We start from the raw sequence: 144,179 nt of genomic DNA, 5'->3' as shown, positions 1-144,179 counted from the left end.
TTAAATCACCTGCATCCCGAACTTTATGGACAGCAGCACGAGGCTTGGGGGTAGTGGGTGGAGGTGGAGTTGTAGTGGTGGTGGGGGCCAGTGTGGTGGTGGTGGTGGGCTCAGGTGTTGTAGTCGTGGTGGGTTCAGGTGCTGTAGTCGTAGGCAGCGCTGTGGTGGCCGCAGGGGATTTGGCCTCCTTTTGACCTGAAAGGAGACTATTTAAGGCGGTCGCGTACAAGATGGATGGACGTGGAGGAAGAGTGTCTACAGTAACCTCTGCGTTGTAATGCATTCTTGACATTCTTTCATGAGACTGCAGCACTACGACTCCCCATTCATCCTGAGCGAAGTTCTACATGCCAGAGTCAAGCTCAGGGACATTTGTGTACGTAGTAACCCTTTGTTCTCAGAATGTATATCAAAATGTCTGGCTTGAAACTCAGCAAAGACTGTTTGTGAAAGTTAATAGATGTCTACTTTACATTTATCCTTTGTTTCAACAGTGTTTCGTTCGTAGAAAGTACAACTATATGCAAAATCATTTTGAATAAAAATGTTGTTAATATAGACATTTAAAACCAGTTTTAACCAAACTTCTCTGTTTGAACCAACATTTCTAGATATTCTTTTCATTGCTTACTGAAATCTAATCAGGTTGTCCAAACTAAATGTAATGCACCAAAATTCATATTAACATAAAAGATGCATGATGTGAGTGTTAAAATAACCCTCCTCTCACTTGTTTTCACGTAGGTTGGTCTTGAGGGGACGTAGTCCAGCGTAGACGGGTAGATCACTCCTTTCTTGGGCTTCCCCACTGAAACACAACAGATACAGCTGTTGGTTGGAGCGCTAACTCTAAATAACTGTGTTTAACATGGATTACTAAATACTTAATACCTGAGACGACAAATGACTCCCTCCACTTAGGTAGAGACAGAGAGCGCACTCCATTGGAATTACTGCCTTTGTAGATGTTCTGCCCCGCCATCTTCCTCACTATCACCTTTCCTCCCGTGTTGGTGATGATGCCACTGTGGACACAAAAATGTTTTATTGGATAAAAAGACTACTTTGACTGCCATAAAGTGCTTTATTTGACATTCATCACTCCGCTGTGCACCTGTGGATGGCCGCGTTGCAGATGCTGGAGATGGAGGCGAACACGCCTGTCCCATAGACTTGCTGCTTTGACTCCTTACAGTGTGAAGGACATTTGGCTATGAACTCTGGGAGATTGATCTTCCCTGCTCTGACATCACACTCGATGGCTGGAACAACTGTGGAGAGAAGAAGAAGATAGAGCAGGACGGTGGAAGACAGAATATTAAACGGGTCAGGATTGTTGTTTAGATGCTGAAATTACATATAATCAATGTTTCGATAGCAGTTTATAACAATTAGTCAATGAATTGATGAATCAATTTACAGGAAAACAACTATTTTGATAATCAAAGAATTGTTCGTTATTTCTGAATCAAAAATTAAAACGTATTCAGAAAGTGCATTTTCTATATCATAGAAACACATACATATTGAAAGCTTTTCCATTATGAAGTGATTTAGAAAGTTTTTGAAAAAGTGAATGAGAAGAAACTGCAGTAGAGACGATAACACTGGGACTGACGGAGATTACAGGCTTGCTTGTGATGATGTCTACCTTGCTTTGGTTTCTTGTTCTTTGATCTGTTAGGCTTGGCCCAGCAAGCGCAGCACAGGAGGAGCGCTGCGGGTGAGGCAGAGGGAGTTACACATAATAGCAGACAAAGTACCGTAATCATCAGTGTGTTTACTGTACACAGGAAAACCTCTATGACTGAGGATGCTGCTGTTTGAGGGTGTGAATGTACAGAAATCGGACTCTTAAAGGGATTATTTAGGAACATATGAAACGTTGTAGTGGAGGATGATGCATTTAAAACCAGCGTACTTCTGCAGAGAGACAGACTCACCAAGACAAATGGCCGTGAGCGATGCTCTGATCATGATGGGTGGTGTGTCGGTTCAGCAGGTCTGCCAGATGTCCTTGTCTAACCTCCCTACTTTACAGAGAAGAGAAGCAGCAGAATGTCACTGTCATGCTCTGAAACCCATTTCCTGCTTCCTGTTTGGTTACTTTATTCTAACATTTCTGATGTAGTATCGTGGTGTCAGCTGGAGATAAGACAGAGTAATAAACATGTGCCTCTGAGAAACACTTTCCAGAGATTTTGAGATAAATAGCAGACAGACTGTGCATTGTAACACGGAGCTGAATGACTCATCGGCATCCACAAACCCAAATGTGGCCAAGTAAACGTTTAGATATTTATTATAACTTAAGCTATCGCAGCTACTTCTGAGATCAGTCAGATACTAAATGGATTGCAGGTCAGCGTAGCTCACCCTTTCTTGTGCCAATTATTTGGGTTTCAAATGGCTGAAACCATTTGCCAATCGGAAGTCCCACAGCAAACATCTGGGCTGAGACAAAACAGTATGTAAGGGCCCTCCCTCTATCTATGGAGTCAGACTCAATTAGAGAGCACACACAGACACAGTTTAATGTGTAAGGAAGGGAGAACTGTGTTCAATCAGATGACTTCTTTGTTTGACACGAACAACCACATCAAGCTGGAACCCATTTTAAAAATAAAGGCTGTTTACAGTAGACAGAGAACATGTCTTTGTGTGTCTGTCATTGCGATTCAAACGTTATAAATCAAAGGGTGGCCTGTGTTAACTAAAGCACAAGTGGGTCAAGACGTCATTGCAGACACCGCAGGTTTGTTGTAGTAATGATTGCGACACAACAGCCATATCTGAATTAGGATAGCCAGCCAGAGGAAGTCTTACATTGGCTGGAACATGAACTAAATACGAGAGCAAGCCCAGTCCTTGCTCTGTGCCGAGGCGATGGGATGGGATGGAGGAGGTGAATGAGGCCTCCATGTAAACAGAAGAATGTTGTACCTCCCACGAGGGCAGCATCACATTTAGCTGCTGCTGCTGCTGCCACACTCAAGCAGGTTCAATCTGATCAAGTGGGAACATGTGATCATACAGCGACCTCTGAGGCAAGGTGTTACGCCCCCTGAGGTGACGGGCCAGAAGTATGAGGTTACTATTGAAAATGCAATGTAGAAATACACCTGTTTTTTTTCTTCTTCCATTTTGTGGCTAGAAGATCCCCAGTTGACTCAAGGAAGTATTGCCAGGTTTGGCTTTGAATTTGTGTTGGACTGGTAGATACAATTTGACCTGCTATTGTGAAAACAATATTACCAAACAAGTAATAAAGTACTAACAAAGTGAAAAAGATAATCATACAAAATGAAATAGGCTTTGTTGTGTCCCCTCACTCATTGTATTTATTGAGAATGTTTTGATTGTATTTAGTCGTCATGAGGGATAAAGGAGGATCTACTTAGCTTAGATCAGATTTACATCATCATCATCATTGACATTTAAATGTGTGTATGGTCTAACATCACTCTTTGTGGGTTGTAATAGCTTATTCATCCAAAATTGTATTTCTGTTTATTTGATACAGATATATAGCTTTGCATGCTTATGATGTGTTTTCTATTGAGCATGTAACGGTTTTATGGTTTTACGCAGGCTTTTTTATTAAATTGAGTGGTTTTTGAGTTATGTTTGGGCTGGAAACTGGCAATCTGATCTGGCAACTGTCCAGAAGTGTCGGTGTGGAGAATCATAACCTCAACTGTACTGAGGTGCCCTTGAGCAAGGCAGTTTACCTTCAACTGCGTTAGGGAGTTTGTATAAAGAAATGTCAATGGGTCGTAGGCATTATTGCATTTCTATGCCCAATAATTGTAACTGCTGGAGTGCAATCATACATACAATAACCATATTTCATCTTCTAATCATGGGGTAGTGAAATAAAACCTCTATTCTCCAGATCAAATTCTGTTGGCCGTAAGCTAAATATGAAGCTAGAGCAAGCAACATGTTAGCCTAGCTTAGCAAGACTGGAAACTGGGAAAACAGCTAGCCTGGCTCTATGACAAAATCTGCTCCTCTAAAGCTCACTAACTAACACTTCATATTTTCTTTGTTTAATTTCTACAGAAAGTGAAGTGTAAAACAGCATTTTGTGGTTTTAAGGAAGGTTATGTTCATCAATCAGCGCCATCACTTGGCCGGGCACAGTCACTTACTGTAGCGCCGTCTCCGCAGGTCGCCTCACAACCTCGAGGTGACCACAGAACCCAGGAATTCACTGAGCCTAGCCAAGAAATGGTCTGGCACATGACCTCGCTCAAAACCACAATGTGTTGTTTTTGCGCATTTTGGCTTTTTTACGAATTATAAAACGTTTTTAGACCAGCTTTAAAAAGTGATGGTGGGCCGATATTTTTTTTTACATTTGGATACAGCCAGTTTGCCCCTGTATCTAGTCTTTGTGCTAATATTAATAATCCCTTTTAATCTTTTCATCAAACGACAAAGTGCATTTCACAAAAATATTGAACCATTCCTTTGAAACTTAAGAAAGATATCGTACTGTATCGCAAGAGTGAAAGCGCACATTGGTATAAAGCGTCACAGTCCTGCCAGGCTGGTGAACATAAGTATCCAGCGTATTAAAATGAATTGTTGCTGTTATCAGTTATTTCCATGCAGTTATTTATTGCAGCTTCTAGCTTTACATAAAGTGTGCATGAGGTGCTTGTTGTGTCTTGAAGTGTATGATCTCTCATCTAATGATATTATTTTGTGAGTGAATGCACACCACAAACCAACCTTTCGTGTTAAGGTGAAATTAATATAGCTGCAGTTGGCAATGATAGGACTTTCCCTAATGCAGCTCTACATATTTATCTGACATTCATGAGCACTGACATGATTTTTCCACAGTGTTGTGCTTTGACAGGCAGATGGATCACTGCTGCACAGTCAGGACTACAATTTGTCCTTGCGGGGGGAAAAAGCTGAGGCTGGGAACAAGCTGGGACAGATACATCTCCAGTGCAGGAGACCGACCTGCAGCCGCTTCACTGGATAACGCAAACTACCAAACTGATCTGTCATACACCTGCGAGGAAATCTAAACCGGGATGTAGAGCAACTTCTAGCGCAAAAATACTGCAAAAGAAACCTTTGTTCAGGGACTCTGTTCCTCTGAAGTGTCATTTAAGGACGGCATGAAGTCATTGTAGGACGAAATAAAATGGACAAAAAATGACAATAATTTCAGACCTCTTGATTTGTGTTCTCAGTGTGAGCCTGTAAATGCCTCCTTCTCCAAGCAGTGAAACGTGGATTAAATGATATCCTTTGACAAACACTGTAGGGAGTTTCCGTTACAGAAGATAATAGACACACACACACACACACACACACACACACACACACACACACACACACACACACACACGCCCTTGCCAACACAATAAATCTGTGTAGGTGTTGTATGTCTTGCATACAATACTTTAGATAAGGCATGTGTGGTATAGCACAGCTCCAGCTGCCTCTGCAGTGCCAACATGCTTTACGGTTCACCAAACTGAGCATCTCCTGGATCTCATTTCTGATGGGTGGGGCAACACATCAAACAAACTGTTGACCATGAAACACTATGTGAAAAATAAGCAAAGGGATTGGCACAGCTACTTCAAAAGATGAAAGCATCCATGCAGAGGCCTCAGTCACTTTCAAACCCAGCAAGCAGCTCAGACAGGTCACATAGTTTGAGGAATTAATGCACAACTCAATAGCATTCTCTCGACTGTGGATTACATGCACAAAACAACCGTAACTAAGATCACAAGGCCAAGCAGTGTTGTGCAAAATCTGCTGGACTGCTGTTGCAGTGAAATGAACATTTTCAGCTCCTGCATGCAGGCAAATTCCCGGTGTTTTTTAATGCGTAAGAACTAGAAATCTGATAATACATGATAAAAATCACACCTGGCAGGAGTGTCACAGGTATACGGTGGTGAAAAGGCAAACAGGATGTACAGTAGCTGTCTGTGCCTGTTTCAAAGGACAGCACACAATGGGTTCTCCAAGCAGGGAAAACCACACACCTGTGACACCCAGTTGTGAGGTGGCCCACTGTCTTAGAAGGGTTTGAAGGCAGTTGTTGATAAGCACTGATAACGCACTGAAATTCACGTTATTATTTCCAGCTTTTCCATCAGTAATGGTGAACTTTAGGCCCATGCACCGTCACGCCAAAACACAAGGTCTGTATTTTAATCCTCCTCCATTTCAGCGGCACCCACATTCCTTGTCTGGGGTGGCCAGTGTAAATGCAAAGAGGGTAAGCGCAAGGGGACTGAGGCTTATTTGAGTTTCATGATTCAGGACCTATAGAACTCGGTTTAATTTAACAGTGTTCCTATCGGTGATGGCACACCAGCAGCAAGACAGTCTTTACCTTCACCCAGTGCCAGAGTGTTAACTCCCAGCATTCACAGGTGTCAACAATGTACTGTAAGCATGTGAGATGTACCAAGTGTTGCAGCAACAAGCACGCTAAAAACCATAGGAGAGATCAGACGCAGAGGAAAGCCAACATGTCTCTACAAGGTCATTTCTGTACCCTTTTGGGCTGGGGCTGCTGGGACAGTATTTGTTTATCAAGCACAGAACAGGCTGAATTACTTTAATTCTTGGCACCAGCTTGACTGCAAGCCAGAGCCTGTCGTCTGATGCTGGACATGTTGTAAAGAGACCACCTGTGCATAATCAGGCTCCTTCAAACCATACAGAAATATCAGGAAGCATACACAAATAATTGTAAAACATATTGTGCAAGAAATAAAAATAAAAGCTGAAGAATTCACCTCTCCAGTTTGTGGACTATTACACAGGCAAAATGAGTCATTTCAAAATAAAGGCTTGGGCAATACGCATAGAATTATAAATAAATAAAAGCTGAAGCACTTCCAAAAGATCATATTTTATAATCAGCACTGAGAGGCTGTAGGCTATGAATGATCATGGCTGAATTCATTCAGCTAAAAACTAAACTTCAGGAAGGAGGAGGGGGGTGTTAGAAAAAAGAGAAAGATTAGAAAAATAAACCGAAAGTAGCCTAAAACAAGCACTGAATGTTAGCAGCGCTGCGTTTATTTGGGCAGCCTGTCAAAAATTGCAAAACAAAAAAGTTAATGAAAAAAAAGTGGGAAAAAAACGGCAAAACCTCGCGTTGTGTTTGTTCAAATGTTTTACAGACCTGATTATTAAAAGTACTAAAATGTGTTTGCAATGGATATTAATGACACGCAATTACGCACAATAAATACAAAAAAAGAGTTGGTAATTAATTCGCGCCACACAGCAGCAAGCACAAAACCCCCACTGAATTGGAGCTCTCTGCTCAAAATCCTCATCCTCATAAAGGTAAACTTACCTGAGAAGGGAAATAATCCTCAGGGCGTTCAAATAAAGTAATATTCTGCGCAGTTCCCTTACTCTCTCATTGAGAAGCAGCGTTGGAGCAGCGGGCGTGAGTGCAGCGCTGAACTGTTCCACCTGGACTCTCACTCCTGCTGATCGGAGCGCTCATTAAACGAGGAGAACGGGACGGGGCCAGAGTTCCCCCTCTTTGCCCGTCCCACTTCAGGCACCAGCTCCTCACCCAGGAAGAAGATCCGTAACCCGGGGCCAGCAGAGAGGATGACAGCAACATGGCAGTGCAAGCATCCTTTTGTTTGCTTGACATGTTTTGTGTTTTTTTTATACAGAAGAAGCCAACACAGGTATTCATAGTTCCAGCATGCCCACGCAATGGATTTGCTTTCTGTTGGCACTTTAAGCTGCTTATTGTCCGTTATGTAAGGCAAGAAAACCGAGCAATGATTCTGGTTTTATGTTCTGCAACTCACTCATCTCATCACCTGACTGAGAATTAAATCAACTAAGAGCAGTGTGTAAACTCTCACCAGAGTAACCTCTCCTCCTCCACCAAACAGAGCAAACAAACACCTGTTTGAGAAACAGACGCCCCCCAACACACACACATTGTTAGTGAATGCAGATTGACACACAAGCTACTACTGTTATATACACTATATGGATGTGTATGTTGAAGCTGATTACCATTTTGATTTAAAGGGTTTAAGGGCTGCTGTAAAAGAGCTCATTGTGTGTGTGATTATGGTATTTGCAGAAAAGCAGAAACCACCTCAGGAAATCTTTTTTTTCTTTTTTTCCAAAGATTAAGCCTTTATGGCTCCAGTAGATTAATGCCTTGATGTTGCTAGAAAAAAAACGGATCAGGTGTTGTTTCAGGGTGACTCATTTCTCTTTCAACAGTCTTGTCAGCAGAAATGCATCCACCACACCCATGGAACAGTGGAATAGTTTCAAGATGTCTGTAAGCGCCCCTGCATCAACAGACAGTGAATGGAGACATCAAATGACACAATTATAGGCAAGTGGACAAAGGTAAGCCTGATATTTATCAGGGAACGGTGATTTCGTACGGGAGATCTGATGGCATGAGTGCCCTCAGGGCCAGTGGGAGAAATGGTAGAATGTTGTGCCATATCATGCTTCAGTTGAGCTGGGGGCAGTTCAGTGTTTCCAGATGTTATCTTACATCTGTCTCACTACATCACTGACTGCACATCCCACCAGCTGGAGATATTCAGGAGAAGTAATGCGATGCTCCACGCTTCATGTCGCTGTTACCAATTTGGATTGATTGAATTGAATGATTGCTTTAAAAAAGATGGAGATGAAAACTCTTGTTCCATGCGTGAAATCAGATTCAGAAAACAATTTCAGAACATTGGTTACACATAAAGTTTATTAACACGGGTAAGACCAAAAAATACAAAAAAATATTCTCTACCTCCCCGTGTAATTCAAGCATTGCTCCTCAGAACCTGTCACACCAGTACTGTGATGTTTCAATGTGTGAGGGCAGGTCCCTGTTGAAGACCTCCTGTGGGTCAGTTAGAGGAGTCTGAGGAGGGCTGTTTACCCCCGAGTCGCTGTCAGGACTGGATGCGGCGTAAGCCTCCAGCTTCTGGATGGGAAATGATGCAGGCGGGGGCGGGGCCTCAGCCTTGGGTTTGATGTTTTTAAAGTGCTGCAGATGCACCAGCTCCCTGCGCTCCCGTGTGCACGGCAGCAACACAGAGACGTCCTTGCGAAACTTCGAGCTCATGCCGAAGTAGATGAGCGGGTTGTAGAAGCTGGCAGACTTGGCGAAGAGACGGGTCATGATGCTGGTCGTGCTGGGCACATGGAAGCCCCAGGCCGACCACATCGACACCACTGCATATGGGGACCAGGCCATGATGAAAGCTGTGCAGATTACAATGGAAATCTGTGGAGGGACATAATGGAATACCGTGAGAGAAGGTTTATTACAGACAGAGCCCTTTTTAAGAAGATCTTTAAAGAGTCTCATTTTATTTTTCCAATCAAGTTTCTCCAATAAAAACCTCAGAAACAAACATTTTCTTTCCCTACCCTTGTGACATCTCTCTCCACCTTCCTTTGACGGCTGGTGAGAAAACCGTCAGCTGACATGGCATTAGCACTTTTCACTGTGTTGATAATGGAGACGTAGGAGAAGAGCATGATCATCACAGGGATGAAAAAGCTGAAGATGAGGATGGAGATTATGTAGGACTTGTGGATGGTGGAGTAATTGGCTTTGGACCAGTCCACCTCACAGGTGCCATAACCTCGATCTGAGAAACAGAAGACACAGAGGTTAGATCCATGTTTTTGAAATAAAGTCGTATACTCCTTTCTTCTGTGAGGACAGTGTGTGAGGACAGACCGGTGAAGCTGCCCCAGCCGAGCAGTGGAGCGACGGACCAAAACATCGCTCCGGTCCAAATGCAGATGAGCGATACGGCAATGGTGTTAAGGCTGATACAGTAAGCTGCAGAAACACACAGCGAGCACAATGAGTACAACATCATATTACCAGGTTATGGAACAGAGATTGTGATTGTTTGCAGTTTGAAAAGGTTAAATGTTTTGACTTTTGCAAATGCAGGGTGGAAAAAAGTGAGAGGCACTTAAAGATGCAGCATTCTTGACTTGTTATGAATGTCAAGACTGTGACATTTAATGGACAATGAGCTCTTTTCTTATATTAACAGCCTTTGCAAACATCTGCGACTGAAAAGAACCTCTGTTAACCAAGTACGCATATTGTGTTTAGGGCAAGAAAGAAAATCTATTTCTGATCAGCACTCCCACCTCTTATGTCAATATTCCACAAGAGGTGCAGTACAGTTTAAGACAGGTGGTTGGCGACACGCAGTTTCTTTGTTGCTGCGGGATAACTCGGCTTTGTCAGGATGAATTGCCTTGTATGGTTGCTCAGAGTCCTGCAAGTTTACCTTGCCTAGATTCTTTTAATTTGGACCTAAAACTATGTTGCATTGTATTTTCATAATCTGATTTACATCACTCTCTGTCGCTGTTTGCAGTAGTTGCAGCTGCACTCTGGCGCAAACACATTTCATGATATCCCACAGGCATCACCAATGTTCATAGTTTAACCACCAATGTAAAAGAAAAACACACATTTTACGATCAGACACAAACACACTGAAAACTCTTATGCCATGCTGACAACAGAGGCCGTTGCTCAACCTCATTTTCATACAATTAGGACATTCTTGAGCATCACTTACACCCGTAAATAGAAAATGTCACCTCTAGTTAACTTAATGACATGTTGGCGAGATGTAAATGAAATTGCTGGAGACAAGTAGTAGTAATTTCCCCAGCTGAAGTCAATAATAAGGTTTTATTAGCACTGAAACACACTTTTCCGTGAGATAAGAACTGCTGGAATGTGAGGCGGGCAAAGACGCTGGTCTGAAGCTTTCTTTTTGTTCTCTCGGTTGAATTCAGAAAGGTGAGATCTCACCTTTGTTTGGGTGACATCCCTTGATGTATCTGGTGATGCTGATAACGGTCAGTGTGTTGATACTCGCGAGGCCGAAGAGCAAAGTGAAGAAACCGTCTACCTAGAAGAAAACCGAGACAGGGGTTAGTGAATCATGTCCTGGAACGGTCTTTGAAGCCTTAGGGCTTAGATCCATTGCCTGTAAAATAGTTCCAAGCTTTTGTCTGTTGAGCTTGTTTTGCTTTGGACTGATAGAGATGCTACAGCTGAAAGACACTTCCTGTCTTACAGCCAATATGCTCCAGACCCAGAACATTTCCTCTGATGTGAGCTGCTGGCTTTGCTACTTGCACGATCAGAACTTAGGAATTTCGTTATAGCTGTTAATAGAGTTGACCTTGATTTCTACAAAAATCTGGTGGAGAAAATCGTTCAATGACTGCCAAATGCATTAAACCTTGAAGCTTTTTAGCATTCAGTCTGTTGTTTGAGAAGATGATCTTTTAATTACAGCTCCTACTCCTTAAAGGGAATTATGCTACTGTGTTTCAGTCTGGCTCCAACTGTGCAACACCCAGCTCCTTGCTGTGCCATTTCCAGGTGACATGGATCACTTGAGGTCCGTTACTGATTGCTTTCTTGATCTTCCTTAGTCCTAATCCTATTACAGTCAGTCATCACGTTCTTTCACCCTCACATTTGGCAGATTCTTAGTCTGCCAAAGTCTGAATGAGTATGATTGTAGTTCAGCAAATCTTTTACTTTTTAAAAGAATTTAGGACTATGGCTTCTTGAAATCTGATCATCTCACAGTATTAGCGGTTCACTTCTGGTGTCTGTCCTGGCTCACGAGAAAAGATGTTGGATCGTAGAACAGGTATCAGAAAAGTAATGATTTAAAAATCACTGTATTTTTGTATCACTGCTTTGACTCTGTACCTTCCTTTGCAACATCAAAGGGTCCCATAAGGCTGTGTCATAGTCAGTTGTCCTGTCCCACAGGGTGCAACACACTGGGATCTGGCTCGGCTTGCAACTGCTCATGTCTCATCACGCTCCATGCAGTAATCTGCAAATGCTCCTCGCATGCCTGTCTGCTTCACCTTCCTGTTTCTACCCTCCTCTATTTCTGTCTCCTCTTACTTTCCCCTTATTTACTTCTGACACTCTCCCAGAGGAAGGTGCAATGAGAGGGGCGTACTGCTGCTATGCCAATATTTCTCCTTCACCTGATAACCTGAGATTGGAGGCCTGAGAGATGAGATCATTCCAGTGGCTGTACTGGAGCATAACAGCAGATTTACAATATCTCTCTCACCCAGGTTCTGGGGTTCACACTTCTGAGAACGAGAGTGTTCTGGTTACACCTGCTTGTTTTCGTTTCCCTCACGGATATCACGGCTTCCCCCACAGCCTTGAGCAAGAAAAACACCCTGGACGAATTCCAAGCCAAAGTATGACAACTATTTAATTTCAAGCTGAGACTGTGAGGAGGAAAACATGGAAATTATCTTAAATTACACACAACAACTCATCTGTTCAGTAACATAGAAGCATGTGATCAAATCATGCAATCGTATCTGCAGTTCTATTTGTTTCGTGTTTGACAGGTGCCATGCTGCTCGAAGAGTTTCCCCATTTAAAGGCCTCCAGAGTGGTAATCTTATTATAGATTTAACCTCCAGCCCACATGGCTACTAGCATAATCCCTGACACACACACACACACACACACACACACACACACACACACACACACACACACACACACACACACACACACCACAGATTCTTTTAATGTACTTCATTAATTTGGCCATTTTCAACTGAACCATTAACTAATTGTTGATGCTGTAATTGGCAAAGCAATTTAAAATTTGGTTGGAAATGTATATATATATATATATATATATATATATATATATATATATATATATATATATATATATATATATATATATATATAAATAAGTTATTATTTCAAATAAAACCCTTTAAAATCAAGTATTGTCTTAATGTGGCTTTTACCTGGCAGGTCCAGATCCAGGTGATTACATACCCATCATCCTTGAATATATTGAAAATTTCTAGGATCCCTCTGGAGTAGCCAAATATGGAGATGCTCGCATCAGAGATGGCAAGATTTAAAGTGAGGAAATCTGTTGACTGAAGTGAGGCTCGCTGTCGGTACAGGACAAACATCACTAAACTGTTTCCAAACCAGGACAGCCATCCTACAGAGAAGCAAATATGCAGCATATTCAGTATATTTAGTGACTCACACATTATTTGGTATTAAGTCAAGTAAAGTAAATTATAAAAAACTAGAACAGAGTAGAGTTGTGTATAGTATAGTAAGATATGGTATAGTAGTAGATTTGTATAGAGTATACATGTGGATCACATTATTTTATGGTATGGTAAAATAAAGAGTAAAGAGTTGTGTGGATTATAGTAGCAAATGTGGAGTATTGTATCATAAAGTACAACAGATTAGAGTTATAGTATAGTAATATATCTTTAGTATATCAGAGTGTACAAACATCACACCATTTTAGCTTATTATAGCTTTGAAAAGTCTTTATTAGAATGTATTGTATTGTATTATATTGAATTACATTAAATTATAGTATAGTTTAGCATAAAATAGCATAATGCAGAATAGTAGACTAGAGTATTATTGTATCATCTGGAATTCTAACCACATATTTCTCAAGTTTAGTATAGCTATCGTATAGCATATAGTATTGTGGCATTTAGTGTAGTATAGTAACAATAGTAGAGTATAATAGAGTGAATAGTATAGCAAAGCACAGTCAATAGAGTGGGACATATTAGAGTTAAAGTGAGCAGACTACAGGGGTATAATATGTTTCTGACCTTTTCATTGTGTTAGCTGCTAAACTACTCAGTCAAATTGCATCATTATAGAACAGAGAGCAGAGTAGCAGTACTACTCTTTAGTTGGACAACAGTGGCAAAACGCCAAGAGATCCCTTGTATTTTTATAACTCAGTCTGTGTTACTCAAAACAGACGGACCACACTGCCTGTGTCAGCGGTGCACTGGCCTCTAGACTCATGAGGAACAACAGTGGTTTCTGTTTGTTGTTTCATCGACATTATAATGTTTTTCGACAGTCCAGTATATGATGGTTGACTTACCCAACACTAACAGATAGACTCCAATGAGAGTTTCTCCTTGTTCGGACAGAGGGGCGTCTGTATTCTGATTACTGAGGTTATTATTCCTCCATGGAATATTCACAACCTTCATAGGAAATTCCTTCAATGTTAATTCCATGGCAAGAGTTTTGATGCTAAGGCATGAATCCTAGATGTCCTCAATAGTAGCTCTGCTCTCCTCTGCTTTCAGTAGACACAACTGTGTTACACCAAAGGGGATGTCCAGTCAGTTAATTTTAAATCCAGCTTAGACGCAGTCACTAATACCTCCAAATGATTACACCTGTAATCCTGTCTATTTCTTAGCAACTAATCAGATAGAGATTTTGGGTGAAAATCCATTCTAGTCAGCCAGTCCACTAATGTAAATTATATTTGCGGGGATTTCCTCTAAGACTCATGTCTCACAAAGACGTCTTAGGCCCTCAGCAGAGTCCAAAATTACACCGATGCTTTAATTATTTATCATATTGCAAAGTATCTCCTTTGCGATCGTTCATTTATTTTCCTGCTGCAGATTAACATAAATATTTGTATGTGAATGCAATTGTGTTTAGCAGCAAACATGGAAGTTGGATGTTTGAATTTTTTCCTCAAGAATAACATTTAAAGTTAAACTCGATGTGCAATTCTCAGCCAAGCAGATTTGTAACATTCTGAGGATGTTAAAGTAAACAAAAAATATTGATGAAAACTAAGTCATTCACTCATTTGTGACATGAAATGTCCAAATTTGTTACATCTTAGCACATCTTACCATCAGCTAATTAAGTATTTATAAGGGCAGCTTACTAAAAATAATTGAAGAAATAAGGTATTATGAAGCTAAAGCCAGCAGCCAGTTAGCTTAGCTTAGCAAAAAGACTGGAAACCACTTCATACTGTACAAATATAAGAGCAGTATCAAGCTTCTCATTTAACTCTCTCCAAGAAAGCCAATCAGCGTATATTTCCCAAATGTTTATTCCAAACTTCACCAATATTGCTTGTTCAAATAAAGGCCCGACAGACCAGCATGGAGGAACATCTCGCCACGTTATATTGTCTGGAGCATCTCCTCTCCAGAGACATGTTCTAATGTTAACTAATAACTTATAAAATAACTAATAAAAAGGTTCAAGCAGGTGAGGACTTTGCAGTAGAGCACATTAATCTAAATGTACATAAGACCAGAAGTATCATATAAAGTATATAACTAAGGCTGCGTGAGCTAATGTGTGCACCGTCAAATTCACTGTGCTCTGGTATCAGTGTGAGAACATTTAGCACTTGAAGAGTGTGTGGAACCCTCCCATGTGATTTACAGTATTACATAATTTATTAGAAAAGAGTTTGGGGATTTCACTAAGGCATTCAGATTCAATTTGATTAATTTAAACCCTTTTGTTGTGTGCAAACTTACAATTGCACCACATCTCCCCTCCTCCACCTTTCTCCTTTTCACAGTGAGCTTCTCTGTGGCAACACATATACAGAAGGAGTAACCTGAAGCCCCCTCAGTCTGTGTTCAGATCACAGTGTGCACCTTGTTTTCCTCCTCTGGCCGCCACAGAGCTGCTCTGCTGGCCCTCAGGATGTGGAGGGAAGGGCCGCCGCCGCCGCTGCTGCCAGATGCCTTGGTGCTTCCGAGTCCTCCTCATCAAACCTTTTCTTTGAGCCTCTGAAAGCTAGTCCGGAGAGAGAGACGGAGCTGAGGAGAAAGTGAACCTCTGACCCCAACTGTCACAATTGCAAACACTAAACTCAGTCTTCGCTCGCCGAGATGCCATACGACACAGCTTCCGCTCTGCCGTGATCCCTGCGTATGCAGCCCAGACAGACTGAGAGGTTTTCTGATGCCTCTGTTGAGTCCTCTGGTCAAAGGGGATAATGTGATAAAGGTTGTGCGAGGCATCGTACAGGAACGTCACGGCACAACTCACAGTGCCAGATGTTGAGGTGCTAGTCTTTGATGCATGACAAGTGTTATTGTCTCTAATGTGAAGTCATGATATCCTCACACCTACAGTTGTTAGGAATGCCATCATTGTTCAGTGAAAGTGAGGAGAGTAGTCTGGCAGAAAGCGAGCAGCGCTTCTCGTGCTGTGAGTGTTGAGGACAGCTGCTACTGAGATGTTGCTGTTGCTAAGATAACAGGTCAAAGGCCAAGCAGAAAGCTGCACTCAGCAGGTGCTAAGGAGTGTGAAGGGCCGGACCATAGTCGTCCCGACATGTATGCTCTGTTTCTGGCTAACATCCATCTTTGCACAGTTTCACATGTGCAGATTGCAAAGCGAAGCAGGAACATGCACAGTACTGTGCAATGTTCAGTGGTTGCATCTTACAGGATGATATCAAGATTAGTGTAGCTGCTCTCTCTGTGTGTGTGTGTGTGTGTGTGTGTGTGTGTGTGTGTGTGTGTGTGTGTGTGTGTGTGTGTGTGTGTGTGTGTGTGTGTGTGTGTGTGTGTGTGTGTGTGTGTGTGTGAAGCTTGGCGGTCACAGTGCAGCCATAGTGGGCCACTGTATCATTAGGCTTATGATGATTACTCTCCTTCTGTGTGTCGAGCGAAGCCCGGGATGTGAGGTTAAAAGCTCACAATTTTCCAAACGGAAAATCACAGACACAGATACTATTATGAAGGTGTGTGTTAAAGCCTGTTAGCTGTCTGAGGGCAACAAAGCCTCTCTTCACAGAGGACATACACCAGGTCAAGAGACCAGTACAGGATCAGCCTAAAACGGTCTACACACTTTCTCTCTCCCTGTCACTAAACGAGACACACAGGCACTGCTTGTATTAAGGCTCCACGCAGTGTGGAGGTAAATGGCTTGCCTGTCATTTTTTGGGTCAATCTGTGCATGATATTGGTAAAGTTTGTCCTTCATAGCAGTAAAAAAAAAAAAAATCTATACTGCCTTTTAGTTCACAGCTATTTAAAGACGCAAGATTTTGGCCTCCAGCTGTCAAGAGGAAATTCGTGACAAAGTTTGTTCAAGGAGGTTTGTCAAAAGCTGGCCTTGTCTATGTGTTGCCTGGTGGACTTATGACCTCTAAACTTACGAAGCTCAAAGCAGCAAGATAAGATGATTTCATGTGAAAAGAAAAAAAGGAAAAAGGAACGTACGTTTTAAAGACATTCAGCTGGCTTGCTCGTGAAGATGGCATAGGTCCAGTAACGAAACCCTATAAACCACTTCTGCCTGCCCGCAGCATGTTCCCACCTCCTTCTCAGAGGGTTTGAATCTCTAAGGAGTGATACTGAATCTTAGAAGTGGGCCCAGCTCTTCATGTTACTGTGTAAGCTACATGATGCACATGCATGATGTTGCAGGTAAAACATTCAGGAAGGTCTACATTCCTTTGAGTTATTAAGTCAACAGATATCATTTGGATGATATGAATATTATACTTTATATGTGAGGTAAGACCTGGACAGTGTGAAACCCCCACTTGAGAGATTCATGTCTCTGAGATTTGTGAAAGGTTTGTAAAATCCCTCAGTGAAGCGCACATTCATGCAGTGACTTTACCACAAGTACAAAGACCGGACTGTTTTTCCTCTTTTCCCTGCTTCTTAACATTTCTTTGCCCTCTCAAGGCAAGAGGTTACTGCTTAAATATAATTACTTCAAATCAAGTGCATGGTGTTACAGAGCTTTTGTTTTGCTGTCCGGTTGAACTTCAACACAGGAAAAGAACACTTGATGTCATTAGTTTTATCTGCAACAACTATATTCAGTAGAAAGGAGCTGCACTGTTGTCTGGCATGCTTTTTTGCATTATGCCCCATGATAAACCCCATAGGAAAAGAATAGATGAATGGTTCAGTATGCATTTAAAAGCAAGTAGTGAACACAGGCTCTGTGTCGAGCCCAATGAGCGATGTGGATTGGTTTTGTGGTTCAAGATCTTTGGCTCTGAACCGCATTCAAACATTTATTTGGGCACTGTGTCCAGTTGGCAATTTCTCCTCCAGAGAGTTTGTCTAAGCAGGTAACTGATGCAAATAGGTTTTATTGACCATTCCCAAAGGGGTCTGCACATCAGTTTTGGACATGAGGGGATATTTTGTCAAAATAGGGATGCAAAAATGATAATTCGCAAATTCAACTCTAGATCCTGTCTGGCTATGGACATACTCAGGGATCTTTTCCAAAAGGAGAAATAAATCGCACACTCACACCTTCAGAGATTTCCAAGGATCTGTCATTGACATCCTTTCTGCATGCCCAACTGTTTAATGTCTGACAGACTGTGGCTTCTACTTCCACTGATGCTTACCTAGAGTAGCCAGCAGCCCTGCTTTTTTGCATCCGCCTCCTTGGCCCCCACTCCTTGGAGTGAAAGGTTCGTGCTCAGACACTGGACTCTGGGTTCTTTCCTCTGGCCTCCTTGGGATTGAGAAGATTAGTGGCCTCGCTCCTCTGAGAGCTACAGCTGCAGGAGCCTGACAAACTGACAACCTATCAGACTGCAGATCTCTATGGAGCCCACCTGTCCCTCAACCCGATGTGTTGTAACACATGGGCACCTCTGTAGATGGCAGAGAGGGGTAAACACTCTTTAAACTGTCAGTTAGGATCAAAGTCATCTCAAACAAGCATTTCAAATCTCCTTAAAAAGGCGTGACCCCGTTAACAACAATGGATGCTGAGTTGACCCTTGTGCGACAGAAAGTTAGTGGGCCGCACCATTATCCTCTCCCTCAGCTAGTTATCCTGAAAGATGATGCTCTGATTACCCATAAGTCATGCCTGTTTGAGCCTAATTAAGAACTGACCTTCTGACCGCTGAGTGAATGTGGCCCCTTCAAAGCCTTTGGTTATCAATTACTGAATTCCAGATGTAGTTCTAAATATTTTGAGCATGTAGGACATGTTAGAAATGTGAATGCACTAAAACAATGAAATTACTGTAGATGCTATGTAAAAGTAATTTACATATTGCAGTAATTCCCATTTAGGGTCACAGAGGGTTAGGGTTGGAGTATGTCAGCAGGCTATGGATGGAAGGCTTTTTTGATTTATGTTTATTGATCACACAAAGTGTGTTCAGCTACTTTCTCTAGTTCATTTTCATATGTGACGGTTCAACTTTCCAAAGTCTGGTCTTACTTAAAAGGAAGCACTTCCGTGACCACCTGGTCAACATACCAGACGGTTTGTACAGTGACTCAAAGCCCATCTGTAGAACACCTGGCAACGTCTAGGCCTCCACTTAAAATACCAGCCACATGGTATTGTATGTTAACAGCGTCTGCCGCTGATAGAACAGATGAGCCAACAGACAAAATAGACAGTCTGCTGACCTTCACTGCCTAAATTAAAACCATTGCTCAGCACGATCTGTTTTGAAATGTAGTTTACATTTATGATTTACTAATAAATCTGAGTAATGAAAGGATAGGGAGGAAGGATACTATGAATGCACTCATCCTTTGAGGATCCCAGTGGCATATGTCCCATAAATAATGCCTCCTGGTGTTATACCAGCCCAGTTATTCATCTGATCACAGGTAACGTGATCCTTTCCTCCCTTCCTGCATGACACCTGTTAAAGTGCTAGATGTTGGCAACTCATTACAAAGCTCCGTAAAGAGGGAAGATGCAGATTCAGGTGATAATTCTCTGTAGATTGATCACTGCAAGCAACTTTTGCACATTTTATATATGTTGTTCAGTGTTATGAATATCCTTAATCACAGAAAGCAGCCACTTGTGACACACATGCTCTTCATTCATGCTTAGTAATCCTCTTTCAAGATCGTTAAATATACCTCTCACTGTGGTAACAAGCTCTGTGGCGGCCAGGTTTGGATTACTGCAATACGGATGGCAGTTATCAGTAGTTCCACTGGGCACATTGCAGAGGTTAATTCACACACTTTACTTTAATTACACAGTGATTTACACAGGATGCTGCAATGGTGCACATTAAACTTTATAACCCTTGGTGCTGCGCTACCCTATGATATATAAAAATCCACAACTAAGACATCTAATAATCACTGCAGTCATTTACTGGTTTTCTTCCTGTTCCTGGAACTTCCTGGAACCTGTCCGTTGGCTCATTTCACCAGGATGTCATTGATAGATTCTGAAGTCCAGCACACGTGGACACTAATGTGTAATCAAATGCTTGAGAACACCATGTGGAATGAACCATTATAAACAAGTGTACATGAAATATACTCGTGATCACTCTAAAATTGGCTTCTGTAATGAGGGAGCTCTTTGGTACCGTTGACGTGGTCTGAAAGCGTATCACAGATCATATTTCACATCTATCAACAACCTTGCTTTCAATGTTTTATTGAGATTGCTAAAGAAGGCTTACAGTGTGTACACCAACATGTTCAGATCTGCAAACCTGTGACTCTGCAAACAGTTTAGTCCTTCAAGGTTCGTTCTATTGAAAAGGCCAATGCAGAGATGTGTGTTTTGCTAAATTTACTGAAAACCAGCAGAAGCAAATAATATGAAAACCAGATTTTTATTTTATGCAAGCAATATTTAACGGTAAACTTCTTCAAAAAAAAGTTTTTATATTTAGTTGATTTTCTCATTACATCCTGACAGCAATCAATACTGAATAAATCAAATGCTCTGACAAAAATGTAAACGGCCTCAGTCTATTGCATTTACGTTTACATGTTATCACACTCTTTTGGTGTCAATATGAAAATGCAATCTGTCAGTCCTCTCGTCAAGGGTTGTTAGGATTAGTGATCGAGAGATGAAGCTTCATAAAGCTTGAAGCTTTCCAACAAATTGGTCCGCATGAGGGTTCATTTCTCGAAGCCAAATTTCCTGACAAAACCACCGGTTGGCCAGAGAGTGCAACACAGGTAGATTATGACAGATGATCTCACCATGTACTTTGTTGTATTGGCTGCTGTATTTTGCGTCAATAAGCTATGGGTCCTGAGTGTAATGCATCAAATGTGTGTAAATCGATACTTTGATCAATAATTGTATTCAATTCAATTTATTTTGTACAGCCCAAAAGGACAAATCACAGATATGCCTCAGAGGGCTTTACAATCTGTACACACACGACATCCTCTGTCCCGGGACCTCACATCGGCACAAGAAAAACTCTCCCCAAAAACCTCTTTAACGAGGAGAAAAAAGGAAGAAACATGATAGAGAGCAACAGAGGAGGATGTGTCTCCTCGGATGGACAGAAGTACAATAGATGTTATGTGTACAGAATGAACAACATAACAGAGTTAGAACACATTCAATGCATATGACATAAATGATTAATATAATGAGAGCATGATGAAAAACCAGAAGTAACAGCAACAGTGGATAAAGTAAAAATAGCAATGATAATAAAAGAAGTAATGGTATTGGCAATACTAATTGCAATTTGGACACTAAGGTGTGTGTGTGTATATATATATATATATATATATATATATATATATATATATATATATATATATATATATATATATATATATATATATATACATATATATATATATATTTATATATATATATATATATATATATATACATATATGTATATATATATACCTCACAATATGATGTGTATCACGATACGATATATTGTAATGTATATTTTGCGATACAACATAAAACATATTGCAATACCCAATTTGTTTTAAATAAAATGTTAAAATAGAGCTTGAAATACAACTTGCTGTATACCACCTGGATAGTCTAATACATACACCACATATTGATAATTCGGTGTACAAATTGCGTCAAAACTACAGTCAGTGTCATTCGCATTTGGACTGTGACATAATCTTTCTAATTTTGCCTTTTTACCCGACTCCAAATGATTTAAAATGAAGCCGTAAACATGAGTATTCTTCAGGAGATGTTATGAAGGGGTTTTTCTTCACCAAGGAAAGAATTCTGCGATCATCCACTTTAGATGTCTTCCATTGTTTTTCGGCCCTTTTGATGTTGGCAAGCTTGCCAGTACATTCCTTATTTCAAAGAATGTACCAAACTGTTGATTTAGCTAATCCTAATGGTTCTGTTGTCTGTCTGATAGGTTTGTTCAGTTTTTTCAGCCTAATAATGGCCTCCTTCACTTGCATTAACACCTCTTTGCTCAAAAATTGTGTCACAGTCCAAATACATATGGCAGGGTATGCTTAAGGGCATGGCTACATTGTGATTGAGAAGTTGCAACCACGGAGTTGTCCAGTCTGGGAGTTATCCATGTTTACATCTGTGTGTTTTCAGTTCATATAACTTAACCTTTTTGTTCACCCAAAAATGTCTTATTCAGCATTGGGTTATATTTAGCTCCACCCTCTCGTGTCACTTGTGGTTGCCAAAACCAAGATGGCAACATGATAAGTTTTAATGCCTCAGGTGATCCTCTGACTTCTCATCCGACCAGCTTTATCACATCAAAATATACATTTGTCTAATAGTTAGATTTTTGTGCAAATACCTGAAACAATAACAACATTCCCGTAAACCTCGGCTGTACTTGGTGTTTTGTGCTAATTAGCCAATGTTAGCATGCTGACAAAATAAACTAAGATAAACATCTTGGCATTGTGGGCAAGCTGGCATGCTTCTGTTAGCTTAGGGCACCGATGTGCCAACGTAAAGTCTGACCACCATGACTGTATTCTTGTTTAAGTATAGTTTATGGCCGTGTCACCATAATCACTCCCTTGTTCAATCATTCACTACTCCTAGTAGACGCGCAACAGTTATCCCTATATAGCAATGTTTTGGGATTTTGGAAACTCACTTCTCATCATTTGCATCATTGCTGACAGCTGACATCACACAAAGGTAATTTCCGCATCTATTAAATGAGGCACATTGCATTAGAGAAAGTAGTGCACATGCCATAGACACTATTTTTGTATCCTATTGTGGAAGTTTTAAGGGGACTATATAGTGCAGTGGTTCTCAAATGGGGGTACGTGGAGGCACTTCAAATCTATTTAAAATTAGCATCCATTCAAAAATCATTTAGAAATAGTAATTTAATAAATATTCAATAAAATATAAGTTTAAGTTCATAAACTGAATTGTATATATTATATATTAAATCAGACCCTGATGGCATAGCACTCTGTATTACCTCTTTTTTTCAACCAAAAATGTTTTGCGCTGGTTAGGGGGTATTTGGCTGAAAGAATATTTCACAGGGGCTACATCACTCAAAAAAGGTTGAGAACCACTGATATAGTGGATACGTTTCCATACTCTTGATTTTGACTCTCTATAAAACGGTTAACCGCAAATGTAATGCAAAATATAGCAAATAGGGAGTGAACGCCTACAACTGATCCACAATATCAGCTGAGATATTATAAGTCCTCCAGCCTGGCCTTAGTGCTTTAATTATATATAGATATTTCAGGATTGTCCTGTGTGAGTTCACTTGAAGTGCAGTTGAAGTTCACCTCACTGTCATTTAGAGACATTTGCCAGGTGACTAAAACATTTTACTATCATCAACTATAACATGATAAATAATGTGAACGTCATCCGTTCATCTTTTAAAAAATCTTAATCCTGCACTCTGAAGGGAGGGTTTACGAATAAAGTATGAGATGGGAATGGGCTGGTAGTTTATTTGCTGCACAGTGAACCTGACCGGGGTCAGAGGTGGAGCTGAACCATCACTCCTGTCCTCACATGAACGACCCGAGGGAAGGGCAACAAAGGGATGAAAAGTGGAGGACAAGGGGGTTGGGGAAAGCGGGAATGACAGACAGACTGAGCAAAATGCTCAGTCCTCACTGCACTTTCACTTTTCATCAAATGCTTTGGCTGCACACGAGCTGAAAGAATGCACCGCGGGGCAGCCTGCAGCTCACCTCGACCGAGCACCGTTCCCCTGAGCATCATCTCTCCGCCACGCCCTGCGCCAAACCCTTGTCTCAACATGTCCTCGGTCCAGGGCCAATATGTATCCGGAGCATCATCTTGGCAGGATATTTGTCCACACTAGGACATAAGTATTTTCTTCCGTTATTCTTATTTTTTTTCAGGGGGCCACTTGGATGTGAGATTGAATACAGACCTATTTAGAGTGTATTCTTGACAAGTTGCACTGACGGATATCAAGTCTCAGACCATACGAAGTCAAAGGGTTTGGCCCCTGATCACCTCAGAGGTCACTGAGAGTAATGGCTTTGCAGGTCATGACAAAGTTATTGATCAATTATTTTTTTCAAAACACCTTATCTAAAATCCCCAGTTGCTTAAAATAATTCCCTCCCTCTCCTGATCAATCATCTACATACATACTCCAATATGTTTTCTTTTTACGTTTTCCACAAGCTCTTTCCCTTCTCCACCTTGTAAAAGGTACTGACGTCCCAAATTAGACTGCTGGGGTGCAAGACTAGCTATTACTGACCTTACCGCAAAGATTCTGCTATAGTGAAGCGTCAGGTGGTTACTGTAAACTCTGTAAAGTCTGTCCACGAATACAAATCAGGCAGCATAAACAAGCATCTCCTCCTGGTAACTCTCATTTTAGCTTTAATACATTGTGTCTAGAACTGAGAGTAGACGGCATGCATTCACAAGTGTTGCTTCATTGAAGCTCTTCCAAATACATCCTTTACATTTTAAATGTGTAACCTGTAGATCAGTCAAAGCGCCTGTTCATACCACATATTTAGAGATAAATTCGTAGTAAAGGGCTACATTGTATATCTAGATATATATCTAAACATATATTAAAACACTCTACTTTTTCCACCCTTACACATTCAGTGATACACACACACACCAACAATAAACAACAAGCCAGAAAAATAAATGTGCTCATAAAGGACAGATGTTGCCATTGGATACAAGATTAGACTTGGCTTGCAGCTTCCCCCGAGGAAGAAAGATAACACCCCCGTGGTAAATGAAGTTATGTATTGGGTGTTCGGGCCAGTGGAACAGTAGCAGCCAGTGCTGGAGAGTGGACCCACTCAGCCCTGAAGGCTCTCCACTGTGTACGCCCTGAACCACGTCTTCAAACTAAGGCCGATAAAGGGGCCAAATCCCACATTTTTAAGGAAATCCCTTTCCACCAGTTCAACAATTTAATAATTTAGCTTTTCTTAGACGTGACCATGCTCACAGCTAGCCTCTGACACGTCGCTGCACAAAGTCACTGCACAAAGTCACTGCACTGTCTTTCAGCAGCTAATATACTACTGTGCGGCATGAAAAATTGCTAATTCACACCAGGGTTATGATTAATACCTTCACAAACTCACGGAATAATCCCAACAGGGTTGAAGTGAGACACGTGCATTCACTTGAACAAAACCCTCCCGTCCACATGCTGTTTTCATAAAGGGCCACTTGTAGAAACACTCACACTGTTTGCCCAGTCAGTCAGAGGTCCTCATTGTGTTGACTATTATTCTACTCTCGACAGGGTGGGCTGTTTCACTGGAGGTATCGAATGATCACCTATTCTGTTTTCCCTCGAGTGGATGTAGTGGTCAAAGCATCAATGAGCCACTGTGGAGGTGCAGGCTTCTGACACGCAACCGAAAAGGGAAGCCGTCACTCATATCTGAGGTTTAAAACCCCTCAATAATGCTCTTTCTTCTGTCAGGTTGGAAATTTAAAGCCCATCATGTACATATAATAATTGCTCTCATCTCTAATTATAGGTTATATTAAAAGTAATTACTTGTAAGAATGTTGATACGCAGTTGATTTGGCCACCTGCAGGCATTCAGTTTGTGTTCTGACATGCGAGTTGAGAGATATGAAAATAATAAAATAAATGGTCTTGCAACTAATCCGCCATAGAGACCATTTGTTTACTGTGCAGGATGCTCTCAGTGAAGCTCAAAGAGGGAGAAAAAAAGGTGATGACTAAACCCTCACCCCCAACACACTCATTCCTGTCTGGCATCATGAAAGAAGCTCTTCAGTCATGACAAGTTAGAAAACACACTCCATCCAACATCTCTCCCCTGAGGAAAAGAGAGCAGACCGAGGTGTGGTCGCCGCTCTGGGGCGAGTGTTTGGCGTGTTGAACTCCTTTTTTAAATTTCTTCTCATGGTAAATTCAAGCGCTTTAACCCGTAGGACGACCTTTATTAGTTGCAGAAAATGTTTGTGGGGACAGATGAAGCAGCTGCCGGGCCACAGAAACCACAGGCGACCCCACCAGTTGACCATAGGAAGGGCCTTTGGGAGAGAGGTGGGATTGATGTTCCTCTTTTCATTAGAAGAGTTTGGAGTGCACTAAAATAAAGCTCTATGACTGACCACAGACATTAATCCATGCCATGCTCTGGCAGCTAGTGACCAATCAGAGTCTGGAACCTTGTTATTAGAGGACGGCTTGTTACGGGGTCTTCAACACAGAGCTGCGTAATCTAACAACCACTCCAGAGGCTTCCAAAGAGCGACTATCCGACATACCCAAAACTGCAAACTTAATCCAATTCTTCACTCAACACAGCAGAAGAGATTTAACTCTCATGAATAACTAATTCATTATTAACTACATTCCACACATCAGTAGTTGCAGGCAAAACATTCCCCAAAAGGAGTTTGCATTGCAGGAAGGAGTCAACAGGTGAAAACAGACCTGCAGCACCATCTACCTGCAGATGAGAGGAGGTGCTGGAAAAAAACAATATTCGGCTATTTTTGTTGATGTATTCAAAAGAGAGCGATGTGATGCGGTTGCTCTAAGGGTGGCAAAAAAGGGTTGAAAAAAAAAAAAATCAAACTATCAGTACCTAATTAAAAAAATAAAGCTGGAGAAACTTTTATTGATTGTATTTATTGATGCAAGAGATAAGAAGTTTTGCTCAATCAAATTATTTCCAACTTTAGTGAGAAAACACAGTAGTTAATTAGGTCTCCTACTTTCAAATACAATAAAAGTAGTTGTAAAAAAAGAAAAGAAATACATTCTTATGATAAAGTCATCGGATTTAGCTAATAATTTCCCAATAATCATACTTGTATGTGCACAAGTACAGAGACCGTTCGGTGATTCGTACCATAAACATGTCAACACATCAGGTAAGTCAGATGTGTAAAATGTAATGTCAGGAGCTACATTAACTTGCTGCCCTCTTGAGGAAAGCGAAAGATACCTTGTAAGTTTGCAGAACATTCTTGAGAATAAATAATACAATTTCAAGTAACAAGAGTGTTTTAGGAGTTTAAAAAAAAAAAAAAAATCAATCTTACAAAGCCTTCCCAAAAAACAGGAAATAATCAAATGTCATATTTATACATTATAGCAGTATTTTTTGTTCATTTATGGTAATGACATTTCATAACCGCAGATTTAAAACAGAAACATCTTTTTTTTCTCTTTTTAACGAGTTCAAATGAACTACCGAGTTCAACAAGCTGTTGTGTCCCCAAAATCTTTGTTCCATTTGGTATACATATCAAGAGTTGATGGGCTGACAGTGGGCTTAATGCGCTTCAGGGAATCCTCAAAGTCCTTCATCTTGATGTTACGCATCTGTGTATACAGACAAACAAGCATACGATTAAATACTGCTGCATAGTGGTTCTTAAAGAGGCAGAAAGGAAATATCAGTGGTACTGTGAATATAGCGTTACCTCACTAGCAGCCATACTTCGGACTTGGTCTGGACACAACTCTGTGAGAGAGGATTTTCACATAGAAAAAAAAGATGCAGATTTAGCTCGTCACAGAGGCTGAAATATACACCAGCGATACCATGATGTGAGGAGGACATCTTACCTCTGATTGGCCCAAGCGCTGCATCTTTGGCTAATGACATGAGATCACTTCCTGAATATCCTGCACTCACTCTATCAAGGTAAATATTTAGGAATTAATGCATGTACACACAATAAATAATGCTGTAAAAGGCTGTATGACATTTAAATATCAAACTCACTTTGCGAGAGAGGACAGCTCATTTTTGCTCAATGGATTCCCGTGCTTTTCCAAAAGGTTTTTCAGCAGCGTTAATCTTGTCTGGAGGAACAAGAGTTACATCATACACACACACACACACACACACACACATACACACATACATACATACATACATATATATATATATATATATATATATATATATATATATATATATATATATATATATATATATATATATATATATAAATAATGCAACATTTACATTTCAAAGCCAACAAAGACACTGATCATCGGCATAAACTGTGAAAATGGTTGCAATGTAAATACCTCGCCGTCAGGCAGTGCCACGTAAATCCTTTTTGGAAAGCGCCTGTAAAAGATGAACACGAGAGGAAAACTGCAGTGAGCTTGTAATAAATAATAAAAAGTACATAATGATGCAGCATGTGGAGTTGCAGCATGTACCTCAGTACTGCTTCATCGAGCTCCTGAGGCCGGTTGGTCGCCCCCATTACGAGCACCCTGTGATCCTCCCCTGACTGCACCTGAAACCAAGAAGCATTGTCGTGAAAATGAAACCGCAGCTCTCCGAGAGAACGGTGACTTCAGCGCTCAGGTGGATGAAAACAATGTCAGAGGCTGCTCTCACCCCATCGAACTGAATGAGGAACTCGGTCTTTAATCGACGAGAGGCATCATGTTCTCCCTCCCTCCTTTCACATAGCAAGCTGTCAACTTCATCTGAATGAAAAATAGATTTTTTTTTAATAAGCAGTATATTTATGAGATGCAATTTTGGGCATTTGGGGCACATTTAGTCAATAAATAGACTATAATAATAATAATAATAATACGTAATACGAACCGATAAAGATGACAGAGGGCTGCAATTCTCTGGCAACTGCAAACAGTGCTCGAACAATCTTCTCACCCTCTCCTAGCTGTGATAGCAAAGACAAGACAGGTAATACAAATAAATAAAAACAACACACACACACACTAAAATATAGTGTAGTGTGGAGACCTGCTCCAGACAAAAAGTGCACTAAAAAGTGTTTTCTTACATATTTAGACGTCAAAGTGGCTGCGCTGATGTTGAAGAACGTTGAATTTGACTCTGCAGCGACTGCTTTGGCCTAGTAGAGGAAGGCAGGGTTGCAATTAAAATCATAATACTGAGGCGGTTTGATCTGGACGAATGCGTTTGCTGTGTTGAAAAGAATATTTGACTTACCAGCATTGTTTTCCCATTTCCAGGCGGGCCAAATAAAAGCAAGCCACGGGCCGGCGCTCTCAGGCCAGTAAAGAGCTGAATGACATAATGTAAAAAAGAAAAGAAAATTCAATCTAATCTGAAAAAGCAGAAATATAGTAAGCTGAGAAAAGATATTAATGAGTGATCACCTCTGGTCTTAAGGCAGGGAGAATGACAATCTCTTGGAGTGCTTGCTTGGCCAAGTTCTGCCCTGCAATGTCTTCAAAGGATACAGACACTCCACTGCAACAAACACAGGTTGTTTTTTTATATTATTTAATTTCCACCAACAGCTAAATGTGCAGTTGTTGTATTAACATTGCTACTAAATACCTGTCGACAATTTCATTCATAATCAAGTTGGCATGTTTGCTGTCCACATTCTTGAAGTTTTTCATGTCCCTCTTTGGAGGCAAAGGTTTCCCCGCTGTGGGTTTCCCGTTTGGAGCTTTCCCAACCCGTGGGGTCACCTTAAGCAGGAACAAAAACATCCAGAGAGCAGGACACGCTTCATCAGAATCAGACATCTTTAAAACAATGACACAACTGGGCAACTAAATGTCATTTTTAAATCACCTTTGGATCAGTGGATCTGGATGAGGGTCTACCGAAAGTGGAGGGCCTGGTGTTGGTGGACACGCCTCGCGCTGCATGCTGGCTTTTAGGCACAGGCTTCGGTTGTGGAGGACTTGAAGGTTTCTGTGGAGGACTTGAGGGTTTCTGTGGATCACTCCTCCTCTTAGATGCCATCGTCGCCTCTGTGAAGCGGGAACAGAATTCACACTAAGCATCACTTGTCCAGCTTGGATAACTAATGAGTTGGCATAGCCAAGTCTAAACAACGATGCAACTTACCCAGAAGTGCGAGCCTATCTTTGGCCATGGTGAGATTCGTGACCATTTTATCTTGTAGTCTCTTTGCTCTGTCATATTGCTCCACTGCAAACAAAACATAATGTGTGAGACTACCGCTATTGTCATACAGTGTGCAAACAGATGGGTGTTTGTGTACTACCTTGCCCCGTGATCTCTACTGCAATACCCCTCTGAAGCTCAGAAATCCCCTTCTTGTACCACTGCACAGCCTCCTCTGTGTCTCCTGGCGGCACAGGGAAGAGTGTGTGTTTATTACAAGCTGCCACAGCACACTTACAACAGCACACACCGCACCGCCTGTCTGTCTGTCTGTCTTCCACACTGTAAACAAACCTGTGTCTGCTTCGTCGATCCTCAACGCCTTCGATACGTACTCAAACGCCTGTTTGTGGTAGTTTTTAATGACTTCCCCGCTGTCTTTGCCCTTACTTGCCATTGTTTTTAGCCGACGTTAACGTCACGCACGTTACCGTATCCGCCTTCGCCTAACGTTGAGCTGAGCTCGGCTCCAGCCCCGCCGCGACACCGGATAACGGAAGAGTGCACGGTACCGTCTGTTGTCGGTTGTTACTTGGAGTTAGCCGCTTCTTTTTAAGTGTGAACGCTTGATAGTAGTGCTCGCCATACCGCTCCGTTCAGACCCGACTGTATACAAGAAGAGGATGTTGGCGTCATGACGTCAGCGATTGGTTTGCGGACTGACGTTTTGAAGCCTCGAGTTCCGCGTTGAGGCGGTCACCATCTTGGATTACGGCCGTCGGCCCGTCGCCATTTTGACTTTTTGCAACCAGTGAACTGAAGTGAAGTAGAGCAACATGTCAAACACAAGGTAGCCCAGTCTAAAGCATACCTTTCTTTATGTTATATTGTACTCTAAATGGGACCATAATAATAATAAAAGCATTACTAAATGAACATCATGCTATATTGAAGAAACTATTGAGACCATAAACTCATGTTCACTACCTGCTAGCTCTAGTTTACAGACCAATAGCACAAACATTAAACATATGTAAGATAATGGAAAGGACGATAATAGAAAGGTTTTATGAACTTGAGAAGAGCGGAATGCTGGCAAGTTATCTGAGGGGTTTTGGGAAAGGACCAAGGGCCTACATCGGATGGATAAGCAAGGATAGGGTGCAACGTAATTTTCAGGAGTTTTTCAAGACTATTTTTAATATTATTTAATTAATTTACATTTTTAATAGGGATAAATTGTAAGTATATTTTCCGCTTCACACTCCGGAGCAGACGGTGGCGCCAATGCACCAACAAAATGGATGACAACTAGAAGACGAAGAAGAAGGCGGAAGAAAAAGAAAAAAAGAAAAGAAGAAGACAAACCAATAATCCTCTGATTCCGACAGTGACAGCTGTGGTGCTGTAATTTCTCGTCTGGCTATACGATAGCGGCACATTACATATTGTTTTATTTATATGTTGTGCCTTTCCAATTTTGACAACAGCGCCAGACGGCCTGACTAACTGCCGTGCGCGTGTCTCTCCAGCTCTCTCAGTCTTCCACCGGCACCGACACATCAACGGCCAGCTGACGGAGCGGAGCTCGGTAGCCAGCTAACGCTAGCTCGGCTGTCTTTCCAGGCGAACTGCTCTTTGTCTTTAACGAGCAAGTCGGCTAGCTGGCACCGCCTCTCCTCTGTTGTTAGTCGACACTGGCTCTTGCAAAGAAACATTTAAACTTTTGTACGCCTGACAAAGAGTTCAGCAGACCAAGATAGGCGGCTTGGGAAGCAAGATGTCGAACCGAGTGGTGTGCCGAGAAGCGAGTCACGCCGGGAGCTGGTACTCCGCTTCTGGTAACTGTCAACACAACACAACACCGTCCTTCCGTGTTAGCAGTGCTAGCTGATACTTTGTGTCACGGTAGTCTGTGTTGTTGCTTTTGTTGTCTTTATATTTTATTTTGTGTAACCGTCGTTATCTTGAGGATGACTTTTTTTTTTTTTTTTTTTAACCGTCTAATTCCTGGATTGCCACAGCAGATGGTGACGGCTAGCGTCAGGCAGGTAGCATTAATCCATCTGGGGAAAAGTGGACTCGCTAACACGAGCTGCTGTTGACAGCCTCCTCTCTGTGGCCCCTCGGGTGCATTGGTTGCCTGGAGCTTATCCAGCGCTTCTCCTGCTCGGACGGTCGATGTAATTTTTCTAAAACCAGCAGACATCTGCTGCTCAGCGTTTTTTTGACAAAGCGATCAAAACTTTGCATAACTTCCTGGCCTCTGTTACCTGCTGTTTGGCGAATTTTGACATGTCCGTGCCCAAAACGGCTTGCCAGCTACAATATAAAGTTAAGCCGCTCGTATTTTGTGTGGTTTGGTCGATCTCGATGAAGTTAGCGTTAGGTGCAGGAAGACTAGCTGCCATGAAACAAAGGACTGGGAAGGGCAGAGCAGAAAGCTTCATGTTGCACCCCTTCCCCCCATTTTAATGAGCTAGCTGCTGATTTCTTGTTATTAAACACCGACACCCTGTCTGTTTATCCCTTTTTAAAAGAATGGTTTATTGCGTTGTTTGTAATAACAAAAGTTACTCTCATGATAATCGTAAACAAAAACATGTCCATAAGCTACAATGAAGGCAGATCGTACGTGAATCCACCACGATCACGATCGTTTGTTTGTTTTTTACGAAACTAATTATATCGGTTATCACTTTTCCTGCAGACTTAATTTGATACATTGGTCAGCTGTGTTTGACTGATGTTGACGTGACGTCACCAACTCTGGCCACCAGTAAAGACAACTGAGATGAGCAGTAAACAAGTTTAAAATTAAGTTTCATTGTAAATTACGTTTATTGTTTAACCTGGACCAGGAAGCAGAAGGCTCTAGATTGACAGTGAATTATTGTTTTTATAATAACTACACTAATAATAATAATATTTTAATGACAATATTTAATCAACCACTATTGCCACATTTAGATTAGGGATCATTACAGTGACATATTGCCTTGATTGTAGTGATCCATACTTGTAGCTTTGCTGTGTCTATCAAAATGTCAGTCTAGAGAGAGAGAGAGAGAGAAGTAATCGTTGGTCCTTTTAACCCAGTAATCTGAACTCTTTTTATTATTATTATTATTATTATTATTATTTATTTTTAAATTCTACCTTTTCAGGATCCCAGCTGAATGCACAACTAGAAGGCTGGCTGTCCAAAGCAGAGTCCACAATCAGACCAGCAAGGGCCATAATAGCGCCGTAAGGTCACGTTTAATACAATCTGAACATGTCAAAAGGTATCTGAGAACGCAGACTCATTCTAATCTGACATGTTTTTTTGGCTGCAGGCATGCTGGGTATACCTACTGTGGTGGGTGTGCAGCATATGCGTACAAGCAGGTTGATCCCACTGTTACGTAAGTCATTCAGTTTTCATCCTATTCCTTACATAAGAAAATGCTTTCTGTTACTTTTTCTGATCTTAAATCCCCCTCCCCCTCCTTCCCCCCACAGAGTGAACAGATGTTAGTTCAGATAGTAGAATATAGTGCTGGAGGTGTGCCTTTTGTGAATAGAGTGAGTGAGATAAAATCCTGTTGCCCTTCAGTCGTAGGGTGTTCATCCTGGGACCTTCACACCATGTGCCCCTCTCCCGCTGTGCCCTGTCACCTGCAGAGATCTATAGAACACCTCTCTATGACCTGAGAATCGACCACAAGGGTATTCACTGTTTTCACTCATGACATTGTGATTTCTACTTTTTTGTGTGCGTGTTTGTCGCTCAATCTCAGATGTTATCGCATGCTAATGAGGTAATTATTTAGGACCGTGTTTTAAGGGTCATGTGAGGTAGTAACATAACCAGTTTTGATTGCAGTTCAGGTTTGTTTAGTGTAGAATGTAGTGAGTGTTTCCAAACACTGCCAAACACCAAATGAGGCAAACATTTTTTTTCTAGAAACACAAAACAACCTGAAAAACAACCCAGAATTTGTTGCTTTGTCAATTATGAGGTTTTTCTCAGCTAGACACTTATCAAATGAGTGTGCAGCTCCAAAAAAACGACTTAATCAGTAGACACTGTCATCATAACATGCACAAATTAAAGTGAAACTCACCTCTGTTTTACAGTTTATGCTGACCTCTGGAAAACTGGGTTGTTTGAGCGGATGAGTCTGCAAACAGATGAAGATGAGCACAGTATTGAAATGCACTTGCCTTACACTGCTAAAGCCATGGAGAGGTAATGCATATAGAAGTGGCATTCATTGAACTAAAGAATCAACACTATACACTTACAGAGGGCGGGATGAAGCTTTTTCTTAAAGGTGCCTTGTGGAGTTTTCTTCTAAACAAACGCTATATTACGTGATAAACAAAAAGTTATATTTGCATTCAGTTTCTCAACAAAACACATTGTGTGAACCCTTGAGCTCCAACACATGTGGCGAATGCATTTCCTTCCTCATAAAACATTTGCAAAGCCAATTTATTTTATTAATAGAAGGATTTTAAATCCTGCATTGTTTACATTCATGTTTACTTGCTAGCGTTCTTCTTCTTCTTGCCTGTCTTTTGCTGTCACATTCCAGCATATTTCGCCGTGTTACTGTCACTTGTAGATCTGTGCACTAGTGTGACACCGTTGGCAGGAATGTGTGTCGCATTCTGTTCATTCTTTTCATTAACCTTCTCTATACATTGTTAACCAGCATCACATCGGTTCAAAGACACATAGGACATGGGGCATGCACAACAGCCCTCTTGTTAGGTTGGAAGGAGTATTCTTGGTTTAGAAAAGCAGGGATCGGGTAGTAGGAAGTGAACTGAGCAAGGAATGACATGATCAAGTTGAACATACAATGTGGTGTTGACTGATGAGACATATTAGTAATGTAGGTGTTGCATATAGGGTCCAGAAGAGCAGCTTATCATGTCGTGCGCCGGCAGTTTGCCATTTGTTTTCAATGATAGATGCTCTCTGGAAAATAAAACTCTATTAATGCAGATTTTATTTCCTCCCATGCCCATTGAACATCATTTTGACAAGGAGATGCAGTTATTGTACTCAAGTTGTTAGTTCAATAATCTGATGTTGCAGCCACAAAGACGAGTTTAGCATCGTCCCTGTGCTTGTGGGTGCCCTGAGTGAGTCCAAGGAACAGGAATATGGGAAGCTGCTCAGCAAGTACCTGGCAGACCCTTCCAACCTTTTCATTATCTCATCCGACTTCTGCCACTGGGGTAGGTGTCGACAAAGAAAAGCACTGAAAATGACACTCATTCTCACTCAGCCATAAAAGTGGTTTTTGATCTGATCTTTTTTGTATTTCTCTTTTTGAAGGTCAGCGGTTCCGCTACACATACTATGATGAATCTCAAGGGGAGATCCACAGGTCTATCGAACATCTTGATAAAATGGTAACCGCTGAGATGTATTGAATAAAATGTGAGATCATTGTGTACAAAAAAAAAGAATATGAAAAGATTATCATTAGCCATGAGGATGTGGGTAGTATTTTGGGATCCAAAAGCTTGTTATCTTGAACACAATTTACAGAAATGACTGCTTTCGAGAGCTTAAATAATCAAATTAAACACAATTGTATTGAGAAACATGACCTTTTTCTCTGCTTCTGAAGGGGATGGGCATTATAGAACAGCTGGATCCCATGTCTTTCACCAACTACTTGAAGAAGTACCGCAACACCATCTGTGGGCGTCACCCAATTGGGGTGCTTCTAAATGTAAGTACCACAGAAGAAGAGCACTATTTAACGTCATGTAGAAATGTTGAGTTCAATCGACTGTTTGCTAAGCTCGGCCTTCCTCGGTTACTGATGCTACGCCTCTACGTCAAGCTTTCTGTCCTCACACACGCAGTTCATAGTAAAATGTTTTATCCATCCACTATGCTCATGTGCTTGTGCTTGGCTTTTGTAAAGGATGAATTAAGGTACCACCTTCCAAACTCTTCATATTGAGAGTACCCTTACTGCAGCCTTCATGCGCAGTGCTTTTACATGTGGGGAAATCTAAAGCTTGACAGGTGTAGTAAGTTGAAAAGCATTATTGGGGGAGGGGTTTAGTGAAAAGTAAATTGGCAGTGAAGACCTGTAAAATGTATTAAATGGGTTAGTTAGTTGGAACAAATACCTCCTGTTGTGAGAATGAGACATTATGTCTTTATTGCCCAACTAAGTGCAGCTGTTACTGTTTTGCAGGCCGTGGCTGAGCTGAAGAAGTCTGGTGCAGAAATGAACTTTTCTTTCCTGAACTACGCCCAATCGAGCGAGTGCAGGAACTGGCAGGACAGCTCCGTGAGTTACGCTGCTGGGGCTCTCATCGCTCATTGAGGTCGACTTTCGCAGGGGCCACCGCAGCGCTGTCGTCCTGCCCTCACTGTTTATCGCCATAATCCGACCCAGACTCCCTCCCTCTCGCCCCACCCCACCAGTTACGCCCATTATTTGAAGGAAGGACCTAGACACTCAAAGCCAATATAGTCTTCTTTCTCTCTCTCTCCCTCAGCTCTCCTCCGCCTTTCTCCACCCTCCTCTCAGTTTTGAAGTGTGTCTTAGAGCTTATGGTTGAAATATTTAGCTTGAAGTGCAGTTTTGAGCTCACGGCGGGGCAAATGGTTACAGAATAAAGGAAGAGTGCGTGTTATTTTGTCTCGGAGTAAGCGTTAGGAGGGAGAGATCTTACTTGGATTCAGTCCCATTTCGTTTTCCTGACGCAATGGATTTGAGTGGTAATAATGCAATCGTTACATTTGGGCTCCTGGCAATCTGTGCTCATGTAATTTTGTCTCGGGAAAGGAATGAAAAATAAAAATTGCAGATCTTATGGAGCATTTTTAAATTTTGCCAGATTAAGATGCAATGAGTATTTGACTGCCTGCTTCATTCAAGACCGTGTCATCGGTAGTTGCCCATTTCTCAACATGTTGTAGTTGCTCACAAAGGGCTGCACCCAAAAAAAGTTCACTAACTCCCCCCACTGTACAAACCAAAAACATTATTACTATTACTTTATCCAATGTTATCTTTAATTCATATTTTACTCCTATTTTATTTCTCCCTTTTTCAGTAGTTTTATTAGACGTGAAAGTATTTACTCAAGTAGTGTGTAGATTTGAGCAAAAGCAGTGGTGTCGGTTAAGCTCTAAAGCCATCAACATCATCTGCCCAATAAATATCTTCCAGATTCCAATGATATGCCTGTAGCATGAGAGATATATTTTGCGGGGGGCCAGAATCCAGTGTACCACAGAAATGTAATCAAAGCTGGATGTTGTGTAAATTACTCCAACACAGACACCTCCAGTCTTTGTTTACACAGTCACCTTGACTCTCTGGAGGTAATGAGTCGTTAGGAGATTCGAGGGAACATTCTTTTTTGCTAGACTTGTAGAAAATGTCTTTTGTTACACATTCAGTTCTGTAAAGAGCAGCGACGTCCACCTGATCTGCTTAAGTTGTTGGAAATGTTATTAGATCTGTTCACTAGGTAATCTACATCTGTTTGTGTTGATACATTTTGATTTAAGAATGCCAAAAGCTATTGGGAAAATATGAGTCATCCTTATTTAAAGGTTTTCTTTCCAGTGTCGTCGTCTCTGAGTGTATAAGATTTCACTTGAGTTACTCTCGAGGCAGTCGGAGTATCATTGAGACACGGTCAACAAAAAACAAGTAATAGATGGCCCGTGCTTTAAGATCAGCACAAAGTCATCATGTTTTCTATAAGGTTTACAAATCTTATGGAGAAAAGAGACAGTTGCTCCTTGTTGTATTTTGGAATCTATTAAAAAAAACATAGATATTTACTGAATGAAATGTCAAGCACGAGGGTCACTTTTAATAACTGAAGAAAAGAAAGTGTTTCTTTTTTTGCAAAGTAATAATCTATGTGGTCCTGCTGCTTGGACTTATCTGAATATTTTCAAAGATTAACAAACAAAAGTACAAAAGCTGAATGCAAAAACCCGCTTATCCTTAGCGCCAGTATGGGCTTCCAATGACAACATGACCCCACTGTCTGCTGATATTTCAATATCACTGACTGCTTTTCACTGATGCGGTCCTCTTCACCATAAGAGGCATCTCACTTAGCATTTATGCTCCAATGTCTGGCTGAAAGATGAATCCTCCGACTCACTTGACCTCTGACGCTATCTCGAGGGAAACTGGTAAAGCGTGACACACTGTGCTCTTGTGCCTTTTATCACTGTTGCACATATAAAGTGTATTCTCACTGTTTAGTCTTATTGTTGTACTTTTTAGTTTTTCCACATGTACACGACTGCTTTCCTAGTGCCCAGCGACGTGTCCAGCTCACCCAGCGCTCCAGTATGTGACCTGGTGACCGGCCCCCTCATCTGTTGGTGGAAAATAGCACCAACAGTTCTCTCTCTCTCTTTTCTCCAGCTCACCTCATTCCTCTAAAGAGAAAAAGGCTGAACCTCAACACTGTTCATTTTCTGTTTATGGATCTTCCTTTGTCTTTTAAAAATGTGTTTTGTTTTGCGTAGAGAATGGGAACTTACATGTCACAAACCTAAAGTATACTACTTAACTACTCCCCCAATGGAGTTTTTTTTATCTCAGGTTCCACTGACAAAGCATCCCAAAAGGTTCTTCGGATAAGGCCGTGGATTCATGTTACAAAACAAGTAAAATATACTGAAAAGCTGATCTGGTGTCTGGTTCTTCAAGTATTTACAAACATAGAAAACTACAGACTTGGTATATGCATTTTGTTGTTTAATCACTGCCTTAAACGTATATGTTTATTATTTCAAAGTTGGACGGGGTTACCAGCCTCTTACTTATTCAGCAGATCAAGCACAGCATGGTAGTTTGGTTGTAAAATGTGCAATATTCAACTTTGTATGGTTTTAAAACATGTTTGCAGTGCATAATAGTGCATTATGCTACTAATGTAGACATCCTTTGTAGAATATAGTGTAGCTTAAATGTTTATTTAGAGTGGAGACATTTAGAAATGCCACCAGCAGAGGGAGCCAGAGGATTGAAAGACATCTAGTGAAATGAACAGTGCCTTCATTTCAGAAACTAAAAAACTCTCCAGGTAGTACTGCATATTCTATGAAAATACACTGATATATACAACCTACTTTCTATGAGGGTTTTAATCGTCAGTTTTTGTCGAAACAGATTTAGATAATCGTTGATTCAACTTTATACAGTAAGTGTTGCTTTTGAACAGCATTGTATTTTATAGAGCGGTGTTTGTTCTTTAGCCCACCCACATTTTTTATAAAAATAATAATTCAACAGCTACATCCTCAAATAATAATCAAATTGAAGCAACACCTATCTAAAAACAGTTTTTATTAAACAGTACCATACACGGCCATTAAATGTATGCGAGTAAATTTGCATAAAACCCCAATAGATGATGTCAGGCTGTAAATCTGACCTACTTTATTTACAGCATTTCTACCAATTCATGTGTTTCGTTCTGACCTATGTCTCCAAATAACAATGCAGCATAATTTACATTAAGAAATTTGATGTACAATGCCAATTTGTAGCAACTTGTATTTGTATTGTCCTATTATTTAGAGTGAGATTGTTGGGCTGAATGTTTAGGATCATTCATTTCACACATACATGAGGTACATGAACACTGGGTCGCACATTTCAGAGAGAATTTAAAAACATGTTACGAGTCCTGAAAAATACACATTTATGGTTAGGAAGTCTGCATTCGAGACTACATGTGGACTTAATTGTGAAGTCCTGTTCAAGTGCCTCAGCTTGTCTCCATTATTCCCTCTCATTGATAAATGAGGAGGACAGGAAAAGCTTCATTGAAAGTCCGTAGCTCACCCCAGATTTACTGACGCATAAGAAATAGAATCAGAGCGACATCCTTTGAGAAGTGGGGCAGATGTTGCTGCGTGTGTCTGTAAACAGGAAGGACGCGAGAGGAGCTTTCAGGACGGGCTGGTGGTCGTCTTCACAACGGATTCAACGCAGCACAGTTTGCTCCAATGACAAAGACAGCCCTTTAAATCGGAGAACTCATTCCAAGGTGGAAAGGATAATAACATCACCTCAAGCAATGTTTGTACCCACGCTGTGAGAACGGGAGCACTTGCATTTCAGATTGTGACACGCCTATCTGTTTGAGAGGAGTGAAGCCTGTATAAATCCATTTAACTTCATACGGAAACTTAAGATTAGTGACAAGAGGAGAAGATAAGGTGCTATATGCACTGCCACGAGGACTTCGTCCGCTATCTCAGCTGTGGGATGATCCTGACGGGACTCGGACACCTGGTTTATCACAAGAAGATACAGACCTCCTACGGGCGCCATATGGGACCCTCTCCTCCGGGGAGGACGGTCCCAGCCAGGCGGGCTTGGTTCCTCCAGGAGATGCCGGCACTCCTGGTCCCGCTGCTGTTGACGCTCACCGGGCATAGAGCCTCCAGCGCGGGGAAGTACCTGCTGCTCGGGACCTTTTGCATGCATTACTTTCAGAGGTAATAGCAAAGACACGCCTAGTTTTGACCATTTCATGTGTATGTCAAAGGAAGAGTGAAAATGCACTTTGAAATATATTGCAGTGATTAGTGTCATTCAAAATACAAGATTAAGGCAAGACAGCTTTTTTCAGTTAATTTACACCTTGCTTATGGTTTGTAGTTTTTCCTCATATTTCCTAATACATTTAGTTGTATATTGGCTTTTGCTTGTAGAATATTATCACACCTTACATTTTTTATATTGACTTATTTTCTAATATTTGTATCTTACTTACTTAGCCTGTTTGTGTACAGTGTGGACATCAAAGGTATTCTTACAAGACTGATTCACCAGGGAAAGATGATTTTTTTTATAACTAAAACCTGATATATATATATATATATATATATATATAATATCAGCATCATTATACTGTATAATGATTGCAACTTATACATTTGTACTTTGAACTAGAATGTGAGAATGTGGTATTGCCTCTAATCATGTCTCCATAGATGTACAGTGTGTTCACAGCCACTGTTGTAAGGGAAAGTGAGAAACAAGTTAAAAAAAACACAAAAAATATACTTCAAATGGAGTCAAAAAAAGGAACTTTGAAGAGGAGATTTCCCACTGCTATAATCTTAAAGACAAAACCACTGAAACGTATTGGCAACCATGGCGCCTTTTTTGCCTGCACTTACATGCTAAAACATTCACACGAAATCTCTTCTCCGTCTGTTTTCTTTGCATGTACCAGCATGGATAAAATTCACTGTTATCCCCCTCATCGTTCCACCTGCTGTCTCTGCTATTCCTTCACCAATCACAGGACGTTTGTCTACTCTCTGCTGACCAGAGGAACACCTTTCCCACTGGGCGTGATGGTGTCAGCAGGCGTGTTCTGCTCTCTGAACGGTTTACTGCAGGGCCACTATCTTCTGCACTGTGCCCAGCTGGGTGATGAATGGTCAGCTGACTATCGCTATACAACTGGTAGGAGACATATTTAGTCTTTGCTTTTGAAAACATTTCATAAAAAAAAAAAAACCTAATGACTTGTATCATTGTATGTGCCTCAAACATTTCAAAATTAAATAAAAGATACAAATGTGATATTCTTTTCTTTCTACTGCTTTTGTTGTTTAGTTAGCCACTGTACAGCCACTTTGCATTTTTGCATTTTCTTTATTGTTTAATTTCCTAAATTAATGCACTCTGCTGTTCTGTTGTACATATTGAGCATTTTTCATTCCTGATATTTTGTGTGTCCATAGAAATGTAACTTGCTTGCTACTGTGACAAACACATTTCTCCTTGGGGATGAATAAAGTATACATCCATCCATCTTTTTCTAGGCTTACTGCTGTTTTACATGGGAATGGCCATGAACGTACATAGTGACTATATTCTACGCAACCTGAGGAAACCAGGAGAAGTAGTCTACAAAATACCCACAGGTAGGAAACGAGAGATCCCACCTGAACAAGCGCTCGTCCACTCTGTGCTGGGAGTGACCTGCTCTTCTCACTCTCCTACAGGAGGCCTGTTTGAATACGTGTCTGGTGCCAACTACCTAGGAGAGATAGTGGAGTGGTTCGGCTATGCTGTCGCCACATGGTCCCTTCCGGCACTCTCATTCGCAATGTTTAGCCTGTGTTTCATTGGACCACGAGCCTATCACCATCACAGGTGCCTAACAACTGACAGTACATGCACACTCGCCTGCCAAACTACATGCTGTTTCTGAGTGATGGTTGTTATCTTCTGCTCCTCTGTTGCAGGTTTTACCAAGAGAAATTCAAAGACTATCCCAAGTTACGAAAGGCTTTAATTCCATTTATCTTCTGAGAGAAAAAGAACCTGACTGTCATCTTGTAAGGACAGAACATAACTCAAACCAGCAGCCAAACACCAGCACAGTGTGAGAGTCTGTTTCCTGTTCCTATTGCATTTTAAAAAAGAAATTATGCTAATTTTACTGCACAACAATCGGTTTTGGTTTTGCTTGCAGTCATTATCCAAAACCATTATGCACTGATTAACTGTTCAACTCTTTCTATTAAAACTGCGACGGGAAAAAACTTTCATAAAGACATTGATGCAATCATTTGGTGTACATCTGAATATATTTTGTGATATGGTACACAAGTTTATTTTAATGCAGATACAAAATGTACAAACTGTAAAAGAACTTATAGCAAATGTAAAATCTCATCACTCTGAATTTAACTCTGATTTCAATTTGTCTGACATTTAATGTATCGAAACATTGTGCTCAGGGAGGCATTTGTGAAACCTTCAATTGCCGGTTGGTCTTTGCATTTTCATAGTTGTCAGGTTGTGAAATCATTTCACCAAATCAGCAGGTTTAGACTGGTAACGCACAATGCAATGGAAAAAAAGGGAGGATTACCAATTGCTTGGTATGATGTTGGCTAAAAACTATGTTGCAACTGTGCGGCACCACCTAGTGCTGACCCAAGACAACTGCAGCAGAAGCACGCTGGTTTGGAACACAGTGGATCAGGGGCGACGCATATTTGGTGGTCAACCCCTGAAGTTAGCAGCGCACTGGTTCCCTTTGACACAAATAAAGCCTGTGGGATTTCTTAATTTGATTTTAGATTATGGCAGAAAATAAGCTCTGTGGCAAACACAAGTTCATGATAGTTACACTTGTTGCAAGATAATCTCCACAAATGAACACCACTTTTCTGATTTTTTTTAAAGCATTAATACAATTGGCCGATGTAAAAAGAGACGGTATAGAAAGGTGACGGTGCACTGAGATGCACAGAAATAGCTACATCTCCTTAGCTCTGTTAGCGCCTTGTAGTTTTCAGACCACGTTCACACAAGATATGTTTTGAGATGAAACCTTCACAGCACAACATGAGACTAACAGCCTAAAATCTTGTGTTAAAATAATACAATTACACCGAAAAATAGCATTCGCTGATTGGTTCTTAGTTTTGACAACCAATCAGCTCTTTGATCAGGTGACCGCCAGGCGTTTCCCATCATGCCCCGGGTCTTAAAAACGGCGGAGAGCAACTGCATCTGCCCACGTGTGCATGACGTCGGAGCAAGTCGGGATCAAGGAATGGATTCAATCGTCTCCAACGAGCCCAAAACATTTGGTCGAGGCCGACTGGTCGGCATGATGAGGTTCTCTCGTCTCATTCAGCCGCTTGATAGCAACCGCCTTTTCCAAAACACGTAAAAACCTTCAATGCTGTAGCACAAGCTGTTGTACATTGTATAACAAAAGGATCTCAAAGAACACTCTCTTCAGCTTGTGTTAACCACAGACCTTTTTCTTTTTTTGGCATCTCTCCGAAAATTCATCCCGTGAGACAAGAGAACAGGAAGTGCAAAAACGCTAACTCACTTTGGGGTTTAAGGACTCATTCCTGCTGCACTCATCCGATAAAGAGCCAAATTATTTTCATTCACTAAATAGGGATCTACTCTCTCAAACATCATATCATCAATGACAAAGAGGCAACAATTGAGGCATCAATGACAAGACAACAACACAAAGAGGTACGCCGGTTCCAACGACTGACACCAGGATTCAGATCTGTGTCGAAATGGAATAAAACTTAAAAAAAGAGAAAAAAACACATTCATTCCTCATTTTGATCATCACAAACTATAAAGTTCCATCCTGAATAAAAGGCCTATTCTGCTAGTTCATATCTCGAATTAGATATCGCACATCCAGGGCAAGATTAGCAGTTTCCACGGCAACTTGCAAGGCATTGAGTTTCGCCGTGAAGGAGTCGAGCACGCGTGGCCGAACAGCTGCATCTCTAGACGGAGGCGCAGGTGAGAACTGTGGGTAATTAGTGTTGAGGTAAGTCCACCTCTGATTCGGGCTACTTTCCATCAGTCCACAGCCACAGCTCTCCTCCCCCACGTGTCCTTTCATGAGATCTGCCGGGTGAGTCCAGTGGTGAGCGTGAGTCAGATCCATGACGGAGTCCCCGCCGTCGTGCTCCAGCGCCGCGGCCACAGACTCCAGAGAGCGACAGAAACCGTCCACGCCGCGAAGGTGCTCCGTCTGTGAGCACCCGAGGGCCGATACGGTCTCTGGGACTTCTTTCGTGCTCTGAGAGATGAAAATAAGACCACAATGACGACACGTTGTAGTCACGGCCGCGGCCGACTATGAGGTCACCGAGGTCACGGTCTCTCTGCATCTGAATGATGCGAAAACCGCCTGAAAACGGAGGAGTAGAGTGTGTGGCTGTCACTGAGGTGTCTTCATAAATTAAGCCTGAGTGCACATTTGTATTCACCGCTGTGATATGACACACAAAATGATACGACAAACTAAAACTTGTAGTTCAATACTACACAGGAAAAACGGGAGAGTCATTTTTCCAGAGTTACTATTATATTCCTCTAAAGGAGTAATATTGAATCATTTTGGATTGAGTACATATTTTTACATTTAATCACTCTGAATTGAGACATTTTTTTTTCCATTTGAGTAAAATTTACTTTGACAAATGTACTGTGTAGAAGGTGTTATTGAGGATCTGTTCTACAATTATGTAATGCTGTTTGATCATTGATTTCTACAACCAATGATGATTATTCCATCAGCTGCTCCGAGCAGCACATCCGCTCCCCTAAACTTAATCTCCCCCACAGAGCTGAGTGCCTGTCAGACGGTCTGAAGGGCAGACTGCCACACCAGCAGTGTGATAATGTAATGCTCAGCACACTGTAGGGCAGGTAGATTTTTCTTTCTTTAAATATCATGACTTTAGCGACTTTACAACGATGTGGGATGTGTTTTGAATGTGCAGAAGGTTTTAAACCAGAGCAGAAATTCTGCTGAAACACTTTAACGCTGGATCTCACCTCGTGTCTGACGTAAGCAGCCAGGTGGGTCTCTGTGCACCCGCCTCCAAGTAAGGCGGATGGTTCTCTCAAGGTGAGCCTCAACACATGTTCAGTCTTCTGGCACGCCACCTTCAACGATCACAAATACAAAATGAACACATCAGTTCATCCGTCGGGTTTGCCTCACATTAATGACACACTAATTGAGCTTTATAAGGCCGTATATCATCAATCATATTTCTTCTTGTCTGCTTCTTGTGCATGGGTGACGAAAACAGTTTTAAATCCTTCCATACGCGTCTCTCTCACTGTATCGTACCTTCAGCTCACTCAACATAGTCTCGTTCCTGTGGCAGAGGATCATCGTGCAGATGGACGACTCCCCAGAAGGGTGCAAATGCAGCATCGTCTTGGATCCAAACTGCTTAACACTGAGATCCCTCACCGTCCCGTAGGCCCCGGCTGGGATGGTGGTGTGCAGTGTGGCCACGGGTTGAGCACCTGTCGGTTAAAGTGTACAGAACTTTAGGAGGACCACAAACACACACACACACACACACACACACACACACACACACACACACACACACACAGAAATATATACCTGGACAATACATTATCCACATGTACAATTTCCCACTTGAAAGAAGTATTTAAGTAGCTTCACAGTTGGGTAGAAATCTAATCATACATATACATTATGAAACTACTTGTGCCAGTGCTTCAATGACGTCCCTATGGGTCACGCACATATTGAGTACAATCTTCAAACCATTTGGTATCTTTGAAAACTTTGGGACGACATCACACATTTTAAATCCCCGTGGTCTCCGAGAGCTCGTCTAAAATGGTATTAAGTCGAAGCAAAGCACTCAGGACGTTTAGATGCCTACCTGTCAGCTGAGCGAGTGGCTCCATGAGCGTGATTCCCAGTCTCTCTATCACGACGACGCCATGACTCTTCAGGTACTGCTGCACGACTGGGTGCACGACCTTCTGGCACGCGCAGAGCTTCACCTCATCCGTCACCAACCGCTTGCCGAGCTCCAGGAGCTGATCTAGTATCTGCGAGTCCGTGTCTGCACCCGCGTGCACTTCAATCGTCCCATCTCCCAGTTCAGCAAGGTCTCCGGCCAGAGACGCACTGAACAGCACCACGCGCAGTGGATGGGAGTGCGGGCTCTCCGACCCGTCCACGCGCAACACGTCGGGCGCGTCCACGAGCAAACCTGGAAACACTGCAGAGTTTAGCACAGGGTGGCCTTCTACGGACACGGTCACTATTTTGCCGAGAGTGACCTCCCCTGGGCTCTGACAGGGAACGGTCAGCAAAAAAGCTCGTACAGCCAATTTGCTGAAGTGAAGTGCCTCCGGCTCCGTGAGCGCGCACGCTGGTTTGCTGGAGATAACGCTGCGCGCCAACGCGACCAGGCTGTGACTGCTGCAGAAGTCGAGCTTAACTTTACAACCGCAGTCCTCTCGTTGGAGGTAACTGGTGCACAACCCGAGCAAGTGCGTGTTCACTCTGATGGCCACGCTGCCACTGAGACCGGACCGGGTCGCGTGCTCGATGAGGGATAAGCAAAGAACGGCGGCAAACAAACCGCAGTCACTGAAGCGAGAGACGTGATTGAGGATGGAGGTTTTGATCAGATTGATGAAAGGCTGCGAGGAGGAAATGGCTGGGAGGAGAACGGAGGAGGTGGAGGTGGTGACGACGTGTCCTCCGATGTTGTTGTGGACTTGTTTGAGTCTCCCCGTTGGGCCAAAACACGATTTCAGAAGCTGCCTCAGCAGGTGGAGCTTGTTACAAATGTCGGTGTTGTCCAGCGGCAGGTCCGTGCAGACAGACGGAGACTTCTTGACGAGTCGAGACATCACTGAAGCAGAAACGTCTCAGAGCAGCTTAACACGACCACTGTCAAGACTGTGGCGTGTCGTAACGTTAGACAGCGAGTTTACTTTTTGAGTGGCAGCTCTTTAGCTAACTTGAAATGACACATCCGCCACAGTAATCGCCTTTGCTCGCACAAGACAGTGAGACGTCTTTTACATTGCCTGACATAAATTAAACAACTTTGGGATGTACTATTTGAATATTATTTATATATTACATCAAAACATATAAAATAGTGTAGTTTTCACTATTTTCTGGACTATTGTATGATACATCAATTTGATGTAGATACATTTCGACAACATTATTTCGAGGTCAGAACAGGCTCTTTCAACGTGCACCTCGTTTCCATGGTAGCGCGACCAGCGTTGCGCCGTAGCGGGGTCCTACTTGATAAACAGTCGCATGCTCTCTCCCATCTGAAACATGGCGGGTTTTACGACAGATATTCTCCTTAAAACATCCTGAAACTCCACAGCCGCCTTGCTGCAGTTTTCCCGAGGTGTTTTGAATAACTGCGACTCGCACCGGTTTTGTAGTTTTTGGACTACAAACTAAATGTGACGTCATCTCCTGCCGCCGCAACCACTAACCGATTCAAACCTGTTGGCGGTATGTGTATGAACTCGGTTGTGCATTTGTTTATTACACATTTGTAGTGTGAGGCCATCATGTTGTCTGTTAGCACCGGTAATCGTTTGTCTCGTGAGCCTAGCTGTTATCTTTTGAACCGATAACCAATGTTAGCTAATAACTGATAAACGAGCACACCTTGTTTAGGTTAGCGTTAAAACGCTAATACATGTCTGTAAGAAATGTAATGCCGTGTAACTAACTATTACCAAACCTACCACTTTATCTCTGAGACTCTGAGAGAGATGAGAAAGGTGGTAAACTATATTTTTTATTATATGTTGTGTTATTTAGAAACTACTATGTGTGATGAATCTGTGACTATAAACTTGTTTCAGGTGTAACTAGCTGACTGCTGTGTTCACTTCAATGGCTCCTCTCAAATTTGCCATTAAGGTAAGTGCACATTTTATTTGTATTTATTTGTTTATTTTGCAGGGACAATGCACACTAATCAACAGTAAAACTGTAAGTGAGCCAGAGTTAGCCAGAGAGGCTAATTTTCATCTGCTGTCCCCAGCCAGATTTTTTGATGGCAGCCTGAAATTACAAAATTAAATTAACATAATGCAACTAAGATGCATCGATAGACAGACAGTAACGTATAGACAAAACTAATTCACATTAAAGCAAAAATAAAAGTGTACCTACAGTATAAGCACATATAAAACAAGACAAATGCACATATAATTAAGCAGTACATTAATGCTTCCACACCTGATTGGCAACAAGCCATTCCAAGCCAAGGCTATGCTTGAATGTTTTGTACGTGTTTTTTGTGCGTATGTGTGATGGGAGACAAATTCAGCCTTTACATCAGTTTTATGAGTCTACCATTTGAATAAAGCTGAGGTTGAACATGCAGAGAGAAAAATGTATGAAAAAGCTCAAATATATTTTCAAGAAGTTATCATTTATCTCAATATTTACATTTTATGTATTTTTTTAATGTGTTTTGGGCAAGTAGCTAGTAGTAGTAGTAGTATAACTTAAAATATATATCTTTTAAGGGGGGCTTTTTATTGATCACAAAGCCTCACTTAAAACACACATCAAATGCACACAAGATAAAACTACGGAGCCCACCAAAGAATAGGATGAATCTATGTTTGATGAAAGCTTTTCAGGTGGTATTGACAGCATTCATAACACTTTTTATTGTTATTGTTACTTACAACTGCTACAGACACTAGTTACAGCAATCGGTTTATGTTAAACAAGCTGTTGCGTAGGATAGGGAAAACAATGCAACTCAGGATAATGCTTTATATTATGCTGCATCGCCCTCTTTGTTTGCTTTATTCATTGTTTTGTCCTTCTCAGTAGTGAATTATGTGGCCACTAGAGGGAAGTACAGGTACATGTTGCAAGTGTCTTGCCTCCACATTTTGACATTGTTGTTCATCCTTTTAGATTAGAACACGTTATTCAGAGTTTCTGGTCACTTTTTGCAAATCCCAACTGACTGCCTCCCCGAGAGCCTTTTGTTAATGGACACAGCCTTACATAGCAAGGGAAACTCATTCTATTAAAAAGCCAAGCTGTTCATCCTTAGTCTGATGTTCTGTCAGGAATAATGCACATCAGATGTTTTTGTTAAGTGCAGGAAAAGCCACTGGTCTCTCTTTTGTTGATGTTTCATTTATTGAGAGTTTTGGATGAGGCTGCAGACATTTGCACTGATCTCTCACATCCTCCATAATGCCATGTGTGCCTAGTTGACCAGATATTGCATTCACTCCCTTTTATTTGTTTCATATGCATGCCTGCATACAGGCCACCCCACCACCCCCCCTCATGTTGTGGGAGAGTAAAACACTGGAGGTTCACGGAGGGTTCCTTCCCACTGGGCACATTATGATACTGTTGTGTTACTCTGCCTGAGAAAATGGACACAGCCTCTACCATGCTTAACCAACTGACCACAAAACAAGTACAGTATTTTAGAGGGGATTAAACAATGGCATTCAAGGCACTACCCTGGGCTCCTCTTTCGCAAAACAAAAGCCACTACTTTTTAAAATCAATAAATTAACTTCCAAAGATTTTAAAGAACTAACATCTGCACATTGTTTTCACAAAGGCATGTTGCAAACTCAGTTTGACAGCTTGCACAGAGCAAGGATCATTTTTGCAATTATGAGTCAAGTTCTTGGATTCACCATAACATGTTTTAGTAGGCTGTACACCAGGTTTTCTTTTTATGTTTTCGTTCTCTGAAAATGTTTTCAAAGCAGCTCCGTCCCTGGTCTGTGAGACTGCAGGAGGTGCTGGTATGCTCCTTCTTAAATAGGCTTAAGACTATATAGTGACCTGCCACTTCTCAGACCTCCCGAAAAAGGGCCTGCAGGCTAAAACACTGATCCACTGAAGCGGTTGCTGTCTGCCAGGACATTACCGCTGCAGAGCCCTGCAATCTGCCTTCTATTAGCAATATGCACTGCTGACTTTCTAACCATCTACTGTAGTAGGTCGAGACCAAAGTGTTTTTTAAGAATAAATAGACTGAGGTATCACAGAGCAGTTTAATGTCAGAGGTTTATGCGCTGCTTAGTGTTGTTGTTGCGTTGCAGATGATCTCACATCGGACCACACATCTTGCCTCTGTACAAAATCATTGCAGTTTGATTGGAAACATTTTGACTCTTTCCAACTTGTGGAAATGAAAGCGACAAGAATACACATTTAAAAAAGCCACCTTTATCTCGGCACTGCCCTACATTGCTGGTTAAAATGTGCATGTCCTAATGTGGCCAAACACTCAGACTGCTAGTTCTCAAGAACTTCTGAGTTTTGTTTGCTTAGTGTTACCTGAATATATTCCTGTCTGTTCTTGCTGCTGGAATTCCACTCCTGGGTTGTGTCTCTTTTTTTATTATCATCAAATAAAAAGAACTTAGGTGTGCTCACATTCAATTGCACACGAAACACTTCTGCGAACTATCTGCAAATTACATTTGCGCCAAAAATAATCAAGTCTCAGGTTCCTCCGCTCAGTATCTTGCTGTTTGAAAAATTGGAAAAGAGAGATTTTTTTTTTCTTGAAGGGGAAACCCAGGTGACTCACAGTACAGAGAGAGCTTGGGAATGAGGGCAAATAAAGCCTGAGAGCAAGATTGTCACACCCACAGATCTAAAGAGGTCCCCTGGGTTCTTTGCAGACTTTCAGAGAAAGAGAGAGAGAGAGAGAGAGAGAGAGAGAGAGAGAGAGAGAGAGGGAGAGTGAGCGAGAGGGAGGGACAAAGAGAAAGTCAGAAAAAGAGAGAGACAAAGGGGGAGTGGGAGAGATGCAAGTTTTATTGAGTGAGACCGCATCTGCTGCCCCTTCTTTCCCAATGTAAACATCTGCGGCTGGTTAGTGTTAGCCTTTGAGCTAAGTGCAGTCCGAGAAGGTCTGGTTCTTTTACTGCGCGATAGCAATGGCAAAGGGCAGCGAGGTGGGGAGGTGGGCGAAGCTGCTCCAAGAGCTTGGGCCCGTGCCCAACTCGGAGCAGCACAGGCGGGAGGATGGAGAGCGGGGTCTGGGAGAGAGATAAGGGAAGGTAGAGTGTTTTGGGAACTGAGAGTGATATAGACCAGACAGGGAAAGGAGCTGTCGGTGGGTTTGAGTTGGGATTTGTCTATTCAGACTGAAAATATAAAGGCATTTTCTCATGTTGTGCTGTGTGGACTGTGGGCAGCTTCTGTCTCAGGTGTTAGGGTTAGGCTCTCATGTTTTTGTAAACCCCCCCCCCCAACAGGTCATGGTTATCAGATTGGCAGTGGGGAGAATTAGGATAGCGAAGTTGAGCTGAGCCTGCAGGAAGAATCGGCCCTTTTCAAACCCTGTGTGACAGCGTACAAAAGATGGCACAATAAAGGATTTGGTATTAAGTAGCGCTCCTTGCCGCCTCTCATTCAGCCTTCGGCCTCTGTTCATAACTCTAAAAGGCCTGTGCAGGACGGAGAACAAAGCAGCGCTGGCCCACTTTAGCATGTATGAAAGGAGTAACTTCCTCTAGAATTTGGCCCTTTTATCAAACCTTTCTTTCCAACAACGGTGACAGTTGCACAGAGTTTTGCCTTAAATGCGTCAAAGCAAAGAACACAAAGTAGGAGAGCTCATGAATTTGATAAATAATTATGTAGAGTTAATGAAATCCGTCAGGGTCCTGTTGATGGTACTGTAGAGATTGTGTTGTAGAGAAAGGCATGTGTGGTAGTATTTGCTGAGAGACTGAAGTTGTTAGTCTTGTTTTGTTTTCACTCTTTCGTGGAGCATATTGGATCTTTTCTTTCCGGCACTTTCAAATTGCTTTGCCCAAGGAAGACGAGGTTCTTGTGATCTGTATTACTGCCTCTCTAAAGTGCTGGGCTGCTTACAGAGATCTCACCAAAGAGTAGCTGGGGGTCATAGTTCATGGCAGAGTTCAGACTAGAGATCCACTGGTCACTCTTTGAGCTGGGAGTTGACACATTTAGACCACATGATTGTAGTCGGAGCCTTTTGTAAAATTAGATTCTTCTGTCTTATTTGCCACAATCAACGCAAACTTCCTTATAATTATACAAGCTCTGATGGCTGTGCCTAAACAGCACAGCCTGGACTTTAAAGATTGAACAGGGAAATTTGGCCCACCACCAAATTCCCAGTTTTGTTGCGCACTTTTTTTTTCTTTCTTATTAGCGTAATTGCATTAGCTTTCCTGACAAAATCCCCTTATTTCGTAGAAACTCGAGGAATCACATGCTGTTTTTGTGTAAGAGGCAGACCAATGTTTATCATTAATGTCCAGTTCCCAGTTGAGTCTCGTCTGCTGCTCTAATGTGATAAAAGGAAGTTAGTCTAAGGCTTGCTAGATGTCTGGCTTTCAGCCCAAAACACCGACTCAATCAGAAGCTCTGAAGCCACTTTAGGGGATTCACCCTCCTGCGTCTCCAGAAGCACTTCCTACACTGCTCCCTTCATTCCAGGATATTGATCAGATTAACCTTGTGTGTCGCTCTTTTGAGCTCGCATTAGCTTGTGTAATTTTGAGCGATGTACCCAAGAAGACTGATCTTGTGGTCCTTATCAGGATTTACACAAGTGGATTCAATATTAGAAACGCCCCGCATTATAAAACATTCCGATGACACAACACCATTAATTATGCACACAACACTTCCATGGAGGTACATTTGCATTTCTCTGACACATACACACATATATATATATATATATATATATATATATATATATATATTATTTCACCCGATAAACTGGTAACTCATGTACAGTGGCAGCGTATATGATACCTCATGTATGTGTGAAGCTATTCAGAGGGCTCAAAAATCAGAGAATATAGTCAGGATGCCAAAACCTTTAGTGCGTGTGCGTGTCAAGTCCAACCCCAAGAAACCACTGTGGGGCTCATCCGTGAGTCGGTCCTGTGTTTTGATTGACAAGGTCGGACCCTCTGTTGCTCGGCGTTCCCACACGCTGGTAATTGTTGGAGGCAGTCAGCTGAGGCCACCAGTCATCCGTGGACCGCTGTGAGACAAAGGGCAGAGGATGGAGAGAATACTTATCTGTAGGGACGAGCTGATTCTGACAGGCAACATGCATACATTTTATACATGAGGAGCTTGCACAAAAGGAGGGTCTCTGTTCTGGTCCATGGCATATTGTTGTCTTTGTGAAAGCATGTTTTTATGGAACGAGTATTGTTTATAATTTGGTAGGTTTGAACAGAAACTATTCAGTATTTAACATTTTTCTGTGGCCCATTTTGTTCTATGATACTTAAAGATATGCATTGATAAAACAGAAGATCACAGCTTAACTCATTGCCTATAAGAGACTTAGAATAACATTCATATACCACTAGTCTTGGTCAAATGGATGCAGAGACTTACTTGGGTACAAGATGGCACACATTCAGGCTTCAGGACTTGCCATATCCTGCAGAAGAACAGTGCCTGAATTTACCAAAACATTCACCGATCAGTCATATGGGGGCGCCCTCCCCTCTAGTTGACCTGCAAGTACAAGTAAGAACGCAGCTTCACTTCAATTATTATTGCAGAAAGACAATGAGAAAGGAAAATGTTCTCATGGGAAAAAAAGAAAAGAAAAACATTTGTCAGCTTGATCTGCTCAGAGCCAGTATTTAGCCATTTAACGTCACTTGATGAAAGGTTCCCAGCCCAACTTTAGTTTTATAACAATGAATAAAACTCCTTTTAACCAAGAGGAGGCGGCAACTGGAGAGAGAGTTTGGAAGTGTAGGCTTGTGTCTAGAATCATGGAGGCCTTCCCCTACACACCCAGTGGATTCTTTCTCTCGCGTCATCCTGAGAACCAGCCGTATAGGAACATCCCTCATGTCTGGACTGTAGAGTTTAGTCATTCTGTCTGCAATGCTTCCAACCCAGGGGGCGAGTTTGTACACACTCTTTTACAGTTGTACGCGGTGAGCCTGAAATCTGGTTCTGGTTTTGTCTTTCCCTGACTGTGTTTTTGCTACCCCACTCAGTTCAATGCTTTTCTGCGACATTATCACTGCAGGTTTTAGGGCAGTACTTGTTGCTCCTCTGTGTCATGTTGTGGGTGGTCTCAGTCCATCCATTACTTCCTTGTCCAGGGAGAGGCGAAGTTCACACGAGACCCACATCCATTTGCTCTCTGCAGCGGGCAGCTTTTGCACTCATGTGTAAACTATAATCAGGCCGGCATGAGAAAGATGTAACAGCAACTTAACCGGCCGCGGCATTTCTGGCTCTCCGGTCCCTTATAGCTGATTGTCATTGACACAGTGACGTTGTGCGTCAGGAATCCACTCTGCAGCCCTCTACTCGGCTTTCGACAGCACTCAAAAAGTTGCAGTGCAGAAGTGCAGGAACATTGCAGAGTGCTTTAGGGCAGATCTGAGGAGTTCCTCCACCACTCTGATACAAAGAGGGTAATCCTTATTTTGGTGAAGCCTGTTGTGACCTGAATTAGTGACTTTATTGCGAAAGCTTATAGAACAAATCAACCTATACTTTTTACGCTGAGAGTGGAGAAATATGAGGAGACAGACAGGGCCATACTTTTTTGTAAAGAGGTTGGTAAAGAGATGGCTAGACGGGGAACCAGGAGGGAGGGGACTGCTGTGAGAGGCCTGGGGTGATGTTTGAGGACACGGGGGGTCGCTGTGGTTTGTCTCGCTGTCAATCACCCACACTCTGATTTCCTTTGTTGTCTGTGAGCTCTATGCCCCTCAGCAATCTGTGGCTGTCCTTCCTCTTTGTGTTACAGTGTGGGAACTTTGCTGTGCTGGTGGATCTCCACGTTCTGCCTCTGGGCGGCCAAGAGAACGCCGGCTGGTTTACTGCGGAACACATTCAGGTACAGACACAGGGAGAAGGGCGTGCATGTGAATACGTGTGTGCGTGAGTATATGGCTTTGTTCAGCTGGAGGCCTTATCAAAAGTCAGCAGCAGCGTGGAATTCAAAATGACTTTGAGCCTTCGGTCGGTTCTTCTTGGGGGTTTTCATTGTTGCAAAACGGTTCTAATCTCTCCAACCAGCCGCTTGTGGAGTTGCCTTACTGACCTTTCACTCGGGAACCTGTTGTCTGCTTGTGCTCATCATTAATCTTTACTTGGAAAGTCCAAAAACAACTGGCGTTGTCTCATTTGCTGTGCTGAAATATCTGCCCCTTGTCTTTAGGAGGTTACAGCGCGGGTTCGAGACGCTGTGGACCAGAGGGTTAAGCAGTACACGGAGTCCCTCCACAATGGAAGACAGCCCAAGCAGAAGAAGGAGCTGACACCTGCTTCAGCCTTTTATGTGAAAGGTAACACACCATCTTGAGGCCCTCATTACACTGCCCAAGAGCCAAAATGTCTCTAATAGTATTTATTATGCTCCATTTTATTGCTTTACGACCTGTTGCTGTATGTGACATAGTTTCTTTATGCGTTTACTTTTATCATTAGTTTAATTGTTCTGGGTACAAGCTCTATTTATTCTGTTTTGAACTCACTGTTGCTCATTCCTTTGGAATGTAGTCATCTTTGTCTTCCCTTTCTATGCCGTAGGTATAGTGTGTCTATTATCCACTCTGAAAAAAGTCAAGTTGTTTACTTTGGCTATGAACTAAGAACACTTATTAATTTAATTGCAGAGATATGCCTGTGTGCACGGAAGTGCGTCACTGAGCTCGGAAGAGGATGTGAATGGGGTTACTAAACAGTCTAAAAAGAGTTTCATGGCTACCATTTTGAGGAGTGTGGGAGGAAAGACAACAGAACTAGTTGGGACACGGTGGCTCTCTACGCCCAGGGTGTGACCCGGAGTGCTGATAGCAGTTTTTATATTGTGTTGCACTGTTTAACTTGGCACAACATATGAGCCAATTTAAATGGTTTATGCTTGTGTGGTGTTAGCACACCTGCGTGTACTTGTAAATTAACTGGATGACACCAAAAAACAGTTTGTCCCTGACACACGTACACATTCAATAAATCATACAGAGAGACAAATCAATAAATAACATTGTGAATAGTTCCAATTCAATTCCCTATTTATCCAATGCAAGTGCATTTCCCCAGCCACCCACACACATACCTTTGAAGCACTGCAAGTCTGGCTTCACAGGAGCCCCCAGCTGTGTGCTGTAAGGCAGACAGGTTTGTCACAGGTAGCAGTTAAGGGCAGTTAAACTGGGCTCACTCAGCAGGGCAGGCCTGACTGTGAGAGTGGGATTACAGGGCACTTGGTTCCATAAAGTTCCACTCCTGTGGCTGCAGCTCTGCCTCTCACGCGACTCCCCTCCACTTTACTCCCCTCATCTGCTAAAACCGTGCGTTCACGTGTGCATTTGTTTTCACTTACACAGACACTGGTGTACACGTTAGTAAAACCGTTGCCATTTTCTTAACGTAGCGTACAGTCATTGTCAAACAGGCAAACTGGTTGCATGCACACGTCAGAACCAGTGAGAATCAATAGTTGCCACAGTGTGTCGGAGAGATATATCCTCCCCCTGGGCTAGGTGTGAACAGGCTGGCAGTGTACAGTTACTGAATAGCCTGTCTCATATTCCCCATGACAGACTGAAGAGAGACAGACATCTCTAATGATGGAGATCACAGACTGAGGCTCCACACACACACACACACACACACACACACACACACACACACACACACACACACACACACACACACACACTTACACCCACACATTCACTCCACTGTGTGAACAAGGGGACTATCAGTATTTCATCAGGGAAATATGCATGTAAAAATGATTAAGCTCCTTGCAGCTTTGCCAAAAAAAAGGGAAGTAACCAGTGAAACATGACTCCATGCCGTACTGGAGAATTTTCCCCACGCAGAACATGAAAAGGTACGGTGCCTCAAACAGGCCCACACAGTTCATGTGCTCTAGTCCTATTAAAAGGTCTTAAGTGAGTGTAATCACATTCTTGGTCTTTTCATTGTCCCATGTGAGGGAGGCGGCAGAGCAGTAAAGGTGGAGACTGTGACTGTGAGAAGTAAGCAGGCAGGCAGGAGCCATAAAAAGGGAAGGATGGACTATAGGCTTATGGAGCAAACCTCAGGGTAGGAATTAAGTATTGGGGTCGTCTATTCAGCAAGCAGGTCAAACGCTAACATGCTAATCCTCACAGGACTTTCAGACTGTCCAAAGCAGGGAGTGGAAGCTGGTTTTCGGCGTGTATCTGTTTCAGCGGAGGACCTATTTGCATCCGCGTGCGTCTGTGCAGCGTTATGTTATCTGAGAGCAGAATTAAGGTGGATATCCTGGACTGAGACTTGTGTATGTGCTGAGACACGTGCTCATTCATGTTGTTGCTGCACATAGTGAAAGGTGTCAGGCGGAGTGGCACTGATGTCTGGGCCAAGAATAGGCGGATGGAGTGTGGTGCTATGTGTGGGATGGTATTAGAGGGGGGAGTTGTGGGTCCTGTATGAGGCGGTGTTTGAGCTGGTGCCAGTGTGAAATCACAGGGGCTTCCGCCAACAGACAGCAGTAAGAACAGCGTAACCGCTTCAGCTGTTGGCACTTCCAATGAGCCATCAACAGCTTTTAGCATTCCAAGGCCCTTCAGTGCAAATGTTTGTATCAGAGTTATCCCTATGGGTTATTGTGTGCATGCTGTGTTGGGTGCATATGTGTGTGTGTGTGTGTGTGTGTGTAGCACCCAGTGAACTTGTCACAGAGAGGCTTACGCCACGCCTTCTGCCAACATAAATCCAAGCCTTTTCTTTGCATCTCTGCTGCAGTGGCCAATTACACCCCCACCCCCCTTCTTCTTTTTTTTTTTTTACCCAGGCTACATGAGACTTCATGATTAGTTCATAGTGATGTGATTTATTTATGTTTTTAGAGAGATGAACGTAGGGCAGTTTTCCCACCAAACATCTTGGCTCTGCACAAGCAGAATGGACATGCTAGACTTTAGAAGCCCAGGAAAGGGGAGCTCGGGAGAGGCCTGCATTCTTGATGGGAGACCGTGTTGAACACACCCACATTTTCTCAGAGTAATTACAGATTGAAAATGAGTAGACAATAGCTTCTCTATGCTTTGAGGAATACATTTTCTTGTTATCTCATATGACATTCGAGTAAAGATGCTGGTGGTTATGTTACAAGACAGCAGCAGTGTCACAATTGTCCTCGTGAAGATGCCATTGCTCCGCAGGAAACAGCCTCACGTCAGACATGAGCCTCTTGTGTCGCTGATATACGATCTATATAATAATATAACAACATAAAATCTACCTTCTGCATTCGATAAGATACTTAAACTGGGGGTTGTTTGCTATCTTATTATTCGCTCTTGGTCTAGTCTAGTTTCACCTCAAGGGGATATTGATTTTCTACTCCATAATGGTGTATATGTTTGTGTGTATGTGCAGCGTGTAAACCGAGAGGGCCCATTTTACACGGGTTTAGTTAACATGCCATTTCAAACTGCCAAAGCACATTACCAGATGTCTTACATCTACTATTTGAATCGATGCAGCCAACATTGATCTCTCCATGTGAGGCAGAGCTCTGGTGTAGCTTAGCCTGGTGTTTGAGTGGCCTCCTACCAGTCAGAGGAGTTAGGGAGTCCTGGCAAAGTGGTACCTAGAGAGCATTTCAGCCCATGGCAGAGCTGGTTCCTTCTTCCTCTCTCTGCACAGGTGCCAGGGCTTAGGGGGAGGGAACACCTGCCAGCCTGTTTCCCCATGGCCACGGCAGGCTGGAGAGGCATTTTCCCAGGCTCCCCAGATGAATGGTCACTAATAGCCGTGGGAGAGGGCTTTGCGAATGCTGCACAGTGTACCACTGACTCCTCTTGGCAGCCCTATGAAGGGGGCTTAAGGCGGCCTGGCCACGGCCATTGCGGAAAAAGCACAAGTGTTGCTGGATAGCTTTACTGTTGGAGAATGTGTTTACGAATGACCATCTCCCTCTCAGTGAAGAATGCGCATGATGTAGCGACTATAAGGGAGATGGTTCATTTTTTAACTGCCCTGTCAGGGCCGTGTAGATTTAGCTTCCTTTTGCTTCTCCGGCTCTTTGAAGTCCTACAGCCCCAGGTTGAACAGTTTAGCAAATTTGGAAAAGCCATTCTGACTTTCTGTGTACAAATGCAAAAAGGTTTATATCCATTTTTGGGAGAATTGGTACATGCCAACCTTTCAGCCTCCTACTGGGACCTTTCTGAAGACACAGAAGTGCTGTGGCGACAATCTGTATTAACCCACGTTGCTTCTTCTCAGTGCTACCACACAGCTATTACTATTTATGTAAGTGGCTGATATGTGGGGACTGATCTGTAAATAGAGAGGCATGCATGTGGCAGAGTTACCTGCCCTGCTCTGTGTTACTGGGCGTGAGGCAGGCTGGGATTAAGGCGAGGGGGGAAACGGAGACCTGTGACAGGAACAAAGGAATTCCAAGGCCCGAGCTGGAAATGGATCCTGATCAGAGTAGCCACTCCAGCCAGTCCTGCCCCTCTCCCCTCTCGCCCTCCCTCCCTCCCCTGGCCCCTGCTGGGCAACCCCCTTTCCCCTGGTGCTTTGTGGTGTTGCTGTGGCTCTTTAAATCCTTTCTGTAAGCCCCCGGCCTTACTCAGCAGCAACACATAGGACAGTCTGACTCCAACGTTAACCCTCCCCCTTCCTATTATTGCACACACACACACACACACACACACACACACACACACACACACACACACACACACACACACACACACACACACACACACACACTTTCGTTCTTTAGCTTTGTCCTTTGGGGTCCTCTTCTCTTCTGCCTGTGCCCTCCATGTCTGCTCTCCTCATGTCGTCTCTTTTATGTTTTCACTTTCTCTCCTCCTCCTCCTCCTCCTCCTCCTCCTCCTCCACAGGGTCAGCTGCAGCCTCTTAGGACACAACCGCAATCCCCGCCATAGCTGTCACACCACAGTCTTTTCCCATATAATTAGGGCCTGAGCACAAATCACATTCATGTGACTGTTCCCATTCACCACAATCTGGTCTGGGAGATGGCACCCACTCTCTTGAACTCATGCTAAGCATCCAGCGTGTCCAGAATGCCTTGTTTTAGTAATCACTGAAAGGTCTCAGAGGATGTCGTTGTTTCTCCCTGCTCTTTGCTTCACTGTGAAAGAACTGGGCCTGTGTCATGTGATCTTATGAGATCTGTGGTTGTTCCTGTGGACAGATGCCATTGTTGTGCTGCGTGCCAAATGTGCCTTGTGTTGTCAGGAAAGGTCAGTCTAAGATGGCCTCAACAAAAGCAACACCGCCATTAATGCTCTCCAGGCCTTGGTTGGCATGCGGTCATTGCCTTAGAGAGATGTGAAACTCCACTGGACTTTGATTACGATTCACCTGTCAAGGATTCAAATGCACCACGATTTTCAATGCGTCTTATTGTATTGCATCCTCAATTTTCGATATTACTGCACATAGCCACTTTTTTCATCAATTAATAGAGTCTATAATATATTAAACCAGTATCTGTGTGACCCACCTTAGTACATAAACAGGACAAAAACAAATGTATGTATTTCTACAGTGCATTACAAGTGTGCTGTAATCTATAAAACAAATCAAAATAAGGTGCTTGTGGCACTTTACAACGAATTAATTAACCTATCCGCGAGCAGATGCTTCCTTACTCGGCTCTTCTCCTCTATAACAGGGTTACCAATGCCACGGGCGAACACACAATAAACATGCAGTGAATATTGACATTGAGCTGAAATGAATCCAAACTCCATCGCATCTTACAATCGAGGAATGTCCACACCCCCAGTGCTTTACATCATTTTCATGAAATAAATAAGATCCAATTCAGGCGGACACTTGGGTCAATTCAATGCAGCATGTTCTTTTTTTGCGTGGCTTTACCCGCCGAGTGTCATTAGTCACTGGAAGCAAAACCTAGCTCGACTTGCCATGTGTGCCATGGTTCACCAATTTGGATTTATAAACACAGGCTAGCAAATGTGCAGCGGGCCCAGCAGGCAGAGACAGCCTGCTCCCAATGAGACCTTGATCTTTGATTTAAAAAGGCCAGCGCTCTGCATAACTCAAGTCCACTAACTGCTCTGCACAACATTAATCGAAGGTAACTTAATGCAAAATAAGCAGTTTGCATCCTCATTCTGAATGGTCTGAAATATAAACAGTGGCAGCACTTTGAGAGATTTGTGGTCTCTTGGGCTAATTACGATATAACGATGATTCAGTATGATCTTTTTTATTGTGACTGCATTTCTCTCATCAGAGTATGTTTCGAAGAAGCAGATTATTTTTCTCCCGATAATTGCTCTGTGCTCTAAAATGCTCCCCACCACTTTAGTCACATGCTGCATTTATGGGCTGGCCTGAGCTACCATGCTGCGGCGTATTTTGTAACTGCGATGAAGGGGTCACCCAAATGTTAAATTGAACACTCATGTGCAAATATTGTTTCAGGTGGACGTTGTGCAGGATGATAAGGCACAGTGCTCGGCTACAGCCGTAGTTACACAGAGAGTGATGTCCTTCCAGGAAAGCCCCCACTTACATATGGGTAACTTCCTCAAGCTCTCTCATCCTTCACCACTCCACCCGTCTCTCCTGCTCTAAGCCCCAACTCTCCACCCACACTTGAGGACGGTGGGAGGGGGTCCACATCAAAGCAGAGATGTCAAAAGAGCAGGATTCTCAGGCACTGATGTCTGACTGTCCTGCTGATTCAACTCCTGTTCATAAAGGGGTTGCGTGGGAATTGCAGTCCTCCTGACACACAGTCACTAGATTTACATGCATTCTAGAGCCGTGGTTAATGAGAGAAATCAGGTTACCGCCGGAAATCAGAGAATGCCTTTACATGCACTGCAATAACCAGGTTACTGTAAAACCTGCATATACATGCAGCTTGTGGATAATGAGATTTCCCTCCTTCTCACGGCCACGTTTTTAAAACAGTGCGTGCATAGGTTTTCAGGATTAATGATATATAATACTGCAGCCTTGGTGGAAAGATTTGAACTTAGAGAGGCCACTCATTTTTCCTCAAAATAATCATCTGTGTGAACCATCTTATTCAAGGCTTTTGATTGAAATATTTTGAATACAAAAATGCATTGCTCCAAGTCAGTTATATTTTCTTCCATCTGTTGGTTTCAGCCAATAAAAGTCTCGCTGGGTTTCTTTAATATGATATCCTGATTATGGAAACCTTTTATATATTTTTTATTACATGTTAAAGAAATCAGGTTACTGAAGAAAGCTCAGAATAACTAAGTAACTTAAATGCATGTAAATGCACCAAGGGAATTATTCTTGTTAAAAAAAGACCTACTGTGGTCAAGCTAATACAGGGTCGGGACCTGCTAGGAACTCCGGAAAGTTCTCCTTATGAGAGCAGAAGTTCTTATGGATTCCTGCAGGAGTCACAACTGCATGGGCCGCCAGGAATGCGGATGGCGAGAAGAAGTAGGCTATGTTTTCTATGGCTGTTTTAATGATCTCCTCAGGATATAAGTGAAGTTAATGAAGTCTGTTCCATGGGGCCTTACCTTTGACCCCGGTCTGAATGCTTCTCACCCCTGCCTGTTCCATTTTACAGTCCTAGTCACTCTGGATGCCTTTTGGTTTGTTGACTTTTCTTTCCTCTCATTGTTTTCCCAGGAAGCGGTGAAAGCTGCAGGGATGTGTGTGTGTGTGTGTGTGTGTGTGTGTGTGTGTGTGTGTGTGTGTGTGTGTGTGTGTGTGTGTGTGTGTGTGTGTGTGTGTGTGTGTGTGTGTGTGTGTGTGTGTGTGTGTGTGTCTCAAAGTACAGTATTCTATCCTTGGCACCAGCCCTGTGGAGTCTGTATCCTTTTTCTGCAGTTGTCCTGCGGTACATAACAAGATGGTATAAGTATCTCCATACAAGCGGTTACGATATTATCAACCACATTTCTAAAAAACATGGCGTGCTGGCTTGTTTATGGTTTGACCTGCCATGATATTGTTGTGCTTCAGGTTTCAAAACAATTAAGTAAGACCATCTTCTCTGTAGGAAGTACAACTGAAACCCTTTGAGGGCTCCACTGCAGATTTGGTTATTGCACCACTGCAGGCCACAGTTGCCGCAGAAAGGGGCCACTCGTTCCCAGAGGACGCGCTAGCAAACTGTTTGTGAGAGAGAAACATGAATGTAAGCTTAGCACGAGAGAACCCGGGCAGAGGGCCAAGAGCAACTCTGCGCTGTGCAGGACGTTATAAAGTTGGAGCAACAGCTGATGTCTCGGGCCGTGGCGTTGCACTGGTTCCCAACTATGTGTTCAGACGTCCCTGTCAAACTTGTCCTGGGAATTGGCAAGCTCAGCCCACCAGGGAAAGCAATGAGAATAGTTGTAGCGCTACACATGAGGCCCAAGAGTCTAACGGACAAAATCAAAGCGGCTGCAATGAAAGACGCTTCCCTCCTGGACCCAGAATGGGCAGAGAAAACCAAACAGAGATGCAGAGCTGCATTCCTCTATGGGTAGAGTAGATATCCAGCATGGATGGATGACCACTGCTTTGCTATTTAAAGAATAATAGAATATGAGGGTTTTTTTCAGTAAAGGAATGCTGCTATTCTTTACTGCAAACAAACCCAACATAGCAAGCAGTGTGTTAATGCAATTACCCGTTGGGATTAATTAAGCACTCTATTTAAAGCTCAGTGGCTTATCCAGTATTACTACATGCTTTATGTACATCAAGTATCAAAAATGGACTGACTACCTAGGCCCGACCTCTAAAGACAATTCAGTGAGGGAGGTTCTCCAAAAGCGTTTGTTCTCATGAATCTGACCAGTGTCCTGGTTCAAAAAGACATCCACACTGTACAGTATACAGTCCATATGAAGTACCCAAATGTAAGTACTTGTACTGGATCCTGAATCAACATCAACACTGGATCCTGAATCAACACCCTCCACTTAAAGTTGAAAGTTTGTCACTGCTTTCTTGCAGTGCAATAATATTTCAATGTGATGTGGTACAGAGCCATTACAGCTAAATAAATGTGTCACTGCCATTACACACTGTGCGTCGAGTTAAGCTGAGCTACCTGATTCCTCGGTTGACAAAACAGAGGATGTGAAATGATTCTCATAGATCCCTATTTATCATTCACCTAAAGCTGTCCCATGGCCCCTCCTTCGCATGGCCCGGCAGCTGCAAGGCAGGGATTTCCAATGTGAAGCTCCTGGTTTTGTATCTTCAGAGCTCTAGGTAAACGTCAGTCCCTGATTAGATGGCTAGAATAAAAGATGAGAGATTTGTCTTTGTTCCGTCTCCAGGAGACTTTAATGCATGTTCACAAATCTCGATTACGGTGTCTAAAGTGAATTTTGCTGAAGGCTAAATCTCTACTTAACAGCTTTTGAAGATCAAACGCGTTCCCATAGATGCTAACCTGACAAGTATAGGCTGTCACCTAGGTACCACTCTTACCATATTATCCTTAGATAAATATTGATTGTGATGGATTTGTATCATAGGAACGAACCAGTGTCCATATTTTGAAAGCCCTTTGAGTTCTCACGTTAGTTTCATTTTTATTGGACTTAATTGTCAGTTTTGTCAGGTCTTTTTTCTTAGTCTGTCAGACTGAGCTTGGTTTGTTTGAAGTAGATTTGATTGTCTTTTGTAATCACTGTCTTCATTTCATTTATATGTTTTTATAATTTTGCAAGTGGGAATTGTGTTTGCTAAAGTATATTGACTCCGGTTGCTAATTCAACCACAAACAGAAAGAAAAAGAAAGCCATGGCGGTGGCATTAATCACTGGCCAATGGACTTAAATATATACCTGTGGCAGTTTTGTGTCACACTGTCTCTGTAATTGCATGTGATTATCCAAAGAATCGCAAAACGGCTGCTTTTTGAAGTCGATAATTAAATGCTTTGAGCTGGTGCCTTCACAAAGGGGCCTCTCACACTTGTGTGTGTGGGCCAGGCTGTTAACATGCTGTCTGCTCCGTGTGTTGTCAACAAACGCACCGTGTGGGCATATCTGTCCTAATTGTAGATCAACATTGGACTGTCAGTTGTGGCTGAGGAGCGAAAACCTCCCCACTTCCAAAATGTCAGCTTTTCAGAGACAAAGGCAGCCCTCGTTTTTAGCTTGATGATGACGGTGCGTATTTGACATTATCCAGGGAGTGCTGAGCTGAGTGCAAGAGGTCAGGATTTTTTCCAACTTTGGAAAACATGTAATCCTTTAATTGACGTTAAAATACAAAAAAATCCTGTTGTCAGCAGTTAACGGTGTTTTCACACGCCAACAGCTATATGAGAACGCCAAATAAGAAAAAGAAAAAATAGAGTTTGTGGTAAAGTCGAGCAGGGTATAGTTTTACATTCACTTTAACAAGACACGGAAAAGGGTACCAAGACGGTACCAAAGGGTGAGCAGAACTGTTTACAAAGAACAACTGGATGGCGTGTTGGCCAGACCCTTGCTTTTAGTCAACAAATTCCTGCCAGATTAGGCAACAGACTTCTGTTTCTGCCCAGCACATCTTGCATACCATGATAAACATTTCATGACAAATAGAGCAGAGGTGGTTTCCCTGCTTTCTCCAAACTGGAAGGTCAGTTCCATGGATGAGTTGGCTGGTTTTGTAGTCGGCTGAGTTTAAGATTAAGGTTAGCGGGAAATTGATGGGGTTTGTTTGAAGCATGGAGAGCCATGTAGAGCTAACGGTACAATAATGTGTAGGAATGAGCAGTATATTTAGAGCGGCTGTCTACATGTTTGATCTCTAGTCCTCCTTAAAGTTCAGTACGTCTCTAGTATGTGATGGGAGTAGTACCACTCGTGGAACTCATCGCATGAAGGGCTTTGTATAGGACACATATTCATTAACCACTTTCTCTACTTTCTCCACTTTATCTTCAAGTCTTGGAAAAGGTGTCCTATGTACAATATGGCATCTATCTGCTCTTTTTTTTAACCGTCAATTGTATTTCTGTTTTGTTTGTTTGTTTATTTCATAGGGAAAAACTTCAACCTGGTGGCCAATTTTCTGAAGCGGCACTTCAACCTCCGATGTGTTGAGAAGCGGCTCTATGGGGGTTCGTACCCATGTTTTCAAAGGATACATTTCCAGTTAAATGAATCAGAAATAGATTGCTCAATGGCTCGTACTCAGCCAAATTTCCCACAGAAGGAGCAAGTCATCTGTGCTCTGTATGTTGATTTTTCCCCCCTCACTTGTTTTTATGTCCTGTCCCTACCTGCTCGGGGTGTTGTTGAGAACAGGCGGCCATTAAGTGGTTCTCTGGAGAGGCTACTGAGAGTGGGAGAGAGAGAGAGATTGGAGGGCTGTCTGTGGAGGGCAGTAAGAATCTCTCTCCACGGCCCATCTAGTGCCTGTGACCCGTAGCCACCTTTTCATGGGACCAACATGTCTCTCTTCCTGTCAGTAAAGTTAATATCTGTTCCCTCGGGGCTTCGATGTCAGTCTGCAGCTCTGACCTGCTGCAGACTGAGAGGACGGCTTCTCTCAGCAGGTCCGTTACACATCACATTAGACCCCATCTCCTAAGGTCAAAGGTTGTGTAATTTGGTCCAATGAATTAGCTGTAGTATTAGCTGTAGTATATTGACTAGTTATACACGGCAAATGGCATGGTGCCCTTTTAGATGTAACGCAATGGGACTTTTGAAAACTGTTTCTATAATTAGCTCATCAGATTGCAGTGGTATTTTTAAATTAAAATACTGACATTTTTGCTATTCACAGGCTTTTTATTATCAGTGGGACAAAAACTGTCAAATCTGTCCTACGTTTGGCATTAGAGGAACAACCATAAGGTCATTAAGCGGAGTAGGTGTTTATAATATTCAGTGAATAACTTTGCTCAGCAAATTTCACAGCAATCTGCCTAATAGATCATTTTTGTATACTTAAATCTTTACTTTGTTATCGTGGATTTTTTTTCTGTTAGAGTTCTGTATCTTTTCTACATAGACGAATGTTATGAATTCATCTTAAAAGGCCAAGAATTCTGCAAATGTCACGGTAATATCACAAGTAGTTGTTGAGCAATCAACAAACATAGACATCCAGGATGTTCACTTGTTGCGTCTAAAATGCGTGGAAAAACACAAGCCACGCCTCTTTTATTCAAGGTCCTCGGAGGGGCTGCACTACTGTCACGCTTGCCAATTACTAAGCAACCAAAACTTGCACACTGCTTTGACAATGATTATGAAGTTGCAGTAATTTCGCAGTAACCCTCACTGACTAAACTAAACAACAACATAAAAGTATATCCAGCAAAGTAAAAGCCCACACAGTAGCTTTACTACTCGATTTGTCTGCGTAAATTTGTCTGACCTTTCAACCGCCCACCGTGACGGCGATGCAATGGATTTGAGGGCACAACAATTGGACCTGTGAAAGGCCCCTTAGTAATCCTCCTGACAAACTCCACACAAGGTGTGAGTGCCAGCGAATGCCAGTGTATGCAAGTTCTGTTCCTACTTAACCAAAGTGTGTATTGGCTGTATTTATAAATCCCTGATTCACACAAGTGAAGCAAAACCAATTTATTCAGAAATAGCCACTGAGGAGGAATACAAGCTTTTACAGACTAGATTCCCGATAGCTTTAGACCCTTTGAACATAGTATGTAGTAATGGTCCCGTAATTTGTTCCCACAGGAAGTGATACAGTAATTTTGGACGCAGTAATTACAGGAGGCTATGTAACAGGCCATAGGTCACATATTGGCCATTTTGTCCGTCCAGTTGAGGTGATATTTTGAAATCAGTTAATATGGAGTTCTTACGTATAGTTAGATTACTTATCATGATGCAATATGTGTAATAGTATTGTTGTTGTAAATGGTCTTTGCTCTTTGAAGCAGATATTGAAGCAGATAAAACTCATATTACTCCTACGAGCCATTGTGAACATAAAATTGTCTAATATTTCATGCTATTTACGTGGCTCATAAAGCTCAACAGTTATCTGTAAACTGCCATTTTCTCCCTGGTCTGAGGGACAGGAAATACTTGGTGTTTGTAGATGTGAATTTAAATCTCTACCACATTTCCCACTGTCTGACTTTGACTCATAATTAGAGTTGAGCCCACATTATTAACGACCATGGTCTGTGTTGTTTCTTTCCCTGCCTTCAGATTTGCGTGTGTTTCCTGAGCGCTATGTTGTGTGTGCGAGCTGTCCAGAGGATGCCGCAGCGCACCATGGAAACCTGAGCATGGCCGCGGTGAGTGCTGTTTATACTCCTCTATTTCCTCTTGCAGTCGCCTGGCAAAAGGTCCTGCATGGGTCTGTGTGTTATTATAGGGACGTGTTGCCAAATTGCGCTCTCACTTTATTATGCTGATCCTTGTAATGTGAGGGAGGGGGGGGGCTGAACCTACCAGGGCTTTTCAGAGACGCCTTGAGGAGGAAAGGGAAGATGGCTCAGATGGAGTGAGGTGTGGTCCAAAGGTGCAGAGTCACCCCTTATCCCAAAAACCTTCCTGCTCCCACATTCTGCCAATTCACCCCAGCTGTACAGCTTCTTGTTGTTCTCAAACGTGGGATTGTTGTAAACCTCAAAATTGATGGGTAGTCGAAAAATACAGCCCAAACTAATGTAGTACATTTTAGTTTTTTGGAAAGTCTCAATACTTCCAGAAGCTCATTGTGTCACCGCAGCCAGTGTTGACATTGTCAGAACATTCATCTTATTAAATCTTGGATTTTGTCTATCCTTTAACCAGCTCGCTCTAAGCGTAAATCAGAATCAGAAACCATTTATTTGCCAGGAATGTTTACACAAATAAGGAATATTTCTAGGCGGAAGGAATATTTCTAGACAAACAACAATCAACGACAACAACAGTGCTCAGACAAACAGTGTATGTTAAAGTGACATGAGTATTTAAATATGAACACTTAATATTCAGTATGTATACTGTAAGTAAGTAATACATCATATTCTCCGGTTTTACAGCACATCAGTGAACTAAAACAACACTCTTCATCACTCTGACATACGTACAGTACATTGGGTTTTTAAGGGGAAATTCACTTAACGTGATTGTGTGCAGTCAGCTGTCATGTGCCTTGATTGATTGGATTCAGATAAAGTTGGGTTCACTGACTATTTCCCCTGCAAGAGTCTATGCTATATTATGCACACTGCCCATGTCATAAGACCTTCTTCTGTAGTTCTTTTTTGTCCATTCACATTACGGACAATCAGAATCAGAAACCGTTTATTGCCAGGAATGTTTGCACAAACGAGGAATTTAGTTAGGCGGAAGGTGCATACATTAGACATTAGACGAGACAAACAACAATCAACGACAGCAACAGTGCAAAAAGTCTAAATCAGATAAGGATAAAATGCTCAGACAACAGATAACATTGATGTAAGTGTATGCTTATCCTTTGGCCAGTGCTCATTCGATTCCAAACTCCCAAGAGTATTGTAGGAAATGGTGGTGGAGCCTCTCACCTTGGCACTCACATCAAGGACAGACATCGTTCCCATCACATCCCATGATCAGTGGGCTGCTGTTTTTCTATGGGTTTTTTGCTATTGTTTCCCTTTGAAATGTCTCTGCACTCTCCACGGTTTGGCTTCCAATGAAAGCAGCGATTGTAATATTTTTAGTGGAGAACACAGTCGTCAGTGAAAAGTTCAGATTGTGTAACCAATTTTCCATTTCAAGGAGGCATTGCTGTCGATTGCGTTCCTCTCCTCAGGATGTGGTTCTCTGGGCTCATACAGTACATGCAGAGGGAGTTGGAGGGTGAGAGTCCTGTGGTGGAGCTCTTACTCGCCCAACCTCGAATGTGGTTTGTAGGGGAAAGATACCAGACAGCAGGGCTAAGGTTTTTCACATGACAAAAACAATTATTTGTTTACATCCTTCGCTCTCTTCTAATTTGTAAGAAACTGAGTTTTTGCAATTTCAGAGTTGCCAAGAAAGTAGAAAATCTAAATGAAAAAAAAACAAACGCAGGGAGTCACAGCTGATGTCAGCCATAATAATGTTGCTGTCTAAAAATAATGGGGCCTTCGAAGTTCAATGTCAAAGTTGGTCATATTCTTAAGAAGGGGACTTTTATTCCACAACTCTTGACAGTACGAGCTTTAGCCAAATTTCTCTTTATTTAAGGAGGTTTTGGTTTTGTTGTCAGGATTTAGTTTGTGTGACTAGTTGAACAAAAATCCTTAACCGCAGTGGAAATGTGGACTCATCATGTTAGCACTTCTCATAAGGTCAGGGGGTTATGTTGTGAGGAAACTAAGGTGACATCATGTTCTGGCCTTTTGTCCCGTGAAAGCCGGCATCTCGGTCCCACGCTTGGGCATGTCTGTTTTTATCTTGTGCGCTCCTATTAGTCATATTTTCAGCTGTGGTTCAGTGAGGAGATGGGATGGTTAGATGTAGTCATTACAGTAGTGTAGAAGAAACCAGGAAACCAATTATTGATGATTTTCAATACTTAAAGTCAAAACAGAAACCTACATTTTGGGTTGAGGCTACAGATGCTTTCCACAGGAGCTGATGGCGGTAACCACAGAGCAAAGAGGATAGTGGATTTCTGCTAACTTGCCAACACGTTCGCCATAACAACCGTAAACACTAATATGTCAATTTTGGTTTTACATGTTGCTTTCGCCGCCCGAAGTGGACAAGTTCAGTTTAGAGGTGGAGGAATGCTGAAAACAAACCAGTGTTTACAACATGGCGGCCAACCAGAGCAAAGCCTGCAGGAGCTGCTTGTCACTTTAATGAGAATAGCTGGTTCCCCTTAAAAGGTCAGCCCACCTTGAGCGAGCATGTCTGAGCCTAAGTTGTTGCTCACTTCAGTGCCTAGCAAGACACGGGAACTTGGCGTGGGTCTCGTGGTGTTGTATCATTTATTCACAGACCGCCTTAAGTGTACACACACTGCACTGCTACCGCCAGTCACACACCTCCTCTTGACCACACACTCGCTAATGTTAAGCACACAACCTACACACAGAGTTATTCCTTAAAGGAAGACCAAGTTTGACGATGCTCAGGCCTGGCGGGGAGTCAACTTGCGGTATCCTGCCGTAAATGTCAGGTTCCAAAAGTTACAGCAGTTGTTGTCGATGTTGGAAACTAGAAGGTTTCAGACGCTGTTCAACCATCAGACAAGTGCTTTGGTTTGAGCAGAAATTATATTTAATGTATGAAAAGACGAATATCAGACTGTTAATCTGCAGACGTCGGGCCACTGAAACGACCGTTTGCATGGGAAGCAAACAAAAGGCACCTCCTCGACAATGTTGGTCTTCCTCTTAACATTTCGAAGATTAAAGTCATCTAAAGCTGCTCCTATTGTGAGTCAGCACCAACAGTGAGGAGGGCAGCATGGGAAGGAAGAGCGAGTGTTTAGGATTGTGGCCGATGTTTTCTAGTCAGGCACAGAGTGGGCAGCTGAGGTGAGTGGCGTGCTGGGCCGCAGACGTTTGGATCAAAGGCAGAGCAGATGTGTTTCCAGTCCCCCCCCCTCTTCTGAGCTGTGGACAAGTCTGTGTGTTTACTCATGACCTCAGCACGCCTCTGTTCTTCACAGCTCGCAACAGCTAGCAGCAGTGCGTTCCCAAGCCTCAGTGTCTGCTGATCTCCTCTCCGACGAGGCCCAATACACGGCTGGGATCGCTTTACAGCACACGGCCGTGTCCCTTCATTCCATCCTGTCTTCAGCCGCTTTCATTGATTTGCACAAAGTTAGTCCAAACAGTTCACAGCTTGTCTTCATCCTTAAACAAGGGTGGATCCAAAAAGCATTTGTCATTGTTCATGAATCAGAATTGTCCTCTCCTTGAGACAAGTATGTGCCCATGCATGTTTGTTGACTTTGTTTCAGGGAAGATGTGGTGAGCTTAGACAAACAGGGCATGTTTCCTCTGTGGGAGTAAGGAGAGGAGGGGGGGTGGGGGGGAGGGATCTTGTGGACTAGTTTCACGAACATCTCTGCAGGAGGTATTTCTGCCCTGAGAGTTAAATAGTGTTGTTGTTTCTTGGTGCCAGTTTAAGGATCTTGTATACTTAGTTGTGCTGTCATAGAGCGGTTCAAAGGCTTTCCAGTGGAAAGAATAATTACATTTTTTATAACTCGAATACTTTCAGGGGATTCAATTATTTCAAGTGGTATGAATCATTATCTTGTGACAGATGGATGAATATACTGGCTTTATAGTATGGCATCTAGTTGGTTTTGTCTGTGTTGGATGAGATACAGACATCAGAGTAATCCAAGAACAAACAATCCACTGTGGCAGATCACAATTATATAAGAGTTGATGGTGGATCAGAGCTTTTCATGCTGACTTGTCATCTGTGTTTTCTTTGGGTAATTTTTATGATTTAACGTCAACTGAAAGTTCACAATGCCCGCCTGATGAAGTTAAAGGAAGATCCCTGACCTCTTTGGGTTTTAAAAATCCTTACCAAACCCATCGGGAAAAAAATCCTGTAAAGCAAAACCCGATTGTATGTTCGCGTAGCGCATAAATATAAAATAAAGTGATGTCTTGAGAGTGGTTTTGTCATCCTATGTGGAGTATTTTAGACTACTCCGAGACTATTTGGCCCTATCAGTGCATTGCTTTCAAAAGCAGCTGCCTCAAAAGATAACCAAGATAATCTGTCTGGGTTCCTACCTTATTTTAGATGGCCGAGGAGAAACTGTTCATTCCCTGTATTTTATGGAGCCTGTATTTGGTTATCTTTTTGAAGTTGTTTCCAGGAGTCACTCAGAGTTGGGGCAAGTTATGAGAATCTGTACCGGTATCCTTTTAAACCAAGTGATGAATGCTCTCTGCTCCCTTAGCCCCTTTGCCAGGTTTATCTCTATAATCTGACATCCAGATGTGCCGTCTTGTTGCAGCTCCCGTGGCTGAGCCGTGTTGTTGCGGAGGCTCGGGGCCGGGGAGGGCACTGTCGGCCCACTCTACGTGTTGCTTCACGCAAAGCGCTTTGCCCTTTTTGTGTGGGGGCGAGCAGACGAGCTATTGAGAGTTTGCATCATTTCATGCAAGATGAGACTACCTCGGTTCCCACACAATACTTACCACCAATACCAATAATCCACATGGCTTGTGATAATTATAATGTTGTTCCGGCACCGGCTCCTTCCCTCTCCATGTTTAATCCCTCTACTTCCTTCTCTCGTTGCTATATTCAGAATGTCCGACCCCCGGACCCCTGGTGATAATAATTCATGCACCACTTCTCTCTCTGTCGGACTTTCTATCTGTCTTTCTATGTATATCCGACCTCTTCCTCTCTTCGTGCCTCTTCCTTTCCGTCACTCTGTCCTTTCACTCTCTGCTCTTTTGAAGTTGTGCCGACAGGAAGAAAAAGGCACAAAACTTTCCCAGAGAACCTCCCATAGGCTTCTTGTTGATTTTTCTTTCAAGTTCATTTTTCAAACAGCATTTATTCATATCAAACAGATGAGAATACATATCAAGGCATTACGATGCAAATGATGGCACCCACTTCTTTCTCAGAATTGTTGTTGTTGGGGTGGGTGTGTGAGTGCGTGGGCAGAGACAACTTTGAATGTGTGTCACTGTCCCAAATCCAAATCCCAGGCTAGCCGTGGCTAAGAGAGAGAGAGAGCGTAAAGACTGAGCTCTGCCCACACTCTAGCCATGAATCCATCTCTACACAAAGGGCAGCCTGTGGACGACTTCCTGTGTGAGGATTCTTGTGTTTGTGGGCCTGCTAGAGAGACCGCTGAGGTCAGGCGATATGACTCTGTGGGGTTCCTTTTCTTTTGTTGCACTCTCCTCTAAATGCTCTTTCTTTCTCTAATTCATTCCATTATCTTGTCTTCTTTTTTCTTGTCGTCTCCGCCTACTTCCCTGTTGCCCAGCCTCCTTATTCACTACCCTCTCTCCCTTCCTCCCTCCCTCCCTCTGGCCTTTTTATTCCTTTTCGCCACACCACACACCAGAGTGCAGATAGGTCTCAACACCCAGGGCAAAGCCACAATGCCACAGCTTGCCCTTGCAGCTCGGGACAATTACTCCTCCCCCTTGTCTGTGGGGTCATACATTGTCACTGGTGCCATGGCATGTGGGAGAGGACATTAATGATTTATTTTTTCTCTGTGTCCACAGCAACTGGTGGAGGTTAGAGCATACCACATTGCTCTCGCTAGTGCACATTGATCATTTTACCAACCAGTTTATGGAATAATAATGACCTGAAGAAACTAAATCAACATCCTCGCCCCAACCTCAAAATCTCTAAGATTTAACTTCTGTCTGGTTTTATTTTCCCACTGCAAAGTGTTTTAGCCTTGTCCAAGGCTCTGTGGATGGCTGTCGGTCTAGACTGAAACATTTAAACAACTACTGGATGGATTGCCACTCAATTAGCGGATGAATGCCAATGAGTTCGGTCCCTTCATCAAGTGTACCAACAGTTCACATCTTTCACTTTAGTGAAATACCTCAACGTCCACTGGCACATGACATGGCACAATGTACCATACCATCAACAACACACAATTGCAAATTTTGCATACATAATGCAAACAGCAACCCTGGCGTTCCCACAATGTCAACAGCATTGAAGTTTAGGAGGTCTGCAGAACAACTCCAATAACCTGGTTCCAAATTCTTTAAGGCAGAGTCAGGACAGCATCATGCTGAGATATTTCCCCAAATAATCAAATTTCAGCTCATCAAACAAACAAAAAACGTGCAAATCTTTCATTAACAGCGATTTCTCATGTGCGTCAAAAACACGCAAACTTGCACGCTCACGAAATGTAAGTAAGCAAGTTTCAACAGCGACTTTAACAACTCCAAGAGAGCACATAAAGCACATACCTCCTCACACCTGACATCGGAGCCAACGCACCTGCTGTGCCTTCTCTCGTGGTGCAACGGGCAAAAGGCCAGCGGCTAAAGGTCTCTCGGTTGGGTCGTTTCAGGACTTATGACTTATGCTCATGTAGCCGAGGGCTATCTTACGCCTATAAACGGTAAAAACAAATCCCTCTGCTTTTGGAGTACTTGCTCATTCAATTGTATCCTCTTTTTCGATTCAGATCATTCAGATAATGTCGGTCGTTTAGACGAGCCGCAGTATTTCCTTACCGTCACGTTGCATTTGTTTCGATTTCTATTTTCTCCAAGACAGTTATAGGCACCGCTACCATTGGCTCGTGAGGACCTTGAGGCGGGATAGCGAGGCGGTCGCAGGTGCGTCATGATTCCCACATTCCTCAGCAATTCATTGCTGCAGTTTGTTGGGTCCGCACCATGTCTAGGCCGGCGTACACCTGTGATGCAAATCTGCACACCACGGCGGATACAAACGCAACAGGGTGTTTGGGCACATTGCGATTACAAGTCTTGCAGTCTTCTGTCGTCTCATGTAGCCGCTTGTTAGCAACCGCCTTTTACACATGTAAAAGCTTTGGAATTCTCGAAAGTGGGGAGATACTGACATGTTTTATATTGTATTACAAAACATTGAAATATCTTAAGCTTGTGTCAACCGTAGACCTCATTTCAGGCATCGTACCAAAGAAAACATTTCAGAAATCATTGACTTGGAGACAAGGGAACCGAAAGTGCTAAATTGCTAACTCATATCCGGGTTTAGGACATAATTCCTGCAGCACTCCGGTTACTCTGCGATTTTGCTCGTGAATAGTTCATTAACCCTGCCTCTAGCCAAAGTGCCGCTAGAGGCAGCTGACTAGTTCACCGATATAAACCGCTGGCGTAGTTTACTCCATTGATTGGCACAAAGTTTTATGGACAGACATTCATGATTCCCAGTGGATAGATGGTACTGACCTTTGTTTTGTGGTTGACATTTGTGCCATTTGAGTGAAATGTTGACACTTGAGCTGTAATTGTAATAACCTTGGCTATCTCTTAACTTTTCGTTTGTCACTCAAATCATGAATCTCTTCCGCTGTATGCTGCTTACTGCAGTTCAAAAAGTGTACTTAGCCTCAATCTCTAAACCAGAACTACGCTCCCACCAACGTTTTTTTATTCAATTAATTTACGATAAATTGTCGGGCTCTCAACCTTTAAGTTCTGCTCAATTTACCACCAGCGTCTCTTGTTCTCTCATAAATCAAGAGTCTGTTCTAGGTCAGCCAAGGAAAAGACCTGTGATTAACCTTCATTAGTGGCCTGTTGAGGGCACACGTTGGTGAGATCCAATCTTTGGCCTGTTCCCTGTTCTGCCTCAGTGGTCCTCATAGTATGTGGGTTTATTGAACTTTGAACCTGCAACTCAAAGCGCTGCTCCAGTCCACTAGCCATGAGGCTACGCTCACGAACCTTATCTTCTGCCCTCTGAGGAGCTTTTTGACTCATTTTTTTGCATTTTCCCATTCAGATGTCTCACGTTTTCCTCTGCCTTTCTCTCTCGTCTTATAAAGGATTAATCGCTGTTTTAACTTGTCAACATGGTTTCACCGTTTAGTAATCTTGCCTCGGGCTGCAAGCATCACTCCAATCCTCAGACAGCATTGACTATGAAGCACACGTCACTCTATGACAAGCTAGTGATTATTTTCTAAAGCCTTTGAGGTGGTTGCTTTGGACAGTATTAAGTGGGGGGGGGGGCTAATTATTTGTGCCAGTTGGGGCTGTTACAAAGACATTCCTCTTGTCCTGTATCATAGTGCAGTTCAATACTGAGGCGACAAACCTATTTGGAATTTAGGAGAATCAGAAGTGTATATACTGTGTGTGTGTGTGTGTGTATATGTGTGTATATGTGTGTGTGTGTATATATATATATATATATATATATATATATATATATATATATATATATATATATATATTGGAATGTTTTGACTTTTAATGTTCATTATCTTTTATAATCTAATTCTAATATTTTTTTACAGCAGTCGAGTGAATGTTTTTTAATGTCCAACAATGCCAGATGATGACAGCAGTCCGCTGTGAAGCCAGACCTTTCCAGGGGATGCCAGGAATAATATTTTTTGTTTACACCGATCTGTTTGTCCTCTCTAGACTCAACGGAGCGAACAAAGCCGATCAGAATATTTTTCCAGAGTGGGAGAAACCCAAGAGCCTTTAAACAGCCCCACAAAAACAAAGAAGACTGTGCTTCAAAAGATGTAAGTATGATCTAATGCAGAACTTTCCAGCCCCACCGGTCAGAGAGGACACTCAAATATCTGTTCATGTCCTCTTGTCCTTTGACTTTTTCAGAGCCAAACAAGCTCGAGTCCACCGAGAGCTTTATGGTTCCTGTGTAGGGGAACAGAAGATTGAGCTGAGAGCCTGTCTCGAAAACCAAAGAGGGGAACCTAAAGCTGCAGAGTCAGAATCCAGCCCAGAAGAGACCGTATCCAGCTCTGGACAGAAGGCCCTCCCAGAGGCAGACCGCAAGATGCCTTGTCCCAGTGCCGTAAAAGAAGCTCGGATTGGGAATACTCGAAAGCAGGGCCTGACCCAGATGCAGCAGCCTGAGAACAATCCTCCAGACAGCATCACCCCAAATGGGGCCTCAGTAGTTTTCTGTCAACATGAAACCAGTCAGGAGACGAGAAAGAGCAAGAGGTGCAAGCCAAGCGATGCAGGGGAAGACCCGCGCCCACAGAGGGCCAAGAGGACGTGTCTTGGAAGACCTCCAGCCACAATGCAAACTCACTTCACAGAGTGCTCCGCACAAACAGCCAAGCATGACCTTCTTCCTCTGCCGCCTCTTCCTCTCGTGGAGTCCAAGGCTTTCCCAGTCACCGAGCGCAAGAAAACCACACTGGAAGTAGAGCTGCTTACTCCAGAAAACCGGGCCCAGAGGCTCCCCCTCACAAGCAATAACACGGCACAGACAAACCAAAACAGGCTGGCCGCAAGTCTGAGGGGCCTATCTGTCAAGCCTGCATCCTCAGGCTCCTCTATTAGTTCCAGATCCACACTCGGAGAGGGAGGGGGTGAAAATGTGCCCAGAACCTCGAGATTACGACGACTGAAGAGGTCCTGAGGGGGAGAGACGAGCTACAGTAAAGATGCCTGACGCCACAGAGATGATATTGTGTCGGGCTACGCGTTTACCTCACATGACATGCATTTTGTACATGTATCACATTTTATTACGACGTCTGTTCCTTTCACATGTGCTGTACATTCAGTGCACACACAGATCAAATGCTGAACACATTATGGCTATTGATACTTGAGCGTTTGAGTTACGCTTTGTCAAATTCTTGAAACAGACTTTGCCTCCACCCTTAAGTAGTGGCGGTCAAGAGAGGCTCGCAAATGAAAGTCGAGAAACCTTTAATTTGAGTTTAGATTTGGTTTTGTGTTAAAGATTGGGGATTTCAGACAGGCAGGAGCCATGCAGTATACGTCATGGCTTTCAGTCTGAAGGATTGGCTCCTACGGGTCTGAAAACGGTCCAGTTTCCCCACTGAAGCTTTGGTGTGAGTGGTTGCAGTTTCCAGATTTATTTCATCACCCCATTCTCAAAAATGTACTTATGTAGTTGGATTTCATTCACATACAGTTTGCTTAGTACTTAGTTGCTAAGCACCTGCAATGTATCTTTACATGTGAGGGTGTTATGAAGCTTGTATAATTGAATTTGGACCCAATATGTGTGGAGGAATGTTTGGATCACTGACTGGGCCCTGGCCCAGATAGAGCCTGGGGCAGCTAGGGGCCACCACTCATACCCCCATGTAAAGCCCAAGATGTTCCACTTGATGACATAAGGTTGCCCGAATACAGAACTCCTGATTTATTTGCGTTTTACTTCAAAGATATTTTATATGAATAAATGTTTTTTCCAAGCAAAAAATTAATCTCTGAATCTTTGTGGAAATGCAGCCTGCGTGAAATGCCAAGCAGATCTCTGCACATTGTTTTCCTCCCACACCGTCCAGACCGGCTGATGTTAATGGAAATTTGACAGTAAAGTCTTGTCCAACAGTGGCGTTACTAATAAAGCAGCGCTTCTCCGTCTGCATTAGTGGGTGTAACCTGAGAAGAGTCACTCACAGGAGCCAATTGGGTTCTTTTCAAGATGGAGACAACATGGTGGATTAGTGAAACTGACCCTACTGTTTTAAGGTCGAGGTGTCAATAATCTCACACTTTGGATTTAATCCTTCTAAAAACAGATTATCCGGAGAAGTGCATGTTAAAAATCGGTTTGACTCCACAGCGTAGACTTCTCCGGCCTGCTAGTTTGAAAGGTTTCGTTAAGCGCGCTACTTAACAAGGGCAACATTGTCCGAGGATCATGAGGAGGAGTATTTCCGTCTCCCCGATTGACTAAATATGAGGATGGCTCGCTACAACGCAATTAGCTGTAAACACATTTGGACAGATCTTGCTCGGGTCTGTGATGTCTCCCCAGCAGCAGTTCCCTCGCCAGCGGCTTGAGAAACCTCGGACATGTTTGGCGTGATGCGTCACAGACAGACTCGTCACTCGCTCTCCAGAACAAAGACAACTTTAATTCTCTTTTCATACAAAATATTTAATAAATATGACTTTCAAAAATATATTGCCAGATCAACACATAATTCTCAAGTTCATAACACAAAGTCAAAAATAGAACAAAAATGTTGCCATGATCTCAAAGGGAAATGAGATAAAACATGTTTGTCTTTAAGAGCCTCATTTTTTTTACATTTTTTTTTCTAAAGGAAACTAATTTGCTCGGAAACAAAGACTCGCAGAGCAAGGCCGTGTATTTGATCAGATTCTGCAGTGTTCCCATCGCCCCCTACGGTTCAAGTACTCCCCGCCTAGCTGGTGATTTTACGCTGACTCAAGTAGATGGGAATTCTGGTGTGTCATATTGTTGCGACTTGCAAGTTGATGGATTTTGACAGCCTTTGAAATATGCCAATGGGTTAAACTAAAGCCGCTGAAGTTTTTTTTTTTGGTTCCCTTAAGTATTTATCCATTAGTGGCAAGCAATATGTCTGCCACCAAGTCCGTTCCATGAAGCAGCCGCGCTCTTTTGTTGTCCTAACCTCACTTGCCTTCAGTCAAGGTCCTGGCAACAATTAATGAAATGTCAAACGTGTGGAAAAACAAAAAAGGGGGGTTTCAGGCCAAAAGGGCCTATCCTTTGTCTTTAAAAAGAAATTCTTAGAAATTTGGCTTTTATAGAATGCGTTGAAAAATTAAGTCATTGAAAGAACTGGTAGGCTTCCACAGGTATCAAAACCTTCAAACTAGACAGAACATATAAATAAAAAGGAATGATATCTTAAGGCTCTTGATTATTAAGTTAATAAATCAAATATACACAATGATTAATACAAAAATTTACATATCTACATGTTCTAAATCGACATAAATTCTTCATATTGGCAGCAACTGCTGACATTGAACCCTGCCCTCCCACACCTCCCACCTCCCCCCCCCCCCCCAACAAAATAAAAATAAATAATAAAGTTGATCTTTTTTTCTCATTTGACAGTTGCTGAAGTCTAAAAGCTGAAAAGGCACTTTCTCCAAACAGAACTAGAGAGAATTCAAACACATACTAAAAATAATTAGCTCTAGCGTTGAACACGTCGGGTAGTTTTAGTCATTGTACAACAATTACACCAGGAGCCCTTTCCATGTGTCCACTAAATAAAACAACTAAATAAAAAGAGAAATGAAATGCAGAGGAGGACACTTTTGCAACTAGTTCTACAGTGAAATGTATACCAGTGCCTTGTGTTTCCAGCCAACCAAAGCAACTGTCACTGCCAGTGTAAGCCAGCTTGTCAAAACTTAAATTAACACGGGGAATATCTGAAAATACTGTGGGGTCACGACTGACACGACAGTTTGCTAACTACACATGCCAAAGCTCCCCCGTTTCACCCACCACCGGGGTGTGAAGGCATAAGGCTTGGTTGCACAGCAACGCAGCTGTCTGCTATACAATGTAGTCCATCCTGTTTATGCTGTTGGCTGTCTCCAAGTCTCTGTTGTCCTGTTTATTAGTCCAATTAGGGTGTTTGGATGTGGAGTTGGGATTGGAGACAGGCGTCTTCTCGTCCCTCTCCACCAGTGTGTATGCTGGCTGTTTGGCGAAGCGGCCCTTCTGTAAGTGCCTCTCCTTGTCGTCCTCATCCCCCTCCGGATGATTTGTCCTTATTTTGGCAATGATGGAGTTCTTGTTTTCGTAGTCTTTGATGGCCACCGTGAGGCCCACGTGCTTCTCTATAGGGTTTTTGATCTGGTTGAGCTGCTCTCGCACGTTGTTGGTCGTGTTGTCTTCGGAGCTGGCGGCCGACGGCCCGTTGTGGTTGCTCTGTTTCCGCCGCCGGCGCATGCACCACAGGAAGATGGAGACCAGCGCGAGGACCCAGATGACGATGAAGACGGAGCTGAGGAGCGGCACTAGGTAGTCTAAAGGAAGAATAGGAGACAAACACAGATATGAGACGCAACAAATATAAAAAAAAACCAATGAAAACAATTAATTCCCAGCCAAACAATACTCATAAAAAAGTACTATTATATCAGTATGTCAAGCTCGCTAAATTATTTGCATGCTTTTGCCAGTGCAACCTCTGAGCCCTGAACATTTGGCTGAGGCGACAGCCTGCTGTCACAGTGTGTGATGAATGGCGGACACATGCAGCACGAGCCAATCTAAAGCCAGGTAGCCAAGTGGCTCCGCTTTTTCCATCCTTTTTAAGCTCCATGACAACCGTCATGAGACAGCAGATTGGGCGGCCCCGAATGATGCCGGAGTTATATTTTTCACACACGCAAGTCTGTCTTTGGTGCTCCACATGGCTGTCATATTCAGGGCATGTCTCTGACTAATCTGACCTTCTGAAAAATAAGCGGAATCCTCCCACCCACTGCGTCTGTCTGGGAAACTTCACAGACAACAATCCCAGCTTGAAAGCAGTCCATACCAGTTTTGTTGGAGCTTGGCACGCGCACTTCCACGATGGCGGCGATGATGGTGTTGTTCCCGTTGCGTTTGCTAACCAGGTCGATTATCCGGTCTGTGATCTCTTTAATGGGGCTCCGGTCCAAACAATGATCCTCCGTAGACTAGAAGTGCCAAGAAGAAAGTGAGTTTTGAAATCTGTTGGTTTAGGTTCAACTTCTCCATCTTGTTTGCCAAATCGTGTTTACTCGCCATCTACTGACACAAAACAACCCAGCCTAAATCCACCAAATATCCCATTAGAGTATGTCTTAATGCTGCAGGCTATAAATCAACGGGGATTTTGTTTTAGTATGCATGAACAGAGGCGGACAAACATATGGCAGACTGGGAGTGGGAGGAGGTACTTACGATGCAGACGTGGATTTCGTTGCTGGCTGAGAATGAGGGGTCACAGGTTATGGACACAGAATGCTCGGAGGAGAAATTCTTCACTACGTACAAGCGCCTCAGCTGCTTACACACATCCTCCACAGTCAAGCTCTGGAATACAGAAGAAGAAATGAAGCAAATGTTAACGCACATGGAAAAAAATAGACGGCAATCAAGAAGAAAAAGGAAGAGTGAGGCCTGCATTTTGGCAGGAGGGTCAACATGGTTGGGATCCACCTCATTTAGATTAAAGACCACAGGCTCATATGCTTGTCACAATCTGCTGTCATGCTTGTTAAGCAACTGGCGAGTGATGATCCTATGTGGTGACAGAGTCGCCAGTGGTCCTGTTTAGCTCAAATCCATATGATCCTGAAATTAATCTTGCAGTGCGGTCGGGTTAAGAGGGGATTGGCAGGAAGTTGTGAACGCCGGAGTCTTAGGAAGACGAAACTTGGACGCAGACAACAAAAAACAGGCAAAAGCAGAAAAAAATAAAAATATCCCCACATTTTTCCCCTCCTGGAACACATTTAAATACATGACTGAATTGTTCCGAGTTCTTAAGACTTGAAACCCTTTTGCCCAGGAGGGATGGTCGAGCACTTCTGAATACCTGATCTTTCACAGTTTGCTGCTCCCATTCATTTCAGAGGGGTGGCGGGGGAGCGGCATGAAAAACGACCCCAAAACTCTTTAATTCAATCTCTCCCTCCCTGGTGCCTAGGTAACTCACTTGAGGCATGGTCTCCTTGTTGAAGGTGAAGGTGATGTTGGCGCAGCTGTTGTCCTGGTAACTGGAGCTGGGGTGGCATTTGGTGGGACGCGGGGGAGGGTTGGAGCGCCAGCACTCTCCGAGGCCGAGGCAGGGCTTCACAAAGCAGTGGCTCTCCCTGATGGGGATGCAGCTCTGGCCTGAAGGACACCCACCCCGGCCTTTGGCACCCAGGTGGCACGACGTAGGGCCACACCACATCTAGAGAGGAAAAACATGACAGGGCAAACAATGTTAAATAATGCAGACTTCTTTCAATTAAAATAGACATTTTACAACTAGAGCTGAAGCAGGTCAGTTTCAACACTTTGGTTTTGGGCTGGGTTTTAAATCTCTGGTGTTCAGACTGTAAACAGATGTAATCTGTAATCATGGCACCAGTTTTCCCAGTCAAGGATAATAGCAACTCTCTCTATTGTCACCCATATAAAAACACATGATCTCCCCCCGTCAGCAAAAGCCCAGTAAAACCCATCTATCATAGAGTTCCCGTGTGGGACTATGTTTAACATGGTAGCCAGTGCCTTACAGCCCAAGATCATTTTCACCCCACGATGCGTGTTCTTCCTGAGGGGAGCCGTATCAGTGAGGAGCCTTTGTTCATCTGGTGGGCAGACGGGCATGATAATGATAGCAATACTTCAATCGTCACGCAGGGAGCATTGGGCGATTCTGAGCCGTCACCTGACACGTATTTACCACAGTGCCATTGTGTTTCTCTTCAAAACAAACTGCATCATCTCGATAGAATTTGACACTCCCAAGCCAACTCCTCCCTGTGACAGAGTGTTGTTGTGACCCGACTTTGCCCTACCTGAGAGATAATCAGGTCTGAGACGCACCCGCCATTTGAGTTTGACCATTTATTGCACGGCTCTCCACAGCAATCCTCCCATTAGTGAACCATGACATCATGCTTTACAGCTGCAACTGTTCTTACACCTACATGTAGTGGACAGTGTGTGTTTAGACAAACCTTTGTGCACACGACTTTCCCATTCAAGCAGTGGCAAGTGTTGCAGTCTTCATCCCATTTGAGTCCATCTGGGGTGACTTGTCCATTGACAGAGCAAGGTTTCCGTGTCACTGTGTTGAATAAAACCACATCATTAGAAATAAAATAAAACATATATAGGAGACGGTGTGCTTGTAATGTAGATTTGTCCCTCATCTAGTGAAGACTTCTACCTTCTTGACAGTGAGGTCCAGTCCGGTCTGATGGACACAGGCAGCGATATCCGTTGATCTCGTCCACACAGGATGAGCCAAATGCACATGGAGAGGACTGGCACTCATTAATATCTGTCACAGGGGAGGAGAGCGAGAGGTAAGACATGGCTCCTTTTTGGAATAGAGCGTACAGCCAGACGACACAAATATTGGGTCGAGCAGTCGGCACGCAAATCTAATTCCGAGGCTAAATTCACTGGAGGTCATGTGTCATTTGAACAGTACATACACATACATGGCAGTTAATATAAAAAAAAGCAAACATGCTTTAAATCAGTCCTGGACGGGTTGTTTTTTGCCCCATGCAGCTTTATTAAAAGGCAGCATCATTAGCAGGTATGCAGGAGCTAAAGGCTGGACTTAGCAGAACAAAGGGGTTTGCAATGGGAAAGAATGTGGCCATCTGAAAGCCTTTAAGAGGGAAAACAATCTGTGTAATCAGTGTCAGAGAGCATTGCTGATTAGCTGTTGGCCCGCTAAGCCCGTTTCCCCCGGGGACAGCAGCAGGGCCCGGTGGAGTGACACCAAAATGGTTCGGCCTGGCCCGCAGCCCAATGCACAGATAATTGGCTGGCTAGACCCTCCATTTGGAGCGACTGCGATGGTCCCGCGGCCCGGGCCTGCTCTTACTTACGGCTCAAACGGGGATCAGGGAGGAGTGGGAAGCAGGGTTAATACTTACTGATGCGACAGTCTGGACCTGCGAAGCCTGGTGCACACTCGCAGCGGTACCAGTTATCTCCGTCCACGCAGGTTCCGCTGTTGTAGCTGCAGCGAAGAAAGGACGTGAGAGGTCAGTTCGTACATCAGGAAACCCCAGGCTTGTTTCATCCCCCACTTTCTTTTTATATCCACTTATAACAATTTTAAAAGGATATTAAGGCTATCAGACTGGTTGCCTTAATTTGACACGTGGGCATGCGTTTGGGTGTGAGCTCCACTGGTATGTGGTTAGATAATAAGTGGTTCACAAAAGAGCGTTAAGCTGACTGCATCCCAGGATTGACAGGAAAGGGTGCACGCCTGGTTCTCAGCATTGATGTGGCAAAAGAAAAAAGCCTGCAGGTGAGCATCTACAACACAGAGGAGCACCCCGTTTACATTCGTTTAAAATCTCCAGGAAATATTTGGCTTCCACTTACCATGGGTGGGGACTACAGTCGTTGGTATCTGAGAGAGAGAAAAAGTAAATGGAGAAAGGAAGGGAAAAGAAAAAATTAGTGAGTGTGTTGTTGTTATTTTTGTTTTTCCCTCAATGTGCAAAAGAGCATGTCTGAGCTTGTGTGTGCAAAGGCGTGTTGGGCCGGTCGGGCCTGGACTACGCTCCGCCCGATTGTTCTGCCTTTATTAACAACACGGAGCAAACAGGCGAGTCGACTCTTACGCTCAAAAATGAGTTCCAGCTTCCCCCCGTAACACCTCCACACCCAGATTCCCATCACGGCTGTTTCTCCCTCCCTTACAAAAAAAGTCGGGGGAATTTATGTTTTGGAGCGCATGCATACAAGGGCAGGGATCCCAGAGAAATGGAGGAGGGCTGTAGAACAAGCAGACATGTCACTGTTTGGACAGGAATGCAACAGCGAGAGGGCAGAGACGGGTGTGTGTTGTACGAGGAGGGGGAGACACATCTGTCTCCACTTTCCTGAACCCTTTCTCCGCCCCCCTCCCTTTTCTCCTATCGTGGCCAGGGAGAGTGGAATAAGAAAAGAAAAAAGAAAAAAAAAAAAAAGTACAGATGGGACGGGAGAGTCTGACTTAATTAGATGCAGGACTTCACCTCTGCACTAGGTAGCAGGAGGTTTGTCTTCATTTAGGAGTAACAACTGGCCACCCTTTATCCCATCCACAATTCAAGGAGCACTTACTCTGGGTGCATGTGGGACCCTCCCAGCCTTCTTTGCAGACGCAGGTAAACGACTCCCCCGACACCACACAGGTACCTCCATTCTCACACGGGTTTGGAAGACAACTTGAGTTTTTGGCTGAGAGAGGGAGAAAAGAAGACAAAAGTGTAGTTCTGTCAGTTTTTTCCCCCCAATTTAAAAAAAGAAGATTATCTGTCAAATCAGTGCTCCTTAACCTCAAAGGAAACTGCTAGTGGTTTGGCTTTTTTCTGTCGGGTTTCCGTTTTCTCTGAGGGAATCTGCATTCCACGACTTTGAAGTGTATTTGTCAGTGCAATCAGGCGTTTTAAGCGGATATCTGTCGGCACTCACGGGAGAGGGAGCGTTGACAGAGTGAAGGGATAAAAACTGTTTGTGCACCTCGCAGATCTGACAGGTCTGATTAATATCCGAGAGGGAGCTCTCCCACAACGTAATCCTGTGTGTGCGCGTTGGTGTGCGAGTGAATTTTACAATTTTACGCTGTGACTCACCTATATTACACGTGGTACCCTCCCACCCTGGGGAACACTTGCACTGGAACGTGTCGCCCTCATCGTGGCAGGTGCCTCCGTTGTTACATGTGGCTTCATCGCACTGACTTTCGCCTGGAGGGAGCATTAAAAATCTGGATTTGCATGACTTGCTAAAACACACACGCACACACACACACACACTGCATAGACGATTTGGTAATTATATAAAAGCCATGAGTGAATACCATGAGCCTGCACAGACAGACTACACGGGTGTGGAAACAAAACAAAAAAACAAAAACAAGAAGTGTTCTTACGGGAGTGGCACGTCTTTCCCTTCCAGCCATTTTTGCATTCGCAAAAGAAATCAGTCACCAGGTCTCGACATGTTCCTCCATTATGACAGGGGTTGGTGCTGCAGTCATCAATGTCTGGTGGAGACGTGGGATTGTGGAATGATTTATGGGCGGCATATCAAACACATCGTCACACTTTTTATGTGGAAACATGTGTTACTCTGTCCCATGAGGGAGGTGTGGGTGTGTTTTTGAGGTCACAAGACAGGCAGTCCTACTCACTGATCTCGCAGTGGTCGCCCTCCCAACCGTCACCGCAGATGCACTGGTACACGTTGACTTTGTCGATGCAGGTGCCTCCGTTGCGGCATGGGTTACTCTCACAGTCGTTGATGTCTGTGTGGAAGAGGAGACAACTGTGAGATTGAGAGTTTTCGCAGTTGTGTATCCTATATTGTGTCGGTGTGTATTAGAAGTGTGACCGTACTCTCGTGGCAGTAGGTGCCTCTGAAGCCTTCCTGGCACTCGCAGCTGAACTGGCCTCCAGCCTGGCTCCGGCAGCGGCCGTGAGGTCCACACACATTTGACGAAATGTAACGCTCTCCTCCCGGCGTGCTGTTGGATGCCACTGCAACTGTGCAGCTGTCAATCACTACGGAGAGAAAAAAACATCAGCAGGTGAAACAATCGACAAACCTTGTTTGAACAAACAACCCACAAAAGTGAAAAGGAGGAATGGAATTTTGTTTATCGCCGATATTCAGTGAGCGTAACGGTCTGCTAGTCTCTACAGGTGACGACGCCAAAAAGTTGTTGAAAAAATATAAACCCATCCCATGAGAAAAAAAAACGTATTAGTGTAAGAATGTGAAAAAAAAGAAAAGAATGATACGAGAAGCAACGTTAAGCCATTATGCTTTCATAAGCAATTCAGAGTGATCTTTTTCACTCTGCACTGAAATCCCTTCCTTTCCCCCTGTCCGATCAGGTTAGGGGAGCGGGGTGAAGTTCCTCCCCTGTAATCACTTCATTCTTGCCAAGAGCATAGAGAATCTCACCGTCTGGTATCTGACTCCGTGGTTGGTCCACTCACTTAATTACACACACACAAAAAAATGTGCATATTCGTTGAGGGGGAAAAAAAGAAGAAGTAGCCCACCAAGTCATTACAGAGAACACACACAGTGCTATCAGCCTTTTGCCAGATTTTCAGGGGAACTCAGAGGAGGGGAGAATCATTGGAAAAGCTTTGCTGAGGAGATTGAAGAGGGGTGGGGGGGCATTCATCAAGGGAGCAACACTCAAAAAGAAAAACCTGCTCACCTTGGCCAAGAAAAGTCAGCTCACTAAACTAAAATATGGGTATCACCCTCATGGGAAAAATGTGGGCAAAGTGTTCAGGCAAATGGTGAAGCCCTGGCCTTATTCAGCATTTTACTACAGCCCGCTACGCAGATCACCTTACTAAAGCGTTCTGGAAAAAGGACAGAGAGAAAAAAAACGTGTGGCTGTTGCAGGCAGCCGACGTACCTTTGCACGTGGTGATGCGACAGTGGTCTTTGAGGTGGGAGCAGTTTTTGCCTTCGTAGTCCTCCGTGCAAGCGCAGAAGTAGTCTGTGGCCAGGTTGAAGCAGGGCGCTCCATTCTGACACGGGTTGGGGGAGCAGTAATCGATATCCAGCTAGGGCAGAAATGTATTGAAGAGAGAGTTGTGAACCTGATAGCCGACATGATTTCTGCAACACCGAGCAGAAGCAAAACCCGCAGCATCCTCCCTATAGGCCGTGCCAGGAAACAACACACGCACAGCACTCGAAGGAAGGGGGAAAACGAGGCAGAGACCTAGGAGCCGTCCTCCGAGTCTGGGCTCCAGCACTGAGGAATGTATCCCGCTGCAGCCAGGAGCAGCTTCAACAAAGCACTCCCTTTCAAAAAGAAAGGAGGACTGTGGAACAACAGCCATTTAAGAGGGTGGGGCAGGAAAACTTTACAACAAACCGAAAGACACAGCAATGCTAGCAGAAAGGGAGGCGGTGGTGGTGGTGGGAGGTGAGTAGTGTCTCACCTGGCAGAGATTTCCTGAAAAGCCAGCCAGGCACAGGCACTGGAAGCCGTTCACCTCGTCCTGACAGCGGCCGTCGTTCAGGCAAGGCGCACTCGCACACTCGTCGATGTCCCTCTCGCAGTGATCGCCGGCGAAGCCAGGGGGGCACGTGCACCGATAGCCGTTCACCAAGTCCTGGGAGATAAAGGAACCGAGGTTAACCGCATGCCGTCGCAGATTTGATGAACTGCTTTGACAGGGTGGAGTCCAAACAATAACTGTCAAACCAGAGAACAAAAATGGAGGGGGAGGGCCGCGCCATCTTTGGAGGGACACCATCACGGCGCCGCAATTATTTCAACACATTTTCCTGGCACGGGCTCAACACAATAATGTTTATGGTAATTCAATCTAGTGTGGTCAAGGAACTTGTGTGTCCCTCCCTTAGAAACCCCTCTGAACCCACTCCCCTCAGATTTGATTTCAGAGAGAAATTCCACTGTTGTTTTGCAGAGAACAGTTTACAGCAGCTATTTATACAGCCACTGTCAATGTCCCGGGCTTCGACAAGAAGAGACAATAAAAGAAACAAACAAGCTGGCAAACAGCGCAGCCGAGCCAGATAAAGCCAGATAGGTTTTTGACCCAACACGTACCTTGCAAGTTCCCCCATTCTGGCACTGGTCCTTGCAGTCGTTTATATCTGCACGGGAAAGCAAATAGGAGGATTAATTCTGAACAGCTTGACTGAATAGTCTTTGAAAACAAGCCAGTGCTTTATGTTTCCCATGATAGAGGCCTTTAAAAACATTGTCAGATAGAGAGTTGGATAATCAGTTGCAACACAGAATATTGAGCAATCCCGTCTGCTGCCAAGTGAAACTAGTCCTGGGTTTGTCGCCATAGTCACACAAAGGACTAATAATGATATGGCAGATTTATTTACACGGCAGGAAACTGCTGCACTTGTCCAACTGTTTGCTTTACGCGTTCACATTACAGCTTGTAATCCAACCTGTACCCAATGAACAGAAATATAATAAAAAGAGCAGGTGTCCCGCTCCGCAGCTGCAGCCGACAGCCTTCAACTCACTGATGTCGCAGTTCTGCCCCGTCCAACCGGGGACACACTCGCAGAAGTATCCACCAATCAGGTTGCGGCACGAGTTGGCATTGACGCACGGCTTGCTTTCGCATTCGTTGGCATCTAGAGAGGAAGAGAAGGGGGTTAGTCCCATTTGCATGTGCGGTTGGCAGGTGTCACATGGCGAAAAGAGGAAAAGAGGCCCGAGTGGCTCACCTATCAGACACGTCTTCCCAGTCCACTGGGAAGGACAGTGACATTTGAAACCATTCACCAGATCCTGGCAGGTACCGCCGTGGTTGCATGGGTTCGGCGAGCAGTCGTCAACATCTAAGCAGAAGAAGTCAATTCTGGTTATCAATATGTTCTTCTCCATGGGGGAGGCACCGACACGCAATGTGTGCAGGTCGAGTGCGGTCTTACTGATGGTGCAGGAGGGGCCGCTCCAGCCCGGCGCACACTGACATTCGTAGCCTTGACTGGTTTCTGAACAGCTCCCTCCGTTGGAGCACGGATTGGACAGACAGGCATGTTCGGCTAGAAAGAGAAACACACTGAGTGAGTCTCTGTACAAAAAGGAAAAAAAAATCCACTCTTGGATACTCGTTTTGTTGATTTACGACGCTTAATTTGTGATTTTATCCTTTCTGGCTGATAATCTAGTTTTAAGATTGATGCGTTTCTGATCTTATCGTTGCCATGAGAACGTTTTACTGTCATGTGTTCTGCATTTGCCTTATTCACAAGAAAAACAAATCAGATGCAAAAATGCATTTCAGCTACTGACTCCCATTCCTGGAAAACCACACCCGTCTGCCCGGGACGTCTGTCAGTGGATCAAACACAGAGTTGAGCTTCCCTCACCAGTCACCTACTCCTCCCCCATCTCACTCTCATTACCCGCCAGGCATACCGCACCACCAGGAAATCATCTTTCATGCCAAGTTGACTTGACCAACGCACCGTGAGTTCCCTCTGACTCCCCGCCATTCTTCTTCTGAGAGGCGGCAAGATGAGAGACTAGCGGGAGGCCGAGCGGGATGGGGGGGGGGGGGGGGGGGGGGGGGGAGCGTCCTCTGCCCGCGAGTTTCTCCTTTCTGGACGAGTTAGGGATGAGTGGGTCTCAAATGAATCAAAAATTAATGATTCACTCTGGAAATAACTAGGTGGTTGGAGGCGATCAGTGTGCCGTGGGGAGAGGATGCAATGCTTCACTCTGGGGCCTCTGTGTTACAATAGTCTGACGTATCCTCTGGTCTGAAGACCTCCTGTTACGAAGGGCACGGTTTCCTGACATCTCTGCAGTTAAGCTGTCAGCACCCCGCAAGGCTCAGATTTAATGAGGAAAAAACCATCATCTCCATGGTAAGTGTTTGCAGCAGCTGAACCTTAGCACCACACCCATCTGTCTGGAGTGCATGAGGAGCGGAGGGATGACCAGCCACTGAAGATCAAACCGGTGGATTACCTGACTTGGGGGCCACTCACACTGGAGTGGAAACAAGATTATTGCAGAGTTACCACCTCCTCTGATTACAAACTCAGGGCACCTCTGACCTTTTGTCTGTAAGCTCAGGAAGCCCAGAACCTACCCACTTATTATAACTCCAAGCATGAGTTTGAGACCCCACGAGATTACATCTTGTATGTTGGCATTAGGTTCCACTTAAAAAATAAACAAATACAAAAAAGGGAAGTTCTGATAATCTTGGAGTCTTTATTTTGTTTGTCATATTGCCCTAGCTAAATCTTATTTTGCCAAACAAAATGTAAGAAGCCTTAAAGGGGCAGTCAGGCGATTTAGTTCAGCACAAACAATGTTCGACAGGATATTTCGATTTTTTTTGTCCCTTTTATTCAACCTCATTTCTCATAATGCAACTTGATCGCATCTTTTATTTGACCCCTATGTTAATTTAAACGATATTTTCTCAGACTTCAGAAAGCAGGCCACAGGGTTACAGAAGACATTCAACTATTTTCACAAGCTAAAACACTGTACCTCTAAAACCAGTGGGGTGCCTTTGAAATTGGCTTGCAATATGTGGCAAGAAAAAAAGACAGCAGAAATGTACCTTGCAGAAAATCACAGACACTCACCTCTCTCACAGTTGGCTCCGGAGTAGCCCTCAACGCAGGTACACTGGTACTTGTCGGGTCCGGTGTTGATGCATGTCCCTGCATTCAGGCACGGCTGGTGAGTGCCACAGTAGTTCAGATCTGAAAGGAGCAGTTTGGTACAGCGTTTAGTTTGGTCACAACACGGGTCGCTCCTGCAATGACTGCAACTGAAGTAAGAGATAAGAATGAACCTTTATCGCAAAGATGGCCGCCCCAGTTGGTGTCGCACAGGCACTGCCAGGGCTCCACACAGGTGCCATGTACACAGCCAGGGTGGGGGATGCACTTGTCACAGTACTGGCCCTGCCAGCCATACAGACACCTGCAAGACACAGACAGCCATGCTCGTTAGCCGCAGAAGTGGGACATCAAATAAATAAAAAATAAAAAAAATCAGCCCAAATACACACACATGCCACAGCAATACATGCGTAACATTAAGAGAAAATAATCACAACAAGGTCAAATAATCCCTGTGGTATCTGAAAATTGCTAATATCTTGATCTTCTGTTCATTCCAAATTCCTTTCACAAGTAATACAGCAATAATCTGAATTTAATGAACGACACATTAGCATATATACAGCATGGAGCAAACAAAGAGCCACTATTCTTGCCCTCACAAACAACAACTGGGCTAAGTTTAAAAAAAACAAAAAAAAACACACAATTTAAATCATTACGTAGCGGGCTGTTTATGCAACAGCTTTTAAAACAATACTCGGGGACAGGGAAAGTACAGGGAAGTATTTAGCATTCTACCAAACAGCGGAAAAAAAGAAGAAAACACTCAATTACAGCTCCAATGGGACCTGGAGCGGCCAGGCGCTCCCTTTAACAACACTGTGCCTGTGGCTTGGCAGTCCCTCTCATGGAGGAGTGTTACACTGCTGCTCATCCTGGTTCCCACGAGTCAGGAGTCAGGCTTGTGCCCCCAGGGCCCCCGAGGAGGGGAGCGTCAGCTGGCTGACCGCTGCGATGTCCAGGGCCACAATTACGCTGATAACGCAGACCTTTTTCTCCCTGGGCTCCATAATTAGGACGGGCAATCCAGCCCGACTGATAAAGTCCGCTCTTTAAAGAGTGGCGAGGTGGCGATACAGTGGCCGCTGTGGAGCCCGCGACAGGAAACGGTGTCCCTCTTGGGGGCTGATTAGCCCCGAGAAACGGACGGACTGTAAAAATAAACGTGGCGCTTAAGTAAACCTCGGCCTGTGATTAAAGGGGCTATTCTTAAAAGTGTGCTAATCCTCTCCATGAGAAGCGGAGCAGGATTCCCCCAGCAGGATCCTGAATCATTGTACAGTTATTACACAGCCAAATTACTGGAGAATGTGACATAACGCATAAAGATTTTAACCCTGGACATGGAAACAGACCACTTTTCAGAATCTGTGTGTTGTGGCTCTGCAGCCAACACTTTAAAACCATTTTTTCCCCCCCATCTAATCTTGGTCCACGGGTGCACCGTTATTGCTCCATTAGAAACAAAAAAAGCTGTGGTTATCACGAAAGATTCTAGACTGAAAGAAAATCCTGTGGCAGCGTCATTCGCGGTGCCACTGCCGACATCAAGATAGTGACAACGAGGCTGCCCTCGCCTGCAGCCACCGTTGCTACGCACGGCTGTTGTTAAACACACCAGCCCAACGATGGGAACCTGCTCGCTCACTACGACAGCAGTAGAGCTTGCTTGGAGAGTTTGTTGGCAGAGTGCACATAAACAGAGTTAAACCCAGAGCTTTAAATATGGCCACACCTGTGCAGAGACTAAAGCAATTCAAGCTCCATTCCTGCCAGTGGCCACGCAAGCACTTACAAGAAACCTGATGAAGTCAAGAGCTTGGGAAAAACAACAACGCCGCCGCGGCAGAAAAGGAGCAAACCTGATCGTCCCTGCGCTTGATTTATTCAAATCAGACAACTGAGAAAGCAGCCAATGCCTGAGCTGTGGGAAGAGCGGGGCAGTGCAGGGCCTCCTCCAGGATGGAGGAGGAGATACAACGGTTACTGCACACAATGCCCCAGCCCTGATATCCATCTGTGCCCGGCTTTTCCTCTGGCTGTGTGCATAAACAGCGTTAGGAAGCCATTAGCTACACAAACAATACACTTTAAGGTTCATCCGAACGTTACATGCGATTAGGCTGATAACGCTTGCCTCATTAGAGGGGAAACACATTTCCAACATGGAGCCTTGGCAGTGGCGCCGCTCCCTTTTCTCAGACTTGCAGCTCCGGTCCAAAACCTCACAAGAGATTTACAAGCAGCTCAGCCGGCATCTCTCCTAAAACCCTCGTCCTGATGTCTGATACCGTCTCTTGGCCAGAAAACCGAGCACATACAGGGAAAGAGCCACGCCATGACAGAACTGGTGCTTGAAAGCAACCCCTGCTATCGGAATGATCCCCACCACAGGCCTCTGGCACCACACGCCATGCTAAGTAAAAGCACTTGAGCAAACCATGTTTGACATTTTACATTTTACATTGGAAGAGTTTAGTAGCATCATCGACAGCAGACTAATAAATCATATGGCCACTTACTTGCATCCACCTGGCTCCTTACATGATCCATGTTCAGTGCTGCAGCCTTGTCGACATATAGCTGGAGGAGGAGGAAGAATAATTAGCACTGCTATATTAGAACTTTCTTAGCACATTTTAATTATAGCAATAAAAAGGAAAATTACTACCGGCTATGACAGTTTAGCCTGCGAGAACGAAGACTGCTGTCGACAAACAACCACGTCCCGTCAAACATTTAATATTTAATCGACTACTGCCAATTTCCTGGAAACACAAGTTTTATTCCTGGTCATGCAGGCATTGATAATCTTTATCTGAATGGAAAAGCAAGAGAAAAATGCTGCGAGGAGTTCAGAAACAAAGCCTTCCATTCAATTCAAATCCTGCAGCAGACAGTGTATCGGCATGAATCACAGATTACAGTCTGTCTGCTAGTTTTAGAAGACTCATTTATAATGGCAAACACTGGTAAGTCTCGAGCTGCTGCCTTGATCAGAGTTTCCATTTTGCAGTGATGTCACGCAGGGCTTACCTGTGTTGCAGTCAGGTCCGGACCAGCCTTCCAGACAGGTCTTGTTTCCATTGTAGTCGCACGTGTAATGCCCGAAGAACTCATCCCTGGGCCGACAAAACTTGTTGCAGCCGAAGCCGTAATAGTGCTCGTCACAGCTGACCCGGATCTGGTACTCAAACTGGGCCACGGGGCCGTTGTGAGTCAGCTTCTGCCAATGCGGGCTGGGGTTGATCATGCCGGAATGAGAGGCTTTCTCTATCAACCTCCCATCTGTGCCTGAAACATACATTATTAACATGATCAACGTCACAAAATGCATGTTTTCCCCTAAACTATGTCAGGGTTCATTGGATGTTTTAGTCAGAGAGAGAGTAGCGGAGCGCAGCGTCGTACGCTACACATCAGTGATCATATAGTGGGAACCCAAAAATGCCACAGAAATGTGGACACCAATTGCAGAAGATCTCTCAGAAAGCAGATTATATGTAATCAAAGCAACTAGAGAAGAAATAAAGTGCAAGGAGGAAATGCAGAAGAAAAAAAAGAAAAGGCTGCCTGTAATGAGCACTCTTAACTGCTTTTTTTCTCACGCTCACTTTCCAACTCTCACTGGTTGGTTTCTAATTCTCAGGTTTACAGCTCGAGGATATTACCGGTCTCAGATGCTGCTCAGCCGAGGACAGAACCGCAGCCGCCATCAATTACAGCGGGAGGACACCGATGCCACGGTCACAGCTAGGAAGCCTGCCAGTGTGCCATCAGCACTTTTTCCCCCCTTCTTTTTCAAAACATACATTCTTGTCTTAACAGCAGTCAAAAAGAACTTGAGTCAACTGTTTTTCGCACAATTACAAGTATCCATCTATACTTCAGACGGGGAGCAAAGGCCCAGCCTCGGTTATGATTGTGCAACACTAAAGGAGACTTAAACACACAGACCTAGACCCAGAAACCTATTTCCATGTCAAACATGAAGAGGTCACGGCTCTGTCAAACGGGCAAGGACTGACCTGGGAGTCGAGGGCAGTAATGAGCTTCACACACAGAGCAAACATGCGCAGCCCAGCCTCCAGCCACGACACTGCATACAAACAAACATACATACACACACACATACATACATACATACATGCCCTGTGCATTAGCACCACTCATTCACATGAAGCACTCGCTACTTGACATCTGAATCTTCCACCTGGGAGAGAATGAAAAATATGTTAAAGCAGTTATTTACTGCCCTCACATGAGCAGAGGTGGCTGACCGCTGGGTGGATTGCTCCCCTGTGCAGTATGATGCAATGAAGCGGAGGGGATGACCTGCTGTCATTTATTTACTGTGCTGTGTATAAGGGGGTCGGCCGTACTGAAATCACAGTGCCCGGTAACATTTCGCAGTGGTCTGGAATCCAGAGCTCAACTGCTGACGTGCCGTGTCAGGAGTAGCACATCCTTACTACCTGCTGCCTAAACATGAATCAAAGCCATTTCATAAAGCTGAGAGAGGTCCTGCTCAAGCATCAAATTAATTTCATAGAGAAAAATCATAATTTTCAAACACTGGAGAGATAGGATAGCGAGAGAGATTTACAGTACAAATCTAAAAATCAAGCTTTTAAATTGTTATTAGGAACCCGTTGGCATCCAAACAGCAGTCAGGATAGTCACAACTGTGAAGCTACCCGAGCAGAGAGCTAGCCTGGTGGAGCTCAGAGGGGCTTAACCAGCATTGACTGTGTACATTCAGGGGGCTTTTCACACCAATGCTCTAATAGCTCTCTGGGGAGCGGCAAATACAGCAGAAAAGACCGAAACCCTGTTGACCTCAAACGGACCTGCATAAACAAGGATGGGATAGGGCCCTCCCTCAGCAGGAATCACCACGCCGTCGCCAATCTGACCGCCAACCAGCAGGAATATCCCAGCATAGTTGACTGAAGAAACCAAACCCAGCAACCCGCATGTTAACAACACGTTCTTCCCACGAACGTGGAAGGAACACCCACAGTCTCCGAGCAGTACATAACAAAAAATAAATAAAAAGGCCTTCCGCTCCGAGCTCAGTCGGCAGCCCACCTGTGCCAGAGGTAACTGTAACCTGCGGGACGGCCCAGCTCAGAGGCCTCCGCACCCCCCTCTCCACCCCCAGCATTGTGACTGCAGGCTAGGTGCAGTGCCAGGCCGGGCGGCCGGATGAACTCTAGGTTTCACGCTTCAGTGACGGTGAGACAGATCCCGACCCTGGCTGGCAGCACCTGCCATCAGCTAAATGAAAACATTTTCATAGGGGAGCAGCGTGGTACTCCTCCCCTCCTCCACCACTCCACTCTTCCTTCACTCTGTCTGCACTCCCCCCCCCTCCGTCTGCCCTGTCCCCGCTTCTTCTCCTTCCCCCTCGCTTCCCTGTCCTGCTCTCCCGCCTTACAGGCACCTGTCAACACACTGTCTGAACACCGACACACACGCACACCCAGTGGACCATGTGGAAGAGGGCAGGGGGTTCAGGAAGAATAAACTTCCTTTTCTGACCTTCAACATGACTCCTCCCAGACGTTGCCTTGAGGGAGGGTGAGAGAGAGAAGGGAGGGGGGACACACAGACAGAATAGAGAGAAGGAGGCAAGATGGAGATGTCAGACAAGGACAAAATACTCACCACTGGTTTCATTGTTTGAGTCCAAGGCTTCCACTATCAAAGTGTAGGACCTCTGAGGAAGACAATAAAAGATACACGGAGTGTTAGCCAAGAGCAGGATCATCAAGCAATAACTGCATCATAAAACAAATCCATAAACATTACAATTCAATGATAATGTGATAAATATTTCATAAAACGTATTGTGCAGAGAACCACAGAACAGTTAACAGCCTCTACTAAATGGAACCAGATTCCCAGTTAACATAAATCACATTGTGCATTTCTAATACTTTGCTAGTACATAAAGTGACTTTCAGCCCTAAAAGTCAGGTAGTCATGATGGTCTGGTTTTAACTAGACAAAGGGACGATCAGAATGATACTTTATAAACATATCATTTAATACTTCAAGACAAAAGGAACAATAAATTCCGAACTTTCGGGTTTCCCACAACCTCACCAGCCAATGAATTCTCGTCTCCCTGTCATTAAGAAACAGCGGGCCCAAGGACAGAAGCTTTTAACTTGTAACAATGGACCTGTTGATCTGATTAAGAGAGGATAAGCTTGCGGTGGTGCAGAGGTCTCTGCATCTCAACGATTAGTGGCAGTGGTCTGGTCTATCTGGACACCCACCCAGCAGGAGGGTGGCTGATGCAGCAAAAACAAGCCACATAACGCAGAGCTGCGCTGGACTAATGACTGGAAGAAGTAGAAAAAAAAAAGAAAAAAAAAAAGGCACATATGAAAGGTTGCTACAACCGGCAATGTAACATGCGGTGCTGAGAGAAATCCGTGGATGAGAAAGCACAAGGCCTGTTCTACTTTCCATTGTATATGGGATTTTCTATGTTATGCTAATTTAAAAAAAAAATAGTGCCATGTGCTATAAGTGGTAAATAAGCAAAACAAAGGGCTTAAGGATGCTGTATAGGCAAAGTCAAGACATAAAGAAAAATGAGACTGCTCTTGAGGCAGAAAGGCAGAGCGAGACTAAATGAGCGCTCCACTCTGGAGGGCCTGTCTTGATTTCAGCACTCCCAAAAACGCTTTGTCCGATTCAGGGTCGGTAGCGCTCACACCGATATCAGCTTACACGTCCGCGCTGCCCTGTGCCACAGCCATGAGGGAGCGGACAATGGGTCTGCAGGCGCGCATGACAGAGCCGGAGAGAAAGTATGCGACTGTGAGGAAATGGAATTCACTCGCCGGGCTCAAGCGTCCACTAGAAAACACCTACTTGCTACAGTCGCACACACGCTTGCCCCTAGCAGCGCGGCGTGGAGGCATTTCACAAACTCTGCATTGCCAGTGTGGCCCCCTCTGCTGCGATGACTTCATGATAAACAAACCTTGTTCGAAAGGAAACCCCTGTTCAATTCCCAGTGAAAGAGGAGGAGGTATGACTCACTCCTGGCCTGTTTCTCATGGCCGTACCTTTTTGTCAGACATTCAACTTTCCAGGAGACATTCGTGTCATCCAATGCCAGTTTTTCACTGCAATCAGGGCCGCTATTATTTGAGATACATTTCCCATCAGCAGCGCAGTCTTCACAGTACATCATCACCTGACACAGAGCTCTAATGAGTCAGTGGTGATGTGACTTCTACTCACTACTGCTACAATCCAACCTACAGCTAGTTATGTTAACACCAAGGACAAGCTACCTCATGTATCACACAAGCTTGAGTGTTAATTTCCCGTTAAGGGAGTCGTTTTTCCAGACAGTGCAACCGCACTTAAATGCATCATTGCCGGATCTGCACACCCACCTGCATGTCTTCATAGCATTTTGAAAAAATGTTTGAGGGTGGGGAAAATTTATGAGAGTGCCACCCAAAACAAATCCCATGCATGTGACACAGCACAGCGGGCGTGGTGGTGAGCTCATCCTAAAAACGGGAACTCAGATGCAACATCTCTGAAACCACGCACAATTGATATATTAGTCATTGTTGTGACATTAAAATATATGCAGTGACTACATTGAGGATTAAGGAAAGCTGAATAGAATTTGTGTTTGTTTGTGTACAGTTACATTAAGAGCAAATGCTCGTCTGCTACGCAACGAACTTCCCACCGTGTCCACGACTGATGGGGAAAAACATTCTCACTTTGTGGTAGATTGTTGTCTAGGAAAGAGGCATACAGTTAAATGCGTTATTGGCTCATTTCCTTAGAAAGGCAGGTCAGCCATAACATAAACACACCCAGATTGTTCACGATTTGGACTTGCCTCAACAGGTAAGCTATTGCATCATCATCACCCCAGACTGATCATGTATTAGTACCACATGAACCAGATTAAGGCCCACATACTAACATGCAAAAATAAAAACATAGTAGCCTTAGATAATGATTACCAATCAATTGTCACATCAAGTCTGCTACATCTGATAATCCACAGGCTTTGTATTTTAAAACATTAATGTCATCGTGGCTGGATCTAACAAGTAGCCCCGGCATCATTGGGATGTTTAGTACCAGACCAAATAACTGCTTCCAGAAAGTGAGATACTGCCCGACTCCTCATTCACTAACACTCCATAACTCTTTGGCGGTTATCAGCTGCCACTGCCAGGTTCACTTTTCCCAGGCTCCCAGCTGACTCACAACTTCTCTTTGAACTACAGCGCGCGCACACACACACACACACACACACACACACACACACACTAAGTGTGGCCATATGTCTTCTTATCTTTCATGGCCAAGCAGACACTGTCCGACAGACAAGTAACATACGCGATAAAGATCATTCCAGTTCCAATCACAACGACTTGCCAAAGAACACTACTGAATCCTGTCAGTAGGGGAATGTTTTCCCAACACACACACACACACACACAATTACAGGCCACTCATCCTGCCATCAGCTGAAAAAAGGGAGCCATCTGATGTACCATTACAAGGTATATTAACAAAATAAAAAGTGAGGCGATGGCTCACAGGCAAACGCCAAAGGTCTAAATGCAGGCAAAGCCCGACATATTAGACTGGTCTGGGACTACACTCACTCAGCACACAGGAAATGTAAACAGTCGAGTCAAAAGGGATGTGGACCTTCTGTATCAGTTTCCCTGAGTCAATCACTTCAATAGTATCAAACCGAGATCTACCCAATGATTGGGACTGGTAGGTAGCACACCCCTGTTTGCCATAAAACCCAGGCTTTGTCATAAAAAGACAACTCTCATGATCACCATCAAAGCCACTGGCTCCACTGATGCACAGGGAGGGAGGGAAGGAATGCATTGCTTGGCAAAATATTTTCATCATCACAACAAGAGCTGGAAAAAGAGCTGTACAATCAACAGCCTATTAAATAACGTGTAGGGGTACGTCAGCCCGGGGACACGACAGAACCTGAGGGAAGAATCTCACCACTAGCCAACGAAAAATACAAACATGGCAGGATCACAGAACATGAATCCCAAACTCACATCAAGTGTTGAACGAAACACGCAGCCAAGACATCCGTCTTTCGCAAGGGTCACTATTAACCATAGAGGGAAACGAAAGCACGGGAGATCCCAAATTACATTGTCGACGCATGTCACGACTTCCATACAGCGTGCAACAACTGTGATAAGCAGAAAAATGTCAAGCTTCAAGCTCATGGAGCGTCACGCACACGGCAAGTCCACCGGCGGGGTGAGAAAGGGAGAAAAAAAGAAAACTGAAAGAAAGCATACATTTCTTTTCCCTTGTTCGCGTGAGTAATTTGCACTTAACTGCCACATCAGAACACGCTATATAAAACAAACATGTCATTACCCCACAGCTGCCGTCAGCGCTTAGCCTCAAGGCCGAGCAGAGTTTTCTCTGCGACTCACCTGATCTGAGGCCGCTCCGAATCGCCAACGACTCGCTCACAGCGATGCCTATACCTACGTGCCTCAGGTCTGAGAGAGCACACCGGGGTAGATTTTAGTTGAAGATGGCGCCATTAAAAACTGTGGGCATAATTCAATCTGATTTATGCAGAATTAAGGGGCGCTGGATCAACTAGAGCTTGAGATGCAAGACAAGCGATTACTCAAGAAAGAAAAATAGTTGGTAAGCGAGCAGATCAGCGCTCATTAAAGTGCAATCTGACCTCTGAAGGATTCACCCAGTCCAATAAAGAAAGGTCTTCTCTCTCCTTTTATAGCGGCAACATTTGGGCAAATATGCTGAGGTAGCCACAGAGGCAAGGTCACAGTTTGCCTGAGAGCCAACTTCACCACTGCTGAGTCTACTACAACTGCTTCCTGTTGCTTGCCCCGCGCTGGCATTACAGCTGCATTGCCTCTATTATGCTCCGTAATCCTCACTGTAGTCACTGAGGGCACGCCATTGTCCCTGCTTGATACAGTGTGAGGGCCCTCACTTCTCTGTGGAATAAAAGCACGGAGCAGACATTGGTGACTCCATACAGGGCTCTAAATCAACGATGTACTAATGTAAAGATGTTCAGCTGACAGCATTTGGATGGATGGATGGATGCCTGGCTGTTGCCCTACCTGATCGGAGCACATGTGTGGAGCCTCATTAAGTGCAGCAGTTACTGTGGGTGGCAAGGTTAAAGCGATGAAATGCCTGGGATCCAACCGAGCGTGACTTAAACAAAGCCCTTGGCCTGGACAAGAGGCCAACTTCATACAGCTCATAAGAGAGGATGAAGGGGGGTAAAAAAAATTTAAAAAAACCTTCATGAACTCAGAGTACCCAACAACCCAAATGCACCACACCGCCATCTGTCCACAACAGCCAATCAACTGATGAAAAGGACAAAGAGTGATATCATACCTAACCTGACAATTGTTAATGTGCACTGAAGTAAAGCACTTGAAGTGAAGGATGAGAGAATCTAACGAGAGGCTGAAAACTCCTGTTTTCTACATTAGAGTTGTGTTAACTTTATTAATCTTGAAGTGAAGCGTCTTAATTGAGGACATTGTCATTTTCAACAAATTTCTCTGGATATATAACCCCCTGATTTTGGTATTCCCCATGAATCTCCTGCCCTTTAGGATGGGAACATCCTCTGCATGTAGGCCAGCCCATTTAGCACACATTTTGTCAATATGTCAGAAAAGAAATGAGCAAGCAGAATCCTAAAACTTGAAATGGCACCAGGTTTCATTTCAATGTCAACAAGTGCTGTTTTCAAGTAGGAACGATTTTCAACCAGAAAGATTAAACTAATCTGGCTCAGGGCGTTCATGCCAAGTTAGTGCTGCCATGGCGTGAAGAACAGAAACAGAAACTTTTGTCTTAAAAAAAAAAAAAAAAGGCGCCAGGGTCAAAGTAGAGAGGAAATAAAAAATACTGACCATATCAAATTGCACGCTACCCTGCTGAGAACATTGTTTTTACTGGCCATCAGATCATAGGTGGGGGGTGGGTAAACACACACACACACACACATCTAAATGATCGGCCCCACAGGTAACGCACATACTAATGTACAATCACACACGATCACCCAGTTCTTTCACTCATTCTGTACGTTTGAGGCCATCGCGGCCTGAAATTACAACAAGAACCTCCATCAAGATGGTGGTAAAAATAGGCCTTGATGTAATTGGAGACACAGAGAGACACACACACACACACACACACACAGACACACACACCCCTCTTCCATCAGTGGAGGAGTTTGCGGGCCAAGCTGTGGGGCCAGTCAGTCTGTGCACAGTCCTTTTTTTTCCACTACATCGAAATGTTCACCAGTATGGCAAATCATATCTCACAGAGCTACGACTCTCCCACAGGCCTGTCAGGGACATTTATTTACTCTACGAAGAAGAGCTGACACTTAAGGAAACCAGAAAGTTGGGTTTTGTATTATTATTTTTTTACTTAGGGAGTTACTGAAGTGTGCAACATGAGCAGCTGCCATGGAGGCAGAAGAGGAAATCTGGGAGAATGCAGCTCACCCACCTTTATATTTCTTGAACCAAGCCAGACAAGGGGAGGAATTATTTGCTAGGAGCATTGCAAAAGTAGTGTGCAACAGATTTATGGCGGAGGGAATTAACTAAAATCAATCTCTTGAAATATGGTATTGTTATTCTTAATGATGGCCGTCTAGTAGTATACATTTAACTGGAGGTCATAAATGACCCACTGCATTCTGAAAACATATTGATCCAACGCTTTAACACCCTAAACACTATTTAGATAGGACGGACTGGCCGGGTGGAGAAAAATACCTGCACCTGGTTAATTGGCGCAAATAATGAGCGGACCGGGGGGGGTCTTTTCTCAGAAGGATCATTCAAAGAGCTAACCACAAAAAGATCCACTTTCCGTGGAGTGGGAATGACTGACGGAGAATAATTGCGCATAACTGCCCTGCAAACAAACTTTTGTTTTTCTCGCACAGAAGAAGACGAGAAAAGAGAAGCGCGTCGGCTAACAGATTTTTTTTTTATTTTTTTAAATAGGTCTCCAACTCACCGGCCAGGCAAAACTGAAGGCCAAAACTATCCTGGATTTGTCATTCCTGACAGAGCTCTTGAAAGAAAATGTATTCCCTCCGAGGACGGGCGTAGATCCCATTCCGAAGCTGCAGGGCCCCGCAGCAGAAACCCTGGACTGGTATTCCTTCAGGCAAACTTTGAAAAACGTATCGCACTCGTCCCGTGTGCACTTTCTATCCGCCGTGCTCCGTGCGCCATCACAACACAGGCCGTTCAGCAGCTCTCCGTTCACATTGTGCATCGAGACGATTTGCAACTCGAATTGTCCGGATCCCTCTGACACCTGTTGAGGACAGAAGGGAGAATGCGATGGGAAACTTTGACCTCGTTATTTACAACAACACCACAAACAACAAAAACAAGCTGGCACACTAAACCTCTGCCGCACATTCTTTGCACTTGGCAGCAGGCTAACTGGACGCACTTTTTGCATGCGCATGGTTACATGTAATGTTAGCATAGCCGTGCACACGCATGCAATCAAAGTGCATCCAAACAGCGCCGCTGAGCCGCCCTCCTGCTCCTCAAGGAATCCACATACCTTCGCCAGAAAGCAGAGCAAAAAGGCAGCGACGACTGAGCCCCGTCTCAGAATCATGCCTCCGGACTGCTGTTGCCACTCGTTTGGTTACTGGTCGTCTGGCCGACACTCGGCACCAGAGCTCTCCTCTGGTTTAAACATGCACGAGAGGGGGAAAACAGCACTGTGTGTCAGCGGAGCGCAGGTTCCCGATTCATAGACGACCTCTTGCTCGTATGTCCCTCAAACTCTGCGAGCGCCTGCTCTTCCTCGGTATCCGACAGTTGAATAAAGTTTACAGAGGGACCATGCGGCAGCCGAGCCCACTGCTGACTAACTGACTGAGTGCTGGCCGGAGCTGGAGCTGGATACACAAGTTCAACTGGGAGGGAGTGTCTGCGCGGCCCCGGACTCTGAATATTCATGAGCAGGGCGCAGTGGCCCCGCCCCCTCTCGCGCTTAAGAGGAGGGTCGCGCACTCCGAAATTGACCGTAGGATCTCTTTGGCTGCGATGTGGTGGAAAGTACACAATTGGACCACAAACAAGTCACTATGATGATAATAATAATAAGTTATCACAACCACAAAGCTCAAACATAAATGGATTAGATTTTCAGAAAAGCTATCAATTTACTTTAAAAAGGCATTATCTCTACATCATGCAGGAGTTGCGTACTATACTCACCACAATGTATACTATTGTTTTACCTCATAAAGATTTATGTCAGCTTAAAAGATGGGTAAACGAGTTCATCTGGTTTTACTCCCATCTACATGTGTGTTATTAGGCAACATGGTAAATCATGAGGACTGCAAAATGAGCGTGCCAGTGGCTGATTCCAGGGCATTTGTTTAAATGCATGGTATGTCAGACATCTTTCCTCAAGTAATGCAAGCCTTGGATAAAGAGCACCATATTCCAAAGCAGAAAAAAGGCTCAATATCTCCACATTTTCAGAATTTTTTTCTATTTCAAAAACAAATTACTAACATTTCAGGAACATGAACAAACTCTGAATGTGAACGTGACCAACGTGCTGTTATCAGGAGTGCACACAACAGTGCCCCAGAGTGGCAGACCTGCAGGTTTTATGCCTGCCTGAGGAATGTCACACACTTTAAATTACTTGCAATCTAAGGCCTTTTCAAACAATCCGCCTCTAGTTTACGGTCAAACTTAATGCCAGGATGGATATTAGTCTGAATGAAACCCCTGCTGACCAAATTCATAGCTTTAACTGATAGAAATAGGCTGACAGACTGTTGAAAGATATTGTTACCCGGGTATCCTTTTGGTGTCAAAGGGCAATTGCGGCCGGGTGTACCTATGCAAGAAGGTAATCTGTGAACTGGATCAGTGACTACGCACACACACACACACACACACACACACACACACACACACACACACACACATTCATATGAGAGGATGGGAACCCCCTCTGCCCCTGTGGTTAGTGATTTGTGTGGACCAATTACACAGGTCATGCAATGGGTCACAATCAAGGAAACACAGTTGGGAACTATGGCATTAGAGAGAGAACCGTATCAATCAGTAACTATGTAATGTTTTACCATCTCGCTTTATAGCTGTTTATGAGGGTGTCATGCATCTCTCCTGCATGCGTTTGGACCTGATAAGCAGAAAGGTATGGCATATTTCTCACATTTTTATACGAAACCGTAAAAGTAACCAAGGTCCAGTTCATTGTTTTCACCGAAGTAGCAAAGCACACAGCTTATCTTATCATTAGTTTAGATACCTCAGTGACACAAAGATGTGTAAGGTAGCTTCTGCAGGAATAGACCCCAAATGTCCTTCAGTACTCGTGTTGAAATACCTTGTTTTGTAGTAGTAGTAGTAGTAGTAGTAGGTGTAAAATGTATCTATAAAGAGGGACGCCCAAGTGTTATTTCCACCATCTTCAATCACTCCTGTCAATATTCAAATTTTACGTTTCCTGTGGTTCAACTTCAAGATGAAAGGTATGGCTTCCTCCCTGCCCGGCTCAGTTGCTGACCTGATAGACATCTCAGGTTACAGGCCTTATTGAAATGCTCTCTATGGGTAATTAGGGTTAATTGGAGACGTTTTTTGACCCTTGGGGACTTTTTTTTCTCCCTTTTCCTAGAAATTGTAGATGGTTTGAGGGGGGGATGTGACGGGATCCCTTCTGCCGTGCCCCCATGACCTGCCCAGAGGTGATGCTTGTATTGGGATGATGACAGTGTTTTGAGGGGGGAGTTGTGGTAGTGCTAAACATCAATAAAAAAAAAAGGACCAGTTATAATATAATACTGTTGGTCAGCAACAAAGATACATTTGACGGTTTTGGGGCAAAAACGACATGTTGCACAAACGACAAGCCGAGGAAGGATTGCTCCTCGCTTTATCCTTCTCTTCCACTTGACTGTCCGTTCGTCCGTCTATCGTAAAGCTACTTGGTATCTAAGGAGCATGTTCACTGTTCCCTGTAATCATGGTCTGTAGTCCTCATGAAGTACAGACAGGGTTTCTCCTCTGAGGCCATGGTGCTAATCTCCTGCAGCCTTAATGTGATTATGGTAATGATCACACAGATGACCCCTGGGCTTTGGGGGATCCGTGGTTCACACATCCTCACACAGAGTCTGCACAGGCTCTGTGACTCCACTGGCCCGCATACGTACGAGACCACCAGACTGAGCCAGTCCTGGTGGCCCGTCCCTGTTCTTCTGTCCTCGCTGGGCTTCAGAAGACTAGAGTGAATGACCAAATAAATTCCAGCCAGCAACAAAAGAGCTGAACGGCCATGAGAGAGATGGATATCTTTTGTTGTCTGACACTCAATGCCGTATTCCAATCCAATTACCTCAGCCTTTTGCAACCCCTCCTATCGCGGTGCGGTGCGTTGCATTGAAGCCTGTCTGAATTCAGACTCGGACCCCGAACAAGAATGTGGTGGATTAGGTGCTTAGCGATCATTCCCTCCCCCCCTACGTTCACTGAAATCGGTGGTGAACTCTCTCCTAAAAAGATTGAATTACCGGCTTTCTATTTCAGTTTGATCCCATTTATTTTAACAACATTATTGTCTGACTCCCAAAGACGGAGAACAGAATAATTTCCTCTTGTATTCTTTTATCCAAAAGTGACTTGGTCATGTTGCATCAACAAGGACTTTTATTGTGGACAGTCAACAGTGACAAACAAGAAAAAAACACTGTGTGACAGAGTTCAATTCAGTTTATTTTATATAGCCCAACATCACAAATACAAGTTTGCCTCGGAGGGCTTTACAGTCTGTACACATGACATCCCTGTCCCGGGTACAGATTGGGAGAGTAAAGGGACATTTAATTTCCTGCATCAGGACGTGGCGGAAGTGACGTGTAGTCAGACGCCTCACCTCTTCTGCTTTCAGGAAAGACTGTTGACAGTGAACACAAAGTGGAGCAATTTTAATACCACAGCTTCACTGCAGATTTTGACACTCGTAGCTTGTCTTCGCACGAATAAAGAAGAGATAGAAGTTTCTCTGAGCTCATCTTAAATCTGAGCAGCAATAGTTATGTGGAAACTTGAAAACTGGAGAATGGAAGTAGGGGGCAGTTAAACTTAAAAAGATTTGCATACTCATAGATTCTGGGTTTTTCAATGATGGAGAAGGAGTTTCCATTGGAAACAACATCCTCACCACACTCGCCACTCTATAACAGGTTGAATGAGAAAATATAAACACAATTCGTTCAGGTTTACAGCGAGTGCACGACATGGCCTCATAATGGTCGGACTCATCTATCTGGTGTTATGACGATCAGCAGCTAGAGTCTACGTTGAACTATATATACCGATATCTATAACTATAGAACTGTGCAAGCGCAATGAAATGAAATGAATGTGTGAGTTCCCATGGTGAAGTCAGTCCATCTGTGTGTGAGTGAAAGACGTGTGAGGTGAAGGAGCACATCTGAAGAGGACAGACAGGGAGGCTCTCTCTGTAGTTCGGTGTTCGTCCCTTTAAGAGTATCACAGTGTTTACATGGCGTGTTTATGGGAGCTGCTTTTACAGAACGTGTTACAGATGGTATCAGCAACCGGGCGCTCAGATAAATATTATTTTCCGCTGTTAAAGGTGGCCGCTTTGTTATTTTCAACATTTATCCAAGAGACCTTTCTGTGAGGTGATGGTATTTTGATGTCTGAGTGTGTTTTGTGGTAAGTACCTCAATGCGGTTAGTGTGCTGGGAGTCCAGCTGCTATGTGGAGGTTAAGTAAAAATTGGATTATAGAGGGTTAGGTTGAGAGCATGGGTTTTGATTTTCATTGGTTCAAACTGCGCTTAATTGCTGTGGTGATGCTGCGGGTGACTCATTTATGTCGTGTTTATTCTAGTTGTCGTTCTTTCTTTTTTTCTTTCTTCCCAAAGTGGTATTGTGTGTGTCCATGGCACTGGGGACCTACAGGGCTTTACTTTTGAGCGTGCGTATCAACGGCGTCATAAGAGACGACTGGATCGGTACTCTGTGAATGGATCATCAGTGTGTGTGTGTGTGTGTGTGTGTGTGTGTGTGTGTGTGTGTGTGTGTGTGTGTGTGTGTGTGTGTGTGTGTGTGTGTGTGTGTGTGTGTGTGTGTGTGCTCGCACATCCTTAATGGCCAGGGAGGTGTTTGATCCTCCGGAGGGAGGGGAGGCCAGAGGGCTGCAGTCAGTGAGACAAATCAGATTAGCCCGGTTTAGGCTTGTGGCCGACTACTCTCAAGCATAGCTTTTCCACCTGGCTAACAATACCAGGTCTCATAGTTCTGGGTTGACCCTTGTGATCATGTGATTAAGAGATTTGTGTGTGAGTGCGCAATATGTCATAGCACAGTTGTTCTGCTGGGGAGAGTCAAAGGGTGTTCGATTAGATGTGTCCCTGCAGTGGAAAAGATTTGAGAACGAGCTGGTACGCTGAGGAATGTTTACGGCTTAAGTCATTGATCAACGTGACAAAGTCTCAGGTGGGAGGACGCAAACTATTCAGGCAGGAAGATTAGATCCTTTGCCCATCACACCATCCAAGGTGGTCTCCCAGAGTTCGGAGGGCCTGTGTGTGTGTCGCCCCCAGGATCAGTGAGTCAGAACAGTGCTCTCTTCAAACAGGATATTGGCCCTCGCTTGAGGTGAGTGAAGCTAATTACCTGAACTTCCTATCTGGAGGAGGTGACACTGATAAAACTCTTCCTCTTTTATTGTCGCTGTGTGTAGATCAGGTTATACTTTGGATCACGTGTGAGAGAGACAATTGTTCCTCATGTTGCAAACCCTCAGAAAAAGGATCTGTAGACTTGTCAAGAAGAGCTTGATGTCCATAAGCCCAGTCAAAATGACATCCATTGCCAGCCTTGAAGGAAAATATTGATGCTGGCGAAGTCTTGACGTCCTTTGCGCCATGACGTAGCGTTTTTTCCATGACACATTTGATGATTGCTTCCAAATGGGCCTGTCAGTTTTAATATAGCCGACCCCGGCATTTCACTTTCCTCTAAAGTAAACAAAATCCACCGGCTCACCCACACACACACACACACACACACACACACACACACACACACACACACACACACACACACACACACACACACACACACACACGTACTGAAAGTGTGATCACACACCAGGAATGAGTCTTGAGATAGAACAGGCATTCGCTAGCTGATATATGTTTTCATATTCAATCTTCTCACCCTTGAGTGAGGCGGTTTGAATTGATGTTGTTTTTGTACGTTTGCAGATTGAAAGCCACAGTGTTATTTCAGGAAACTGGATGTATGACATTAAAAAGTAATAAGTGGTGTGCGGAAGTAAATATATAACCTATATGATGTTTAAATGCAATAGAGGAAGCCTGTCAGAATGTTTACTTTATGCTTTTCCTCACAGCAATTCATTATAATATAGTTCAAGTGTGCTCTGTTAATTTTATACAACAATAAACTACTTTTTTGTCATATTTAGGACTTAGCTTAAACCCAATGCCAACAGTTATTGAGTCAATATACTGACAATTAGATTATACAGTGTCAACTAACAAGAGAGGGACAATATTTGGTTTGTTTATAGACGTGTGTCTGACTGGGCTGCAGGAGAAGTGGAGCAGTCACAAAGAACATGTACAGATGTGGGAACGGCTCACTTACAAGACACATGGCAAAGCTGAATATTGGACCGATCCACTTCACTGGAGCATGTTAACTACCTGTTAATGTTAAACTAATGAGCCCGCTTTCATTCCCATTGTGAATGTGCTGCTAGTTTAAAATGTCTGACACTTGAGGTACAAGTGTAATGGTGGAACCGAGCTGACTGTTGCTGTATGTGTTGGATCCTCAGTTTCCTTTGTCCAAACGTTTCTACTCTATAACACTCATCCGTCACAACTTTGAAGAAATAGTGAGATATTTTGGAAAATACAATTGTTCTCTTTCTTGGGTTGTATTAGATGAGATGTTTGATACCACTCTCATGTCAGGTTGCACTAAATATATATATGAGCTGGCAATTAGCCTAGCTTAGCATAAAACAGGGACAAAACAGTTAGCCAGGTCTGTCCAAAAGGAAATGATTTGTCTTTTATCCTTGTTAACTGCAAAGTGTTAATTAGTGAGCTTAATTGTTTCCCCCTGTTTCCAGTCCATTTTAACTAATGCTCAGTGTGTGTGTGTGTGTGTGTGTGTGTGTGTGTGTGTGTGTGTGTGTGTGTTTGTGTTCAATTATAATCTGGTTTTAATATCGTCTGGCAGCAAAATATGATAAACAGGCCTATAAGGAAAGTCCTTCATTTTATTTTAAAGTGTGTTTGCAGACAGGTGCGAGCTATTAAACAAACGTGCAACTGAATCATGTGCAGCCTCGGCCAAGTTCTGGAAGCTGCAATACTAACATCTGACAGTTCATTCTTTTTTTACTCGAGCTGACAGACTTAGACATTATATGTCGTTTCCATATCCTGTATTGACGAACAATTAGATATTTTTCAGACAGTTTGTGAAGACAGAGAAAAAGTTATGCTTCTGTTCAGTCTGTACAATAGGAGCAAGGACACACGATGAATGGTAAACCTCAGCATGGTTCAATTTCACTATGACTTAATGGGCAACAGGAGGGTTTTATTGCCATCTCTTTTTTTCTTGGACATGGTTCTCAAAAGGCTGTGTGAAGTAGTCATAAAGCTGTCAGTGGGAGCAATATTTTCCACACAGCATAATGACAAATAGCATGTCGACAAAGCATGCGTGGGTGTCATACGGACAACGTGCTGTACTGATATGTGTAATACTTCAAATGATTAGTTTGGCTCAGTGGGTTGTAGTCGGCCGGCTGCTTGCTTTGTTGGTGCAGAAGCAAAATAACAAATAACTATCTGGTTAGACTATCTGGAGTATTATATTACTACAACGTTCCCGCTGTTGAGGTCTTGTTCTTGTTAATCTTCGTGGCTGAGTAAAACCTAAATCGAGACCAAGGTTGTAGTTATTAATCATACACAATCAATTCAAAAGGCGCGCGGTCAAAGAGTTAATTATAGGTTCATATAACTTGATAAAAATAGTTTGCACCTTTTCACTGCAGCTAATCATTAGAGGACACACGCAAATCCATCAATGATAAAAGCATCAGCACACTACTATTCCTGCACCCAGTTCTTCTTTAATTCTACATATTTATTCTTCAATTTCTGATTGAAAATGGCCAATTCCCCTATGCTCGAGCAAATCCTCCATGTTTCTACAGTTGAACATGTTGGCTACATCATTTTTCCTACATCACGTGAAGGCAGGGAAATTCTGTGCACAACAGAGCTGAATCCAAGACTCGAGGAAAAGTGAGAAATAGGAATGTTTAGTCTCATAATTTCCCTCTTCCTATACCTCAGAGCGTTCCAGTGGTTGAAGTGGGAATAAAATAGAGACCCAGAAACAGTGTTGCATTTATCTGGCTGCTTTCAGTGCACACAGGTACAAAAAAACAGATGAAGACTACAAATGTATTCCAGTGCTCGGCTCTATTAATTCATCCTTAAGTAAGCCAAGTACGTAGACACTTGAGCGCGTCTAAATGTTGCTATTTATTCCTCTGTAGCGTTGTCAAGCTAAACATCCTATCAGCTCAAAGTGTGAGAGCGAGTGTGCCCTTCTGAGCTCAGGTCAGAAAGAGGAAACCGCTGCATTCACGGCAGACTCGCGGCCCTTTGAAGAGGTGTCAGTTTGCAACAAACTGGCATCTCTGCCTGGTTGGTTCCTCTCGTGGTTACTCCACACTAAATGGTCCAAAACACCAATGCAAAGTGTTCCAATTAGCGGAGCACGTGACAGAAAAATAAATAAATTGATGAGCCGAACAGGACAAGTTAACCGATTCAACTTTAAAGTGAAAGTAGTCTTGGAGAGAGGCACTAAGAAAATAAAGGCTGTAGATCAGAGGAAAGAGGAGTATAACTGTATTACTGTTGACAAGGCCTGGCTGCTTTAATGCCTTACAATGATGAGCATATAGCTCTTTTAACATATTGCATATGATGTCATACCCAAGAACATTAATATGTTAGGGAGGCTGTGGGTGACTGTGCCTTGCTGCATGCTGTCTGGGACGGCCTATAGGCTGGCAGCAGCAGACAGTGTTTTGACACGAGGCTGCCTGTCTGTCAGTGGCTGAGTCGACTTGTGCTGAAAGAGAGCGAACCGCTGGCAAGTCTCACAGGATCTGTGAATCGAGGTCGGCAGCAGAAGGGGCCCAGTGTTTTCTTAATTCACTGACAGACACAGCTAATTCTGTTTACGATGACGGCTAAACAAAAACAGTCTGGAAACCATAGACTCCAAACCTTGTTTAAATTATTGTTATTTGATTCTCATTGTGACCTAATCAGAATCCCTGAACACGTTTTATTAATGTGGTGTGCAAATGCTTGAAAGTATTATCTCCCTCAGTGCATTATGGTTTATGTAAATCAAGGGGGGAGATCTTTTGTGTCAGCACATCTGACATTCCTTTGTGCTAAGTTAGAGACTAGTCTTGTGAAATCATGCTTCACTTCTATTGTGAACATGTGGTTTGTGCACGTTCATTATGAGGAGCTTGTGAGTGACATTTTCTTAGCTCTTTGGGTTGAAAGTGAGAGGTAGTGCTCATTAATGAGTAGAGTCTGCGACCAGTCTGTTCAGGCTTGACTATCATCCACCACAAAAATGTCTGCTATGCAAAAACTAAATTAATGAAGGGCAACATGAACATTTAGTCATGGTTACCGGACGCCCTTGACAAGTTTCCCTGCCAACTCATAAAAAAATGCTCAAAACTTCATATTAATTCTGGCTCAATTAATGCGGAGTGCATTCACGTTAACCAGCAATCATTACGCTCCAGTGATCTAAAAGCCATTGTCAGACAGGCACTTGAAGAAGTCTTTTGTGTAACAGAAGAATGGCAGAGTGACCCCCGGCAGTGCAGAGCAAGGCCGTGGAGACGTTTCTGCAGCCCCACTGCCCGCTCCTCTCAGCAGCCCTGGAGTAACATTTCAGGGTCCGAGTGGCCATGAGTGTTGCTGAGTGATCGGCACAGAGAGGAGACCCTCAACCCAATAGCTTTGATGATTGAAACAAAACACAGACTATAGCCTGCAGGTCTGGTCCTACGCACGCCGTCAGGTTCGTATGAGGGCTGCAGCCGTCCCCAAAGTTTGAGTGTTTGTGCCACTTTTCTTACAGTATGCGTTTAGTCTAGACTCACTCGCAAAGACTCTAATATAAAGTTCACTGTTGTCAATCAACATTTGTTGTTGCAGCAGCCTCCCTGAAGGCACGCAGACGAGCAGACCGTCTTGACAAGGACAATGGTTCTGTGAGGTCAGAGGTGGATCTGCTGGGTCACAATTCTTTGACCTTCTTTGAGATAAAAAGCAATTTTTGTGGATCCATCTCCCCTGAGTCACATGCAGGAGCAGACCATACAAAATAAGTGTATATACTATTTGCTCTGCCAAACTTTGAATTAATTCACTGGAAATGTTTGTAGGTAAGTGGTACAAAGTATTTCACCTGCGTCCCGCGAGTTGTTTAGGTTTAGGTTTAGGCTACTAAAACACTAAAGGTTAAGGTTCATGATTGTTCAAATCAGCATTGGCTGTTTCTTTATTTAACCAAGTGCCTAAACAGTATCATTTATAATTGAGTTATGCTGAGGCAGGAGCAGATATTGAAGGGAAAAACAAATGAAATAGGTCCTTCCGGCTTAGTGTGAACATCTTGATTCTACAGAATTAAAGACAAAACACATCCTGGCAAGATGGCATCATTTGTCAGTGTTCCTTTATATCATGAAAGTAAGAGACAAGTGGGGAGCAGCAGCAGATTGTCATGACAGAGTTCGAGAGAAGCCAGTAATACGCTTCTGCAACTCCCCCTGAATAACAAACAGTATAGTTGATGCATTTTTTGCTCAGTGGAATATTTGTTTACCCAACACACAGATGTGGATAATATTTTCAATAAGCATGTCCTGTGGGTGTGTTTCCTATAGCTGTGGTGACCAGCAGTCAGCTGGGTTGTGGCCTAAGGCCAGTGGCCCCAGAGCTGGGAAATTATAAGACAATAACAAATAATAAAAAAAAGAAGGAGCAAAGATTAACATGCCTTTAGCTCGGCCGCATCCTGGATGCTGATTCGAAGCTGACAGCTTATCAAGATAAGTGGTGTGTTGTGGTGGAAAGGGGGCGGGGGAGAGGTAATGATAGGAAAGATAAGAATCTTGCCGACTCGCAGTGAAAAGCTGGATGTTCTTTATGCAAAGCAGTCTCGTAAAATCCTACAGAAAAAAACTTGTCTGCTCTCAGTGTTATTTAAGCTCTTTTTTGGTCATTTAAGGTAGCACAAAGACAGACCTTAAACAGCTACCCTGATAGTGAGATTGTTTTTGTGCACAGTTTGCACAAATGTTTTATGTAAATTCTCCAATGTCATGTTGATTAAAAACATATCTAGCATAGTGGTCACAACTTAATGCATTTGATATGCAAATAAATTCTATTAACAGGATTTTTATGGTGTTCCTCGAAGGCACCACCAAATTGTATCTTTTTAGATTACTTCTCTTGGTTGGCATGGTTATTAAATGACAAATGCTCGACATCAAAGACTCAACTAATCTGAATCTCTTTGTGATGGTGGATTCGGCCTTAAAAAGAAAATACTACTCTGAGCCTTTCAACTCCACTGCACGCTCCACGTCTTCAGGATGTATGAGAGAGAGAGAAAACATTGGCTGGTAAAATGTTCCAGGTTCATGGGATGTGTTTAAATCTGCTGTTGCTCAATCAAAGAGCAGATAGCGGCTCCCTCTCATTTTATAACCCTTTCGAAACATACTCAGAGTATTATGTTATCAAACTGGGAAAAGGGAGGGAGTGCACAGACAGCTGAACAAAGGCAACGCAAACAGCTTTGCCAGTGCAAACAGCAGTTGATTATTTGTGAGTAAAAAGTGAAGCAGTCCTTGCTAACATAATACCGCCATCAAATCATAACAGCCATAAAGTGCTCTTCAGCTGTGTCTCTTTGTAGATTGTTTTATTTTCTCTGGACGTTATTCTATTGTACCGAGTTGAGATCGGTCATTACACCAGACAGTCGATGGTATCAAACCATGATTAGTTCCATATCCCCCTCAGCTGAAAGACAATGCTCAAATGCACTCAGAGGACGGTTCTCAGACTCGATGGCTTCTCACTTGAGGTGGCTGGCTGCAGTAGGAGGACCAGTGTTGATACAGCTGACTTTGTTATTCCAAGTGAAATATATGGCCCTGTTTGTTTTCAGAGATAGACCCAACGCTTTGCTTCAAGTTCATATTTATCTATCGAGGGAAATATGTCAGTGCAGATCCAGTTTGTACTTTTTACACAGTCTCTTCCCCTCATTATGCCACTGAAGAGGTATTAACCTGCGTCTTTGTTGCACAGATTCCTTTCCAACCGTGACTTCAATTAAGTACAAATAGAGTAAAACAACTGCACTTACATACAATTATGCCCCTGTGAACTGCATATGATGAGAGGTGTTGGATTTTATGAGCCATGTTCCATCCTACACATTACCCACAGTGCTCTGCGACGTTTATAAATGACGCCCTGAAGGTGTTGAAGGCGTGCCAGTAACCGTGGATAGCAGGGATTTTAGAGTTGCGTGCAGACTACGTACTTCGTGGATCTGCTGCACACCCATGTGATGGATTTTCCCTCAAGAAGGTTTGATTGGTATCTATCAGGGAAAACATGAAAATGACTGAAAGCATTGTTCGATACTCTTGGCAGGAGTCAAGGCAATGCTTTCTGTTGGAAAACTCTCAGCAGGCTAATGTTACAAGCGGGTAAATACTTTGCGCCATAGAACTGTGAGATGTATTTAGATGCAACAATAGTACAAGTATCATCGCTTTAACATTTCACAGGACAAATTGAGCTTTGCATATACGCTCAATGTGGTTTGGATACTTAAGACGATATTCAGGTTAGACTTTGCTGAAGTAATGATATTACCTCAGCGTTGCATGAGGCAATACAGTGTTCCTCTACGTCTTTGGAGGGAAGGGGAAGTCCCCGCGTCTGTGTGCTGTTTGACTGGACTGGTTGAGTAATGCAGCCTGGGATTAGGTGGAGTAGCCTCACAGCAGCAAACCCTCCCTCACACTGATCTGTCTGGACCCACACAAGTGAACGGCTGGATCAGAACCACAGCTGGCTTACATCCTCCCCCTGTGTCAAACCATTCATGCACAGGTCTTAAAGCTGGAACATGCAAGTGTGAAGTAGTTGTAAATGAACAAATCAACAGCATTTACAATACATTATCAACCATTGCCAAAAAATGTATGAGAACTAAGACATGTATTTTCCATTTGATTCATGTATATTGGCAATGTTTTGTTCTGATGCAGGTGTAGTATTCGTAGACGATAAAACATGCAGCAGCATCGTTTCCACAAAATGGCAACAAAAGGAGTTGATTATGAATGTAATATTTAGGAGACAGAGTTGACGTTAACGTGCTGTGCCTCTGTGACTCTGTGTCCACTTTAAAAGTCCCCCATCTGCCATTAAATGGAGTGAGTTTCCAACTGTTTTATGAGCGTTTTAAATTTTCTGTAACAAAACCTAACTGAAAACGCTAGATTGGTTGCGTATTCCAGAAAAGTACATCTGAAAAAAAATATGTGCAGAGATAAATGAGGTGAGATGAGTGAAGGAGCATTTGTCACCGTTTGCACGTTTCACAAGAGAAAAGTTGAGGAGAGAAAGTTTACATTTCATGTCTAGTTCACACTACACGACTTAACCACTGACTTTCCACTCGCCACTTGAAGCCCCCTGAAAACCACAACGACTTAAAGACTCCCGATTACAAGATAGCAAAGTGTGTCGTGTGAGCGATCGGATGACTGAAAGTCATGCAGTGTGAACCTGACTTCAGAAAAAAGTCAACTTACAAAAACAAAGATGCTTGGTTTCCTCAGTTACAGCAAAGCCTGTGACAATTATTTTACAAAAACAACTTAATGTCTAACACAAGTTTGGCCAGTGAAATATTTGTTTACCCAACACATGAATGTGGACAATATTCTCAACATTTTGAGGCATAAAGCATGTCCAGTGGGTGTTTTTCCTAAAGGTGCAGCAGTCAGCTGGGTTGTGGCTATTGAGGCTAGTGGCCGCGGAGTTGGCAAATCATTGCTCAATAACACATGCTGAACAGTGCGAAGCTAAGAAAAAAGAAGCAAAGGCCGACGTTTCTTGACTTCGGCCTCATGCTGAATGCTCATGTAAAGTTGACAGCTGACCAAGATAAGTGGTGTGTTGTGGCGGGAAGGGGGAGGGGCAAGCTAATGATAATAATGATAAGGATCTCGGTCTTACTAAGCAGTCTGGTTTGTCATCGTGTTGCCTACAAATAGAGAGCACTTTTGCCATCACTGATTTGGTACATTACTAATGCAAAAAAAGAAAAGAAAACTGGAGTAAAGGGCCAGTAAAGGGACGCTCCTCACTCATCAATGTGCCCGAGCCTCACCATATCGAATCCAATATTACGGAGCACTGATTTGGTTAAAAATGAATGACAACGCTTCTTTGCATCAGAATACAGTGTTTCCCCTAGGTTTACAGCCTCAGGGGTTTGGGGGAGACACACACGGACGGACAGACGGACATACTACATAGTGGTACCTCACAGTGCTAGTGACTCCATCTGTGCTTTTATAAACAATAGAATAAAGAGCATTGCAATCCCTTTCAAGTAAACCAGATCGCTCCATCAGACAAAAAAAGAAACGTGCTATCACTGTGTTAGAAAAATTTAAATAAAGTTAATCAAAAAATAACTAATATTGAGTCACTAGTAAATATCTTATTGTGGAAAACAATTAGCTATTTTCTAACTTCAAGCACAAGGCGCGGAGTCGCACAGCTCATCAGTAGGCTCGTTCGAGATGATGACATTCTTATTTTATGTGTAGTTGTAATACTTAACGCGGGATTGTTGACTATTCGTCTCATGTTTAATCTGAAAACATATCTTGTGTGGTTTTTAATACAAAATTGTATTTTTATAACACACATCAAAACCACTAGTAATGTATTTCACAGGCAGACATTAAAAGAGCAAAGGATGCAGCTACACACACATTTCTACATAAATATATATTTATAAACACATATGAATAAATCCAAACGTGATCTGTAAACTACAAGTAGACAAAAGTTCGGAACTAACAGGAAGTAATTTTTTTTCTTAGACTTCCTGTGTTTACTTTGAAGGCAGCCTAAAACTGTCCGACTTGACCACAGTTTATTGACAACGCCTCCTGCTGCGCCTCCTGCTGCGCCGCTGCTCTCGTCGTTTAGAGCTGCGCTCTTACAGGCGCAGCTCTAATGAACCAGCCTACTGTCACTGCGGTTGCGCACGCAGCCGCGCTCCACAGGCGCACCGGGCTGTTTTGCAACCAGGCGTTTTTGCCAAGGCGTTTTTGCTCTCTCTGTCCACTGTGTCTCACCTGTGTGAAGCGCATCGGAACTCCGCCGTGCGCGACACAGAGAGCAGAGAAGTAGACGCGACCATGTATCTACAACCTGTCGTGTAGATATGATCAATAACATACGGCAGTTTAGTTTGTTTAATAACAGAACAACGTGTAGACCTGTTCTATAGGAAAGAGAACCTTAAATGACTTCTGATATCTGGCGTTATAAAAAAAATTACAGGGGGGTGGCGGGTTTTTTCAGGGGGGCGCCCCGCCCCCCTATTATAAAGGTAGGGGAAACACTGGAATACATCAGATGCAGAACAACTAACTAACTGTATAATAAGTCAACATTAAATCATTAGACAGATGTTGAGGATGGCAATTTAAAGGTTCAGTTAAAAAGAAGAGGAAGATTAATGCTTAGAAGTGACAGATTGAGAATTAATGAGCAATCCAAACATATAAGCGGTTAAACAAACTGCTAAATACAGAAAACACCCTTCATTTAGTGTTGAAAGACAGCAAGTATGGATGTGGCCCCCTCTCCCTACTTAGCCACCTTCATTGCTTTCTTGCAACATCCCAATGGAAAACTAATCACATTTGTAATTTACACAAATGTATAATTGTGTGTACTAAGAACTGTAATTGCCTAATTATAAAAGAAACAAGGATTAGTCAGTGAGACAAAAGAGTGGGTGGGAGAAAACTATGCAGAGCATCTGGATGAGAAGTGTCATTACTTGATTGTTGATAGTGTACCACATTCATTAGCTAGTGTGATGTTGAAGGAAGGCGTGGACTGCGCCACTAAATCTGCACCAATCCGCTACATATATATAACAGGGTGGAAATTGGCTGTATATTATCAAGAGATTACAATCTGAGCAGTGCAGTGTGTGCATGTAATTCATGCCATATCCTGCAAAGGCCTGGGGTTAAACAGGCAGACTTAAGCTACAAATATGAGACTTCAATCAGTGTGAGGCCCCAACAGCAATAAGAGGAAAGTTCTCTGCTGGAAGTCGATCGTAAATGACATGAGTTTAGGTGGACGTGGAACAGTGATTATTAAGAAAATGTGCTAATTAAAGTTTGTGGGGTTTTGATTTTTGTATAGTCAGGGAATGATTGATTCAATAGACAGAAGACAGAGGTGATGGACTATGCATGTGTGTGTGTGCCACACAGCTGGTTTGTGTGTTTCTCCTTAGGCGGTAGTGGCAGCCTCTGCGGGGTGTTTACAGTTTAGTGTCCTTGGAAAGACTCTGACGGACTCCCACGTTCTGGTCCAGGCCTTAGTCCCAGCATGCAGCTGTGTGGAGTGACAGATTGAAACGTTGAGGGAAGTGTTTAACCCCTGCCACCCCTCCAATTAGCCAACTTGTGTCCCATTTCCTAAAAGATCTCGAGGACATATTTATTGGAGAGGAGCTTTATTTGGGCATGAAAGAGTGAGATCTTCCTGTCCCCGCTCAGGTTCAGTCACAGTGTTCAGTTGCATGGTTTGCTTTAGCATAGAAAGAGCTCAGGTCTGTGTTAGAACAGCAGAGTCCATCTTACATTTGATTATCCTGCTGCAGTTTTAAAACAATTTGAAAGTTGGAAATGTGGTATGAGCTTCAAGCCACTGGTAGGTTTCCCACAGCAATGGTTGACTGACATTGGGGGGCCGGTGCCGATAGGACATTATATATGTGTGTGTATGTATATATAGTCTGTTGAGTGTAAAGAAACAGGATCACCGTATCTCTCCTAGGTGTTGCTGAACTCAAGAGGATAAAGATGAAGCTACATCCTTCAGGACTGCCACTGACAACAATAACAAGGAAATGCAGTGGTGTTTAGGAATGATGACTATTTTCTTTACAGGTTTTCTGAACTGTTAAAGGCTCCCATGCTGCCAATCAGCACCCGATTAACACCAAAGGCCTCCCCTTTCCCCTCTCTGCTTTCATCTCTACTGTGATCTACCCTCTGAGTGAAATGGAGACTGTGGACTTGTCAAAACCGAGTCTGTGGACAGTCTGTGTCTTGTTATTAGCACCTCAACAAGTTTCACCGAAGCCAAGATGGAATACAACTTGGACGAACTCAGACGTTTTTTTTCCTTTTCTCCTCAAAGCTTAGAGCGGCAAGGAAATGGTCATTATGCTTCATCATAACCCCATCGTGGTTCTTAAAAAAAAAGTCAAAGCAGCTCTTAAATTCTATTATTTTCTTGGACCTTTCCAACTACACGTTATTGCTTTGAACTTGTATGTCAGTAAAAAATAAATTCAATCTGAAGTCAATGATAGGTCAGCTCTGGATGGGAGACTGAGGCCCATACATTTGCAGAGTCTCTGGAAATGTGCTATCTGATGGTCCATCTGGTTAGATGGGTCACAGGTGAGCCACAGATGGTAGAAGTATGTGTGTCCGTGTGTCTATAATGGCCCAAATGATTTATAAACTACTGTTGGTAGGCTGAAGGGTTATATTTTAAGTGTTTGTCAGTTACTGTATCCAACCTGCTTTATATTTTCTCATGGATCGTACATTACTCAAATTACAACAGAGTAACAGCTAACTATCTGTTGCTGTCATTGTGCAGAAAGTGCAAGTAAAACACACAATCAGATTGCAATAATTACCACTTTTACATACAACCCATAAGTATAGGGTTGATCTGAGTCACAGCTTCATGTCTGATCTCAAACCTTTTTCAAATTCCTTGATGTCTCAGCTATTAATTTCCACTTAACAATACCTTTGGAAAATAAATAAGTTCTATAACCTTTGCCCATGTCATAAAAAAATATGCATGAATCTTCTTCCAAAACTGCTTTGAAATGAAAGCTAATTAAAGCAAGACTATGACCTCATAAGTGATACTTATACGATAATAATGATATTATAAATAATAATACATAAAAATAATAATAATAATAATACAGATTAAAACCTAATGTAACTGTACAGGTGGAGAAGAGTTGCACAGTGGAAACTGTTGTCAGTTTGCTAACATGAACTAACATTGGCCCCTGCTGAATAGAGCATAGGTGTGTTAAATTACGAACTATAATTCAACATTTCATCTGAAAAAGGAATAAGGCGTCAGTCAGTTCTTCTTTTAAAGGTTTCATTGTCTCGCTGTAAAGCTATGGAACATGAAATCAAAGGTCAAACTTCATATGATCAATATCAAAAGTCAAAAACATAGGATGTTTGTTGACATTGTAGTATACCCTCATGTGAAGTGTACTTCATAAAAAACTCTTGAAAGAATGTACAAGGATGTCGTATCACAGAAACACACACACACACACACACACACACACACACACACACACACACACACACACACACACACACACACACACACACACACACACACACACACACACTGAGGGACATTTTTGATGACATGGCACTTTCTGTAAGTTTGCCACACTCTGGTCTATTAGAAGCATGTTTATTTGAGTCCGGCTCAACAACATATAGTATTTTATTACTGAAGCACCGCTATAGGACTTTCAAGAGAGATTTGGGGTGTACTTTCAGGAAAACATAACCTCTTATTAAAGTCTAGACGCAACATAAAACCATCAGAAGTTCTGGAGTAAGCACTCACAGGCTCCCATGGACAGAACTGTCTGCTCAACCACGTTGGTTTTCTGCCACTGTCTGTGCAGAGTTAATAGAGATTTGTGCAAACATCGGTACATTAATCGTAATGGATGGTGACAAAGCAAAAGGAAGCCAGTTCCCTACATGCATCATCCAGCAGGAGAACAAGGACACGAACAGCACCTTGGTCATTGTCTTATCCAACACTTTATTTCTGCTGATAACAATGAAAATGGTCGACATGAAAAGGATTCAACACAAAAAACAAGGCGTGCACAGAAGCATACGTCTGTTTTTATCAAAGATGACCCATGTTCACTTCAACTCGAACAGATAGTTGTTTTTTCTTCTACTAATGGTTTCCTTTGCAGCAGAGCCAAGACATTCCTCAATATCCAGAGGTCTCCCACCTGCCAGTGAAGACATCCAAGCTAGATTTACAATCTCTGAAACAGCATTCTGGTGGCTGAATTTACATGCATGAGAAAACAAAACTTGCGGGTAGGGCTACAGCGAGTAAGAAACTCTTAGGTTTAAAACAATTTACACAGTACACAGAGAGCTATATACTCTACAATGGATTCTCGCATAAAGATAAACCCACAAGTTTAAACAGATCATCCTAATATCATTAGAATTAGTCAGGAAAGCAGGAACTTGTTTTGGAGTCTCAGCAGAGAGGTGCAGTCATTCATTTGTGAGCTGCTTACGTAACCAAAACACTTAGGTGTACTTATTGGTGATGCTAGCACACTGCAACCCAAAGTTCATCCTACAAAAGAGCTTTAAAATACATTCTACGACAAGTACAGTTCATCTGATGAGTCTTTAAGTATGAGTCTTGTAATTTTGAACAATGACTCATCAGGGCAATAACTATGACTTTACGACCTTTCACAAAAGAGACGAGAAGAGTTGAGGGCCTTTCGGCTCGGCCTCCGGCAGTATGTTGACATTCAAAGAGAAATCGTGAGCACTTTTGGAATGAAAGCATTTCTCTAATCTTCGAGCAAGACATTGAGATAGAGAACATAGCAAGGTGAAAGGAATGGGGCTGCCTGTGTCTGTGCACAGGAACAGGTCTCAGGAGTCCAGAGGTCTGGCCCACTCTTCAAATGGCACAGTGTTTGTTGGGGAATGTGCAATTATGGAGGCAGGCCTTTGATCCGGGTTTTCCATCAGGGCTAAATTGTCCTCACATTGAGCGCTGCAGTGTATCCTTGGGCACTCCTTTATATTCTGCTGCTCTTTCATGTGCACCCCTCTGGAACTCAAAGCATCCCCTCTTGAAAAGTGAGCTTTGGCCTGTCCATGCTCCAGTGCAGGACGAAAGGAGGCCAGTCTGGGTGTTTGTGTGTGTGAGTAAATTACTATACAGTAAGTAACAAGTCATCTTAGAGAAAGAGTCAAGAGTTTGTTTGTGTAAGAGGCGAGTTGTGCGGTAAAACAGGATATAAAAGTGCTGGTGTATATGGATGTGTTTGGATGGGTTGAATGTCATATTGCATGTGTTTAAGCGTGTGGAAGAAGTGTTTGTGACAGGAAGTTTGTGTGCCTGCGCTTGCGTGTGTTTGAGTCTGTGATTGTGATTCTTTCCACATGCTCCCATGTGTTATCTGTCCTACTCATTATAAGCAGTCCTGTCAGATTAACCAGAGGGACTTTCTCTCTTTCTTTCTTTCTGCTTCAAAAAAAGGGACCTCAGTTTCCCCTTATATTCAAACATCAAGGTTGAATCATTTATGTGCTTTTCCCTGGAGTATTCTCTTATAAACGGAGTTCATGTGAGCAAGAGCTGTGGCTTTTAGTACCAAGTGGTCGTCTCAGTTCATTAAATTGGTTCCCGAACAAGATGGAGATTTTGCACGATCCTCTCTGTGTGTCCTCATGTGACTTAATCGTCAGAAACGATAATGATGATCGACAACATGTCAGCCTTTATCGTAATCAACAGCAAAGTGAGACATATGTTTGATAAGGAGGTAAAACAACAATGCTTATGGTGTTTCAATGGAGTGTTGAAATTCTGACTCCAACTCTCGCTTCACAAGTTGCTAATCAAACTGTAAACAATGAGTAGCGCACAAAAGGCTCGGCCCAGAAACCTGTTGGCAACACCGGAAAAACAAAATATATCTGTTTTCTGACCGTTTTTTTATGGGTGTTTGGGTGCTCTCTTGACCGAAAAAAATGAAGCTGGTTCTCACCTGTATCTGTTAAAGCTACGAAGCAGGGGAGTTTTTAACTGATAGATTATACGCCACAAAATCAGAAACATGAATAAGGTATTGCATGCCATGGTCAGGTGATAGTGGGGACCCAGTAAGAGAAAATGGTTACAGCGACAATTAAAAGTGATATTCAGCAAAAATAAAAACATAATAAATGTAATCACATAACTAGAACATAACAACACGCTTTAGAAAAGCTAGAAATAGTTTTCAAATAAAGACAAAGTCGCTCTGAAGCGAGCTAGAAAGATCGTAGCTGACCCCTCTCACCCTGGACACAACCTGTTTGAGTCCCTTCCTTCTGGCAGGAGGTTGAGGTCCATCAGGACCAAGACCTCACGCCGCACCAACAGTTTTTTCACGTCGGCAGTCAACAGAGCCCGGGTCCCCCACTGACTGATTCTGTCACTCCCAGGACTATTTTTCGGACTATTTTTCGGACTATTTTTCGGACTATTTTTCGAACTATATTTTCTTTATTTTCTTTCCTATTCTTTTCTTTCTTCTTACCGGTCACTCCCCTGCACACTTCATATCTAAACACTCATGCCACTTCACATACACTTTAACTTAAACACACATGTCACTTTAACTTGAACATACACTTACATTAACATTATCTGTTTGTCTGAGCACTTTATCTTTATCTTATATTGATTTAAATATCACTGCACTGTTGTTGTTGTTGTTGATTGTTGACTGTGTCATCTAATCATGACTAATGCCATCATTAGCCTCAGCTGTACTCAATTATAAACAATATGCTTATTACTGTCATAAGAATCCACCTTTTTCTGTGGTATTACAGAGCATCATCCTCTACCGCATACAACCCCTTTCATAATTGCAAAGCATGAATGTGAAGAAGAAAAAAAAGAACTCCTATAAAAGCCTGTGAACCATGATATTTATCTGTAGGTGTGTCACTCTATATGGCTGCAAGGTAAGTATGGATCAAAATAAGACAAGCTTCTACTTGTTATGCACATTAAAGCTGTATGCTACTATTCAGATACTTATCGCTGCAATTTTAAAAACAAGGACATCTTGTACCACAGTGACAGCGTCTAGGTTTGTAATCATAGTGTCTCACTGTGCCGTAGGCCATGTCTAAACTACTACGTTTCCATTTTAAAACGCATATCTTTTGCTACGTTTACACTGAATGTTCACACTACGTTCACACAAGTTTTGAAACGCTTCAAAAGACGGATACATTTAAAAACTCTGAGTTTACGTCCCAGTGTGAATGGGCATTTTTGTTTTAAAACAAAAACGTATAAGTGTGGGTGTAGCCTTAGTAATGAGATGATAGTGATAACTAATGTTATCTTGAAACTTGAAGTATGAGATAAGAGTCAAGCAAAAGACCTGTTCAGGAACACACAACTCAAAAAGCGATTTGATGGAATTAGTAGATATCGTATTTCATGAACTTCCTGTGGTTAAGGTAATAGCTTAATCCCACAGCCCCCTGCACTGTATCAGCCTTCTGCACCCCGGCCCCAACCAGTTCAACTGCTCTCGGAGTTGGGAAGACCTCAGCTGTTGAGCTGTGTTGAGCCGCTGTGTTGAATAGCTGCAGGAATGTGTTTTAAGTGGTCTCTGCGTTTTGGATGAGGCGAGGCCAGGCTCCGCACTTAAAACCCCCTCCTCCCTCTCTGCTGGCGAGGTGCCAGGTTCTGCTGCAGGGTGGTGGGTCCCCTCTGAAGGTGATGGTGTGAGAGTGTGTGCGCATTATGAGCATGTTGGTTGGGGGCGCGCCTTCGTTAGTGGCTCCCACTGTGGTGAAGAGAGCTCTGACGTGATGTCTCCTGTCGCTGAAGTCTGGGCCTTTTCCACCAGTGTTCACTGTCACTCCACTCTATATTACACATGTATCTCCTACACACCCAGAGGACATGGGTAACCTGCACCATGTTTGAATGCCCACTTGGCCTTTCAATAGATTTTTACTGTTTTATCCACAGCCAGCCACTCTCTCCAGTTCTGCAACAGAAGAGTCAAGCCGGAGAACACAGTGTTTTATGTCTAAGCGGAAAAAGCCACTATGAGTATTAAATAACAATACAATTAATTGGAGATCACACAAACTTCAGATGGCCGTGAGCCTCATCTTGTATGGATTTACCAACGCGGCCACACAGACCAAAAGAGATCCTCCATGCCTTTGCTGTTGCATTGAAGGTTTCAGGAAGCATGAGTGGAAAGAGATATTTCAAACTTATAAACACATTCCCCTCTGATAAAGCATTACCACAGACAAAGGGATGCGCCTTTCAGAATTAGTTTGGACTGGGACTGGTGCCGATGAGAGCTTGACTGGCTGCCCTGGAAAGCCACACATGAGCGTATTAAATTGCCAGACAGACCAGAATAATTCTTCCATAATCTGAATTTATACAGTCACTTTAGTGGGGTCATAACACGCTGACAGTGTGTGTTGGGTATCAAGACAGAGTGCCTGGCGCACATCAATAGAGGCAGAGAAAGAGAGAAACGGATAATGTGGGTATTGTCGAGACGAAGGGCCCCATCACTGTACCAGCGACTGTAATAGCCATGAACAAGCACTCCTTCAGAGCCGACCTTCCGCGTCTCCGTCAGACAGCGACAGGGAGACATAAAAACGACCCTCAGCCCTGGACAGAGCACACTTGTCTGGAGACGACTTTTCAATCTGGTTATCTTGTGAAATGCAGACATGCGAGGGCCTCTCTGTGCCCTGCAGAGTCAGTGGTAGGAGTGAGAGCGGCCTTGCTTCCTCTCAAGGGTCTTCTGAGTGCCACATTCATTAGAGACCTGCTGTCATGAAAAGAGGAGAGACAAGTGTGTGTGGGTGATTTCTCTGTGTATGTTGTAAATGTGTGTGTATGTGTGCTAAGGTGCCAACATCTTCGGTGAATGATGGTACCTCCAGTAAGGTCAACCCCCACCCCCTGAGCGTCCCTGTGTTTTTTCCTTGACCCCGCCAAGAGGTCGCCTTGCCTTGTTGCATCTGTCCCACTCTGGAGACACTCAAGGAGAGCGAGTGCTTTTTAAAAGGAGCGATGCAAGGCTAGTCTTCTCTTCCAGTTGTAGATCTTTTATGCGTGCATGGCTCTGTCCTTGAAGAGCCATGAAGGTTTTTTCTGTGTGGTCCAAACTTTCACCGATAACGCGTCTGTCAGTACAACATTTTCTCTCGGTTGCTTGAAGTGCATCGAGACAAGATTCTTAGAGCAACATTTTAAAACAATATCAAACTAACAGTTGGCTGAAGACACATGCTCCTTATTTAGATTAAATTATATCCAGTTATAGTCAAACTTCCAAAATCCTGAAAGAGTTGTTCGAGGGCATTGGAGTTCTTATTTTCTTCTTAGCTTTATCTCTTTGCATAAAGGGCTGCAGGAGAACATTGATATTTTATGGTGAACACAATTATTTAATCATTCCTGGTTTTCGTTTGCCATGAATTTTCTATTCATTTAGCAAGTTAAGAGGAAAGCCAAATGCCTTGAATATTGAATAGAATATAACTGTAATTGTATTTCCCCCGCACATTCCTGCCATGCATGTTATCTGGCCACAGACTCTTTTCCTACTATCTTTGGCCGAAATTAATTGGTTTAATAACATTTGACTGCCATCTTCCAAAAGTAATATAACTGGACATAGGTTGCTTTACAGTCAATTGAGTTTTGAATCTGTGGGTAAATCTTGTCATCTGGAAAGTACATAATAGAGGTGCATCTGCAGGCCCATCTGCTATCTACATCCAGCCCAAGCACGACATTAGATATTATCTTCCGGATGAGGTGGATGTGTTTTGGGTTTGGAGGCAATCTGATGATTTTTTGACTTACTGAATGTATTCTCTCCTTGACCAGGGGGTACATTTTCATCCTTCCCTCTTTTGCACGTGATTAATGCTTTGGCCCCAAGTGAGCCATAAGTACTTTTCATTGCTAAGGGCGGAGGCGGAGCACAATACCTACAGCCCGGCTGAGCTGCTACTGCTCAACGCCAGCTATTCTGGAGTCTGTATGTTTGACTGAATGTGTAGAATAAACACGCTTGCATATACCTCCCCCCTCATGCATTCTCAGTAGTAATCTGTCCCCTGAGCATCAGCCCTAATTAGAGCTCACTACCTCAGCTGGCACATCAGTAACATAATCCCATCCAGAATCACGGCTAATTGAAGGTGGGCGACCAGAGGTGACTGAAGCTCAGCTTTTCCAATAGAAATTAATTTAGCCCACCATCAAACAATTGCATGAGAAACACAATCTTTCCAGCTCAATAACAAATTAAATTGCAAGCTCTCCATCTCCAAACTCCAATACTATAACTCTGAATATATCAAATACACGAGACTTTCTTATTCTTCTATTATTGTGGTTAGCCCTGAAATTGTTAACTGTAAGATATATTTTCCAGAGTTGTACAACTACATGATGGATGTGGCTGACACATTCAATAACCTGGCTCCTAGAAACCTCCATGGAGCAGAAACTCGAGGCCTCAGTCGTGAGGTGATGGGCCGGGCGCTGCAGAGGAACCCCCCGCTTGGAAACAATTAAGGCTGAAGAGATGCTCTCTAAATCATCTCTCTGTAGTCGGCTACAACAGAAAGATGGTTTACAACGACCGCCTTTCAGTGTGCTTACCCTCTAATCTCTGCAGAAATGTAATTGACTGTATTTCTTAAGCTAATAATAACACAGAGAGATCTCTTTCCTGTATTCGGGCTGTGTGTGTAGTCTGTATGAGTCAGTAGAACCGTTATTGTTTCTAAACGCTACAAGGATTTCCAAAAACAAAGTACAAATCTCTGTGATACTAATATTTGATTTCGTTGAATTAAAAGAGAGTCAAGACAAGAAACAACAGTATAAGAAGGGAGAAGTAACACAAAAAGGATTGTGGAATGCTATAATTACAGTAATTTAGATGAGGAATTACATGTGGCTAGCACAGTCTAGGTAAAATGTATTGTAAGCTCTCCATGGCAAGGCTGTCATTAGTGAATGTGTGGGAGGACCTTCTTAGTGCAGAGCTGACCTTACACTGTAATCAAATGTCTCCGTAGGTTAATAAATATTCACTACCTAGGAGAAAAACAAAGGTGGTTTGGAAACTTCTAAAGCAACTTCTACTTATCTGCTTTATCATTATGGAAATTGGTCGCTTTTGTCTGCTGTAACAGTTTTGCCACAGCGTTTTCCAGCCCTGATGTGTTGTATATAACAATGTCAGAGTTTAAAATCGGTCACAGGATGTCGGACTGTGAGAAATCTGCTTATGAGTGAAGACATGAAAGCAAAGCAGGGTACTGAGGTTCACAAAACTACATATTGTGATAGAGATTGAGAGAATGAGGACACAAGTGAGGAAATGGAGAGAGGAGGGGAGAGTTCAACAGTGAGGGAGTTAGTGGGGAGGGCAGAGGGAGGGATAAAAGCAGGAGGCCCAGACAGGCTAGAACAAGAAAGCAAAGAAATATCTAATTGGAATCAAGTGTCCTGAGAGTATGTGGGTGACTGAATTCCGCAAAGCGTGCTGCTTTTCCACTTGCAAAAAAAAAGCGTGGAAGAGAGACAGAAGGAAAAAAATAATTGAAAATCCCCCTTGCATTTGAGTAATTTTATTTCTGGGCGGGTTCGCTTAAGACAAATGATAGAAGGGTGTGGATAACGGCCACAACAGCATTTCCATTCCAAACTCCTTTTTGCTAACAGGCGTTAGACACCACTCTGCCTGTGTGGTTGGCTTTCAGACAGAGGAAATGCTACCCGATGACAGACTGAAACCACTAATTGCATTTCCAATTTCTAATGAATCCTAATTGCTAATGAGGGGAAGGAGTGTGTGTTTCTGTGTGTATGTTCCTGTGAGGAAGGGTGGAGGGGTTCAAAGGGCACTGCTGCCTTTAAAGGGGTTTACGGTAGTTTCCGAGACCGTTTTCTGAAGAGGCTTGATTCATATCAAGTTATCCCTGAACACACATGTCTTTGCATTTCATTCATAACTGGAAGTGGGGGAGTCTATTTGATGACCATAACCAATTGCACACTATACTACTTACTTGGTGGAATAATTCAACATTTTGGTGTATGCTAAATAGGAAAGCTAGCGCCAGCAGCCATTGGCGTAGGTTAGCATGAGGACTGGAAACCGAGGGAAACAGTTAGCATGGCTCGATCCAAGGGTAACAATATCCAGCTAACCGCACATTTAAAAGTAATAAATGAACATGTTATGTCTCTTGTTTTAAATCTGAGCAAAAACTAAAGTGTGAAAACGACGAGTTGTGGTGTAATTGAGACTGGTCTTCACTGAGGAATGCACAAGGAATACGTTTGTCTTCAGGGCTTTCTGCCGGAAATCTCCTGAGGTATGCAACAAACCTATTTGGAAAAGATCAGGGTTTGGGTTTAAATCAACCCTTTCTGGCAGAAAGCCCTGAAGACGAACTTCTTATTATCTATGACTTTGCAAGAAAGCCTAATAGTTTTTTTCCTAAAATGTCAAATGCAACTGTGCCGACAGAACTAACAGTGTTTACCTGAGGGGCAACTAGATGGTGGGTTCTACGCTTCTGCAAAGACGCCCTCGGTCGGCAGGTGTGTTGTGAAATCATCTGTGACCGCCATATGAGAGAGGCAGCCGTGACCTAACCAGCGGAGCACACACATGCACTTAAAGGCACGCGAGGCCGGCCCGGCTATGTCAACAAAGCAAGACAAGGCTTTGATTACAGCACACGAGCGACTTTATTCTCTGCTCAGGTAGACTCTCCACTATATCTTGACATAGGAAATATTTGTTTGCTGCTATATTAATGATCCGAATGTTGAAAAAGGAACCTTTAAGTTAAGATGATAAAAGAGAATAAAGCGTGAACGCATAGCCTACGTTTTGTTTGTTAAAAAATGTCCAGATCATGTAGATCATGGGCAAGCATACAGTGCATGGTCAATGCTGAGTGTTTGATGCTTCATGGCACATTAATAAGTCTTCACACATTCCTCCATGTTGTTGAAAGTAGATCAAGGTTTTGTGCTGCAGTGTGGAACATATATCTCAGCCAAAGGGACGATGTCTTCTCTGTCCGTTGACCTTTGCTTGTTCAAGGTTATTCTTGCAGTTTGCTTCCAAGTCCTGGTGAGGGACTTGAGGCCTCCGCAGACACTCTGCCTGACCACCAGGCAGAACCACAGGATATAGCTTCACACATGACATATCTCGAAGGAAGCTGGCCAGATTTGAGCATGATATGCATGTCAGTGTTTTTCTTTTTCTTTTTTAACGTATAATGTTGTAACTGATGAAAATCAATCTGTGGATGTTTTCCCATCAGGCTGTACTGTGCTGTTGTTCCTGCTGTGTGGGCTTCCCCTTTTGAGTCCTCTGGCGAAGCACCATGGTTCTCTGGTTTAGGAGTGCAGACACAATGCTGTCTCTCTTTGTCTCTTACTCTTTTTCTCTCTTATTCTCTTCAACACAAAGCTCCTAAAGAGAGTGGTTTGTGTTCTACTTTGGTGGCTCTCCCCCTCCCTCAAATAACACATGTAATACAGATGACTGCGGACAGAGAGGAGGGTGGGTGGGACTTTATATTGTGTACCCCAAGACCCCCCAAAGCAATACAGGGGCCACCCGGGCAGATTCCAACCGCAAGGTGACAGAAACTGACAGGGAAAGTGTTTAAGATCCCGTTTAGTTGTGATTATTGAACAACTATTAACTTGTAAACATCATTAAAATTAAAACAGTCTTTGCACTGAGTTCTATATTTACAATATAATGTGTGAAGTGCAAAATAATGACAGCCAACTGTATTCATCGGTCATGCTATGTGTTAATTAGTACCACTTGTGATGCTGTAGTTAGTGGTTAGAAGCAGAGCAGAGACAGTGTTAGTTCGGAGTGACGTTGGCGGTTGGAGTTACATCTGTAGCCATAAAACATTCCAAACAAATAGGGCTCCGAGTCCGTTTTCCCACATATTCCTTAAATGGAACACCAGGTTTTGCCCCTCTACTTACATCCCGCCACCTGTGACAGGGGGAGCGATCGGGGACCACTTTGAGAGTGTAATTGAAAACCTAAGTCTCTCTCTGCGGTGGACACGCTATTTGAGGCTCACAGGGCGCAGAGGGAAACTTAACTCCAGTTATTGTTCGCTGTATAACCATAATCAAGGGAACACCCTTTCTCACTATAAAGTCAAAAATAGTGGTATGAAGTGAGAGTCCTCTGCTGATAAAATGCATTATGTGCAATGTATAGTTATTTGTGGATATTGTGGTTAGTCTGGAAAGAAGAAATAACAGAATGGAAATGTAGCGTATTGTATGAGAGCAGATCTGTGGAGCCACTAGTGCTCCAGCTGCAGACAGTAGGACATGTTTCATTAGAGACGGTGTTGCTGCTGCATTGTTCTGCAGCATATCTACACTTGACATTCAACTGGAGCCGCGAGGCAGGGTGTACCTCCCTTTCTTTTCAAAGAATCTCAGCTGAAGAACACTCTCATCCTGACACACCCCTCAAAGCATAAACATTATGAGATTCCAGGCTGATAGCTAGACAGTGCTTCTCTGGGAAGGACATCCTTCACAGGTCATTCATCCTGTTCAGTCAAAGGTCAAAGCAAAGCATGTGGAGGCCGGTTCTAGGTCACATACTTTTAGAAATCTGGCTGGGAGGTGGCTGTTGAGAAAGAATTATCTTAAAAAATAATTTAATTATTTTTTGTCAAATTTTATAATAAACAAATATTCAGTCTCTGAAGTAAAACAATATAATCTTCATTTAGGCATTATTAGTCAAATTAAAGTTTGTATATATTACCTACAGTAGAAAGTAGAAAACCCACTTACCACAATAGCTAATAGCCCTCATCCCTTGAAAAAAAGTCATAACATGTGTTTTTCAACTGCAGGCACATGCCAAGACCCCCCTGATTTCACTGGGAGTGTGCTATGACAACCACATTCAAAGATATAAAGAAGCAAAGAAAACTTGCTTCTTAAAAATATATAATAACTATGGGACCTTCACCTATTCAATGTTATTTAAAGATAAATATAGTGCATTTATTAATGATAACCAATCATACTCAGTATGTAAAAAAGGCCTTTTCACACACAGTGGCACATTCTAAAATCTGCATTATCCAACTCCACTGAGCCTGTAATTGTATGTTTTTCTTTTTTTTAAACGAGGCTTGTTCTGCTTCATTTAGACCAAATAATCCAAACCCAGCTCAGCTGTGCCCTTTGAAGTGACTGAAATGATCCAGTACAATGTAATATAACTTTGAATGTACCTGACTTAAAGCACGTCATTAAAGTGTGCCTTCAAGTCACGCATAGCGACACAGCTTAATACGGTTTGATAACATGTCATTGACTAGCCCATGTTGTTTGTCTGCTATGTTGGCAAAGACAAGTATTCGAAAGATTTCAAACAGAGCAACGTGCTGGATACATCCTGCGAATAACTCTGTTCCTTACGATGGACCTATGTTTTTATGAACAGAAACGGCTGTTTTAAGTTTTTGCAACCATCGTCTTCACGTAACACAGCTTTGTCCGAGCTTATTAAACACGCATTACCTCTCGCAAACTGTTAACTCGGCTGCACTGATCATCTCAGCCAGTTCCATGGCACATACACAAGTATAATGTTTGTTTTCTGACCTCTGAGGAAAACTTATGGTGTCTGTTACTGTCACTAATGGCAAAGAACTTGCGCTGCCTTGCCTCTAACCCTGTCCAGATGGGGTGTCTGAACATCGGTTTGGAAAAGTTAAAAATAGTCCACAAAGTAACACTTCATCTATCATTTCTCGGCCCTGTGGCAACCAGCTGAAAGAGAGCAAACCACGTCACTTTTTCTCAACAACGAAGGAGATGCTGGAAGAGCTCTGACATTTACAGGGATGTTGCTTTCTTTGTTTTTTTTTGTGGAGTAAAGAAAATATATTCTTAAAGCTATAATTCAGACCATTCCTCTGTGAAATGCTCAGATTCAAGCATGTAGAACATAGCAGCGTATTTTCCAGCACTGTGCAGTGAACTAATTCATTAAATCCAACATGGAACTGGAATTGTTTTTTCTTTGCTTATAACACTAACAGCTTGTAGGGTAAAACACTGTTGTCAAGCGGATTTAAGTAATTGTTCAATTGCATGATGCTCTAAATGGGAAAGTAAATCAGGACCATTTTTGTTCTTAACTTTACTTGTGAGATGACTCAGGCGGAGGGCTGTGTACACAGAAGATCACAGAGGCTCTGTTTTAGCTCAGGTGTTGTGGTGAAATGTGCCTCAGGCCCAAAAGTATGCTATTTTCAACAGTGTGCATGCCGTGACATATTTCTGGTACTGGTTGGTTGGTTGTACATGCAAAACTGCTGTTGCAGGTGTGTGTGTGTGTGTGTGTGTGTGTGTGTGTGTGTGTGTGTGTGTGTGTGTGTGTGTGTGTGCTAGCATGTGTGGGTGTGTTTTAACGTGTTATCTTTCAAGGGAGGAAGAGAAAAAGGAAGTGAGAGAGGAAAAGCGAGAGTCGGATCGAGCTCAACGCGGTTCACCACAGATGGTTATTGTTTAGAATTCCAGGGTCATGATCTCATGCTGCGCGCTCCCTCTATCTCACAGACCCTGTAGGCTATGAATTAATCAAACGAAACACAAGCCTTGATATTGTAAGTACTCTACTATCAGATTACCGACTACAGACCCCGTCAACAGAAATCGGATTACTTCAGCAATAGGCAGAGACTCTTGTGATTATAGTTGTGGCCAGCAGTGCTTTGGAAAAGAACGGCAGCGCAGCCAAATTTCAGGAACTAATCTTTAATACATCTGCAAGCATCTCACCTCGATTCTGTGTGACAGAGGTAAACTTCTTTCTCCCTCTTTCTACTGTGTTTACTTTACTATTAACCAAGGGGGATATCCTGTCGATGCACGCTCTCTTTCTTCTCTCTGTGTCTTCTCAGCCAATTGCAGTCACGGGCGCAGTGAGGATGTCAGCAGGAGAAGCCTCCGATAGATAGCGCTCCAAAAAAGCCTTTGTTTGCACAAGGCAACCAGCAAAAAAACCTTTGATGGGATGAAGGGTCCCGCCTGTCACCCACCGCCTCACACCTCCCATTATCTCGGTCTCCTCCTCCGTGTGTGTGATCCCCGTGCAAAGCGTCGCGGGACTGAAGCATTTAGCTGCTGTCAGTCAGCGAGAGCGGGGCTGCGGAAGAGGACATGGAGGAGCTGTCTTGGCTGACTGCTGGCAAACGAGCCACAGAGGCCCCATTACTTTCTCTGCTTGTCAGGAAGGAGTTAACCCCAGGGGGGGAGGCCAAACATTAGGCTCAATGGTAACTGAGTGTGTAATTAATGCCGCAATGTGTCCAGTCCCCAGGACCTTCCCAACCTCGGGACCCGTTCTCAGACTCTGGAAGAGAGGGAGAGGTCAGCGAGAGGAGAGGGGGGCATCCGGGCCCCCTCATGCCACTGCATCTGTCCAGAGAGAGGATATCGTCTCGGTCAGGGCCTCAGGCGAATGACCCTTGTCAACCATAAAGTTATGGGAGACAACAGATTGGCCTACGATGATGGATGTGAAGAAAGAGGGCATTTCTGAGTTACATGATTTACACTGATTTCTTCCTAAAACTTTTGATGTTTGGTAGAAAATGGATTTAATGGCTTGGCCGCTGCATAATTGGCCCAAATTAAATCAATTTGGTAATTGTTTTCTTGTAGTCGCTTGTGTAACAATTTTCAAATACCTTCTGGTGTATAATTTATGTCAGCAAGTTTAACGAGCTCTGTTTTAAAAAGCCATTTAAATAACAAGCATCATTTTGAGAATGCCCGGTTACAGTATGAATAATAGATCCATTGAAGTATTTTGGCAGAGTTGCTGAGGGAATCAATTTACTTTGGCTCTATCTAGACTATTGATATTAAAATAGCAGATTAGCTCAATCACTACAGCATCAATCAGGATGAATGTTTTTCTATTGGTTAGGGAGGCTGCTTTAAAGCCGTTTCTGCTGTGCAGCAAATTCACACGTTGCAGATCCTGTTAGTTGTCTCTGACTCGGCCAGTTCGGGATAGAGTTTGGACACGTTGAAGCCTGTCTTGGCTTGGGAGGGGACAGGTCATGTCCTGTCCAGTTACATCAAAGTACCAGAAGACGGAAAGCTGCTGAGGAGTGTGCGCATGGATAGCTGGTGGGCAATATGTGGATAGGGTGTGGTTATTCTGGCTGATTCTGCCTGTAATGGCTTATTGATGAATGTCCTTAAAGCTAAGACTGATCTTATTGTGGCTCATATTTTGTTTGGCATCTTGCAGAGATTCCTAACCTTCTTACTTGTTCCTGGATCCAAACTAGCGATGTCGGCGTTAACTGCAGCCTCATGGAGGCTTTGACAGCATTTCTGAGTTGTATAAATAAACATGGAAAGACGTTCGTAGATTTACACTTGATCTGGGAAAATATTGCTGTCGACCATGCCATTCCATGTTTGTTTCAGATGCTGCTAACTGGTGATTAAGTGCATTTTTGGCCCTGACCGAGATCAGTCAGGCAGTACACAATAGTGTGATTGGTTGCTTCGTCAGAGTTCGGCGTAAACAAATAACACGCTTTAGTAAGAGTCTTGAGCCAGAAAGGAAACTGGCATCTGCAACCACGGCTTCAAGTCATGGCCTCCTATGTAGCTCTCCCCACCAGGAATCTTGATGACCAAAAGCCATCTAACTCTCTTGTCAATGGTGGTGAGAGCCGCTGCACCACATGTGAGCATTCCTGGGGCACCACGGCCTCGCCACAAGCTCATATTTATCGTGTGTGGTTGAAACGCCACAGAGGAGCCCACAGCCAACACATGGCTCAAGGAACACACACACACACAGACACATACATGCTGTATGCTGTCTGGCCTCACTCTGCTATGTCGGTCCAGCTCATCTCCTCTGGAATATAGACAGAATCAGCAATATTGTCAATGTCAGCAGTCCAACGCCTGTAAAACAAGTCTGGCAGCCACAAAGTCACCTCCCATCAAGATCAGTGCGCTGTAACCTGCTTATTGGGTGACCTGCCAGATTTGTACCGGGTAATTACTGCTCTTCTTAGTCTTTTGTATTTTAATTAACCCAAAGTTAATGGAGTTTGATCACTAAAAAAGTGCCCCATTTTTACAATGCACGGAGTGTGTGTTTTAGGAGATATAACGACTGGCAGGTAAGTTGTGTCTGACACACACAGGCCATTAGCAACCAGTAAGAAGTGCGGGGAGTCCTTCCTCTGGGCCCTTTGATTGTGGACTGTCTTAGTAGTTTTAGTGGTGCTTGGCTATTATCATCCTCCAAGGTAACATGCAATGGTGCTTTTATGTCTTCCCTGAACTTTGGACCCAGCTGGATGTGTTTAGAACTCTTATAATGTAACAGAGGTTCAAAAGATTTCACTACCTTCCATTTAGCTCTCCTGCTGACACCGTTGGTCCACTTTAATATGCTTCCACACCGAGTCTGGATCTCATCATGGCCATGTGAGGGTAGGGGGAAAGGTGGGTGGGTTGACAGGGGGGCTGGCTTTACAGGGAGAATCAATGTGATAAAGTACGGATCCATTAGCCGCAGTGGTGGTGAAGCCTGACAGATACAACGGGCTTGTGGGCTGATTAGAGCAAGTCGAGGGGGCGACAGTACATGAGGGACATTATGTTGTGTTAATTGATATCAAATGTGGCACAGTCCTTTGTTTTGACTGGATTTTAGCAGCTCATTTTCTGCTTTTAAAGTGTGACATTTGATGACAGTAACATTTGGAGGTGTTTGAAAGAAAAGCAATACCAAAAACCACACTTTCACAGTTTCATGATACCTCAAAGCCCCCGACTCTCCTGGACCAGAGTGTCAGCCCAGGCATGAGTACAGAGTACTTTCCGAGGCTATGGCGTCACTTTCCCCTGGCCTCTCTTGAGAGTGTGGTGGGACGCTGTAAAACTTTACTGAGGGGAGTAGTGCGACATGGGAGTGTCTCACCTCCATTAAAGTCCTTGCCAGGGTACTGTGGCATTTAAACACTCATAAATAAATAACGGTGAGATCTTCAACCCCCTAACATGGAGTTTCCCAGTCTGAGGGGAACAGTAGGGGGGACCGCAAGGGGTACGACAGAGAGGGAAGGGTCAGCCGAGGCGTTCTGGTCTGATACCAAACTAAATTACTCCCAAAAAAACTTTACAGTAACCACTAATACCCACTGGCCCTCTGTAGTCACACACGGCCTCAGCCAAGCCTCTGCTCCTGGGGAGAACGAGGCCACCGATATATTCATCTTAACCAGGGTGTTTTTCTTCTCTTGTTTTACAGGCGAGGGGTTAAGTCACCAGCATCTGGAGGCCAATGCTGCAATTGAGGGAAGGTCAGCGCAGGAGCAGGCTTTTTTAATACTGTGAAATAAATTGCTGAACCAACTAGTAATGTTGGAGTGGGTAAGGGCAGCTTGCACAATGTAAATGTCAGTCAGGTGTGACATTAACAGCCTATATTCTGCTCTTGGCAGTACGCGTTTGTGCCTGTTGTCGGGAGAGTGATGAGTGTGTGGTACCGAGCCGTGGATTAATCGGCTGGCAGGGTTGACATGCTGAGAATTGGGAGAGAGTGGCACAAAGCTGTTAGCAGCAGAGCAGGCTGACATCACCAGAGCTGATACAATCAGAGTTCTGGTTGTAAATGAGCCCACCAGTCCAGAGCGGAGGGGCTGGGCTGTGTCAGCCTCCTGAGGTAATGCACACTGCTGTGAGTGCTGTTTGTTCTGCATGCGGAGGATTTGGAGGGATTTTGGGTGGGCCGTTCGATGTGGCGTCCTCCTGGTGTCTACATGGACAGCGCTGGTGAGGTGAGATTGATCTGCAGTCGCAGCCGAGCCCTTTGAGCCCGACAGTGAGCAGAATTAAGACAAACGAAGGCCCCTGCAACGGCCAATGATCTTCATCGGTTTCCCAGAGAGACAGAGAACGAACAGGACAAGAGCAAGAGCATAGTGTGTTTACCCAGGTGTGTGTTGTAGCTTGCCAGCTGCTGTGGAACAATATTGAAAGCAGACTGAAAGCTTAGCTGTGTGTACAGACCTGAGCAAGAAGAGCGTGTCCTTTACACAAATGGCTTGGTTTATTATTTTCTGAAGACAAATCAAGGCTGGGCTCTCCCTCAGAAACAAGCTTTCCTTACAACCCCTGCTCTGCATTCCCATACTCCTAGAGTACCTTTCTTTATCTCAGTGAGGGGAATTTCCCCCAATTGAGATGATTTAGATATAATATGTATGTTCCAAAAGGAACTACAGCACGTTTGGTCTAGCTGAGCACAGGCTTTCAAAGTCTTCACAATAGAGACACACTGTAACTGAAATGTAATTTGAATTAATCCAAGCAGTTTGGCCCTTCATTTATTTAATATTACATTTTTCACAGAACTTGTATATTAACACTTAAAGCTGCTCAATGAATAGGACCAGAAATGCAGAGATGGTTTTGCAGAAAGGTTTCTGGCTTGCCTACTTAGTGTATATCTATAATACTGTGGATTCATATTCCCAATCCACAATTTTTACTCTGCACAAGAGAAGTATTGCAGCTATTGGCAAGAGAGCCTGACTACAAGCTCTTTTTTCATTTCAGTGTATAAAAGTATTAGTGTGGTAGTCATGCCAGGAAAAGTAAATCCTCCAGAGCTCTGTGCATGCACATGCAAGTGTGTGCGTGCACATTTGCACATGCACAAGTGTGTACTTATACGTGTGTGTGCAGACTGAGACAAAATCAATCTCATCAATTCAGTAGGGTATTTCCAACAAGCCCACTGTTTCTAATTACAATAGACCTTGCAGTCATTGTCTATTTTCTCTTTCTTTCATTTGTCTGCCGTCAGCTTCATATGGTTGTAGTTTGCATTAATTCATATGTGGTACACATTTGTGTTTGTAGCCTCAGTAGTTTAATCTCAGCCCAATCACAACAGAAAGGTATGTCCCGGATGCTTCTCAGAGTCATCCCATTCATGCCCTCTGGATGTAGAACACTCGCTGAAACAATAATGGCATTGCTCAAAAAGGCACAGCATAATCATGAGCACCATGCTATGCCGTAACACACACACGCACACCGTCTTTGCACTTAAGCTAAACAGAACATTGCAATATGAAATTCTTTTTAAAACAAAGAGGGGAAATTTAAATGAGAGTAGTTACGGTTTGCAAACTGAAAAAGTATCCATATGGCACAGGCATCTTTACTTCAAAGACAACAATGCACTGTGTTTTGCATTGCAAAACACAGTGCACACATGGAAGGAAGTCATGCCATCTGCATTCAAAAGAACTTGCAAATTAAAAACAAACCTCCATAGAATGTCTTCCATGTTCTTGCACACATCATGTGAGGTCCTACTGTCCTTATTCTACGGCATGTCTGTCAGTATGTTCTGTTTAACTCTGTATATTGTCCATGTGTCTCTGCACTATTAGCGCCAACACAAATTCCTGGACATTTATTTTTCTTGGCAATTAAAGTGTCTTTGATCCTTTATTCAGAAAGTGGTAGCCAATGATACACGAGCCAAAAATAGAATGTATCCTCTTGCCAACAACTGCATTTGACAATGAAAAGAAAATGCAATTTGGATAATTAGTGGAATTGTAGGGAGTGAGTTCATTTGATTGCTCTCATAATTAAGGGCCAACTAAGGCAATAATGAATGTTGTTGAAACCGGTGGTGCCACATGCTGCAAATGTGACAAATTGGCTCTTGTAGTCAATGTGGTTTTCCAAAGAGCTGATCAGACCTGACATTCAAGAGGGTATTCCTCCTTTGGCAGGGACTGTGGAAGATAATGACTGCCACATTACATCAACAGAGGACCATGCCAACGGCTCAACTGATGACACATCCCATGATGTAAAGCTGTAATGCGCTTCCCGTCAATGGTTGTCATACGGCTCTACATATTGTTGATTTCTCAAGCTATATTGTAACAGATAGTTACACAATGATTCCATTTTAAAGTGCACAGAGGGAGCTCCAGCAGGATTAAGGATACATTAGTATAGATTTCATGTCTATGTATTTGTCTTTATTAAAGCATGAATCAATATTAATATGTCAGCGCTACAATTCTCCTATGACACTGTCTGCATATCAATTTACCCCATGTGTGGTCCAAATTAAAAATGAGAGGCGGAACAATCTCACATTTATTATGTATTTATAATATTATTTAATTTTGCTGCAGAGTTTGATTCATCACTTCAGACAGACAGAGATCTGTTTCTGCATTCTTCCCCTCATTTTAGAGTGATACTCAATTTTGAATGCAATTGAAATGAGGTGCACGAGTTGGAGAAGATTATGCTTAGTGAGCGCTTTGATTATTCCCTGTAACAATTTACATTCTAAATGACCTATCTACTACAAAGTCAGAAAACTAAGCAGAAAAATATTGTGCTTTTTTTTGTATACAGTAACTGCACTGCTGTATGCTGGTCAACAGAATCAGCCCTGGAGTGTATTCAAGGTCTTGTTCTAGAACTATGTGAAAAGAAGATTACTCTCTTTACTTAACCACAATAGTCCACCTGGATTGATTCCTCCTGGAAACTATCTGTCAATCAGCGTCTTGTTTCCCTATGAGCCTGACTGCCATATGCTGTTGACTATTGTTCGAGCAAAAATAGCTCTCTAACTCTGCGATGGGTTATTAAATACGTATGCTGACTTTTCAAGAGTGAGTAGAAGGCAAATCCCTTTTCACTTAATGCCTGCCTTTTTTATTGGATATTACCCTGGATTGTCAGGTGTGGGTGGGCTTGGCTGTTCTTTGGCCTATTAGCTTTAAGCCAGAGACTCCCATCTTGCCAGTTTAAGAGTCACAGCCAGCCAAGACAAGGTGGTGGTCTAGATTTCCAGAAATCAAAGCAGATCGTTGTAAATCGTGATCATCACTTCCTTTCTGCGTCCAAGTA

General features: G+C 43.3%; 8 protein-coding genes across 9 annotated transcripts in view; 3 read left to right on the top strand and 5 right to left on the bottom strand.

Annotated features, from left to right (window-relative positions):
* The window catches only part of vit (vitrin), a gene marked incomplete at its 5' end in the record, with an annotated part of 14,375 nt that extends 12,398 nt beyond the window's left edge, over positions 1 to 1,977 (bottom strand). Inside the window, 6 exons of the mRNA XM_079230063.1 lie at positions 10 to 195; positions 731 to 808; positions 892 to 1,025; positions 1,115 to 1,271; positions 1,652 to 1,717; positions 1,944 to 1,977. Of these exons, the coding sequence (XP_079086189.1) occupies positions 10 to 195; positions 731 to 808; positions 892 to 1,025; positions 1,115 to 1,271; positions 1,652 to 1,717; positions 1,944 to 1,977 (655 nt within the window). The remainder of the gene's footprint in view (positions 1 to 9; positions 196 to 730; positions 809 to 891; positions 1,026 to 1,114; positions 1,272 to 1,651; positions 1,718 to 1,943) is intronic.
* Positions 1,978 to 8,830: 6,853 nt separating this feature from the next.
* Positions 8,831 to 14,133, bottom strand: LOC306746630 (opsin-5-like; the record flags this gene model as incomplete). Its single annotated transcript, XM_079229564.1, has 6 exons — positions 8,831 to 9,283; positions 9,430 to 9,653; positions 9,746 to 9,850; positions 10,853 to 10,952; positions 12,859 to 13,064; positions 13,995 to 14,133. 6 exons carry the CDS (start codon positions 14,131 to 14,133, stop codon positions 8,831 to 8,833), a joined length of 1,227 nt encoding a protein of 408 aa, XP_079085690.1.
* A 12,647-nt stretch (positions 14,134 to 26,780) lies between these two features.
* On the bottom strand, positions 26,781 to 30,460 carry spast (spastin). Its single transcript, XM_079229329.1, has 16 exons — positions 30,322 to 30,460; positions 30,128 to 30,211; positions 29,968 to 30,051; positions 29,689 to 29,870; positions 29,446 to 29,582; positions 29,262 to 29,355; positions 29,092 to 29,166; positions 28,922 to 28,993; positions 28,723 to 28,798; positions 28,507 to 28,598; positions 28,323 to 28,402; positions 28,185 to 28,227; positions 27,874 to 27,953; positions 27,714 to 27,784; positions 27,569 to 27,609; positions 26,781 to 27,467 (listed from the first exon to the last, which is right to left on the bottom strand). Exons 1-16 carry the CDS (start codon positions 30,422 to 30,424, stop codon positions 27,342 to 27,344), a joined length of 1,440 nt encoding a protein of 479 aa, XP_079085455.1. The 5' UTR covers positions 30,425 to 30,460; the 3' UTR covers positions 26,781 to 27,341.
* Positions 30,461 to 31,669: 1,209 nt separating this feature from the next.
* memo1 (mediator of cell motility 1) lies at positions 31,670 to 38,655 on the top strand. Of its 2 annotated transcripts, XM_079230174.1 has the most exons (9): positions 31,670 to 31,808; positions 33,135 to 33,216; positions 33,306 to 33,374; positions 33,566 to 33,678; positions 34,090 to 34,201; positions 35,060 to 35,202; positions 35,303 to 35,379; positions 35,601 to 35,705; positions 36,183 to 38,655. In XM_079230174.1, exons 1-9 carry the CDS (start codon positions 31,748 to 31,750, stop codon positions 36,312 to 36,314), a joined length of 894 nt encoding a protein of 297 aa, XP_079086300.1. In that variant the 5' UTR covers positions 31,670 to 31,747; the 3' UTR covers positions 36,315 to 38,655. The 2 variants fall into 2 exon arrangements, with proteins under 2 accessions (XP_079086300.1, XP_079086301.1); XM_079230175.1 differs by lacking the exon at positions 33,306 to 33,374.
* A 1,547-nt stretch (positions 38,656 to 40,202) lies between these two features.
* LOC306747218 (3-oxo-5-alpha-steroid 4-dehydrogenase 2-like) lies at positions 40,203 to 42,311 on the top strand (the record flags this gene model as incomplete). Its single annotated transcript, XM_079230247.1, has 5 exons — positions 40,203 to 40,477; positions 41,293 to 41,456; positions 41,819 to 41,920; positions 42,002 to 42,152; positions 42,245 to 42,311. 5 exons carry the CDS (start codon positions 40,203 to 40,205, stop codon positions 42,309 to 42,311), a joined length of 759 nt encoding a protein of 252 aa, XP_079086373.1.
* A 1,843-nt stretch (positions 42,312 to 44,154) lies between these two features.
* Positions 44,155 to 47,198, bottom strand: mkks (MKKS centrosomal shuttling protein; the record flags this gene model as incomplete). Its single annotated transcript, XM_079229620.1, has 4 exons — positions 44,155 to 44,577; positions 45,339 to 45,449; positions 45,640 to 45,821; positions 46,214 to 47,198. 4 exons carry the CDS (start codon positions 47,196 to 47,198, stop codon positions 44,155 to 44,157), a joined length of 1,701 nt encoding a protein of 566 aa, XP_079085746.1.
* A 1,021-nt stretch (positions 47,199 to 48,219) lies between these two features.
* On the top strand, positions 48,220 to 78,371 carry slx4ip (SLX4 interacting protein; the record flags this gene model as incomplete). Its single annotated transcript, XM_079230199.1, has 7 exons — positions 48,220 to 48,246; positions 55,112 to 55,201; positions 55,526 to 55,652; positions 66,356 to 66,433; positions 68,508 to 68,596; positions 77,396 to 77,502; positions 77,597 to 78,371. 7 exons carry the CDS (start codon positions 48,220 to 48,222, stop codon positions 78,369 to 78,371), a joined length of 1,293 nt encoding a protein of 430 aa, XP_079086325.1.
* A 2,436-nt stretch (positions 78,372 to 80,807) lies between these two features.
* On the bottom strand, positions 80,808 to 105,420 carry LOC306747001 (protein jagged-1b-like). Its single transcript, XM_079229991.1, has 26 exons — positions 105,282 to 105,420; positions 104,718 to 105,023; positions 98,289 to 98,340; positions 95,655 to 95,912; positions 95,141 to 95,201; positions 92,786 to 92,916; positions 92,574 to 92,693; positions 90,897 to 91,010; positions 90,690 to 90,803; positions 90,483 to 90,596; positions 90,046 to 90,092; positions 89,411 to 89,584; positions 88,876 to 89,026; positions 87,833 to 87,997; positions 87,628 to 87,741; positions 87,367 to 87,480; positions 87,068 to 87,181; positions 86,556 to 86,672; positions 85,830 to 85,857; positions 85,370 to 85,455; positions 84,646 to 84,759; positions 84,434 to 84,543; positions 83,419 to 83,658; positions 82,662 to 82,793; positions 82,273 to 82,414; positions 80,808 to 81,754 (listed from the first exon to the last, which is right to left on the bottom strand). Exons 1-26 carry the CDS (start codon positions 105,336 to 105,338, stop codon positions 81,279 to 81,281), a joined length of 3,651 nt encoding a protein of 1,216 aa, XP_079086117.1. The 5' UTR covers positions 105,339 to 105,420; the 3' UTR covers positions 80,808 to 81,278.
* Between the last annotated feature and the right edge of the window lie 38,759 nt (positions 105,421 to 144,179).

Source organism: Taurulus bubalis, assembly GCF_910589615.1.
Source record: "Taurulus bubalis genome assembly, chromosome: 14".
Classification (NCBI taxonomy): Eukaryota; Metazoa; Chordata; class Actinopteri; order Perciformes; family Cottidae; genus Taurulus; species Taurulus bubalis.
Note: the sequence above shows the minus strand (reverse complement) of the source record. Positions and strands in the feature narration are given on the sequence as shown.

Bases quoted from the DNA above. Each gene is read 5' to 3' on its own strand.
- spast (XM_079229329.1), bottom strand. From the start codon at position 30,424: ATGGCAAGTAAGGGCAAAGACAGCGGGGAAGTCATTAAAAACTACCAC. The intron at 30,052-30,127 runs GTAGTACACAAA...TTTTGTTTGCAG, and splicing joins AGTAGAGATCACGGGGCAAG to TGGAGCAATATGACAGAGCA. The intron at 28,994-29,091 runs GTAAGTCAAATA...TTCCTCTACTAG, and splicing joins GAAATGGGAAAACAATGCTG to GCCAAAGCAGTCGCTGCAGA.
- memo1 (XM_079230174.1), top strand. From the start codon at position 31,748: ATGTCGAACCGAGTGGTGTGCCGAGAAGCGAGTCACGCCGGGAGCTGG. The intron at 34,202-35,059 runs GTAATGCATATA...CTGATGTTGCAG, and splicing joins ACTGCTAAAGCCATGGAGAG to CCACAAAGACGAGTTTAGCA. The intron at 35,203-35,302 runs GTAGGTGTCGAC...CTCTTTTTGAAG, and splicing joins ATCCGACTTCTGCCACTGGG to GTCAGCGGTTCCGCTACACA.
- LOC306747001 (XM_079229991.1), bottom strand. From the start codon at position 105,338: ATGATTCTGAGACGGGGCTCAGTCGTCGCTGCCTTTTTGCTCTGCTTT. The intron at 90,804-90,896 runs GTAAGACCGCAC...TCTTCTGCTTAG, and splicing joins CGGCCCCTCCTGCACCATCA to ATGTTGACGACTGCTCGCCG. The intron at 84,760-85,369 runs GTAAGTATTAAC...CCCCTGTGACAG, and splicing joins AGGTCCAGACTGTCGCATCA to ATATTAATGAGTGCCAGTCC.